Source organism: Lampetra fluviatilis, chromosome 10 (genome assembly GCF_964198595.1).
Source record: "Lampetra fluviatilis chromosome 10, kcLamFluv1.1, whole genome shotgun sequence".
NCBI classification, from domain to species: Eukaryota; Metazoa; Chordata; class Hyperoartia; order Petromyzontiformes; family Petromyzontidae; genus Lampetra; species Lampetra fluviatilis.
The window spans coordinates 10,465,555-10,585,399 of NC_136284.1; the positions used below are offsets into that span (position 1 = coordinate 10,465,555).

Genomic DNA, 119,845 nt, shown 5'->3' on the forward strand with positions numbered 1-119,845 from the left:
AGAGATTTGCACACAGGTGGAGAGAAAGGGCCCTGTGGAGTGGACCCGCACACTCTCTCCTCTCTATGCAGCGCCACCAGCCCACAGGCGGAGGGGTGAGAGTATCGGGTGGGTGTTGACGAAAGAATCACCCTTTTTACCAGCTGTGACCTGGGAGCTTGATTCTGGTACTAGTTGTGACCATCGGTGATTTCTCATCTGTGCGGTCCACACCGACACTCCTCGCTCTGCTCACTCCCTTGCAAATGTCTCGACCGTCCCCTTTCTTCACCAAGCCCTTGTAGGTTTGCTCAGCGCAACAGGCGTACAAACTCTTTATCTTTCACAACATTCATAACGCTGCTTGTTGCTGGCCGCTCGGCGTTTCGGCCCTTCGCTCGGCAGAAACGCCAGGCTTCGTCTACTCCAGCCAGCCTCACTGGCACGCCACGGCGGAACTTTCCACGTTTACAAAACGTCGTCACACGTTGCACACGCCTGATGATTGGTAAACCTGCCACGTGGCAGAGAGGGCGCTTATTCAAATTGATAGAAACCCTGTGTGTGCACGTACGTACGTATGCATTACGTGACGTACAGCACACCGATTCAACTTAAGGAGAGCCCTCTCCATTGCATGGGACGTGTTCAGCAATCGTCAGCTGCGTGCAGCGGGTAAGGACTTAATTCGTATTTAAACGGAGGAGAGCGGTAATGCGAGCACCGGTGTTTGGAACATCCTGAATTCGAGTGACACTCAGCTGGTCGATACGGGAGAGCGATTGACAAGCAACATTTGTAGGCGGAATAGAATTTCAAATTGTGTGGAGCACGGATCATGGAAGCCATCGCCCTCTATTGAGACCTATTGACACCCTTTACAGAGACCCCCTTAGAAACACGAATTCACTGTGTTGTCGACCTCTCACAAAGCGTGGGGTCACAGAGAGGGCGCTGCGCATCGCCGTGGCGGCGAGGTCAGAGGCGACGCTTCCACTCCCGAGGCTGGTCTTGGCCTCGCACGTGAGATCTGCGTTCCGTTTCGCCACGAGTTCACCTGGTTCACGTGAACACGTGGACCCGGAGTGACGAGACATTAGGTGGCAGGTGACGGTCCCATCAGGCTCATCCAAAACAGCGAATCCATTTTCTACACGGCGATGATGGTGGTGGTGGTGATGGTGGTGGTTGGTGGCAGGGTTAATGATGGCTGCTGCTGGTGGTGGTGGTGATGGTGGTGGTGGTGATGGTGGTGGTGGTTGGTGGCAGGGCTAATGATGGCTGCTGCTGGTGGTGGTGATGGTGGTGGCCACGGTAGCGGTGTTGTTCCCGTGTCGTTCTGCTTCCGCACCAGCAGTCACACTCCGCCATGTCCTTGTCCCACGTGCTCGTTTGTTCACGACACGGAACGTGTGGCGCCACTCAATCGTTTTTTGCCGATTCTGCCGATGACGTTTGTGCGAGTGAGTGGTGGTGGTGGTCGTGGTGGTGGGCATTGCGTTGCAGCGGGCAGTGGTGGGGATCGGTGGCACGCTACGGACCGGGCCACGCGAGTTCGATTGCCGCTCACGGACCAACACCGCTGACGATTATTTGAACCGGTCCTAGGCCTCCCCTAGTTCGACTCAGCCTCAAACGTGTAGTACCTGGTGTGATGTGTAAACATCGCCACTAGGGAGACAAAGGCGGTCGGGAGTGGTGCCGGCCACCCCACCACTCCCTTGTGTGCCGTGCGGGCCTTCATAGGTGCTTGCCTGCAGAATTTGCCCCAATGGTCTGTTAAGGCTATACGGGTGATCTTTGTCTTTGCATGCGTTTCAGACTATGTTAATCACAACCTCAACACACGAATCCATTCATCCATTAATCCACCAATCATCTACAGATGCAACTTTCCATCCAAGTGCAGCCATGCACTCATTCCTTCCTACGCCCATCTGTTTTCATTTTTCAATCCACTTACCCATCTATCCTTTAGTCTATCCACCCATCCATCTGGCAATCTCTAATATCATCCATCCATGAATCCTCTATTAATCAATCAATCAATCCATCGATCCACCAAACACAAATCCATCCACTCACCCTTCCACCAACCATCCATTCACCAACCGACCGACCGTGCACGCACCCACCACCACCACCTGCCCCCCTCCCAAAGCACGAACCCATCACACGCACCCACACTCCTCCACGATCATGTTGGGCACGTCCTTCTTCACGATGTTCTGGTCCTCGTCAAAGTACAGCATGGACATGGCGCTGAGGCGCGTGGGGATGCAGCACGAGCCGGCGCCCGGCGCCGTCGTGTCTCGGAGCCGGTACTGACTCAGCACGGCGCTGTGGAAAGACGCGGCCGTGCCCAGCGCGCCGCTCATGAACGCGGGGCACTTCCCCTCGCAGTAGTTGGCGAAGTACCCCGCGGGCGCGATGATCCAGTCGGCCCAGCCGATGGCCCCGAAGTCCACGTAGAAGTGCCTGCGGCAGCAAAGCGGCGCCGCCACGCCGTCGCACTCCAGCCCTCGCCGTCGCTTCCTTCCCCTGGCGCGCGTCGCCCCGCTGTCGCGTGCGCGCAGCAGCAGGAAGGCGCGGTGCGCGCTCGGATCGACGCGCGCCGCCGCCGCCGCCGCCCCCGCCCCCGCGGAGACGCGGCGCGGCCCCAGCGCCACTCCCGCGGGCCCGCAGTCCGGGCACGACACCCGCAGCGAGACGCGGCCCCCGGCCCGCTCGAGCGCGGCCCGCACGGCCGCGGCCTCCAGCGGCACGGCGCGCCAGCTCGCCCGCCGCAGCATCAGCCTCTTGGAGAAGGAGGGGGAGGAGGGCGCCGCGCCGGACACTTGGATTCTCACCGTGACGAGGGCGGCGCGTTGCCGGCTTCGTGCTCTCAGCCGCTGCTGCTTGTGCTGCTGCTTGTGCTGCCGCTCGTGGTGCTGCTGCTGGTGGTGGTGGTGCCACTTGTGCCGAGGGTTGCTCCTAGCTGTGCCCCCACCATCCGCACCACCACCACCACCAGACCTGCTGTCCACACCTCCCGTCACATCGCTACTTTTGGTCTTATCTTCTCCTGCTGCTACTGCTGCTGATGCCGATGACGAATCCAAGTCGCCTCCTCCTCCTCCTCCTCGTCCACCAGCCTCAACATTGGCTCCACCTCTGGGCCCACCCTTGGCTCTGCCACCGCTCTTGACCCCGCCGCCAGCAGCACCTCCTGCCGTGCCGCGTTCACCCTCCATCCTCAGGTAGAGCCACAGCGACGCCTGGTTCACGTGAAGGCGACGGCCGCCCTCGCCCAGCACGTGGAAGCGGAGTTCCCCACTCCATCCGCGGTCTGCACTCCTCGCGTTCAGAGACAACCACGACACACGGGGGGGGGGGGGGGGGGGCGGGGGTTGGTCGCGTCCTGCGTTTACGGATACCGGTGACAGGAGAAATGTCGCTTTGAGCGCGGGTAACGTCGGCGCCACATCGCGGCGACAAGAAAAAATTAACCCGTAAAAACAAAGTTTTTCACTATAAATCCTTTATATGCGTGGCGGCTAGAGTCCTCTCGTCCTTTGGCTTGAGATGGCTGCCACCTATGGGTCAGATGATTGTCTGCCACCATTAAGCAATTGATAATTAAATATTTTAAAAAATGTCCCTAAACAGTGTAAAATTTTGGAAAAAAGAATTTCACGAAAATGTATTGTCACGCACAACGAGTCTGTGTGCAAATTGTCAGCTCGATTGGATCACGGGAAGTGGGTTAAAAAACGACCGAAAGATTTACACGGTCGTAAGCAAGCAAGCAAGCACGCAAGCAAGTGAACTTAATATAAAGGAAAAGCCACGGATCCACAACGCGAGCCGTGGTCGCATCGCGTTTTGACCGGAGGCACGGCCACGTGATGTCTCTATAGCTCTGTGTTTTCTGGCCTTTAGTAAGATGAGAGGCGTGGGGGCGGAACAAATGGTCTTGATTGGGGGAGAGACGGGGGGGGGGTCTACCAAATAGGTTGAGAGCCACTGGGACACGTGGATAGCGCCATGCGATACGAAACCTGAGTTCGATTCCAGGCAATTGATTTCATTTATTTATTTCGCACGGCTGCTGATGTAGATGCAGAGCAACGACGACAATGTCAGATTCAGGCGGTCGAGCCGGACAACCGCGTCAGCGGATTGTGTCGTCATCATCGCCGTGATGACGTCTCCTTCGTATTTGTGTGGATCGGGGCATCGCGCCGTGACACGTTGCACGGTCTGTTCTGGATGACCACAGTCGCACGCGGCTGGAAAGTCGAATTTGTTTTTCTAAGTTTCCATTTGTGCATCAGGTGTCCGCATCTACTGCCATGGCTTGTGCGGTTTCGGTTTGCGGTGTAACATGAGCTTAGAGACAATCGCTAACACGTGGCACGAGTGGCGGGTGACACGTGAAATATGGTCAACAAACTCTCGCCATGATCCGCATGGCACCCTCCCAGCAGGGGACTGGCACAACGTTGCACGTGCTCATAGATTGGGATGCCTCCAAAAGCTCCGTTCCTCGATGTGCGTGTGTATGTTGAACCTCTTTCGCACCGTACGTAGCCAACCGCTCCGAGGTTACGAATTTAGCGGTTCGTTGGGGTTCTCTACGGTATTTTTGTTTTGCCGTCTGAGTTACCGACGCCACTCTTACAGATGATGAGACTTGGTCCCGGATTCGTATAGAGTTCTCGTCGGGGTTTGAACAAAATCAACTTGACATTTCTAAAAAATTGTCTTCCGTCAAAATTAAAATGCAACAACAAAAAGTACGCGCGCTCAACATGTTCGTAAATAGCACTGCTGTAGAAGGGGGGGGGGACATACAAAGGGCGACGTTTCTGGAAATGGGCCTATTTCAGAGCACATTCACCTGGCTCACTCCCGAATATTGCCACCTGCCTCAATCTGTCACCTGATTCACCAGCTCACTCCCTCACTTCGCACACTCACTCACTCACTCACCTGGCTCACTCACTCACTTATTTACCTGCCTCACTCACTCACCTGTTTCACTCACCCACCAAGCTCGCTCACTCACTTCGCCCACTCACTCACTCACCTGGTTCACTCACTCACTCACTCACATGGCTCACTCACTCACCTGTTTCACTCACCCAAAAGGCTCGCTCACTCACTTCGCCAACTCACTCACTCACTCACCTGGTTCACTCACTCACTCACATGGCTCACTCACTCACCTGTTTCACTCACCCAAAAGGCTCGCTCACTCACTTCGCCCACTCACTCACTTTCTCACCTGGCTCACTCACTCACCTGTTTCACTCACTCACCTGGCTCACTCACTCACCTGGCTCCGCGAAGCTCACGATCTCTGACATCTCCCCGCGCTGCCTCCTCTCTCCACGGCGAGACGAGTGTCCATACTTGGCACGTCCACCACCACCACCACCATCGTCCATCGTCATAATCCTCATCCTCATCATAATCATCATCATCATCATAATAATCGTCATCATCATCGTCATCAGCAGCAGCAGCACCCCCCTTGTCACTACTACCGCTGGTGGAAGCGTCGTCGTCGCGCGCGTACCCCGCCCTCCTCCGTGCGTGTCCGGCCCAGGTTTGGTGGACCCCGTGAGCCGGGGCCCCCGTCAGGGGTCGCGACCCCCCGTGGTGGTGCAGGCGCCGGAGCGCGCTGAGCACGGCGCGGCGCGGCACGGGCGCGCGCGTGCTCACGTTGGGAGGCGCGCGCAGTTGGAGTCGGGCAAGGATGTGCTGCTTCACGGCCTCGGTGAGGATCGAGGCGAGCTCTCCTCGCTGTCTCGTGCTTTGCTGCTGCTGCTGCTGCTGCTGATGGTCGTAGTGCTGACGATCCTGATGTTCATGTCGACGCTGCTGCTGCTGCTCCTGCTGAGTCGTCGCCTCGTGATGGTGACGACGTTGATGGAGCTCGTGTTGGAGCGGAAGGGAACAGGTCCAGCAAGCGCCCGCGTCGGGAATTTGGACTCGCGTGGACGATGAGAGGGAGAGGTTGTCCATCGGCTGCGAGCTCCGAGCGCAGCCCAGCATCGCCGATAATGCCACCGTCAGCGCTATCATCACTCCCATGACGACAATGATGATGATGGTGGTGGTGGGTGGTGATGATGATGGTCATCAACCAGCCATGAAAGCTCGTCGCACTAGCCGGACATTGGTGAGTCAACTTTCTTCTGTGCTCCTCAAGCTACGTGAAGTCGCAGTGGTGGTAACAATGACGTCCCGTGTCATCTCACGAAACGCGGTTTGTGGCTTTTAAGGATAACTCCCCTTCGATTGCTCTACACTGCGTGTCGCAATATCTTCCAATGAAAGCCATCGGAGTCCACGTTAACAATGCATCTACGTAACGAATTATAATAGAAAGACGCCCCAAATTGTACGTATGTTCGATTTCTTTCGCACCGTATGTAGCCAATCGTGCTAATAGAATGCGCGCGCGTGTGTGTGAGCAAAGTGCGCGCGCGCGTGTGTGTGTGCGTCTGTGTGTGAGGGCAAAGCGGAGAGCGAATTTGGCGAGAGTGACTTTTAGAAGGAGGCTGGAGAGAGCCGGAGGCGATTTGGTGCCGCGGAGTCTGACGCTTTGGTGAGGAGTGCGGAGGTGGGGGCTGGAGGATGTGTGTGGGGTGTGTGGTGTGTGTGTGTGTGCGCGCGTGGGTGTGTGTGCGTGTTGGGTGGATAGTTGATTGGTGGTGGTGGTGGTGGCTGTCAGGGTCTGTATAGGGGCGGGTCTGAGTTCGCGTCCTGGACCCAAGGGACTCATTGCACGGGAGGGGGTGGGGGAAGAGCGGGGGGGGGGGTGATAGTGAGGAAAGCGGTAGGGAGGAGGAGGCGGTAGGAGGGATGGGAAAAGCCACGAGGGAGCCACACACGAGGAGCGGCGACTGTAATAATAATTGCGCCAGGTTCAACTGGCAACTTACCGCGTGCGCGTCGCGCGGCCCTGGGAGTCGTGAGCCCCATCTGTTAGGCGTAATGAGTCACGATGCGCAGAGCGTACAGCGCGAAGTGTCCACCTCGGGCTGTTAGCTACAGCGCACCAGGATCAAGGTGATGGGCTTGATGGGGCCGATGATGTACGCACACTTACGCTGGACTTCTTTCGCACCGTACGTAGCCAACCGTCCTAAATTGGAGGTGCGCGCAAGAGCCGGTTTGTGAACCTGTGTGGAGAGATGGTAATGACTTACAGATATTTCTCAATCCACTGTTGGATGAAGGCGTCAACCCGCCGTAGCATGCCGGTCGTGGGCGGTTGTTTCTTACCATACTTCACGACGCCGGTTGAGTGAGGATTGATGAAGAGAGGGGGGTTGCATATTTCTCAAGACTGCCACTGATGATAACCGTGGCCCAGAATCGAACTCGGTTGTAGCTTGGTTCATAGTGCAGCGCGCTTCACCGCTTATTATAGAACATAACAAACATGTGATGTTGTGCTCAAGAAAGCAATAAAATGTTTATTTCTTTATTTAACATAGCGAATTCATCATGGGCACACGCACAGCTGCGGGTTACGTGTACAGTACACCGCGTGTCCTATAATTTAATTAAAGATAAATTACATTTTGTATGTGCCGATAACAAAAATTACAAGTAGTTTTTTTTTTGGTTTCGGCTCCCCACGCTTGTTAATGTTTAATAGAGTTCATGGGAGGTTTGAAGGTCCTGGTTAAATCTGCCATGTCTCTTCGTACATACGATATACATTACGTAACAATCATGATCACCATTAGTCTTGACAACCACAGATGAGCTTGATTGTTATTCAAATGCGATCCTCGTATTTGGCCCAAATTAACCGTAACCCAATCGAGAGAGTCCGCGTTCTCGAGAAGACATCTCGACTCACGCAAGTCCCTGCCTTTGATCTTTCACGAAGCGTATGGGCAGCAACCCGACACCGCTACAAAATATGGCAGCAGCAGCAGATGCGGATACCTGATGATGCAAAACGTGGAAAAAGAAAAAAAAATATCCCATCAGAGCGCGACTTGCGGTCGCGCAGAACAGACCATGGAACGTGTAATGACTCAATGCCCGATTCGTAAATACGAAGGAGGCATCGTCACAGCGATACACAGCTCCGCTTGCAAACTGCCAAGACATTTAAACGATTTCTTGCAAACGAAAAGCGAGACATCAACAATGTTCGTCACCGCCGACTCAAGGCCCGATCCCCTTTCTGGGCACTGCGCTGCAGTCACCATGATCTTAAAGGTGCATTGAAAAATTATAATACTCCGATTGATGCTCCTGCTGTTGTGGAGTGACTCATGCAGCCAGCTATGGCTGCAAGGTTTTGGTAGTACATGCTGTTTATGCCATTTATTGTGAAAATTCCGTCACAGTTCCTATGATCACTGTTTCATTGCTTTCATGGCTTTATTTTGGTGATTTCGAAAAGTATATTGGTTTAGCCATGTTCGTTTGTTGTAGTACAGAGTTAGACTGATGACCTTAATCTAAGTTGTCTTGTGGTTGTTGTTGGTTGTTTTACTTGCATCCCACTGGGATTTTTGCACACAGCGTTGGTGTACGGTGATTTTTGTCTGCAATGTTTTGCTGTCTTTTCTTGGATTTCTGTTTGCACTTAGTCACATTTTCACTTTAAGATGTTTTTTGTTCATGTTTTTGTTTTTCTGTTTGTTGCGGTTGCACCCGATTCAAGAGCCGAATGGCTCACAGGGCTATACCTAGTACATGAACTTGAACCATCCGAGAATCTCATCCAGATCCGGAAGAACGCTGGCGAACAAACAAAGCGGTCGTCCAGAATAAACACCTCCCTCGGGACTCAACCATCGCACCTCCTCACTCCGTCAACAGCATCATCCAGAACATGAGCAGGCCGATTGTCACACATCTGATTCATGAATGAGAAATTAAAGGCACAAGGCACAGTTGTGCGATTGTAGGCCACGCAACCCAAACCACGGGCCATATCGTAACCCCACTGTAGCCTGCGCTCCTTCAATGAAGGAGGAATCGCACAACGACGCGAACTCTCTCCTGAAGCGATCTCGTGGCGAGCACACCTCGACATTGGCATTTAGCTCCTGAACAATTTGGCATCACACGCAAGTTGTAAAAGGGCCACTCCGCTGCTCCTGACGCAAGCTATCTGGTTCAACCACCTCAACGTCCAATTACAACCACGGATGGCCCGGATAACGACCTCAATAAACCGCCATCAACGTCGCTATTCATTGCCATTATTTAGTGACGGTCGCCGCTCTCTCCGCCTCGCCGAGGGAGCTCACTGGTCATCATTGCCGGATCTGTCTCCCTGGGGCGGTGCGGTGGGCGAGCGGGTGGCGGGGGTGAGATGAGAGGTGCTCTGAGCCCAGGGGAGATGTCACTGGCAATTATCTCAATTTACAGTGAAGTGATTCCCCAGCGCTCGTCATTGCGAGGTCACTCTTGATTTGTCATCTGATTGCGATAAACTACGGCGCAATCATTTATCGGCGTCACGGCCATTAACACCACCACCACCAGAACGACATCATTACACGAATAAAACGGCAACGTTCATGGACAGCTCCTCGTAAATCCACGACGCTCGAGAGGTCAACCGCCGGAGCGAGACGCGACCCGAGCTCGTGACGTTGACGGGGGTCGCTGAATAAACACCTCCTTCGGGACTCAACCATCGCACCTCCTCACTCCGACATCCTCCTTGAAGACACTGATGGTGGCACCATCAACAGCATCATCCAGAACATGAGCAGGCGTGGCGTTGACGGGGGTCGCGCAGAGACGGAGCGAGACGCGACGCGAGCTCGTGGCGTTGACGGGGGTCACGCGGTCCGTCGCATCGCCAGACAACGGGGGGACGTCGACGGCTCGCTTCATCCAGCAGTGGACGGGTCGTTGGCCGACGACGAAGGCGGGCCACGTGCCCCCCGTGGGGGGGGGGAAGGGGGGAAGGGGGGGGGTCCTCACAGGGACACGGCGCCGTCGCGGCTCAGCTCGGTGACGGCGGCGTCGCTGTAGCCCAGCAGCCGCGTGAGCACCTCCCCCGTGTGCTCCCCCAGCAGCGGGGGCGGCACCGCGGGGTACCCCTCCTCGTGGTCCCCGTACCGCACGGGGGGCCCTGTGGCGGGGAGGGGGGAGGGGGGCACTTATCGAAAGCCCACATCTCTTACTTGTCCCACACAAAGATAAAGATCCCCCGTATAGCCTCAACATACTGTTGGGGCAAGTGCTGTTAGCGAGCACCTGTGAAGGCCGGCACGGCACACGAGGGGGTGGGTGGCCAACACCACGCCCGGCCGCCTTTGTCTCCCTAGCGGCGATGTTTAAACATCGCACTAGGTACTCATTTTAGGCTGAGTCGACCTAGGGGAGGCCATGAAACAGGTTCAGATAATCGTCACTGGTGTTGGCTGTGAGCGGGAATCGAACTCGGGTCGCCGGGTTCATAGCGCAGCGCGCTAACCGCTACACTACCGCTCCCCACACACACACACTCACACACACTCTCCTGTTCAGTGATAAATCGCCGCAACCTCCGTTTGGCAAGGTTGGCTACGTACGGTGCGAAAGAAGTTCAACATAGGTGCATGCACATCTCAACGAGACAGCTGCTGCAGAATGCTGTGCCCAGGTATTCGCGCGAGGTAAGTACGTTCGTGAACTCGCAGCTTTCATCAGCTAGGCTATCACGAGCATGCAATGTGTATACATTGTAAGCTTTGTTAAACACCTCTGTCTTGCATTTTCTACTGCACGGGTTAAATGTCTGTGAAGAGTCTCGAATATCGCACAGTGATATTCGAGACTGGGCAGTGAGTGAGTTGGACCACTGAGTAGTTGAGTGGGTGGGTGAGTGGGTGAGTAGGTGAGTGAGTGGGTGGGTGAGTGGGTGAGTAGGTGGGTGAGTAGGTGAGTGGGCGGGTGAGTAGGTAAGTGGGTGGGTGAATAGGTGAGTAGGTGAGTGGGTGGGTGAGTAGGTGAGTGGGTGATTGAGTAGGTGATTAGGTGAGTGGGTGGGTGAGTAGGTGAGTGGGTGATTGAGTAGGTGATTAGGTGAGTGGGTGGGTGAGTAGGTGAGTGGGTGGGTGAGTAGGTGAGTAGGTGAGTGGGTGGGTGAGTGAGTGGGTGGGTGAGTAGGTGAGTGGGTGGGTGAGTAGGTGAGTAGGTGAGTGGGTGGGTGAGTAGGTGAGTAGGTGAGTGGGTGGGTGAGTAGGTGGGTGAGTGGGTGAGTAGATGAGTGGGTGGGTGAGTAAGTGAGTAGGTGAGTGGGTGGGTGAGTAGGTGAGTGGGTGGGTGAGTAGCTGAGTAGGTGAGTGGGTGGGTGAGTAGGTGAGTAGGTGGGTGAGTAGGTGAGTGGGTGGGTGAGTAGGTGAGTGGGTGGGTGAGTAGGTGGGTGAGTGGGTGGGTGAGTAGCTGAGTAGGTGAGTGGGTGGGTGAGTAGGTGAGTGGGTGGGTGAGTAGGTGAGTAGGTGAGTGGGTGGGTGAGTAGGTGAGTGGATGGGTGAGTAGGTGAGTGGGTGGGTGAGTAGGTGAGTGGGTGGGTGAGTAGGTGAGTGGGTGGGTGAGTAGGTGAGTAGGTGGGTGAGTAGGTGAGTGGGTGAGTAGGTGAGTAGGTGAGTGGGTGGGTGAGTAGGTGGGTGAGTGGGTGAGTAGGTGAGTGGGTGGGTGAGTAGGTGAGTGGGTAGGTGAGTGGGTGGGTGAGTAGGTGAGTAGGTGAGTGGGTGGGTGAGTAGGTGAGTAGGTGAGTGAGTGGGTGAGTGGGTGAGTAGGTGGGTGAGTGGGTGAGTGGGTGGGTGAGTAGGTGAGTGGGTGGATGAGTAGGTGAGTGGGTGGGTGAGTAGGTGAGTGAGTGGGTGGGTGAGTGGGTGAGTAGGTGGGTGAGTAGGTGAGTAGGTGAGTGGGTGGGTGAGTAAATAAGTGGGTGGATGAGTAGGTGAGTGGGTGGGTGAGTAGGTGAGTGGGTGGGTGAGTAGCTGAGTAGGTGAGTGGGTGGGTGAGTGGGTGGGTGAGTAGGTGAGTAGGTGAGTGGGTGGGTGAGTAGGTGAGTAGGTGGGTGAGTAGGTGAGTGGGTGGGTAAGTGAGTAGGTGAGTGGGTGGGTGAGTGGGTGAGTGGGTGGGTGAGTTAAGTGAGTAGGTGAGTGGGTGAATGAGTAGGTGAGTGGGTGGGTGAGTAGGCGAGGTGAGTGGGTGGGTGAGTAGTTGAGTGAGGCGAGTTCCAGGCCAATATACCGCCGGCCGCCCAGCTACGAGGTCCACATCTCGTGGTCCGAGTGTGCAGAACGATTGAGAGTGGAGTGAACCGGCACTCTGGGATTTACGACTGTCACGAATCAGGGACATTCCATTCAAGAGCAGATTTTTGTTTTATGTTGCGGTTAACGCGCGTGATTTGGTGATGCATCCTCGTCAAACTGTGCAGCTCTCTGGAGACCCCGGAGGCTTTGCGCCTTGGTCCTCTGCCCGAATCACCCACCCAGAAACCCTAGCCCTGGAGGTAAAGAAACAGCAACAGCAGAGAGGCTGCACAGCAAATGTGTGGATTCAATTACTGGGCAGAGTAAACGTTTTCTCATCATTATCATCATCATCATCATAACCACCACAGTCATAATCATTACCATCATCCTGATTATCATGGCCATGAATAAGTAATATCATCAACTCCATTGTAATCATCTATCATCATCACTGTTATTTTTATTGTCATCATCAGCAAAACCACCATCTCCACTGTCATCGTCATGATCATCCTCATCATCACCATTTTTACCATCAGCAGCAGCAGCATCAGCAGCAGCATTGCTTTTATATCCATCACCCGAGCCACACGAGAATGGCGTTGAGCCGCTCCACACATCGTGAGCGCACTCCGGCTCATCCGTCATTATCATCATCATCCATCATCATCCATCATCATCCATCATCATCCATCATCATCATCCATCATCATCCATCATCATTATCATCATCATTCATCATCATTCATCATCATGATCATCCATCATCATCATCATCATCCATCATCATCATCATCCATCATTGTCATCCATCATCATCCATCATCATCCATCATCATGATCATCCATCATCATCCATCATCATCCATCATCATCATCTAACATCATCATCATCATCATTCATCATCATCATCATCCATCATCATCATCATCATCCATCATCATCCATCATCATCATCATCATCATCCATCATTGTCATCCATCATCATGATCATCATCATTCATCATCATCATCCATCATCATCATCATCATTCATCATCATCATCCATCATCATCCATCATCATCATCATTCATCATCATCCATCATCATCATTCATCATCCATCATCCATCATCATGATCATCCATCATGATCATCCATCATCATCATCCATCATCATCATCATCATCATCCATCTTCATCATCCATCATCATCCATCATCATCCATCATCATCATCCATCATCATCCATCATCATCATCCATCATGAGCCATCATCATCATCCATCATTGTCATCCATCATCATGATCATCCATCATCATCATCCATCATCATCCATCATCATCATCCATCATGAGCCATCATCATCATCATCCATCATCATCATCCATCATTGTCATCCATCATCATCATCATCATTCATCATCATCATCCATCATCATCATCATCCATCATCATCATCCATCATTGTCATCCATCATCATCCATCATCATCATCATCCATCATCATCCATCATCATCCATCATCATCATCCATCATGAGCCATCATCATCATCATCCATCATTGTCATCCATCATCATCCATCATCATGATCATCATCATTCATCATCATCATCCATCATCATCATCATTCATCATCATCATCCATCATCATCCATCATCATCCATCATCATCATCATTCATCATCATCATCCATCATCATCATCCATCATCATCCATCATCATGATCATCCATCATCATGATCATCCATCATCATCATCCATCATCATCATCCATCATCATCATCCATCATCATCATTCATCATCATCATCATCATCATCCATCATCATCATCCATCATCATCCATCATCATCATCCATCATCATCATCATCCATCATCATCATTCATCATCATCCATCATCATCATCATCATCCATCATCATCATCCATCATTGTCATCCATCATCATCATCATCATTCATCATCATCATCATCCATCATCATCCATCATCATCATCATCCATCATCATCATCATCATCCATCATTGTCATCCATCATCATTCATCATCATCATCCATCATCATCATCCATCATTGTCATCCATCATCATCCATCATCATCATCATCCATCATCATCATCACCATTCATCATCATCATCCATCATCATCATCATCCATCATCATCATCCATCATCATCCATCATCATCCATCATCATCATCCATCATCATTCATCATCATCATCCATCATCATCATCCATCATCATCATCCATCATCATCATCCATCATCCATCATCATCATCATCCATCATTGTCATCCATCATCATCCATCATCATCCATCATCATGATCATCCATCATCATCATCCATCATCATCATCCATCATTGTCATCCATCATCATTCATCATCATCCATCATCATGATCATCCATCATCATCATCATCCATCATCATCATCCATCATTGTCATCCATCATCATCATAATTATCATCCATCATCATCCATCATCATCCATCATCATCATCCATCATCATCCATCATCCATCATCATCATCCATCATCATCCATCATCATCATCCATCATAATTATCATCCATCATCATCATCCGTCATCATCCATCATCTATCATCAACCATCAATTATCATCATCCATAATCATCATCCATCACCCATCATCATTCATCATTAACCGATCATGCCCATCGCCCATCATCATAGTCATCATTAGGATAAGTCACCATCATAATTATCAATACCTTTGCCATCATCATCATCATCATCCTGATTATCTTTGCCATCAATCATCGTCATCTCCGTCATTAAAACCGTCACCATTATCCTCATCATCATCATTGCCATTCATCATTATAATAATCTTCATCACCATTGTAAGCAACATCATCACCAATCTTATCTTCACTCTCATCATCATCGCCACTATTATAATTATGTCAATAAGTCAAAGTCATTGCATGCGCAAATGAACATTGAGGCGGTGCTCATTGCCTGTTTACAGCCCTCAGCCGGCAGTGTAAATGTCACATTCCCGTTGTGGTGGTGAATCTATCCTTAGGACAACCACCGTCGACTTCCCTGCCACGTGGTGCTCATTTCATCGACCCGCGGATGAGCCGATTCAATCTCCAACCAGGATGAGAATTCGCAACCTTCCAATCGCGAGCAACTCGCCATACGGCTGATCCACGTGGCCATCGTCTCTATCGTCACACCATCAACACCCTCCTCGCCCCACACCCACCGCGCACAAGCTATGAGAGTCAACCTAAATGAAAACGAAAACTATTTTTTGTTATTTTACCAGGTAAGGCCCACTGACCTACACAGCTCTTTTCGAAAAGCCACCTGGCCACAAATGATAGCCCAACGAAGTGGCTTATCACGTGCACATTTACAGCAGCCAAATACTCTAAAAGCATGTCGTTTCCAAATGTGCCGGGAAAACCCGGAGGACCCGGAGAAAAATCCACGTGACCAAGTGGAGAGCACGCAAAGTCCAAATACAAAGCAGGCGTCAGGGCCGGGATGGAACCCACGACCAGGCGAGCGAGTTAACATCTCGCCACCATCTCGCACCACTTGTGGTGGGGCAGGTCATCCCCCTCTCCACCCAACTCCCACCTCCCCTTGCCGGGCGGTGAGACCGTGAGCGGCCTCCGTCCTCCGTGCTCGGAGGTGCCCGGCTCTCTCCCGTGGCGGGGGGGGGGGGGGAGGCAGCGGCGTTCCCACGGGAGCGCGGAGGGGCGTGATGACGCTCGCGGCCGCGTCGCCACGGTGAGGCCGGCAGGGGCCTTCCCCTGGCGACCGCCGTGCGTTTGTCTCTTCCCAGCAACAGCTGCTGCAGCGGCAGCAGCAGCAGCTGGGGCAACAGTGGCAGCCGCTGAGCTTTAATGGGCGTCGCAGGCAAGCGACATCTGGACACCTCCACCGGCCGCCCAGGTGTGGTGGGGTAAAAAATAAACACTAATTAGACACCGAGTTATCAATCCACTGCTGGATGAGAGCCTCCCCCACGCGGGCTTGTTGCCACCACGCCGATATGGGTCGCGAGCTGGCGAACGAGAAGCGCAGCGAGCGGTGCGTTCGCGCGATTCATCTGAGGGCGCGGTTGGCGTAGGCCGCCCCCCGTGGGCGAGGCGGTGAGCGGGCATGCCGAGACGGTCCGCTGCTGGCGGCACACCCAGTCTTTCTCGTAAGCCGCTCACCCGCAGCTCGCCGCGTGCGACGCGAGTGTAGCGAGGCCACGCCCCCCCCTCCCACCCCGGGGGGCACGCTCGCCGGAACCCTCGGAACCCGCGCCTCCGCCTGGGAGCGCGCGAGGCGAGGTGTGAAGTGGGGCGGGCGGAGGAGTCCTGCGCGTGCCAAACACCGCCGCCGCCGCCGCGGTGCGGTGTGCGTGTGGCTTGGTTCCTCCGGGGCAATTCTCCGCTTGAGCCCTTTCTTTGGCAGGAGTCACGACGTTGGTGGCGCACAGCGAGGCTGCAATGTTGGGCCGCGGCTAATATCAGCGGTGCGCGATACTTCAACTGGTCCCGGGCCTCGCATAGGTAGACTCAGCCTTAAGCTAGTGCCTGGTACGGTGACTAGACTGCGGCACTGGGGACACAAAGGCGGTCGGATGTGCGTAGTGCTGGCAACACCACCACTCATGTGCCAGTCGGGTCTTCAATATAATGGATGATATTGGTCGCGAAAGTGAACGTGTTAAACAGGTCTTAAATATCTGCGCACGAGGTGCACTTTCCTCAACAGTCTCCAAGGCTAAATGGGGATCTTTACCTCAGTGTGTTTGTGTGTCTCATACCTGGCACCGCTATGTGGCCCGCAGTCGGATGATCCATGTGCTGAATTAACCCATTGTGTAAAACCTAGACAGAGAAATCAACAAAGCAAATACTTAGACGAGGAGGACAATGGTTGTTTTTCTGTTCAGACCTATGACCAAATTGCTCTGAACGTGCGCAAACTTGCCAGACCTAGCGAGCGAGGCTTTGTTGAGCCTGGTTCGTGGTTGCATGGCAGGCTACCTGGGAAAGCCAAGGTGTTGCAGACCTGGACAGCCGAGTGGGCAGGAGATGGCGGTACAGAAATTATTCCTTGAATCCATCTGTGCGGAGAACTTGAGTGTTTCTCCCTCGTGGTGGGGTTCTTTCTGGCTCCTCCCGTGTTTACATCATGGGACCTCCTTTGCCAGTACCAAAATATACTAATAGGGTTTTTCCCCTTTTTTTCTGGCAACAAAACTGACACCTTTTGCAAGGAATCATGTTTACATTAACCACAATACTTGCAGTCAAATGCAAACAAAAACAATACTCTGATAATGTATGCATTATCTTTGAAACTGATTAATCCACACCAGAGACAGCTTTCTTTAGAGCTTAGTCTCATATGGTGTCAGTTTTGTTGCCAGAAAAAAAAGGGGAAAAACCCTATTAGTATGTCCTCCCGTGTTCTCCCACGTGGAGCCAAACAGCCGCTCGTGGCAACAGCCAAACGTATCCCAAGGCAATGACCCTCTTGAATAAAATAATGTTGAGAAGCAGTGAGACTCTCTTTGGTAAATATAGGGCATTATATTAATTATTATCATCATTATAATTTTACATACAATAAATACGAGTTTATGATGCCGTGATTAACGAGTTAGAGGAACTGTGTGGCCGCATTATCCGGGGTGAACAGAATCAGCAGCCCTCCTCGGAAATCTTCCCTCTGGAACTACAAATGCCTCAGTCGCTCACAAATGACGAGATTGGACTCGGGGGTCTCCCGCCTGGTGAAATACAGCAGAGTGGTGAGGCTCCATTGATATTCTTAGGTTTTTTCGGTAAAGTCACGTAGGTAAAAAATTAAAATTAATACAAGTTAAATAAAATAAAATAAATTAAATCACGACGTTTCGGAGGCAACACAAGCTTCCGTCTTCAGGTAGAACCGCCACAGCACGATTGCTGTATCAAGTAACAGCAATCGTGCTGTGACGATTCCACCTGAAGACGGAAGCTTGTGTTGCCTCCGAAACGTCGTGATTTTTATTTTATTTTTTATTTAACTTTTATTAATTTTTATTTTTTACCTACGTGATTTTACCGAAAAAACCTAAGAATATGAATCCTTGCAGTCACGAAAGCTTCAAATCTAGAATTAGGCTCCATTGAGCTGGAGAGGTGCAACGATTCACCTCCGCAGATGCCTGGAGAAGATCAAGGCCAACCCACCGTGCCTTCTGCGCTGCTGCGGCCGTCTGGAATGCCCCCCTCCCGCCACCCCCACACCTTCCGATATGAGGAAGCCAATGGAGCTATGCACTTTGAAATCCAGATTGAAAACTCATTTCTTTAGAACTGCTTTTTGCGTTTATTTTTGTTGTCCTTCCCCCAATTAGCACGGTCGGCGGCTCCGTATGGTGCGACAAAGAAGTTCGACATACCGTACATACATACATACAACATACATACAGCATACATACAACATACATACAACATACATACAGCATACATACAACATACATGCAACATACATACAACATACATGCAACATACACGCAACATACACACAACATACATACAACATACATACAACATACATGCAACATACATACACGCCCGCTGTTGCGTATTCTATGACTACACCCGCCGCGGTCCAAACGCGCGTTCCGTGGCCTCGCTAAGAAACGAGGCAACTGCTGCGGGCTCTGGCCTCGTTATATAAGTACATTCTTCACAATGCGCTTGCTCCAATGGAGCATCAAGGCATCGACGCTCCTCTCCCGTTCACAGCGCTGCAGAGCCAGTGGTGGAAATTGGACATTCCTACGGAGCAGAGATGAGTCCATCCAATGGACCACCCCCCCCGCCCCGGGAGGGATAATTGTAATGGGCCGAGTGGACCGGCAAGCGGGGATGTGAACTCGCAACGTTTCCCAATTGCGAGCCGCTCTCCGTGCCTCCAAGGCCCCCCCACTCCACTCCCCTCCCGGCCCCCTTGGCTCTCTACGAAGGGAGAGGCATGCGGCGGTTGCGGTGAGCAGAGCCCAGCATCTGCTGTAAACATCCTCTCCGTTTCAGGGTCGCAGAGCACGAGGAAAAACAACAACAACAAAACAACAACAAAACAATAACAATTCAACATCAACACTTTGTGTCAAAAAGGTCTGGCCGTGCCTCGAGAAGGACACAACTTTCCACGTGAACCCCGCCGCTGGAAGACGGAGGGAAAAGTAATCCCAGATTGCGCTGGATTTTATTTTATTTCTCTCTCTCTCCGGACTTGACGTCGCAGAGGCCGCGTGTTGTTTTTACCACGAGTCGCCGCTCCTGACATTTGCGCGCCCTTCCTGGAGTCGAGAGCGTAGCAGCAAGCGGCGATGTTTAAAAAAAAAAGAACATCGCGTCTTAATTATTTTCCAAGAATTTTGAACGCCATTTTTAAACACGAGATTTTTTTTCCCTCCTTACTGTAAGTAAAAGCTGATTAAGCTACCAGCTAACGGGTCAAAACATTTCCCAAGCATGTGGTTCGGTTCCATAATCATGCCTTATGGGAGAAAACATGTATGGTATAAAATAATTGTATAGTAAAGTATCAAATATAATTTCACTAAAATACTTGGATTTAAAAATATATATATTTAGAATCGTAATATACTCCAGAGATTTAAAATGTAATGTATCATATTAAAAAAAAATCCAAGAATGTTTCATTCTGCTATGGAAGATTTGCCAAAAAAGTTGCAATAGGATCAACTTAAAACGTAAAATATTACAGCCCATTCTCAATCCGCTGCTGAATGGAAGCTCCACGCCACGGGGTCCGTCACGTGGGTTGTTTGACCATACTTCACCGCACTCGTCAGTGGGGGTTGGTAAAGGGCTGGGTTAGAGGGGAACCTCATGACTGGTTGAGACGTCGCTTGCCACTGATGGTAGCCGTGGCTGCGAATCCAAACTCGGCTTGCCCGGTTCATAGCGCAGTGTACCAACCACTGTGCCACCACTCTTACCATTACTTGAATGCAAAATAAATACATCAGCACTGTCTGAAGGCAGAGGAGATGGCTATGAAGCTGATCTTTTTATATTTTGCTTTAATAAACGAATTATGAGGAAAAGTTTTTTTATTTGATATTTAGCATGGAATAACATTTAAACTATGCCTCAATCGCACAGATAATGGTTTGAGGCAGGACTGATGTAAATTCCCATCTCAGTCAGAGAGCTGGAATTCAACTAAGCAACGAGTGAAGAAGCCGCTTGTCTTTGAATGCAGGCGCGTGTGGAGCATGCTTGATATCCCACGGTAGGATAAGGGTGAGCAACTTGCAAGTTTGGGAAATATGGCAGAAAAGCGTTGGAGATGTATGTATGCTGAACTTCTTTCGCACCCTGCGTAGCCAACCGTCCTAATCGTAGGTGCGGGGGGAAGGACAACAAACTAAACACAAAGAACGGTTCCAAAGCAATTCGTTTTCAATCGAGATTTAAAAGTGCCTAGCTCCAGTGGCAGCCTAATGTCCAAAGAATGAGCCGCAGAAGCGCGTATGAAAGCTTGCGGTGACCGTCTTTGTTTGATGGCCAGCAGCCAAAAGCCGGGGGTGGCCAGAGTTTGTGCGATGATGGTTGAATGCTGCCTGACGAGATCATCGAGGCGTGAACCAGGAGGGGGGAAGGAGGTTGCGATGGGCGGGGACACGTGGGCAGGGTGGAGGAGGCAGTGGGCACGTGGCTTCCGAAGCCGGGCATTGGAGTGGCCACCCAGGAGCCGGCGAGTGAGGTGGGGTGAGCGTGGTCACTGCGTGGGGACTCACCTGGGGGTCGGAGAACACCTGGCGCATGCTGTTGATTGGTCCGTAGGGCACGGGGCAGCCCTCAAACAGCCCCAGCCACTGCGCGGTCGTCTTCTCGGCGAACCTGCACATGCCATCGAGTTGATTTGTTTAGCCAGGTGAGAACCAGGCGAGTGAGAACCAGGTGAGTAAGAACCAAGCGAGTAAGAACCAGGTGAGAGCCAGGTGAGTGAGAACCAGACGAGTGAGAACCAGGTGAGAACCAGGTGAGTGAGAACCAGCTCAGAACAAGGAGAGCAATAATCAAGTAAGAACCAGGAGAGCAAGAACCAGTTGAGAACCAGGAGAGCAAGAACCAGGTGAGAACTAGATGAGAACCAGGTGAGTCAGAACCAGACGATTAGGAACCAGGTGAGAACCAGGCGAGTGAGAACCAGATAATTGACAGGTGAGTGAGAACGTGGCGAGTGAGAACCAGGTGAGAACCAGATGAGAACCAGGCGAGTGAGAACCAGGTGAGAACCAGGTGAGAACCAGGAGAGCAAGAACCAGGTGAGAACTAGATGAGAACCAGGCGAGTGAGAACCAGGTGAGAACCAGGTGAGAACCAGGCGAGTGAGAACCAGGTGAGAACCAGGTGAGAACCAGGCGAGTGAGAACCAGGGGTAGAGTGCCGAGCGTGTCTGGCACGCTGGGCAGCAGTTTTAGCGAACGGCCTCGCCGCGCAATTTCAACCTCGGGCCACGTTTTGTCGCCAGCGGCTGCGCCGCGGTCCGTCGTCGTTTTAACGGAGCCGACGACGTTGGTCGCCGTTCGTCATTTTACACCGAGTCGCCACGAGCCCGCGCAGCAGGCCCCCTCGGGGGCACCGACAGAGTGTTGGCCGTGAACCGGCAAAACCCCACGCACGCATCGCACAACGTGGCTGGAGAAACGGAACCATCGACTCCGCCGCGCTGACCGTCCACTCGCACCGCCACCGCCCTCCCCCCCCCCGCGAGACCCGAACGCCCCTACCGACGACACTGAAGCGACCACGAACGCCACGACGCTGGCTTGTTGACTGCGACTCCCCCCCCGCCGCCGCCCCACCACCTCAACGCAACCCCCACCCCACCGCTCTGTGATGGCCACCAGCACGCACCTGGCGGCCAGCGTGGCGACGAGCTCCTTCCTGTGCCGCACGCGCAGCTCGTTGGTGGCGAACCTCGCGTCCCGCGCCACCCCGGGCAGCGACATCACCTTGGGCGTCGGGGAGAATTAGCGGAACGCCCGTGGCGGCAGGCGACCTCGCTCGCTCGCTCGGGACGGGTGCTGTGAACACTGTTGGGAAGTTCTTCGCACCTGTGAGTCGCGAACTGGGGTGGGCGTTGAAATCGGGTTGGTTCGTACCGCAAACGGTCCACGTGGAATAAAGTGGGAATCGTAATCGAGACTGCAGGAATCCGATGAGCTATGCAGCTCTTTTTTCAGAGATGCCCAGCGGGACATACGGAACTGTAAATCATCCATAAACTATTCAAATATTTGTATTTTAGCAGGTAAGGCCCACTCTTTTTAAGAAGCAACCTGGCCACAAATGATAGCTCGACGAAGTGACTTAGCATACAGCAGCCAAATACTCTAAACGCATGCTTCTAAATTTTAAGGGAAAAATCGGAGGACCCGGATGAAAATCCACGCGACCACGGGGAGAACATGCACACTCCGAATATACAGCAGGCGTCAGGGTCAGGATCCAATCCACGAACTCCCGTATACCAGGCAAGATAGTTAACATCTCACCACCGTGGTGCGCCAATCTGACATGCACTGCGGGTTTCTTAGCATTCGGACAGTTGCATTACCAAACTATCCTGTAATCAGCAATAATCAAATGATAATCCGGATGCGGAGGTAACAATACTTCACACAAGGTTGACTCGATCAGACTGCAGGGGTCCACAGAGTGCAACCATCACAACCACAAATGAACAATAAAATAAGGCAAAACTACAAACGAGACAGCAAAAATTGAGACAAAGAGAGAATGTATTCTTGAATGTGGATTGTGAGCCAGGATTACTGTGTAGGAGTAGTATCGAATATATTGCGGTGTAACTTTGTGAAAACTTCTGCTAGGTTTTTCCCAAGGTGGATCTTTAAATCAACGTATGATTAACTAAATACAACTTGCAATTTCTGTTGCTGGCCTCATTGTATTATTTGTGGCCATGCATGAGTCATGGTTTACTCGTATTATTGTGCAGGGAAATAGATTTTTCAGGTCCATACGGCGTACAGACGTTGTAATACGGGCAAATAAAATAAATGTTTATATTATTGGTTCTTTCGGTAAAGTCACGTAGAAGGGAAATAATAAAATAATACAAATATAAAACAATAATTCTCACGACGTTTCGACTGCAACACACGCAATCATCAGGTGTGAAATCCACAGCAAGAAAATGTTCTTGCAATTTTCTGTTGCTGAGAAACGTCGTGAGAATTTTTATAGTTTTATATTTGTATTATTTTATTATTTCCCTTCTACGTGACTTTACCGAAAGAACCAAGAATATGAATCCCTGCAGTCACGAAAGCTTTAAATCAAAAATAAAAATAAATGTTTGTTTATTTGTTTGTGTTTCTCCCCTGTGATGGGACTTTTCAGGATGAACGTTGAGATTTATAAGGGCTGAATTGGTCTGTAATAAGGTCGGCATTGATAAGAGGTCGACTGGTAGGACGTTGGCATATATTTACTTACGGACAGGTAATTGAACCTCTGTTTATCGGCTGTCGGAAGGAATTAAAATGTGATATCAATAGCACGAGCTTCAAATACAGGCTTCGAATATATATAAAATGGAAGCCAAAAATGCCAACGTTTTTTCTTTAGTGGGCGGAAAAGAGAGTACCCGGAGCGATTCCAACTACCCCTTATGAACGCGCAACATTCAGCACACATCCAAGCAGAAACCGCACACAAACCGGGCTTAACTCCTCGGCTTTGCTTCTGAGATCTGACAATATTTGCGAGTATTCAGGGCGACTTTGTTACAGGCGCTGTATTAAATCAGAATATTTATTTATACTGGAGGAGCTCTTTTTCACAGACGTTCAGTTGGGGCGGGTCAGAACGTTACAACCACGAACAACACAAAAACACGATGGGAATATAAAGTAGAGGAAAGGTAAAAAAATGACTTTAAAAGTTTTTAAGAAACTATTTTTTTATCGTACCAATTAAAGCACACTGAGCTATTTATTTTTCAAAGGTCACCTGGACCACAAATGATAGCTCAACAAAACCGGCTTACCGTGTGGAAATGTATAGGGTGGATGTGACTCAGGCAAGGGCTTTGTATTGTGTTTGTTGGGGGGCATGAGGAGCAGGAGGAGGAAAGGAACCTCGACCCACGTGTCTCACCTCGCACGTGGCAACAAAGTGGTCGTTGTTGGTGGCGCCGATCACCAGGTAGCCGTCTTGTGTTTTGAAAGCCTGCGGAGATCCATCGCAGCACGGCGGGCAAACGGAAATCCCTGCGACGTTGTTGTTTTTTTCTACCACGGTGCGGTTCACGAAGCTCGGGAACATTTGTAGTTTATTTCCCTTCCATTTACTTTTGATATTTGAAATGCAAAAACAAATTGCCGTTCTTACATTTACCAAATCCCATTGGCATGCGGCGAGTCCGGCCGAAACACGAGAGCACCGTGTCAAGTGGATTTACGGGGTCGAAACCGCGGCTACGCGCTCGAGATGAAGACCCACCACGCACACGAGGGTGGGGGTTCACACGCTGAGCTCCGCACAGATAGATTCAAGAAATCCATCGCTATCATGCTGTCTCCTGGCCGCCTCGCAGCCCACGCCTGCAGTAGCCGATGCTCTCAGGCAGCCTCTGATCCAAGCGCCCTCACCAGGCTGCTCAACCCCCCTTAGCCTCCGAGATCTGACGAGATCAAGCGCACGCAGGCATGCCGAATTGGTCGTAGGACCCAATGGACGGTGAACCCAATAAAAACTAATTTGACCGAAACATGTTAAATAAAATAGTGCGCAGTGACGTAGCTATCGGAGTGTGCAGGCGGTGCAGTCGAAACCGGGATCAGACGTTGGAGAGGTGGGGGGGTGTACCCGTTTCATCGCTTGCAACCAGCGTCCACGCGACACCGCTCGCACACTCACAGCAACCTTGACCACAGACGGTCCGGGCAGGCGGGCATCTCTGTCCCCGTCGAGGCTCCGGAAAGGCTGAGCAGCTTGCAATGATCGTGGTGCGTGTGAACCCGTGGCTAAGGGGACCCTGAGCCGGCACCGCTGAGATTCTGGGTTCAAATGCGGGTTTCAGGAGCCGTGATTACACCGTGTTGTTACCCATGGCCTCAGCCTGGTCACGATGACCACACATCCTTTGTGCAAGGGCCCCCCTGCGCCAACAACGCTACGCCGCTGGTAGTGCGCATCGCAAAGGGTTTCCGCTTCCGAGAAGCAGCGCATGTGCGTGCGTCACCTGGTAGGGCACGATGCTCTTGTGCGCAGTGCCCCAGCGAGTGGCCTCCGCTCCGGCCGTGAGAAAATTGGCGGCGACGTGGGAGAGGCAGGCGACCTGCGCGCCCCGCACGGCGGCGAGAGGAGGGGGGACGCGAGCGAGATGAGTTGGTGGCTCTCTTGCCCCCCGCCCCCCCCCCCCCCCCCGTGACACGCAACTCGGACGATGGTCGTTAGCATCGGCGCTTGGGGCCCACGGGCTACGCGGGGAGGACGAGCGAGCAAGCGAGCCGCTCAGTTGTCGCAGAGCGGTCGCTTGAGTGGACGGTGAACTCAGGTGGATGGGTGGCGCAGAGGTTGGAGACGGCACGGCTGAGATCCTGGGTTTCAAATCTGGGTTTCTGCTGCCTCGTATGTACGTATGTGTGTGTATGTTGAACTTCTTTCGCACCGATCATAGCCGACCGTGCTAATCGGAGGTGGGGGGGGGGGAAGGACAACTAACAGAACACAAACAGCAATTATAAAGAAATGAGTTTTCAAACTAGATATAAAAGTGTATAGCTCCAGTAGCTTGCTAAAAAGTGTAACGAGCTGATGTGGTCTGCACCCAGTCACCAATGACGACACGACAAATATACATCAATTTGTATTTCTGACTTAATTTCCGTTTTGATGTATACACATTATATATTATATTGACGAATGCATTGATTGGTCTCCTATGTGTGCTTGTGCACGACTGCCAATAGCTGCATCCTCTTTTGTTTTTTCGGTAAAGTCACGTAGGTAAAAAATAAAATAAAATAAATGAAGACAACTAAATAAAATCCCGACGTTTCGGGCACAACACAATCGTCCTTCTTCATGTGGGGACAACGTAGCGAAAGCACATCACCACATAATCCGCTACATTTGCCCTCGTCCTGCTCTGAGATTGAACGATGTTGTCTTCATCAACACGTGGATGAACACTCTTTGTATAGCGTACAAAGATCATGTCCCATCTGTGGGTAATGAGGCCGACAAGAGTTATTTCAACAGAAGCGGTGTCACATCATCTCCCAGGCTATCCTCTCACACTTCCAGCTGCGAGAGATTCAAGCGGAAATAAAATCTCGCGGCGTGTTCGTCGAAAGCGCAATTTGATTCTAATTTGGGTAAAAACGCGTAATCAGCACGGCCTGTCTCGAAGAAGGCGACGGGATATCAGAATTTGGCGCAGGTGTGAGTGGGTAACCACGGGCTGTTTGTGCCTTTCCTCTTGTGATTCGCGGAAGCCACCTTCTTGTGTTCAGCGAGAGACGGCGTACGCCAATGTTCCCAACTCGGAACGCTTCAAGAGGGACAATTTCGGTGTTTGGTAGCGCAAACATAAAAACAACCTCAGCTGGCAGATCGGTTACGCTGCACTGCGACCGAAATTCATGGGAACCCGAAACGCATTTTGGCATTTCACGTTATTGCTTTTGTTCTACCCGCGCTGTACAACCGCGAAGGGGTTCATCTGTCTGAGCAAATCCATATCCTGTGCCTGCGCTGGCCTTAATCACCCTGCGAGTATGGCGCACATATGTTGGGATCGTTGTGAGTTTCGAGTAGTTTAATTGCTTTTGAACTACTGTTAATTTCATATATGTAAATAATTAGAACGTAACAGATATTTGGCAACGCACGCCGTTCGATACTGCCTCCAGAGGTCTGCGGCGCACCAGGAGAGGTGTGGGCTGCATGGCGTAAAGCGGGCTGGCTTACGTAATCAACACAAGCTTCCTCGGGTATCCAGTAAACAATGACCAATTTCCGCAGGCTTAATTTCTCGCTCAATATTGTCTAGATCTATGTGTTCACCGTGAGAGGTAGATGACACGTGACTCGTAGCCAGGTCCCACAAATGTGTTCCCTAGTCCAACTGAAATCAAGCCCCGGAAATATCCAAATGCTAACCGAGGCTGCTCTGTGCGGTGAAATTCACGCCAGGATGGCGAATGGAAGGTTGGGAGTTTGCCGACATTATTATGAAGAGGCCACCGATGCAGCCCATCAAGGGAACATGCCCATCGCAATTACGACGAGAGATGGCGACGGCTTTCATCCATTAGTGGATTGTTCATTGCTGATGAAGACAGTAACAGGACATGATTATTATAATAATGATCATGTCCTATTACCTGCTGTAGCGCCTCCTACAGCCATCATCTCGTTGCTCTGCAGTTGGGCTCTGCTAATGTGTGACAATTTAATCTCTACGTGTGTCTATTCTAAACTAAACTATTTTCATTTTACCAGGTAAGGCCCCACTGAGCTATACAGCTCTTTTTCAGGAGCGACCTGGCCACAAATGACGGCTCAATGAAGTGGGCTTATCATCACGTGGAAATGTACAGCAGCCAAATACTCTAAACGCGTGATGTTGATTCTAAATTTGGAGGAAAAAACCAGAGGACCCGTACAAAACTCCACATGACTACGGGGAGAACACACAAACTCCAAATATTCTGGCACGGGAAATCGCGTCGGACGAGGCTCGCAATCTCTTAACCCTCCCTGGGGAGTGGTCACCTGGGACGAGAGGAGGTTACAGTCCAGGTGCTGGCCCCTCCCAGTGCGGGCCCTTTGCAGCAAGGCGGCCATGATGGATCCGTGAGCGAACAGCCCCGTCGCCAGGTCGGTCATCGCCACGCCGGGACGCACGGGGTCGCCGCCCTGGGGACACGCGGCGATAACGGCGGTATCAGTCGTCTGACTGTCAAGTGTAGCTGGCCCGCCCTGTCCCTCTCCTGCACGTATGCATGTTGGACTTCTATCGCACCATATGGCAGCCAACCGTGATAATCGGAGGTGCGGGGGACAGACAACGAACTGAATACAAAAAAAAGCAGCTCTCCTGTGATCGTAACGAGGGGGACAGGCCTCTGCGTGCGACTCCACAAACAGATGGGTACCAGAGGTTTGTGAAACGTCAACACTTTATTTCAAGGTATTCTTCCAAGGAGCGTTTGCGTACATGCAATCATGGCCAGACCCACACCCTCATCACCCTCCACGTCACGCAACACCTCAGCTCAGTCCCTCAACACGGAGTCCACCTCGAAATCTCTGACCCCTACGGTTGCCACCCTTCTCACAGTCCACACCTGGACACATTTCTCAGTCAACCTGTGTCTGTGATCAAAACCGTTGAAGTAAACTGGTGTGACATTCAACTCTATACCGGCACCAGACCTCGGAACTAAATCAATTCCTGCTGCCACGCGAACGTCGGTGTCAATTCCTCCCAACTGTCCAGGTCAGACCTGGACAGATGGCAACCCGAGTGAGCACCCTGCTTGTGTGCGCACGTGCCCCCACCACCCTGTCATTTTGACACGAGAACGAGTCCTCAAGCACCGTCACGAACCCCGCGTCATGACCTTGTGCAAATGAAACCGCAGCCCCCCCCCGAATCCAAGGGCGCTAATCAGAAAGGAAATTAGTGGCCAGGCCGCATGTTTGATCGAAGCACGTTTCCCGCTATTTACATTTCCTGGAAGTTATCAAAGGGGGTTTGGGAGCATTGATTTGTTTTGCAAGGGCTCATGTTCTTATTGCACCGTGGCTGAAGAGGGAAACGATGAGTACTCTCCATTCGGGGTAATCAAAGGCTGCTCTATCGAAGCCCCCCCAGTCAACATCAGCTGAGTGGGAGGTCGCTCCCCACCGCCGGTGTCTCACTGGTCTCGGACTGCTCCCCACCCACCCCCAGTGGTCTTGTGCTGTGAACTGCGAGGGTCTCCCGAGTGGATACTTTTTTTGTTCTCGTTTGGGGGTATAAAACGCCGATTGCACAAAATCTAATTTAATTGGATGGAAAAGTTGATTGGATGAAAAAGGTTAACCAAAAAGTATGTATTGCAGGCACAGTGCTAAAAAATATAGGTATATGTCTCATAAATCACTGAACACGTGCCAGGCTTACGATTCTGAGGCTCAATATTAATTTCTGGTTTTCAAAATAATACAGCAATGTACACACAAAGTAGGGGAGTAGTGGAACAGCGATTAGCACACACCGCACTCTGAATCAGACGACCGGAGTTCGATTCTTGGGCCACGGCTAGCGATACCTGAACTGGTCCTGGCCCAGCCAGCACCAAGTACGTATTGTCATACAACCTCCATGACTAACACACCCTGGGACAGGGCCTCAAGCCAGCAGTGGATCGCCAAAGGGTTGCGTTTATTTAAATGTTAAATTTGACTTGCCTTATAATCATATTTTTTTTTTACTAAATTGCTTCCTCTGAATGAGCTGCTATTTCAGAAAAATTTAACTTTTTAAATCAAATGTTCTGACACTGTCTCGGCCTCGCTGTGCGCTGTGTTGCACCAATATCTAAGTAGTTAACCTCACATTCAATAAACTTTCAGAGCCAGGGTGAACATCCGACAACAACCTATTTAATGAATAGAATGAGGTCATACTGAGGGAAAAACACAGCACAAAATATAGCATCTGTTAATACTTACAATATCAATACAATGAATGAACACTGCAGTATCATAACATTGTCTTAGATAACATGAATCTCAATAATAGGTCCTGGATGAACCAGGCACCTACATTAGCACTGAATAGCTATACAACAAGATAATAAGCTACTGAGTTGAATAAAGGTCACTTTGTGTAATCACCATACTGCAGCCAAAATGTACAGCACTACACTTAACACTGAACTATGGATGAGATACTTCGTCCTCCTTGCTCTCAAGAACACATTAAAATTAAATGGGCACAAGTCTGGCTTGACTTATCCAACTACAAATAACATTCACAATAATGCAAGTGGCAGGCTTCGTTGTTAACTAGGCCTCATATTTATCTTAACAATTTAACAGCATTATAAAGGCATTTACAGCATTATAGCGGCAATGCCGACATTATAACAGCATTCCCAGTATTAACATAAACGAACTTACAGACAATGCTTCTAAAAGTCCCACAATGAACAGATGCACCCGTCTTCACTGAGACGCTAATTGTGCCTCCATTTTGGACACTTTGTAATGGCTGACACTCCTGCCTTGCCTCGTGGCTTCGAGACCCTTAACTCGTAACTTCCTGGTCACGTGACCAAACTAAACACCATCATATCAGGAAGTTCATGTGTAAACACACCCTCATATCTGCCGTGGGGCAGAACATACACCACCTTGCCAAAAAGGGAGCTGTAAAACATTCTCACTAAAAAAATATGGTGGGGGGGGGAACTTAAATTATGTTTTTTTTGTGAATACATCTACAACATTTATTTAAGAATCGCAGTGCAAAACAAATAACATGCAGCCTCAACCTTTCTCCACTGCGAAGGAAACATTGCCGTGTTTATTGTTCTATTCACGTGACTTAAGAATTCTATTTTTTTTTCACGGGCCATTGATGGCATTTGGCCTCCAAATGACAATCAATCAGGGGCATTCAGAACTATACCATTTCTGGATATTCTGCTCGGACGCGGTCAAAATTGTAAAATAACACATGGTGTTTTTTTCCGAAAGAAAACGCATACTGATGCATATCTGAAAGTAGAGTCACACCATCACCCCACACAGAAATCTGCTCTTATCAAGACGCTCATTCATCGAGCTAAGAAAGTGTCAGATGATGACAGTCTGATATGTAAAATTCAACATGTTAAAGAAGTGCTGCAAATGAACGGTTACAATGATGCACAAATCTACAGGGCATTGAATGCCAAAACGAAATAAAATAACACGAGCAATGAAACTTCCCAAGTAATAAAAACTATCAAAATACCGTAAATTGCGGGAGTAACTGAAAAACTAGCCAGATGTTTGGAAGAACAAAACATCCGAGTCAGATTTGGCACAGTACATAAAATACGGAAATTAATATCTGGTACAAAAGATGTATTACCGAAGCTATCGACAGAAGGTGTGTACAGGATTAACTGCACGTGTGGTAAATGTTATGTTGGGCAAACAGGACGAATGATCAGCACGAGACTAAAAGAACATGAGAAATATATTAAATTCTCCCAAATGCAACTGTCAGCAGTAGCAGAACGCGTGTGCCAACAAGGACACTCAATTGATTTTGATAATGTTGAAGTTCTGTGCAAAACTAGCTACTATTGGCCAAGACTAATTAAATAATCTATCGAAATTGAAAGAAATAAAAATAATTTTAACTGTTCGAATAGCTACCGCCTTAGTGCTGCATGGAAGCGAATCATCAAATAATACAGTATTTCAATGCATGCCTATAAACGGCAGCATACTTCAATAGGGATTACCGTTGGTAAGGCTATTTTAATACACACAATAGACAGGAAGGACAAGATCAAAGGACTCGCATAATCCACATGCATAATGTGCGTTGACTCAGTATTCCCCACCCCCCACTTTGCACAAGAGCGCAGAAGCATGGTCACCACATCTACGCCTCGATATCAGGAACGAAACAGTTAGACTTCTCCACAAATCTGTCTGTCGCCTGATGAAGCTAGTTGTAATTACTGGTGAAACGTTGTACTGAGATTGTAAATGTTGTGGCTTGGCTCTCCAACACACCGGTGTGCTATACTAATGACGAATTGTCATGTTCTGTTTATGTGACAACCCTTACTAGTTGGCTGTGTTGGGTAGTGGCGGGTTTTGATGACATATTTATATATTTATGCGATCTAACCCCAAAAACCTCTATTATAGACATGATACATACATATCGTAAGGGCATGTGATGGCTTTGTGATGGACTACGATGGCTGGTTATTTGTGATGACGGCTTGGTGATGACTTTTTAAGAGAGCCGGTGATGGTTGATGATGACTGGTGATGGCTGATAATGGCTGGTGATTGTGATTTCTGATGGAAGCTGGTTATTATTAGTGATGGCTGGTGATGGCTGGTGATGGTTGGTAACCTTACCTCAGGCCCCGATATGTGTAGGAAGCCAGACACGGCTGCTGCCACGGTATCGATGCCACCTCGCTGCACGTACGGTCCCGTTTGCCCGTATCCTGATGGGTCAAAGCAAAACGCTTACCAGATGACACAACCCAAAATTATTTATTTTCATTTGTGATCAGGGGGTCGAACCAAAGTTGTTATAGTGATGTCCCTTGAATACCGAGGAAAGCCTCAATGAGTCTCAATATGGTTTTCAGGACACTCTTGCATTTTGGATATTTAGTGAATTCCAGTCATAAGTGTTTCGCCATTATATGGGAGGAAACCAGAGCATCCGCAGAAATCGTAAGAGTCAAAAGCTCAGCCCAGATAGATTCAAGCATTTAATAACTCATTGCCGTATTGTCATCTCCTACAGCGGCCTCTTGCAGTAACATATATCACTGAGGGGTACATTAATAGCCCCGCCAAATGTGTTTGAAAGCTCCACTCGGCAGTTAGTCAGAGCTTCCCTACTCCTGTCCTCGCCAGTAGCACCACGATGGCCAGATGTTAACTCCCTCGCATGGTATGCAGCAGGTCGTGGATTTGATCCCGACCCTGATGCCTTCTGTATATTTGGAGTTTGCATGTTCTCCCCGTGTTCGCGTGGATGTTTCTCCAGGGTTCCTCCAGTTTTTTCCTCCACATTTAGAATCAACGGGCGTTTTAGAGTATTTGGCTGCTAAAAACATAAGCCAATTCGTTCAGCTATCATTTGTGGCCAGGCTGCTTCTGAAAAATAACTATATAGCTCAGTAGGCCTTTCCTGGCAGGATCAAAAATAATAATTTATAGCTGCTCAACAGTGGTGTATGTCCACCTGGACATCTGTGAAAGAGAGCTTCATAGCTCATCGAGATTCCTCCAGTCTGAATGAACATTCCTATTCTGACTTTGTTCCACGTGCATCGTTTGGTGAGACCTGTTATGGAACAGTAGATCAGACGAGGCGCGTCCTCCCGCAGCTGCTCGTATCCCAGCCCCAGCTTGGAGAGTTTCCCGGGAACGTAGTTCTCCACCAGCACGTCGCTGACCCGCGCCAACTGGGGATGGGTTTTTCAAATGTCGTGTGGTAATAACAAGAAATAACCGTCCGTCTATTTATCCAGGAAAGCCTCACTGAGACACACAGGACTCAGTATTTGTTTACAGGAAGCCCCTGCGTACTTCCAGTTCAAACACTGAGAATGTATTTGACTTTTAATTAAAATAATGGGGGGGGGGGGGGTGGCGAGAGTGGTGGGTGCAGCGGTTTGCACACTGCGGCTTGAGTTCCGCAACAAGAGTTTGGTTCCCGGCCGCGGCTATCTGCAGTGAGCGGAGAGAGTGGGGGGGTCATTTAATTCCTTGCACCAGGGCCCGTGCCAACCCCGCTCCACCGCTGCGTGTAGGCCCCCAGTGTGGCGCCACTGCAATCTCGCTTGTTGTCCTGCCCCCGCACCTCCAAGTAGCACCGTTGGCTTTGGACGGTGCCAAAGAAGTTCTACGTACGTACACACATACATCTCTCACCTCTTTGACCACCGTCACTCCCTTGGGATGCTTCAGGTTGATGGCCACGCTCTGCGCGAGAGGAAACGGGTGGATAAAACGCGGCGACGCTCTTGTGTGTTGCCGCTGCGGTGGCCCAGCGGTAATACTCGTGCCTCGCAGCAAAAACACCCCCTGGGTTTGATTCCCGACTCTGGCGTCTTTCTGCGCGGAATTTACAAGTTCTCCTCATGCCCTGCGTGGATTTACTCTAAATTCTCAGAATGTATTTGTTTTTGTTTATTTCACTATGTACTCTTATTTGTTGACCCTGGTAGGAAAAATTCAGACGTCAGATGTTTTTACAAGAATGGCCCACAGAGTAATAGCATAAAATCATAACATTTGTGGAAAACAACATTGAAGTCATGCACCATTCAAGTGACACTAGCAGGTCATGCGAATCAAGACTGAAACACCAACTCGCACCAAGTCCGCTAACCACATGTGCAGGGATGGAGTACGTATCAGAAATATAACACCAAATCGCGCGGGGTCCATTAACCACATGTGCAATAGAAGGGAAATGTTAAGTCAAGGGAGGAATTAAAAAAGAAAGGTCAGAGAAGGGGAGAGGGATTTAAGCCAAAACCACGAAGCGAGCTCGTTCCAAAAGTGAGGGGAGGACACGTGAGATGACCTCTCACCGTGGCCGGACCTCACTCGGGGTGCATTCAGGGGAAGTAGAGAGGAGCTGCTAAGGCCACGTGACGAGGACTGCAGTGTGAGGTGGTCACCGAGGTGATCAGCTGATTTGGAGGATTTTGAGGATGAATGATGTGCAATGACGCTGTCTCTGAGCATCAAGGAAAGTGAGGTTTGCGTTGAGTACAGATCACAGCGGTGCGGTTTGCGCGGGGTGCCGAGTGCCCAAACGAAGAGGGGCTGAATGGAAGAGAGGGGGACCCAGCGTTGGAGGACAGCCTGTGAGGCCGGTTTGTCGACTCACACGTTTAGATTATGGAGGTTGTTTTTCTGCTATAAATTTCCACGTGATAAGCCACTTCGTTGAGTTATCATTTGTGGGCAGGGCGCTTCTAAAAAAGAAGCTAACAGCCCTGGGCTTTACCTGTTAATATAAAAACGAGTGTTTTTGTTTATTCTGTATTTTTGTAAAGTTATTTGTTTACCTTTCCTATACTTTGCACGACTATCGTGTTTTGTTTTGTTTATTGTTGTGACGGTCTGATCTGCCCCTAGTGGACATCTGTGACCAGAATTTTATTGCTCGTCGGATTCGTCCAGTATAAATAAATATTCTGATTCTGACAGACACCATTACAGCGAGTGTGGTAGCTTTGACGATGTTCAGACTGAGACGGAGGGGAATACAATGCTTCTTTCTTTCTGTAGAGGAAAGCAACTTTTATTTTCTTAGAAATGTTCTACATGAGCCTGGAAAGAGATTTTGGGATCTAGGATAACACTCAATTATATATATATATATAATTGTTTATGTTATATAGCGTCGTTCATGCAAAACTACATCTCACAACACTGTAAAGGACAACCGCAATAAAATAAAATAAGAACAAACAATACTGCCCCTCGCAAGACACATGCACACCAAAACCACGGCGGTAGTAAACAAAAAGGGTTCTTAAACGGAACGTAAATAGTGGAAGCGACTACATTTTGGTGAATATGAAGTGGGAGTGCATTCCACACTCAAGACATGTGAGGTTATTTTTGGTGACAGGCGAGGTTTGGTCGCAGCATGGGCTTGAAGTGCCCCGCGTATCTCTTCTATACATATGTAATGCAAGTAGAGCCTACATGCGCTGTGAGTGGACTAGTGGCCACGGGAGGTAATGACAGGGGAGTCAGCCGACATGCGAATACACTAGTGGCTACGGTAGGTAATAACAGGGGTATCCGTTGTGAGTGCGAAGGGACTGGTAGCTACGGGAATGATCGAGAAGGCAACGTGGTCAGGTGACGGAAGAGGATGACGGAGTCTGCCGGTGGAGCGAGCGTCCAGAGTCAGCGAGAATGATTGAGAAGGGGGGCGTGGCCTCACCTTGGTATATAAGGGGGAGATGCGCAGGAGACTTGGGGTTGTTGCAGTGGGGGTCTCCGCCTTATGTCAAGTGAATGTGTCGTCAATAAAGTGCCATCTCAAGAGAAGTGTCAAGTCGTCATTACACATATGCTAATTAAGCAACTGCCAGCTGCGCACAGCTGATGGTTGGTGATCACAGCAAGCTGTACCACAAGGGATTGGGAGGACTGAAGTAGAGATGATCCCAAATGGCACGAACGATTCTTTCAGTTTACTGCAGCATTGGGTGACAGTTTTGAAAATGAATCATCTTAAGCCCTCTGCCCCCCCCCCCCCCCCCCTTAATCTGCCCTCCCCCCCACTCGTACCTTCTTGTTGCGATTGACGCTCAGGAAGTAGACGCTCTCCGTGTTGGCAAACGGGGGCCCCCACCTCCGCGTCTCGTCCCCCAGACCTGCGCCCGAATTTCCCACCGACCCCCAAAAGTGACGTGGGCCGATTGGCCGGATCAGATTGACAACGCGACGCAGTACAAACCACAATCGGCAGTACAAACGAGACAGACATCGCAGACGAGGCAACAAGACAGACAATAATAAATGGCGCAGGCAACACTTGAAACAAATGGTATCAATAGGAGACAGACAGGACGCATGAGCTAATAAGTAGCAACATGCTTTTAAAATAAATGCAAAGCCAGGTACTGGTGGCTACGCTGCACGTGGCCTATAGTCCAACGAGGGTTGGTGGATCACACAGATTCGTGAAGCCCACTCTCTGTGGCTGGGGAGGTCACAATGATCTGGCTTACCAGGGTACGGCAGTACAGCAAGTGGATTGAGTTCCATCTGTACAGAGAGTGAGTGTTGCCACCTTTGCGCACGTGGATCTTCCCCGTGTATGCCGGCTTCCTCCCACGTGCATAAACAGACTTTAATGGAGTTGGCCAAACTTCCCAATATAGGACGGCTGACCTTGGGTAATTATTGGTGCCAACTCTGGCTAGCTTCCTCCCACTGGTCTGTGATTTCACACGCCTCCTTGCAAAAACGGTGCGCCTCGTTTAAAATAATCCTACAACATTGAGACGCAATTTTCCTAGATTACGCTCTTCATCTTGAATCTAATCGTGACAATTTCATGACTATCTGTGGGCGGAGGGGGGGAGGTGTCAGCCTGTAAATCTTGACACGTCTAGTCGGCGATCTAGCCCCGTGTTCTCCGAGTTGTTTCTTACCTGGACGTTCCACCTTGATGACCTCTGCCCCGAGGTCGCCCAGGATCATGGTGGCAAAGGGGCCGGCCAGCACCCTGTGGGGAAGAGAAAGGTGAGGGGGGGGGTGGGCGCAGGTGTGCGTGGAGGATCGGGGGGATGGGGTGGAGAGGAAATCAAGGAGGGAGAAAGAAGAAGACATTTGAGTCCAGTCCATAGTCAGCACGTTGTAATAGCAACACTGATTTAAGTCTCATGCAAAAGTGGCTCATAAACTGGGTCAAGGATGGATCCCGAACATTTGCCGGTAACTGGTTGAGACTTTTCGCTAGGAATCCGGTTGAAAGTCCGTCAACAGCTACGCATCTACATAGTAACGTGAGATTTAACGTTTTTTCAAGATGCACCATTCCTACCCCTGAAAGGAGCAGTTGGAGGAATAGTTAAAACAATAATAATTTACAGCCTGGATGAAGAACTACCCATGCCGTTTTGCTGGTGGAGGTAGTTTCACCATACAGTACTTCCCATGCTGATCTTGCAGCTTTGGTGAAGGGAGGGGGGGGAGAGAACCCATATCCGGGTACGACCCCACTCATTATTGGCGTTTTAACCATGGCCAGGCATTGAACGCAGGTGGTCAGAGGTTCGTAGGGCGGGTGTGTGAGCCACAGCGCCACGGCTCCCCCTGGAGGAGCGGTGTGGGAGATGAATTCCGTTTTTAGTCCCAGGTGCTGGATGGAGAGGTTCCCACGGAAGCACCGACGCGCCTACTAAAGAGCTTGATAGCTCATCGGATTCCTGACAGTGTAAATATTTAATTCTGATTCTGAACTGCGCACGAGAGGTGAAGCACGTGGTTGTACAAGGGAACAATTCTTTACACCCGCAATGGCGATCATTGGCCATTGTGGGGGCGAGTAACGGTAGGCCGGCAGGCATCCAGAACCCTTGAGAGCAGTGGTTCTCAACCGGGTGGGGTACGCGGACCCCTGAGGGTAATGTGGCAATGTCCCAGGGGGGGGGGGGGTTAAGTGAAGTGATTTATAAATGTGTGAAATTATATCACGTACGAGAGCCACTGGTGACAAATCGTGTATGGCTGTGCCAACATTAAATAACTACGATAACATTAAAATCCATATGGTAACCTGGAACGATAATAAAATACCTTTCTATGCTCATCGATTCACAAAAAAGTGGCTTCCAGAAGTTACCAACGAGCGCGAAACAAATTGGCGTCACACATGCACAGCATCCGTTGGAATTGTTTGTATTCACTTGCAGTTACTAGCTAGTCGGGATCAAGGCCGTAGCCATGGAGTCAACATTGGGGGGGACCAAATCTTCCAGGGGGTCTAGGGGTCCCCCCCCCCCCCCAGAAAAAAAAATCTACATTTGAAAACTAATTTCTTGCCTAAAATATTTTTAAAAATTCACTAACATAGGATGGACTTTTTATTTATTTTTTTACAATGTCTAATAGTGTATTGTATTACATTGCTCTGTTTTTTCTTTTTTTACCTTATCTTGTTTCATTGTATGTAATGGCAGAGATTACGGATTAATAAAGTACAACCATAACCACAATCATATAAACAGAAATCTATTTTATAGCAATATATTGGGGGGGGGGACATTTTGAGCATATATGAATATTGGGGGGGGGGGGGGGGAATGTCCCCCCCCCCCCCCCCCAATATATAATTAATTACGGTCTTGGTTAGGAAACCTCGCAAAGTAGTCGATTGGTTCAAATGTTGATGTTCCCGATTCATATACAGTATTTATTTCTCAGAGCCATGTTGGGTCATGCAAGTGGGCACTCGGTTGAAACAAAACTTAACAAGGGGGGGTAGAGCAGCTCAAAACATTTGAGAACCACTGCTTTGCATGGGAGATTGGCAGTAAAAAAGCGCCCTTCTTTGAAGGTGTGCGCCTGGGTGGTGTACGTGTGCGCAGAGGCGGGGTGAACTTTGGATGCAAGTTGTGGCTTTATAAAAGGACAATAAAACCCCAACGACCGACCGGTGGTCACGGTTCCATTGTTCCGACGACCACCGTGCCACAGGTTGCTTCAACGGGTGACACAATTTACTGGGATAATGTAAGTAATCGATTATTTGAATTGATCACATTTTGTTCCGGAAAGCTTCGATGAGCTTCAATGCACCCATTCAAGAGCGTCATATATTGGGATGTTGTTTGGCCAGTTTTTTATTTTTAAAGTGTTTTGCACATAAGATAAAATTACCCAGAAAACCCACACGTCATGGGAAAACCACGTGGCCTTCACAGACGAGTCGTCGCCAAACCAACTTGCTCTACTGCCGCCTCTTAACCAGCTTGGAACCTGGGGCCTTTTGGGATGTTCTGCATGATCCACACACCATAGACTCCAAATCTCTGGATCGTAGGCATGTGACGTCATGCTCTTGACTCGCGATTTTTTTTTGCTTTGAACAAAAATGTTTCCGCAATTTTGTCCCAAAGTCTATGTATTTCAGGAGCCGTGAAACGAGGTCTCAATGCGTTTTCTAGCAGAGCAGTGCAATCTCCCCTATTGGTTACGAGCCTCTGGAATGGTATCGTAGAACTATTTGAAATCCCAGAATAGATTTTTACCCTTTTTTCTGGCAACGAAACTTAAATCTTTTTATGAGGAATCATGTCTGCATTAACCACAATACTTGTGTTCAGAATGCAAACAAAAAATCCACTCTGATAATATATGCATTGTCCTTGAAACTAGCACTGTTTGAGATGAGGCTCAAAAGAAAGCTATCTCTGGTGTAGACCAATCAGTTTCAAGGACAATGCATATCTTATCAGAGTGTGTTTTTTTTTCGATTTAAAGCTTTCGTGACTGCAGGGATTCATCTTCTTGGTTCTTTCGGTAAAGTCACGTAGAAGGGAAGTAATAAAATAATAAAAATAAAACATAATAAAATAATTTTCACGACGTTTCAGCCACAACGCAAGCAGCCGTCCTCAGGTGAAAACCAGGTGTGTTTTTTGTTTGCACTCTGACCACAAGTATTGTGGTTAATGCAGATATGATTCCTCGTAAAACCCCTATTCTTATATTTTAGTACTGGGAAAGGAGGTCCCATGATATTTGAGATCCCCTTTCAAGTGACCCTCTGGTCCACACAGTTGGCGGCACCACTTCGCAGCTGCTCTGCCACCGGGAGTAAGTTGCGAAACATTAACAGTCAAACCGATAGAAATATTTTAATTCTCAAAGATGGAATTTTAGCCGTAACTAAGTGCATAACCAAATTTGAATGTATATTCTTGGTTCTTTTGGTAAAGCCACGTAAAAGGAAAATAATACAATTTTAAAAATAAAACAATAAAATTCTGACGACGTTTCCATTGCAACACAAGCAATCATCAGCAGGTGTGCAAAACAAGTAATCATCATAAGGTGTCACACCTGATGATGATTGCTTGTGTTGCAATCGAAACGTCGTGAGAGTTTTATTGTTTTGTTTTTAGGTGTGACACCTGATGATGAATGCTTGTGTTGCAATCGAAACGTCGTGATAATTTTATAGTTGTATTTTTTTTAATTTTATTATTTCCCTTCTACGTGACTTTACCAAAAGAACCATGAATATGAATCCCTGCAGTCACGAAAGCTTTAACTCGAAATCAAATTTGAGTGGTTTTTGTTGTGTGCAGTCATGGGTGGCTGGGCTGAGACCACTCCCTACCCTTAAGGGACCTCGTTGGATTCTAACCCAGGCTCTTGGTGCTAGCTCAAGGATCTGACCTCGGAGCCACTCAGCCACCTGATGATGACTATTCTGATGATGAACATATAGGTATGTTGAACTTCTTTCGCACCGTTCGTAGCCAACCGTGCTAATCGAAAGTGCGGGGGAAGGACAACAGACTGAACACAAAAATCAGTTCTAAAGAAATGCGTTTTCAATCTAGATGGTTTAAAAGTGCATAGCTCCAGCGCCTTCCTAACATCGGAAGGAAGAGCGTTCCAGACGGCCGCAGAAGCGCATCTTTGTTAGATGGCCAGCAAAAAGCCGCTGCTGCGAGGATGACCGTCTATCCTGAGCCAGGAGAATCAGACTTGACGCTACATCTCGTCAGAATCAGAATATACACACTGGAGGAATCAGATGAGCTATGAAGCTATTTTTTTTTTATCACAGATGTCCAGTCTTCCTCAAGGAGACCTCACGGTTTTGCTCCGTACCTGCTGAGATCAAGGACTCGAATGCCATCCAGAGGTCTCCCTCCATCCTCTCCTGCAGGGGAACAACACAGGGCTCAGTGAGTGCTCCACTTCACCACGATATCGCAACCGGTGTGGCTCCCCACGTTCTCGCAGCTCTTTGATTTCTATTTTCTATTCGACACGAACGCGAGCAATGTTAAGGGAAGGCGGGGGGGGGCACAGATATTCAGCGGGCAGAATCCCGAACAATGAGCTCATGGGTTAGGGGAGAGAGAGAGAAAGGAGGAGTGGGGGGGCTCACAACCCTACTTACGTAGAGACTGCGAGCGGGAACGCGGAATTTGTTTTTTTTGTTTTGATACGGGGGAAGGGAAAAGCAAGGGCCGAGTAAAGGGAAGACATTCTCGCGGCTCGCATTTGTCCCTGGGCATTGTGTGCATGTCCATGGACGGCCTGTGTCAATCCACTGCTGGATGAGGACCTCTCTCCGCCTTGGGGGTGGGGGAGGGAGAGGCGATGCGGAGATTACTCGACGATCGATGTGTCGCCACTGCCCAGGATGCCTCCTCCTCCTCCTTTCCTCCTCTTCTTCTCCTTTGCGTGTGAAGAGCGCACGGTGGCAAAGAAGATCAGCGCGGGAAACACTCCCGAAAGAGGACAATCCGCACCACCCCCCCCGCACCACCGTGGAGATGGAGCTATGAAATCGCGGTGATAAACGAATGCATCGTCAGCGCAGCGAGCGCTGGCGACGGCTTTGGGAAGGCGTTCGAGCCAGCTGTGGAGAGATCAAAGCTGCTGACAATGACGTGCACCGCACACGGTGGGCAACGTCGATGTACACACGTGTCATGATAACAGTAACCTGGCACGGCACGGCTGCGTTAGGATCTCTTACCAGAAAGCCTTCTCAGTTGTGTAACGGCCGGTCCGGAGGGTCGTGGAATACGCGTGAGCTCCTTTAGAAATCCGTGGAAGATCATCGCGGGACGCGGAGCAAATGCGTGGGCAGAGTGAAGGTTAGCGGCAATGATTCGCTTCCAATCCGCCCTCCAGCGTCGCCAATTAGGCACTGCAACGGCCCTTTAACTGGAATCGACTGCGGGCTCGGGGCATTAGAATTGCTTCCAAGTAAATTAATAAATATTCTCACGCAGCGGAAACACGTGGCTGGTTTGGACACCACGTCGCTCTCACGCACGCACGCACGCCCCCCTGCGCCCACAGATACCAGAGTGAAGTGAGTGGGGGGGGGTGTTAGCTCATGGTCTAAAAATAAATATGTATGGGCACTGCATGTTGAACTTCGTGCGTACCGTACGTAGCCACACGTGCTAATCGGAGGTTCGGGGGAAGGACAAAAAACTAAACAAGTTGTGGCAAGCGCATCTTCCGTGGGGCATGTATTTCTAAGAGGGTTTAGACCAGGCAGGACTGGTGGGTAAAATGCTGCCCCCTACTTTTGTTGACCAGAGGTCTCTTGAAAGGCTGTCGAGAGAAGCGCTGTGACATCTACTTTCGCGGGCCCTTCTCAAACGTGACGGTGTTGCACTGATCTGAGAATGATACGCACGGATGGTGTAATCTCGTGACAATGCAATCGGGACACCACGGTGGCGAGATGTTAACTACCTCGCTTGATATGCAAGAAGGTCGTGGGTTCCATTCCGACCCTGACGCCTGCATGTTTGCAGTTTTCAAGATCTCCCCGTGGTCGCGTGGATTTTTTTCCGGGTCCTCCAGTTTTTCCTCCCTCCACATTGAGAAACGTGTTCAGAGTGTTTGGCTGCAATACATGTCCACATAAGCCACTTGGTTGAGCTATCATTTGTGGCCAGGTCGCTTCTGAAAAATAGCAATGTCGCTCAGTGGGCCTTACCTGGTAAAATAAATAAAAAAATGTTTATTTTAAATGGGGGTGGGCGGGTGTGACATACAAATTGAAAATTTGAAGTGCACCAAAGAGATATTCTAGATTTGAAGCTTTCGTGACTGCAAGGATTAATACGTTTAGGTTTTTTTCGGTAAAATCACGAAGGTAAAAAAATAATAAAAATAAAATAATAATAATAAATGAAAATAAATCAATTAAATCACGTTTCGGAGGCACCACAAGCTTCCTTCATCAGGTGTAAAAAGATTAGATATTTTGCTGTGCCTTTTTACACCTGATGAAGGAAGCTTGTGTTGTCTCCGAAATGTCGTGATTTCATTGATTTATTTTCATGTATTATTATTTTATTTGTATTATTTTTTACCTACGTGACTTTACCGAAAAAAATCTAAGAGTCAAAGAGATATGTTTAACTTTTTGGATGCGTTTTCATTTCAGGTAATTATTTTGACCCGTGAGTCTTGAAACGGCAATGCCCTTTTTTTTATCCAGGAGCGCATCACGGAGTCTCAATATTTGTTGTCTTCAGGCGCGTCCTGCCTTGCGATGTTTGGCCATTGCCGTAAATGATGGTGAGTTAACGCTCCAAGGTCGTCGTGAACGGGCTCACCAACCCACTTTGCTCCACCGCCATCTGTGGACGTGCCAGCAGAGCACCTCGCAAATCGCCCATCGCCGTCTTGTTGGCGTTTCACAAATCTGTATGATTCACCATTACCTTAAGCACTGGATCGCAGGCGTATCTTCGTTGGCTGGGCTGATTTTGACGATGTTCTTGAGTTAACATCTACTGAGTCTACTAGGGGAGGGGGCGAGTCGGCGAATTGGAGTGTCCTGTCCATTGTAGGTTGTTGTTGTTGTTGTTTCAATATGGGGGGGGGGGGGGCAACTGTAGTTGAAACCACTGTAAGTTGGCTATTGCTTAAGCACTGATTGGGCTGATAGCCCTCTATTTTCCCTCTGCTGAAGTCTTGGCCGAGCCTGCATTTTGTTACAGGATTCGGCTGCGTAAATATTAGTCATGGGTTGCTTAACATTGACATAGACAGTAGGGGTTGGGGTAGCAAATGATTACAAGATGAAGTTATTTTAAAAAATACCGGGGGGGGGGACTCACACATAATCACAATGTGTACTTATTCAACCGAACGTGATACAATCGATGTACAGCATTAAAAAACCGAAATGGTAACTTCATACGAATTCCATAATTTATTTCGCAATGCGAAACAATCCAAACTACATGGGAATGGTGCCAAGTTGGTATAACCGAGATTGGTTTCGAATCCTGGCAGCTGTTTGTGATTGAACTGCGTTCTCAAGCGTGTATTGATGGCCTCAACCAAACAAATTTTTAAAAAAAAAAATCACATTCAATTCGGTTCTACATTTAATTTAGCGATGTTCCAGCTCTGGAAATTACAAATACCGGGTTGACTGTCTTGGAATGTACATTTTCCTCTCTGGCAGGAGAGATGAGAAAGTGCTGTCCTCTCTAAATCAGACTTCAAGGGTACTCAGAGGGAGTTCTTGTGATATCTGCTTCTGTGGACCGCTATCGAACAGAACGGGTTGCACTGCTTTGTGGGAGATCTGAACGGATATGACAGCCTCATTACGTAACTCCGATGCTTCGATTGGTATAAAATTGTACCAACCTCTTCTCACAAAAAACAATACAAATTCAAGATTGCAAGTCGTCAGCGACGCAGCCAGTTCCACGTTCATCAAAACAACTTTTATTAAATGAAATAGAGATTACGTTTCAAAAAAATACATTCTGTACATAGTGGTTAAATGATTGGTGGCAAATTTTTAAATAAAATAAAAAAAACCCCAATGTACAAGTCGCGAGCGGGTGGGTGCAAGAGAAAGCGATGCCAAGGCTTGGGTTGAGTTTCAAACGCAAGGGCAGACATTGACGGCGCAACTCTGAAGCGTGCAAGCTTCGCCTCGCAGAACGACGAGTCATTGATCTTGTGCAAATATTACAAGGCTACGACTGTCCCTGTAGTTCAGTGGCATGGGTTTTTATAAGGGGGGGGGGGGGGGGGGCAAATATGGTAATCAAGTCACAGATGTCTTACCCGCGCGCTGTAGGGTGAGGTTCCGTGCGTGCTACAGCTTTACCTTTGTCTTTAGCAAAGAGCGAATGAGAACATCAGTGATCAGATACAAAATACACATGGAGGGCGACGTGCAGACTACCAGTTGTATCATTGCATTGGCTTCTGTCTGCTCGAGTTTTAGCAGAATCTCCTAACACTTTATAGTGCACATTTTGGTTTAGATTGTTATTTTATTATCCAAGCCTGGCTTGTCAACTTGCACAAGGCTTGACGTTGTGAAAAGCCCATAATGCATGGAATTGGCCCAACATCTCAAAACAGGAACCCTCCTGAAAAGGAGTCTTGAGACTCGGCGAGGCTTTCCTGCATTCGAGGCATTGTTGTAAGCGTATCATTAACTAAGCTGTCCTCTACCCGTGTGGATGGCAGCAGGAGTTTGTTCATTGCAAAAATCACCACTTTCCATTCTCTTGCCACTTACGCTACTCAAGTGCTCCGTAAACACACCACTTATACATTTGTGGTTTGTTAAAGCAAAAAAAAAACAGCAGACGAGCCCGGTGTTTATACCAGGTGAAGGTAGCGTAATAACAGATTCGAAACAATATTTTTTTTAAAGCCATAACAAAAAAATGCCACACATGCAAAGGAAAGTACATTTTTTTGTAACACTTAATTTAAATACGGTCCTGTACTTTTTTTGTATGCCGCTTTTGGAACAGCCTGATCTAAATTGCACACATTTTAGAAAGGTTGTACATGCCAGGTGTACCCAATTTAGAGGAGCGCATACGCAAACAAGAAAAATAACAGGGCCAATTGTACATCGCGTTGCGAAAGAAGTTCAACATTCATACATACGTCACACCCCAGCAGACAAACATTAACACTGCGGTGGGTACGGGGAGACAATCAACAAAGATTGTAAGTGGGCGTCCACCAGCACACGACGCATATCTCACACGGACCAAATCACACACGCCATGTGTGTTGTGCATAACCGATGTGTCTTTTGCACCCAATCTCCATGTGAATGGACAAAGGGAAGCGCAGAGAGGCAATGCCATGAGCAAGTTGTGACGTCGATGATGAGAAACAGCTTTGGGCTGACTCAATTCTGCTCCCCGTGTTGACCACAATGACACAACCGATGTGGGGCAATACCTCACACCAATCAATGCTAGGCAAATAACGATTCACCACCTCCACCTCCCAAGAAATACAATGAATTGTTACGATTTGGGGTCACAATTAAATTGTCTCTAATTTTTGCCACCTCATTTGTAGTTGTGTTCCCCCATGAGAACAAATGTTGAAAAAAATGGCAATGAATTAGCACGTGCATGATTGAATGCATATATCATGAGAATCAATGAATGGATGCATCCGTTATGCGTTTAGTAAGCGTGGAACGGAGAGTGTGGAATTTTACATCTGTGCAGATACAGGCAGACGGCGTTTGGCACAATCATTCTGAAACGTCTGGAAAGCGAACCCCAAGTGTAGAGTCGCATAGGGCGGTCACAAACGCATTGGAGTTCAAGCACCACGTAAAGTACATCATACCGATGGGTAACAGCCATTGGGTTCCTCCAAGTTCTTGCTGCCACGTGTTCAATGTGTCCCCTAGGAGAGGAACAATTCCGTATCTTCGCAATTTGGGTTTTGCGGAAAGTTCATGGTCGTGAACAGTAGTGCATCGAGTAGGGACAATGCAAATCGAAAAAATATTTGTTTCACTCGATATATGCCATTTGTAACTTCAGCTTAATAATCAATAATTATGAATCGAAGCATCGTTCCACTCCTAGTGGCAGCACAAGAAGAAAACATTTAGTGGAACTGAACCACATGTGCTGTAATGTTACACCACAGCATTCCAGTCCAACTTCACGGTTTATAGTACAGGGCAAATACAGATAGTGTTAGTGAAATACGCACGCGGACAGAAAAACACAAGTTCCAAAATGCAAATTAAACTGAACGACTCCAAACTTATAGTAAAACTATAAAGGTAATGCTTAAGCCTGGATGAATTACTTAAGAATCAAATGCATTTACAATGTTACATTATTTCGCAGCATTACCTTCAATGTGTTTACATTTTTGTTTGTACAAAAACATACATAGCTTCAGCAATACAGAATAAAGGCAGCATTGTCCATGAATTCAGGACAGCAATGACCAACACGGGCAAAGCCAGTGTGTGTTGTGTGCGTCAAATGGAGTACATTTCACTCTGCGGTTCATCGCAATACATCTCAGAGTACACAATTCAGCATAAATCGGTAAGCAAAGCACGAGCGAGATAATGGAAACATTGCCACGACCCTCTGCCACGAAGGCATAAACACCACTCATTCAATAAAAAGACTACTTCAAAAAAGGAAGAAAAAATAGCTCACTGAAAACAAACCGCTAAAATCGTTATTTTACAGCCCATTCACCCAATGACATTTAGCACAATAGCGACCTTTCAACAGTTCAGCAAACAACAGCATCAACTCGCAAAGGCTTAAATGTAACGTGCAGCAAATGAACAGCAGAAACCACAGCAGGAGGAGATTGTTTCAAACGAGGGTCAGTGGTATTTATCAAGGCAGGGAGGGGACTTTAGCCCTGCCGTTATGCTGTCCTTGGCATTAAACTCAGCTCAGGAACAAAGACTGAAAGAGCCACCGTGCACTTCGCTTGGAGCTACATTAGTAATTGGTTCATTTGATCTGGATTCGATTGGCACCAAATAAACTGTTAGTTATGTTTTTTCCCCATCACCACGTTCACAAGAAACTAAGCATACACTTCAGCACAGGGGGAGGAAATGTCCTGAATGTGTTTTTTGGTTGTTTTAATTTTACTACAAAAGCGACATAAAATGGAAACGAGTTATAATCATTGTTAATAATGGTTGTTGTGAATTTTACAGTACTATTTCTTTTGAGTCAGGTAATGGGAGACAAATCTAAGAGATGTATTTGTAAGCTACGCAAATAGCCTTTATTGCATGATCAACCAATTAAACATGTGTTAAAAATCCATGCCATTCAAAACGCTTGACTGAAATGCTTTTTGTGCAGCCTCCACAGTGCCCAATGAATTGGCACTACTCAATTCTCTTCCGCAGATCAATCAGCAACTCCTATCCCCGGTTTCCACCAAGTGCACCTCACTCCACTAGCATACGTACGGGGCAGGTGAAAGCGCCAGGTAATTTCACAACAGAAATGAGCAAATTTCACAATCTGCACACTGCACTGCATAACAGCCAGGATAGCTCAGTTGGCTGAGCGATCCCGGCCACTTTGTAAAGTCACGAGTTCAAATCCGGGGTCGGGTTAAAAGCTCCGCCCATGTCAATCTGCTCTGGCGGGTAAAAATAATCACCGCTAGATGGCAAGCAAACAGTGGCCATCCTCACAGAGAAACTGGTCCCCATCATAGGGAATGTGGAATATCCACGACAGTTTAAGGACCGCTGACAAAATCAAGCAGTGCTCAGTGGAGCACAGGGCCAGTGTGACTTGCAGCGGATCGGCCTGCACGGAGGAGCCTTCCATGTTAAACGTGATCATGCAAACAAGGCTAGTGGCGGCGGCGGCGGCGGTGGTGGTGTGCGCCAAACTCTCACAGGAGTGTGCACCGCTCGCGAATCCTCTTGGCCAGGCTCTTGTTGTTCTTTTTCTTCTTCTTGCCGTTGTCCTTGCTGTCCTCCATCTTCCTCGTCCGGATCTCTCGCATCAGGTCAAAGAACACCTTCGCAGCGACAAGAGGCAGAGCAGAAGTTTAGTTTCATTCCGTTAACGCGCCATGCGTCACAAAGGAATATTTGCCACGTAAATATTCACTAGGAAAGGGTTGTGATTCAATGCAAGGAGAGATTATTTTTGCCTTGTTTTTACTGACCTCTTCTGGACAGTTTAGTACACATTTAATTTGCAGAAATATTAAATTAGAATATAATTAGCTTAAATATTAATTAAATTATCCTGACATGTGCTTTTCCACTTGTATGATGAGCGTAAGAATCTATTTTAATCAATAAAATATATTTTTTATTGTCTTCACAAATGATTACATCAAATCGTTTTGATGAAGTTGTGTTATTTAATATATGTTATTAACTTAACAGTGAATGCTTGTCTTTTAATATTTACTTGTTTTATTTCTTATTCATTGATCCAAATCAGTTCTGTGATTTGTCTGCTGCCAGAGGCAATGTTAAATTAACCTTCATAATGAGATTCCTCTGACAAAATCGCCCACAATGCGCTCAAATCTCATTGGCTCTCGGAACCCAAGCAGGCCTGAGCCTGCTTATCGCTTTGGTGGACGACCACCATGCATAACAGGTGCAATAGGTCACAGAACTTCGCTGTGGGCAGCAGAGGATAGTGCAGCAAAATCCATCGCTCTACTGTACTTCTACACTCTCCCCCTTCACCAATTCTCACCAGCCGGCGTGCAGAGCGATGTATAGTCGAATAACCCCCCCCCTGCCCCTCCATGACCACGGGTCGGCAACCAAAACAACAGGAAGTGCGATTTTTTTTTTCGGGAAAATATTTCCAGAGCAGCAATGCACGTGAATACGAGACGGTGGCCCCACTGGGCAATCATGTTGCGAAGTGGTCCTTAAAGAGCCGCATGCAGCTGCAGAGTCGCAGGTTGGCGACTCCAGTCCATGACCAAAAATCAAGCAAAGTGGATTGACGAAGGGGTAGTGTGTTAGTCGTGAGATACAGCATTGCTGCGTAGCAACTAATCTGAATCATCAGGACAGCGATACACAGGTAAAGCCAAATGAGCAATATACCTCTTTTTAAAAAGCGAGCAGGCCACAAATGATAGCTTAAAGAAGTGGCTTATCACGTGGAAATGGAAAGCAGCCAAAAACCAGAGGACCCGGAGAAAACTCCATGCGACCACAGGGAGAACACGCAAACTCCGAATATCCAGGCGTCCGGGTCAGGATCGCACCCATGACCTCCTGTATACCAGGCGAGGTAGTTAACATCTTGTCACCATACGAAAGAAGGACAGGCGAGAACAGGTGAGAACGAGGTGTGTTGAGGGGGGATACTGGTGCAGCACCTTGTCGACGTTGGCACGTGTCTTGGCCGAGGTCTCCACGTAGCTCACGCCCCACTGGTCGGCGCGCGACCGCGCCTCCTCCACCGACACCTGGCGCCGCTCCTCAAGATCCGACTTGTTCCCCACGAGCAGGAACGGGATGCTCTCGTCTTCCTTCACGCGCAGGATCTGCTCGCTGTGCGCACAAGACGGCAAAACACCGTCGGTCACGCTTCCGACTTCCTCGCCTTTCGCGTTTGCGACGCATCCCGCGAGGGCGCACGCTCTGGCCGACTGCGCCTAGGAGGTCGGCGGCCAGACGGAGTAGATCGATCGTATGCAAAGCGCATCACGGGAAAATATCAATGCAGGCGGTCTCCGGCTTGCGACGTTCCCATTTACGACAATGCACATTCGCGACGTTCTTATAACGCCACCGCGGATCGATGCAGAAATTTGATTTACGACGCGTCTTCCGACACGACCTCCGAACGCATTTGAAAAGTCGGTCTGGTTACCGATGTGAGTTGGAGTGCGGCTTTTTTGATTCTCAAGTGGTTTTGTGTATTTGTACCCATTAAAACCTGTTAAAGATGGCCGATAGGAAAGATACATCGGCAAGTGATGTTTCTACCGTTTCTACAGTCTACGGGAAAATTAGGTTCGCTGTATGACGGTCCGATTTACGACGGGGTTTCCAGGAGTGTATTGTGACGTCGTAAGAGCGGGAACTGCCCGTCTTCCACACGTTTGTCCCACTCACGTGGGTCCCGCTGTCCTGCCAACCTTCTCCACGCTGCCCTGTCCTGCACCATCTCTCTTTCCGCTCCTCGGGCCACTATGGTCCGATCGCACCACATCGCTCCCTCCCCACCTCTTCTTTTGCCTTCCTCTTGATCTCTTTCCTTCCACTTTCATCACTTGCACCTTCTGCCCCACATAATTTTCCTGCTCTCTCTCCACATGACCGAACCACACCAAAGCGGGGACTGCCTGTACATATAACAAATCAAGTCATCAGCCATGCTCTGTCCACTCCTGGTTGAAGGCCTCAGAATCAGAATGTTTATTTAAGCTGGAGCAATCCGATGAGCTATACAGCTCTTTTTCAGAGATGGGACCCCCCCAACCCCCATGGTCCAGCGATGTAACAATTCACCAAGTACCTGCACACGAGCTTATTATAGCCCTCGAACTAGTGAGCATCCTCTTAGAATTCGTTCCCTCCTTTGGTTGCCACGAGGTCATTATTCTTGACCACCGGCATTCATCCCTGCTCATGGCATGTTCTGCACAACCCAGTTACTTTTCTTAACAGATTCAAGTTCTCTCAAGTCCTCTATTATGCTACGTCGAATGGGTTGCCTCTACCACCTCTGCTCCTTCCATTTGATGGGACTCCATTCTTTTACGCAATCAAACCAAAGACATCCGTGCTTTTTTGCATCGTTTGCACTCACGTCTCCTGCTGGCTAATTCTCTCATTCCTCATGGTCTCATGCTGATTCTCCCAAACATCCTTCTCAACCAGTTCATCTCTGCTACCAGAAATCATCTATACAGAAGCCTACCTTCTCTCTGGACAATGAGTTATGTGGGTTATAAAGTTTATCCAGGACACTCAATTCATTCAAATCATACGGAGGGGGTGTAAAGGTAGAAAGATAAAACCCTCCAACACCCCCACGCCACCCTTCGCCCCCAAGCAACGCTCACCGGAGCTCGGAGGTTGCGGCGAACGACTCGTGCTCGCAGATGGAGAAGACACAGAGGAAGCCCTCGCCGCTGCGGAAGTAGTTGTCTCGGATGGCGGCGTAGTCCTCCTGCCCGGCCGTGTCCAGGATGTCGATCTGCACCTCCTCGCCGTCCAGCACCACCTTCTTGCGGTAGCTGTCGGCCTTGGTGGGCTCGTAGTCCTCCACAAACTGTTATGCAACGGGCTCATCAGTGCAGTGTTCTTCACACATTTTCAGAGGGGGGGCACTTTCACCGATAAGACATCATCAGTGTGAGGGCCGTCACACCGCCTGCAGGGGGTGTTTTCACATGTTGTGTATTTTCGGGGGCCACACGTCACGGGCCACAATAAAGGCCACCAGGGGCCGCCGGTGGCCCGCGGGCCTTGCGATGAAGAACACTGCATGAGTGTCACATAGTTATGACTCTGCACGCGATGGATCGATGAGTCAATCGTCGCTCACATCACCGATCGTTGTCCAGCACGCGTTTTTGCAAGAGGTATAAATGGAATCCACTGGGCAATCCCCAGGTGCCATCGAATGTCTTTCCAAACTCGACATGCAGTTATAAACGCGTCCGTTGCCTTTCAGATGCCGTATAAAATAAGAACGAGAGCACCGATAATGATCAATAGTTACGCTCGTGATGCAAGCATCGAATCGTGAGCATGTGTATGCAAGCACTGATCAATTTAGTTTGTGCTAATTTCGTGGGAAATGTTTTACTTGAGGCAAATGGTCAAAACAAGTGAGATGGGACAAGACATCATGATATGAGGGCATGTCCTGGAAAAACTGATACCCACAAAATAGAATTGTCCTGAAAGCAGGTTTTTGTTTACAGAAGGCAGATTGTGGATGAAAATACATTATTAGGTTCATTGTGTGGCCATCTGTGAGGAGATGATAAAATAAAAACAAAGAGTATATTATCAAGTATCCTGTAAAGCTAGCAAGGCTTATCTTAAAACAATGAATTAACCTTATGGCGGACCCCGTGGTCCCATAAGCCCCCGGCTCTCGCATAAACTGCGTTGCGACGTCATTTTATGTCTGTTGAAGGCGATCAATACGGCAAACTATTCCTCTCGACGAGCTCGACACGTTGCGCTCATCAAAGTTTAAAAGTTTTGTTTCTTCAGCGCATTCGTCCTCGCTGCGCTTGGACGACATGACAACAGAATGATCCGCGCCAGGTGGGTCGCGGCGTTTAAATACGCGGTGGGATGGAGTTGCCAAAATGTTATTAATTAATTACGATTTCGACTTCCGTTTATTCGGGACCCCGGGGTCCCACCATAGGGTTCAAATGTGGGTTATACACATTTTCCAGGAGAGCCCTCGAATGAGACAGTAACAAGTGATTTACAGACAAGGCGGAACAAATGAAAAACGATAAAAAACAACAAGACAAACGTGAAAATGACAGAGCACAAACGAGATAACGCAAAACACATTCCTGCGGAGGGAGCTGGTAGGAACACGTTGGGTTGCTCGGTCAATGGCCAATGTCAACGGCGGCATGGTGTATTCCGCAAATATGCCCAACTGTGAGGGCGGGCACAAACCGGCATGAGTAGGTTAAACGTTGAGTTTTATAAGGGCACCACGGGGTGACCAGCCCCTCCCCACCCAGCCCCTCCCCACCCAGCCCCTCCCCACCCAGCCCCTCCCCACCCAGCCCCTCCCCACCCTCCCCACCCTTCCCCTCACCACCCTCCCCTCTCCACCCAGCCACACCCTCCCCACCCAGCCCTTCCCCACCCAGCCCCTCCCCACCCAGCCCCACCCTCCCCACCCAGCCCCTCCCCACCCTCCCCACCCAGCCCCTCCCTCCCCACCCAGCTCCTCCCTGCACGATGGACACAATAATCCCCTTTGGGCTGGTGTAACCAAAAGGTTCCTACCAGTATAAGGCAGCACAAACAGTACAAGGGTTCAAGCAAGATGATTCAAATGAACCAGGCATGACAGTTGCACTCCTGTACAAGTTAGCAACTGTGTGAAGCACAACATAAATATAGACATGCTCGTGATCATGATTACGATAAGAACAAACATCAACGTGGGGTACGATTTGGACTGACAGTATAAATAGCACAGACGTGATAAATGAAGAGCATAAACATGCCAATACCAATTGATTCTAGAACCACAATCCCAAAATATTATCCCAAATTATGACTACTGAATTACATGAGGGACCCAATCGTTACATGCCTAGTCACTAGCTTAACACGTAACTGTTTTGCAACAGGGTTTATGACGCATGTATCCTTTTGCACAAGAACAGCCCCCAAGGCCCTGTTTGCCTATGGGCAGTTCCATGATTTCGTAACCTACATTTCAGACACTTTGAAGATGTGGGTAATCACTAGTATAATCACAAGGGGAGGAGTTTTGCTTGTACACAGTATGTCAACCAATTAGGGCTGCAATGCAGATAAAAACATATATACTACTTCTTTCTTGATAAGGGAGAAATACTCTAAAATACCAGACGTCAGATGTACTGATAAGAACTCACGTTTTCACTAATTTTGCAACGGTGATGGTGCATTCAGTATTCAGTTTCATGTACGTGCCATTACCTAAACATATAGATAACTATAATTAAAATGACACCACAGTGTTAAACATTATGATGTCTTTGAAATTTTGACTGAGACACCGCGTATGATGTGGAGCCGCCCAATATGAAGCCACACTTAAACCTAAATATTTCTCGCGAGATTTTATCGTGGGCGTGCTTTCAAAAATACACACACACACACATCCTGTCTCATTGGGCTCTCACCTGATTATATTTTGACCAAACTGACTCACTCACGGGTACCCGGACAAACTCAGCACACAAAGCACACGCTGCGTTGTGTTATATTGTACTTGCAAGGAGAACCATCCATTAATAAGGAAGCCCAGGCAAAGCGAAACAATCCTGACTCATTAAAATTGCAACGGCTCTGTTGTGCATAGGTTGCCTGGTGGAAACGGAGCAAAAACCTGCACAGGAGGCACTTCTCTATGAGCAAGTACATACTTCAACATGATAGTTTTATGGTAATAGCTTTAGCAATTATTCAAGTTTAACTGCTTTAGACAGCAAGAGAATGTATATGAGAGCCAGACAATATCTATTCTAGGAAGATCTGCCGAACGAACGTTCAAATCTTCGTTTAGGTAGTGCGAGCAGAATGTCGTATTCCTGCACCGAAACTCATGAAAACGCTAACGTATCGTTCCCAAGGAAATCCTTATTGAGTCTCAAGACTCAGCCTCAGGTGGGTCCTGCACAGGGAAGTAAACATTTGTTTGGCTTTATATCAGAGGAGACCAGAGTACCCCAAAGGAAACCCATGTACATACAAGGATCTCAGGACAAATGGATTCAAGGTTACCGTTCAATCTTCAGCGGAACTGTTAACCACTGCCTCGCGAATGGTGTGTACACACGTGGCTGCAGGTGGCGTAGAAACTATAAGATCTGTGGTGCGTGCGTGCATGCATGCGAGAAAGTGAGCGAACAGGGGGCCTCACCTCGTCGTACATAAACTGCAGGGTGAGCGCCGACTTGCCCACTCCGCCGCTGCCCACCATGATGACCTTGTGGAGCGCCAGCGAGTTCTGGCCCTTGCCCTTGTTTCCCGACATGGCTGTGGTCCTCTGAAGCGAAAGGCAATGGCGTTAGTGTTCCAGTGCGTGCTCCTATGGTAACATCAATTGTGGAACCGCTGGGTCATTGGTGTACATTACCCGGCGTGCGCTTCATTTCGTCAGATTTCGAAAGCTAAATCATGATTGCGCCTTGATAGTGCTAGGATAATAATTGACATTTATAAGACACATTTCATCCAGGGTGACCACCATGCACAAACAGGTTGTTGTAGGCTGCAGACCTTTGTCATTCCACTGTTGGTTGACAGCCTTTCTACACTATGCAGTTCATGGGGGTTATTTGACCATACTTCACAAAGCTGGTCAGTGAGGGCTGAAGGCATAGAACAGATGTGGGAGCATAGATGTATATTGCAACAATGGAGTTTTTTACACTTCCCTATGCTGCTTGCCACAAAGTTTCAGCCTATAACACCTATTATACATGGTGCGTATCCATCCAAGCACTATCCAGGGTCAACCCCTGCTTAACTTCTGATATCCGTCGATCATAGGCTATATGTATACATGCACATAAAAGCACTTAATGTACCGTATAATATACACCAAGCTCAACTGAGAAATATAAAAATGCGACCACTGCCATTTCACTGCTCCAAAGAATTTGAATGTTTCTATTTTTTGGTAACCAACGCGTGCCCTGACAACGTCTACAAGGAAGCGTATTTACCGCCCTCAAGCATGCTAGTCAAGACGGATGAGTCCAGCCCACACGACCGCAAAAAGGGCGACCGAGGAGGCCCTGCCCTGCCAATTAATGTGACACATTTTTCACATTTGGCAAAGCATGGCTCATTTGCTCGGAATTTCCTCCTCAGCTGCGTGTTCATTATTTTTAGTTTTTTTTTGTAAAACAAGCCAATGCCAACAAAAGGCATTTCCTTCTGCAGCGAGTCTTCTGTTTGTACCTTGCAGTTTAATGTTTTATTATTAATGCGGTGTTTTTATGAATGCCCTCTTTGTGCAGGGCGCTTTAGCTTGGCCAGGCAGGGCCTTGAGCGGCTCGTTTAAATTCGCAACGACTGGGCCTTGAAGGGGGCTTTGCTGGAACACTGCCACGCATGTCAATGCAGGCCCTTCATGCAAAAACATTTAAAAAAGGGCACTTGCTCTTAAAGCGCTGCTTAGCCTTTGGACTTTAACACAGCGGGCACAGACAGAGCGGTGACATGAACATGCATTGTTCATGCTCACGGATGTGATGCTTTACAGCAGTATTTGCCAGAGGAAAATTTGATTCGTAATATGTACTTAAATATACATAAGGCAATATATAAGGTAATTTAAATCGCCTCTATGTAGGGAATGAATGAGGGCTGGAATATAGTAAACTCACCCACTCGCGTTCTCGAAATTCAACATTATCCGCTCAGTGATAGGATGTGTACAGTAAGTCCAAAATAGGTTCAAATTCCAAATACTGGACATGCAGAGATACTGGTATTGCTGTAGGACATCAAGCATCTTCCTGTGTGCATTAACAAAAACATCAGGGGGCTCTTCATATGTTTAATTTACATACTGAAAAAAATCAGACAGATGGGTGTCGTAGTCACAAGTGCACTGTACTGTGAAACTCCTGGCCATCAGTGGTGAGTGATATCTTAAGTGGTCCTGGAACCTCCCCTTCACCACCACCACTTCACCAACCCAAACCGATTCGTTTGATGACGATCACGGACTGACATGGCATGAGGAAGCCCTCATCCGGCAGCGGACTGACAAAGGGCAAGACATTATGATATAATACTATAACGCTCTCGTAATAATAAAATCACCAGCAGAGGGAGGGTGTGGTGAAGTTGTGGCTTCAGAATAACCCCCGTGGCTCTGGGTTTCAATCTGACCACAGACATCTGATAGTGCATTACAGAGATATTATCACACAAGCCCACAAACTAATAAATTGTCTGGACGAAAAAGATTACGGGAGAGAAGATTGTTTTCATTTCAGTTTTCAATATATTGTTATATTAGGTCGCCGCTCAAACATAATGTAAACAAATAGATTTCCTTGTTTTTCACTTGCAGAATACTGTCAGTTACTAGACATTCATCAAGGTAAAAAAACTACTATACATCTGGCGAATACTGCTAACTGTCGTAGTAGCATTAGTCACTGTGGATAATATAAGTAATAAAAATAGAAAAACTGACAAAATATCTCCATAAATCTGTCCCTCCACAAAACAAACTTTAACATTTCCTGCCAACCACAATGCCTTCTAGATATGTGTGTATATATATATAAAATTCAGCAGCATTGCTTCCACACAAATTATGCATTTACTGTACAGGTTTCGTCGTTGACAGGAAGCGTAAAAAAATACTTATTTATGCGAAGGGACAGACAGGAATAAGATATTTTGTCTGCTTAATTCGTTACTGTAGTAGCAGATGAAGGCATCCCCAAGCAGTGCAAAATCACTGCGGTTAGTTGACCACACTTCACGCTGTTCGGTGCAAGTTGTAGGCGAGTAGCCAAGACTGTGGGGGGCACATAAGTACAATACAAAATACCCTCCGATGCAGATTACGTAGCTACGCAGCAGCCTGTGACAATATCTTAAGGTGCAAGACGATGGCCCTCCCAAAGTGCTATCCAGGCTCTACCCTCCTCATTAACTTCTGATGTCTGATGAGATGGGACACATTCCGGCTGATTTGGTCATAGGCGACGCGGTATACACCGTATTCTTGGTTCTTTCGGTAAAGTCACGTAGAGGGGAAATAATAAAATAATAAAATTCAACGTAATAAAATTTAATTCTCACGACGTTTCGGCCACAACGCAAGAAGCAGCTCTGTTTCTTCACCTGAGGACGGCTGCTTGCGTTGTGGCCGAAATGTCGTGAGAATTTTATTGTTTTATTTTCATTATTTTATTATTTCCCTTCTACATGACTTTACCGAAAGAACCAAGAATATGAATCCCTGCAGTCACGCAATCTTTACATCTAAAGGTATACACCGTGTTACACATACTTCTGCCATGAAGAATTCTCGGGATGTTATAGAATTCAGACGCTGCATTACTCACATTTGAAATTGTGAGAATATGCCAGGGCACACTGTGTGCCTGTTTCGGTGTAACAACAACAATCCAAGGTGATTCTCAGCTCAAAGCATGCTTGAGGCGCTCACGTGTCAAGAGTCCTGAGTCAGTGGTGTACATTCCACGTTTCTATGGTAAGAGAGACGTATTCCACACGGGCAATCACCGTTGATTTACCACCGGGTGTTAAAGCACAGCTGAGTGCGTTTCGTATAGCATATGCTGCTTACACCACGACAGGGTGGTTAAATACCCGGCTCGTGTTTAACGCAAATCAGGGAGGCATCACGGCCAATGCATTTTTCTCAAGCGCAGGGCCACATGATTAACACACACACACAGTACTGTCGTGTATAATACAGTACAGGTTTGTGCACAGATAGGTGATCTACCATAGAGTCTGCGAGTCTAGGTGGTGGACAGCAGAGGGCAGTACAGGAACATCAGCTGTTGTACTGTATTCATACGCTCCCACGTATCTGTTCGCCGTCTTCACCAACCCACAATGACCGTCATGGTTTCAGTTTTCAGTTTCATGTATTAGGTATAGCCCTGTGAGCCATTCGGCTCTTGAATGGTGAAGTATGGTTAAATAACTCCCACGACCCACAACGGCATGAGGCTCTCATCCAGCAGCAGTTGACAAACGAAACGTACATGCTTAGTAGCAATACATTCATAGTACAAACACAGTCTTTGCCTGTACACACAGTGCGGCAACAATGTTATCATCGCATAGCAAGTAACACGTGGCTTGTCATTGTAGACATTGTAGGGCAGCCCCGTTATTAATCCACTGTTCAAGGCCCCCCCCAACACCGGGGTTGTGTCAAGACCGCGTTCACCAACACAATGATGTTATTCTATGGTTCTGTCGGTAAAGTCACGTCTAAAGAGAACATAATAAATTAAAAAATGCTATTATTTAATTTATTATGTTCTACTCTGAGGTTTTTTCAGTAAAGTCACGTAGGTAATTTTTATTATTTTATTTCTATTATTTCTATAATTTTTATTATTTTTTACCTACGTGACTTTACCGAAAAAACCTAAGAGTAGAAAATAATTAATTAAGTAATAGCATAATAGCATTTTTTTATGTTATTTTCTCTATATATGAATCCTTGCAGTCACGAAAGCTTCAAATCTAGAATTATTATTTTCTCTCTCTACGTGACTTTACCGAAAGAACCAAAGAGTAATTCCTGCAGTCACGAAAGATCCAAATTAACAATGGTGTGTATATATAGCACAGCAACGTATTGTTCTGCCCTCCCTCCCCCCGCCGTCCTCCGCCCGGCCACAGCACCGTGGAATTGCCACCACCGGCTTCAGCGGCCGAGCGAGAACCCCGACGGCGACACCGCGATGACACCAGCCGCCTGTTAACAACGCCACGGCAGATCGCCTCCGTGCTTGAGGCAAAGCCGTGATGTGTTAAGAGGCCTCCACCACAACCACCACCCTGTGTGTGTGTGAGGTGTGTGTGAGTGAGCTCAGAGCGAGAGGGTAAAGAGAAACGTTTTACTCGATTTCCTTCTCTTCTCTTGCTCCCCACCCACCCCCTTCGCTCGTCACCTCGGCCGCGTCTCCCGGACGAGGCTCGCTCCTTCGATCTCTTATTCTCCTCCGATTCTCAACGCGATTTTTGAGCTCCCACCGCTCCCTCCGATGCGTCCGCTCCGTGCGCGACCGACAAGGAGCGGCGGGGGGGGGCAGCTGCTGTGCTGGGGGGGCGTGGGGACCGGGAGGCGGGATGCGCTTCGCCGATAGAAACCGCCCCTAGGGCACAAATGGCCCGTTTCGTTGCAAGGAGTGGGGGGGTGTCAAGCGATAAGAATGCGCCCTGAGGGCGTCTTGTGCGTGATAAACTTAGCCGGGGCTGAACCGGAATCGGGGTGGGAGGGGGAGAGGAGGGTGACCCGCCCCCAGAGGGGGAGGAGCCTCGTCCTACCCGTGACGTCACAAAAGCGCGACCGCGTGGATTGACGGTGGCCATCTTAGGCAGGGACGGCCTGGACCCGCCAATGCGGTGCCCCCCCCCAACGCGCCCCCCCCCCCCAAAGCGGTGCCCCCCAAAGCGGTGCCCCCCAACGCGGTGGCCCCTGCACGGTGGGGGTGGTCGCTTGTGGCCTTAAGATTCAGAATCTTTATTTAGAGCGGAGGAATCCGATTAGCTATGAAGCTCTTTGCCCCCCCCCCCCCACCACAGATGTGCAGTGGTAAAGGGGGACAGCGTCAGAGCCTTGACAAAGAAACCCTCGGGGTCATTGTCCATCTGTCCGCCGCTGTGGTTCGCGGAATGCCTTCTGCACAATTCGGGCACACCGCCTGATGATGCTGCTGCTGCTGCTTCTTGTTGTTGTCACCACCGCCGTGGGGTTTACTCCGCAGCGCACCGGTGTGCTGAGTAACTAACTCGGCACGTTCGGGTTTACGTGACAAACCTCACTGATTGGCTGTGTCGGGTGGTGGTGAGTTAACGACACAAATTGACGAGATGTAACCCCCCAAAAAATATTAGAGTTCTGTTATAATGCTTTTGTCTCGTTTAACCACCGATGCGATTCCTGTTGGCACGAAGCCAAGATAAGTTGTTCCTCGCAGTGTGGATGTGGGGGGGGGTCTGTGCTTAGTTTAAACGTCTTTTATTTCACCCCCCACCCCCAACCTGCACTAAGTAGCATTCTGCAACGCACTCAGCCACCCGTCATTTACAGAGTCCTGTGATGCTCGCCTGAACAAAAACACAAATAGAGAAACAGTCACCCCTCATGCTCTTACGTTTTTTCGGTAAAAGTCACGTAGGTAAAAATAAAAATAAATAATAGAAATAATAGAAGTAATAATATAAATAAAATAATGAATCACGACGTTTCGGAGGCAACACAAGTCTCCGTCATCAGGTGGAACCGTCAATCACCCCCCAACCCACCAACCCCCACAACCCACCGACCCCCCCCCCACCAACCTCCCCCACCCACCAACACCCCCCCCCACCCACCAACCCCCCAACCCATCACCCCCCCCAACCCCCCCAACCCACCAACCCCTCCCACCCACCAACCCCCCCACCAACACCCCCCCATCCACCAACCCCCCACCCCCTCACCAACCCCCACCAACCCCCCCCATGAACTAGCCTCGGTTCTCCCCACGCAAGATGGCCGCCACCACCCCCACGGCCCCCACCCTCCGCCCACACCCCCCGCCCCGCCCCCACCGAGCGAGGGGCCTGGCGCGGCATGGCGGCCTCGCTCGAGGTGTGTGCGGCCCTCGGCTCCCTGGGAGGAGGAGGAGGCGGTGGAGGCGGCGGCGTTCGAGGCGCCTCTGACGGCGGCGGAGGCGGAGGGACGGGGAGCGACCCGGGCTGTGCGGCGGGCGAAGGTGTGGGCCTAAGGGGGGCGCGAGGAGAGGCTTGCGGCCCGCTCGGGGTTCCATGTCTCGTGTGTGTGTGTGCGGTGTCTCCTTCTTGTCCACCACCACCACCCGCGTCTCCATTGCATTGGCCTCCTTTTGTGTCTCAGAGTACGGCGCGTCCGCTCTGCCCCCGTATTCTCCCCCCTCATCGTCTCCCCGTGTTTCTTGCCACTCGTGTTCTTCTCACCTGTCGCGTCTCCCATGTTCCCGATCTCCATGCCTCCCTGTGTCCCAACGTCGCTCCCCTTCTCCGTATCCATCTCTCTTCCGCCTTATCTGGTCCTCGTCTCGATGTGTCCCCCCTGTGGCTCGTCTCGTCTCCTTTGCACCGAAATCTTTCTCTCCATGGCCATGTCACGGATGTCAATCAAACCTCTCAACCTAACCTCTCAATATAACCTCTCAATCTGTCCTCTCAATCTGACCTCTCAATCAAACCTCTCAATCTGTCCTCTCAATCTGTCCTCTCAATCTGTCCTCTCACTCTAACCTCTCAATCTGTCCTCTCAATCTAACCTCTCAATCTAACCTCTCAATCTAACCTCTCAATCTAACCTCTCAATCTAACCTCTCAATCTAACCTCTCAATCTGACCTCTCAATCTGTCCTCTCAATCCGTCTTCTCAATCTAACCTCTCAATCTAACCTCTCAATCTAACCTCTCAATCTAACCTCTCAATCTGTCCTCTCAATCTATCACGTTCCCCTCTCTCCACGTATCATCGTATCCAATGTTAGCCGTCTCAGTTGTCTCTATCCACGGCCACCGACCGGCCTTGCCTGGTCACGTCTTCTCCTGTCTCGCTTGTTTCCCCCTTTCTCAACATGCCTCTTTGTATACAGCACACTAATCTATGCTTTCTCACCACCTTTGTATTCCCATTCAATGAGTGTACTCCGTAACAGGTGACGTAGTGGTTATAGCGAACGGCGGCCACTCAGAAGGTCGTGAGTTCATAATTCGCTGAAATCAACACCACTTTGTGGATTATCAATATTAGTTTTCATTTGTACTATTAACACTCCTGCTATAAGAGTGTGGAGTTTAACTCACTGACTGTAAAAAGGACACTATATTCTCACCGGGCTCATTGGAACTGGAAATCATTGACGCTTTTGACATGAAAAGTATGTTAATGTGTACATTTTACAGGTCTGTTGATAACTGCCTTGATTAATTTGTCAAAAGCAGCCAACACACTTCGCTTATTATGAGAGTTATTGACACTAGGGCAACTCATTACATTTCAGTGACTCAGGCAGTATCCTTTATTTAACCAGGCGATGAAATAGACGCATTGAGTCACAGGAAACAACTTTGCTTCTTTTTAAAAAGGACGACCTGAGTTACATGGAATCATTCTAAATACCCCGAAGATTAAACAAAATGCTTAATGGAACAAATCTGGCCAAATTTTAATAATACATCAACTATTTGTTTTAAATTATTGATAACGATCAAACAATGCCACCCAAAGTGTAGAAATGCCGTGTGTTTATTATAAAAGCCTGGCGTTCGATTTGTCCCTCAACTAAATCATGAAAGCCTTTCAGAAGACCTGAATCACAAATTTATAGAAAGTGGACCCGCCCCCCCCTCCCAAAGAATATTTATTTTGTAGGCGTATATGCCTACACACCCTACTTACAATAGATTCAGTCGTATCTGTACACATGGCGGGGGGAGAAAACATCAGTGGAATATCACTGCACTAGACGAGTTGAGTAATGTATTCGGCTGTCATGCCATCCATGAAGCACACTGGTTTTCTGTGAATAAACAGTCCTGAAAAAAATACAAGTCGCCTTGAAATTCATCATATACATATCTGGGGATGTAGTACCCACTTCCTACCTCACTGTAATTGATTTAATTAAATGGAAAGCTTTCAGGATTATTGATGATCGAATACTGGCCGATTCACTACCGTCACTCACTGCCAGCCAGTGACAACATAATCACTCTGTTATCACGACTACCGTGGTTACTGTTCCCTTCAACTTCACTCGCAGATTCCTACAGCCACATTGACTAACTCGGTCTACTGTTTCATCTTATCCACACTGCGTCCTTTCCTTGCACTTTTCAACGTTGGAATTGCCTTCTATTGTCTCTCTTCCCAAGTTCTTATACAACCATGCTCAATTCAAGAAACATCTCATATCCGTTTCACCGTCCAGAGTGCTGTTTTTGGTTGCTCTGCGTTTTGGGTCTTAACTTCGCAACGACATAACTATGCGCTGAGTGTGTGTGGTTGAATCCATCCCATGAGTTGAGCAATCATTGCCTCTTCTGCTACCATATTCTAAACTGTGACTCTATTCCCCCAACCATCTGTGCCGTCTACTCGCTAATTTTGCCACAATAAATATGCACAGTGGTTTTATACACCATTTTGGGATATGGTCACACGTAGACGCTATAAACTCAGCATTGTATTGTGAATGTGAAGCGAAGCGAAGCTATGTTTACCGCAGCCATATTTCGGTTGAAGCTCTGGCAAAGACCTCTTACATCTGTCACCGTTTTTTTCAGAAGAAATGAAGGCGACGCAGCTCAACGCACTGATGGAGCGGCTGAGAGCCAAGCACGCCCAGCCGAGGCCCTGGGGAGACACCATCAAGATGGTGCGCCAGGCGATGGTGCGGTCACACGCCCTGACTCATCATTCAGGCTATGTTATTCTTTTTCTTAAAATGTCTTGATCTTTTGTCTCCCATGATATTACAATTGTCTTTTCATTGGCATGCTTTTGTGAGATGAAGGAATTTTAATTTTAATCTCACTTCACCACCTTGTGTCAGAGAATAGCCTCGGGACATTGTGTCACATAACTAAACCCAGGTTATTTTTGGGTGGTGGCAACCCAGATTCGAACCCAGGATATCAGTGACCCCTGATGCACCTTGCAACCTCAATTCAGACACTTACAAGGATTCTCACCAGCGATCCTGGGTGCACTTATGGCTGTAATGATCTTGCTAGGCTGGCTGCAAATGAGTACATGAATAATTAATACGCTTTGAGCAGTGGCGCGTAACGTCCTGTTGTCGTGCTTGCACGCATGTATCCAATGTGCTCTGTGCAGGAGCGCCGACCGGGCAATGACAGTCAGCAGCGTGTACTCCGGTGCCTGCAGACTGTACAAAAGGCACTCAAAGGTAAGAGTGGCTCTCTGTCCCACACCACTAAATTGCACTATACCATGGAAATATAACTCACATGGTTCTCAATCATTCTCTGTTCATGCCCTAAACACCTCGAATTCCATCACTTCAAAAATGTCCTTCTTTCTAGATTTGAAGCTTTCGTGACTGCAAGGAATCATATTCTTAGGTTTTTTCCGGTAAAGTCACGTAGGTAAAACATCAAAATTGATGCAGCTAATTCGGCTGTGACGGTCCCACCTGATGACGGAGACTTGTGTTGCCCCCGAAACGTCGTGATTTTTGTTTTATTTTATTTTATTTTCATTAATTTTGATGTTTTACCTACGTGACTTTACCGAAAAAACCTAAGAATATGTCCTTCTTTGAATCACAATTTTATTCTAAGCTGTCAATTCTTTATAACTTCACTTTGAATTGCATTTGACGTCTATACTTATCTGTTGGCAAATACTTATGAAACTACTTTTTTTTATTTGACTGATCAAGTACATTCCAGGGAATGTATTATTTAACATTGATTAATGTTCGTGCAATTTTTTTATATTTCTTAATCAATAGAGTTGTTTTTACTCCGGTTATTATTTGCTTCATTGCTGTACTTTATTTGTATTTGCTTTTGTTACTTTTTGTGACCCAGGTCACCGTTGTAAACAAGGCTGTCCTTGTCTCTTGAGTTCCTACCTGTTTATAAACAAATGCACTTGAAACCTGTCGGCATCACCGTCACACAAACATGCAGGTTGATACCTCAGCCGAGTGAGTGTTTCGCTCGTGAGACGAGGGTTCGAATTTACTTCAAATGAGGTCCACACCTCCGATTAGCACGGTTGGCTACGTACGGTGTGAAAGCGGTTCAACATACATACAAAAGTTGTAAACGTCCCGCAACAATATTTTTACAGCACTTGCAATCTTCTTAGCCGCACTAAGGTACGAGAAGGGAATATTTTTGTTTTTTTACAACAAACACATGTGTTTCTAATTTTATCACACTCAGGCACTTCTGTCCCAGCAAGGACTTTTTTATAGTTGGTCCACATGCACGCTATTTTTAGTGTCATTATTGGATGAGGCTGCAGCACATGTTCATGTGTAGTCTGCCACCTGTACTTCAGAGACCTCCGGAAAAGTGTTCCTCAATCCTACTGTAAACAAAGCAAGAAGTCACGAGCTGGAATCCAATCATCTTTATTCAGATATGAAATAACCTTCGCATTTTTTTCCCGAGTTTAATATCCTCATCATATTGATAGTAATATAGAGTGTCTTAAATAAATCAATTAAGCATGCAATAATGCTTAGATTATTTAATCAGAACTGATACTTCTGCCCATGATACACGGGTGGCATCATGCATATGAGAATAGATTCTCTGCAATGTGTTCGGTGGACGGTTGCACCGCACCTATTATCACGGTTTGCTACGTATGGTGCAAAAGGAGTTCTAGAAACATACATACATACATGTGATGGGTTGTGGAGACCTTCATCCAGTGGAAGATTAATCATGGCTGAAGATTAAAAATGAAATGATTTGGTGCTGAAACTAAACTGACATTTGTGTTATCCAGTTACATCCCACTCTGCCATGGTGAGCAGACTAGAGGTCATCGCCCGTGAGCACAGGTAACGTTCCTCACCTTTCCGCAACAACAGCCCTCACCCTTGTCAGTACTTTGTTGTTGTTTGCGTTGTTCGATCTGCTCTCGAATGAATATCGCTTAGGACCCAGGGATGCAGTTTATAACGAGTGTACTATCATCGTTGCAAAACATATACCTGTCAAAATTACCTTTTCTCAGCATGTAATGCATCACTTGGTGGTAAAGATTCGCCAGTATTTCAATGACATCATGATTTGGGGTCACGATGGAATGCAAGAATAAAATTCATTAAAAATAATGAATTTTCACACAGACAAAACAGTTATCTTATCCGGAGCGCAATGATCCATTTGAACCGTCGAGGAATGGACTTTACTGCCCGGCATCTTCTGACCTGGCTTGTGTGCTGGTTTCACCTGTTTGTCACTTGTGCGATCGACCTCCATTTTGACCCCCTCCCCGCCAGGCTGAGCTGGCACTGCAACCCGTCGAACTACGAGTGCTACGTGTCGTCTGACATGTTCTACATGGTGATACACGCGGACGGCGCCGGCGCCGTGGCTGACGTCAAGGTGGCGCACCACGGAGAGAACCCAGTGGTGAGCGCCCCGATCCACGCACACTTCCCTCCGCTTTAGCGGAAGCCGGGGCCAGACCCCGGCGCAGTCAGGCAAACGGCTGCATTCACACTGAATTGGAGTCCGTGCTCGCGTGGAATTGTTTTTCTCCTGGTCCCTCCACGTTTAGAAACACGCATTGAGATTATTTAGATTATTTTGTTGCGATAAATTTCCACATGATAAGCCTCTTCGTTGAGCTATAATTTGTGGCCAGGTTGCTTCAGAAAAATAAGTGAATACCTCAAGTGGGCTTTATGTGGTAAGATGAAAAAAATAGTTTCGTTTAATTTGTATATTTTTATATACGTTTACCTTTCCTATACTTTTCACTCATGTTCTTGTATTATTTGTTGTTGTAATGTTCTTACCCGCCCCTACTGGACATCTGTGAAAAAGAACTTTATAGGTCATCGGATTCCTCCTGCAGTATAAATACATATTCTGATTATGAATTCTGCATTCCGATGGTACATTGTTGGTGGCGGCCTCGCCTGCCATCATCCGTGTCCAGTTTTCTCCTTGTAGGGCCGGTTTCTCTTTTGCGAGGATCCTCGGTTGAGGTGCCGGTCGGCTCTCACCCGGCGTAAATAGTTGTTGTGTTTACCTTTCCTACACTTTGCACTCCAATCGTGTTTCTGTATTGTTTGTTGTTGTAATGTTCCTACCCACCCCGACTGGACATCTGTGAAATAGAGCTTTATAGCTCATCAGATTTCTCCAGTATTAATAAATAAATATTCAGATTCTGATTACGTAAGCGTGTAACGTCATCACAACTTAAGCCTCGCTTCAGCGATGTCGCGGCGTTGTGAAGTTAACGTCGCCTCCGTCTTCACGAGGTTTGAACTTTGGAACGTGTAAGTAAATCTGAAGTGACCTGGTGGCCAGTGGTGGTTAAGGTGCAGCAAAGAGCATTATTGGTGTTAGGATGTAAAAGCTCGTTTTGAATGTGCTGTACCTACCTATGAGAGGAGACAGTGCCCGCAATAGGGCTCTCTAGAGCTCCCTCAGGGAAGCCCTTCTGCCAGCAGAAGCACAAGTGAAATTGCAGCACTGCTTCTTAACCTTTACATATTCCGATATGTAGTTGTCACCAGTTATATGCAGATTGTCAACAGTCAGTTTCCCTTTGACATGAGCAAGCCACTCTGCCACGTCAAAAAAATGATCTAAAACTAACTTCTGTTTTTGTTTCCGCTTGATTGCTGCCCTGATGCTGGGGACTCCTCTACAACCCTCTGTATATACCCAGAGCTGCCCGGGCCTTACTAAAATCCTACGGTGAGTATTTGCATGTTCATTTCCTGGAGACCGTTGCAAATATATGGGTGCGGTGTCAAATGGAAAGAAAGAGTAAAGAGGAAGTTCTAAAGCGGGTTCAAAAGGACAGACGTCTAACTGGAATAGTTCAGACAAAGCAAGAGATCTGGAATGGTGATATTGTCAGAGGGGAAGGCTTTCTGAAGGATTTCTAGCTGGAAGTTAAATTGGAACAATTCCGGGCAAGCAAAACTATCTCATTGGACATATTGTCATCGGAGAAGGCTTGCTGAAAAGGTTCTATGAGGATGATAATTCAAGAAAGGTAGAAGTTCAATAGGAGGTGAGAAGTCCCAGTGGAACAATTTGGAGATGATAAGATCTGAAGTGGGCATATTGTTAGAGAGGAGGGCTTGCTGAAGGAATCTTTCGGATGAAAGATGCTGGGCAAAAGGCCAAGAGGTAGACAAGGAAAGGCGCTGCTTGAAAGCACAAGGTCGGACAGGATTGAGGGAACTTGAACCAAGAACCAGCCCTGATGCAGAGAACTCAAGAAGAGATGCATATATATAAGTATAAAATGTGCAATTACTTATCTGCATAACTCTGCACAATGCAAATATTATTGGGAGCGTTTTCACAGATTCAACTGCAGGTGTTTACCAATGTGATGGACTGTTGGAATGGACCTAGTTATCAGGACAAGCTTTAAAAATTATGTGTAGATGCACACCTATTTTCCTTTTCAATGCAAGTCGGTCCTTAACACAAGTGCACAGCGATAACACTGTAACACATTTTTTATTATTTTTGTTCCTGGGTAGTAAGTGTTATTTCCTAATTGCTTATGCCTCAAAAGTACAGAAAATGGTTATTATTCCCCACAAACTTTGCTTTTGTGACCAGGACAGTGATATTTAGAAAATTTGTGTATTTTCGTCATTCACGTAAAGTCAGAAAAAAAACCATGAATCTAAATTAACATGTATTTATTCTAAAGTAATACAAAAATTACTACAAAAGATTTAGACACCAAGGCGCACTACCACAGGCGGGACTGGCCACAGCAGACCGAGTTCTCTGTGGGGAGGAACAATCTCGAAAAACTACCCACTTCTAAATCTTTTGTAGTAAATTTTGTATTACTTTTGTATATATGAACGAAAAGACACAAATTCGCCCGTTTTCTCATTGAAAATAGGTAAATTTATAAATATTACTGTCCTGGTCACAAAAGCAAAGTTTGCGGGGAATAATAGCAATTTTCTATACTTTTTAGGTATAAGCAATTACGAAATAACACTTACTACCCAGGAACAAACATTATGTTACATAGTGTAGCGTGTCATTTTATATCCTCAACATTGGTATTTAATTTCTTTGTCATTGCAGCGAAGGAAACTTTGAAGAGTTTTCCCAACACCTGGATGCCTTGGCCAACCTCTACAATTTACCGGGCGACAGGTACGTTTGCACACCACATACACACATCCGATTTCGTTTCGGAGGGGGGGATCCTGTATTGGAATGTTTGGCTAATTTAATTCATGAATGTTTTGTGCACACTTGGATGCAATTGCATGTGTCCATATTTTGTATGAAAATGAAACACAAGCAGTCTGGTATGTGACGATCGCCAAGTCTGTTGTTATTTACTGGGCAGCCTCTTGTGCGTGTGACCGTGTGTCCTTTGTTGCAGCGATCTCAAGAACAAGATGTACCTCGCCCTGCAGTCCCTGGAGCTCGACCTGTTCAAGATGGCACAGTGGTACAAGTGGGTCTCTTCTCGACATCCACCCCAGTTTCATGCCATGCAGCAGTGCGAACGTGTGATTTCATGATGTTGTGATTTTACGATAATGTGTTTGCTGCTGAAAGGTTGATCTATAATTCTTGCCGTCTAATGCACTTTGTGTGCGTGCGTACACGTGTTTATGCGATGCGTACACGTGTTTATGTGATGCGCACACGTGTTTATGCGATGCGTAAACATCAGCACTGGGAAGACAAAGGCGGCCGGGTGTGGTGTTGGCCATCCACTCCCACATTTGCCTTGCCGGCGTCATAAGTCGTCCGCTCACAGCTCTTGCCACAACGGCCTGTTAAATGCTCTAATGGGGGTCTGAGTCTTTGTGGTAGGTGTACGAATATCAGCACTGGGGAGACAAAGGCAGCAGGATGTGGTACAGACCACACCGCCCCTCTCCTTTTCAGCACAGCACTTAGAGGGGGTGGTATGGTCAGTACCACAAAACAGTCTGTTAAAGGTTAATGGGGGGGGGGGTCTTTGTGGTAGGCATGCTACAATGCATCACTTAATATCGATGTGTATGCTCATTATATACACATTGAATTGTATATATGAGAATTAATTATTTACGATGTATGCAAATGATATACATTTTAAATGCTAACGTTATATTTACCTTAATGGGCATATATAAATGTACGAGCAATACAGAACTAAAATTAATCAATATCGGCCTGTGGACAAAAACACGACAAAGGAATGAATTGTCGAATAAAATTATGATCCCAAACAGTAAGAAGCCATCGAATTGTTACATGCCTATACAATGCTGGCGAATATACATCCAAACGATTCCCTGGGTGAATCATATTCGATTCCAAATATATCGCACTGGTGCAGTGTTTATTTCTAGTCCTGTGTATGCTCACGGAAGGCTGTAATGTCCTGCGATTGTCTGATTGTGTATGTTGGTGTGCGGTCTGTGATGCTCATGTGCATGTGGTGTGATGAATCATGTCTGCATTTCATGCCAGTGATCATATCTTTGTGTGCTTTTGTGAATCTTTTTGTGTGTATTGACCGCATCTGTTAGCATCTTTTTACGCACGTTTCGTGCCTTGCATCTATATATGTCTACTTGTGTTTATTTATTCCCAACAATTAACAATGTATTTTTTCTTTATTCAAAAATCGAGGATTTTTTTTTGTACTTTTCTTATGTTTTCAAATTTTTTATATCTCGTTAAATCAGTAAATTTACCCCGTTAGTTTTAATGTAACGTTTGCATATCACTCCTATATAATTTGTATAAATTGTAAGTACTATAATCGATTCTTACGTGGATAAATTGTTAAGTGCCTGGCAATTTGTCTACTTGCGTACGGAGAATTCCCGAACACCAAATTACATCCTTTGAAACGGCAATCGATGAATTCTCAAAATTAATTGCGCCCAGTCTTTGCTTTGCGCTCATACTAAGGCACGCTCTTGGCCGGAGCTGGATTAAAAATCTGCCGAGCTGCTCAGTGTGGTTGACACACGCAAGGGGTGGGTGGTTGTCCTGCGTCACTGAGCCGAGACGTGTATCTGTGTGTGTGTGTGTGTGCGTGCACACGCGTCACGGTTTTGCTGCTCTTGTTGCTGCAGACTGGCGACGAACGCCGAAACAGTCGAGGCAATCCTACATGGCAACGTCGGATTTGTCTCTCCCAGGAGCGGCGGTGAGTGTGCCCCGATTGGCCTTGACACCATCTCACGCTCATCCACGCCTGCCCACCACGAAACATTTCAAGTTGCACACGTTTTGTTTCGCCCCATGCTGTGTTTTTCTTAAAGGCTTTTTATATTAACTCTTAGACCATACGGTGGAACAGTGGCTCGATGGTTAGCGCGTTACATTATGAACCCGTCGAAACCTGAGGTCGATTCCTGGCCACGGCTAACACGTGTGGCGAGTGATACCTCAACTGGTCCTGGGCAGCACTCCCTTTACCAGTGTGGTGAAACATGGTAAAAATAACCTCCCGTGAGTCCCATTGCATAGAGAGGCAATGAGACTCACGGGGGTACACTGTGAGAAAAAATCGTCTTCTTCTCGAGCTCTTTATTCCAAGTTCTGCCCAGCCAATGTTCTCCGTTGTGTTTGATCGCTGGCCAATGCTGTTGCAGAGAACCTGATGACCCTCAAGTATTACGTGTCTCCCTACGACCTCCTGGATGAGAAGACGGGTGGAATGCTTACCCTCACAGATGACGATGGTCAGTACAGTGTGGTTAGGATTCGCAAGGCCGTTGTAGGCTGTGCAAATATGGGGGACGTGCACCTAGGGGACTCTTTAATAGCGGTACAGTTTTGAACGTGAGTTGACTTGCATCCCACTGGGATTTTTGCACACAGTGTTGGTGTACGGTGCTTTTTCTGCAATATTTTGCTGTCTTTTCTTGGATTTTCTGTTTGCACATAGTCACTATAAGATGTATTCTTGTTCATGTTTTTTGTTGCGGTTGCACCCGATTCAAGAGCCAAATGGCTCACAGGGCTATACCTAATAAATGAACTTGAAACTTGATGTGTGTGTTTACTCATGTGTCAGTGTTTGTGCTTGCATATTTGTATTTCTGTTTGGGGATACTTGCGTTTGCTTTCTTGTGTATTTGTCTTTGGGTACGTTTTCATGTTTTTTGTGTCTATTTGTATTTCAATATGTATGTGCCCCATATTTGTGCTTTCATACGTATGTACTTGTTTGTGTATATGCATATGCCCACGCTTTTGGTTTGTAAACTCATCTGTCTTTGTACGCATGTACTCGTATTTGGATAAAGACATGCCTGTATTTGCATTTGAGTACATGTGTGTGGTTCTGCTTGTATATGCACATGTTTTTGTTTGCATGTATGTTTCCCTGTGTCTGGGTACCTTATTTCCGTTTTCTTTGTTTTTACGTACGAGTACGCATTTCTCCGTGCATGCATCCTCAACCTGCTCTCTCCTCCCGTGCTGTAGTTCCCCGCTCGCTGGGGTTGGGCGTGACTGTGGCCGTGGAGGGAGTGAGCGGGACCCACCGGCTGCCTATCGCACCGCTCATCGTCGGCACCAGGGCCACGGACGACAAAGGGTGAGCACGTGGCACCACGCACCTCCCATCTACCCGACATTGCACCTGGGTTTCCGGCAGGAGGAGCAGCAGTAGTAGGTTTGAGAAATACATTATCGGACAAGTGCGCTGTCGCCAATTTGTCCACTAGAGAATAAAGCACTTATTTTCAACTCTGCAGCTCGCAGTGCACTATCCTGTGTGAGAGAGTGGCCCCATATGATGACAGCACATAACTATTTATGAAGTTTCTTGATTAGGCTTCTTTATGCACACTAGCGTCACGCCTTTTATATTCTCCGTAAGGAGTGTGAGTTGCCTGTCAATCAAGCTGTTGCTTTGAAATTCTTCTGGCTGATAACACAGAGGCTCATTTATTGGGCATTTTATCAGCAATTAACTATAAGCTATGGATAAATTGAGTGCAGAACTTAAGGAAAATCAAGTGCAAAACCAAATGTAAAACGATGGTTGTTTGTGCAATCGTCGGTGGCCAGGCTGAGACCATCAACTTGCCGCAATTGAGAATCGGGTTTAATCACTGGCATCTGGATTCGAACCAAGGACCTCAGTGGGGCCAGCCCATTGCTCCGATCCTGAGCCACCTGGTCACTCCCTTCCCAGTTTTGACCAGGGCAAGCGGTGATGCTCTCTGCACACTCAATTACTCTAGCCTACAGTTTTGGGTGTAATTGACAATAAAATGTGAAATAAATAAGCCAGAATATGGCCGTACCGTGTTAAATAAATAACTATACGTCCTATGGGCTTGTGCATTAATAACATTACCAGGCCATTGGGTGAATGTGTCTTATGCTAGGCAGAGCTCGCTGGTGCATGCTCACAGCTCACTTGAGCGCTGAGCGTTATCACAGCCGACTAATTAATTACCTTGGCTGAACATTCTTATTTCCCTGGCAAGAACACTTGCATTATTTACCTCCAGAGCAATTTTCTAGGCCACACCTGCATGTGTATTTGTGTGTTCATGTGGCATAGTACAGTGTAATGATGACAGAAAGTGTGCTCTCGCTCCTCTCCCTGCAATGCCCCCCTCACTCACATTCCCCCTCTCCTGATTTCTTTACCCCCCTGACGTGAACATCTCCCCATCATTGCGTGCGCTGTCTTGCCCTCCTGTCTTTTCTCCGATTGCTGTCCCACTTCTGTACACTCCCCTGCCATTCCAATTACCTCTCCCTGCCCCGTCTCCCTTCGCACCGTGCCCATCGCTTCCCCACCTTCCACCTCGTGTCTATGCGGCTCAACGTGGTGCAGAACACCACAGTTCGCGAGCGTCTCGCAGGCCAACAGCGTCGAGCTGCCCGGCTGCTTCTTCCTGAAGTTCCCGTCGCCCGTGCCGGTTTCTGAGGCCATCGTGAAGCAGCTGCAGTTGCTCACAGGTCCACACTGCAGACACACGGCACCGCACCCGAGACACCGTACCCAAGATTGATGCTGCGTTTCGGCAGTACTGGGGGTATTACAATTAAATTCCTCTTATCCGAGGGTGCATTATACGATAATCTGATTAATGTGTGGCCTGCCAAACGTATTTTAAAGTACATTTTTGTCCTTGAGGAAAAGGTTCCCCAACCCTGGATAAAGTCAATCTAATATCCACACATCAACGGATAACCGTGTTGATAAAAGGAGTCATTTTCACAAATAAACTTTCAAAATCGATTTCGCTACCAGTGCTCTTCCCACATCAGCTTGGACAAGAAACAGTTTATTGAAATTTCAAAGACAGTGCGAAATTCCCCTCTCATCATGGAGGTAACTGACCCTGCCCTTGATCCATCGCAGGTGTGAACGTGGACCCCGTTGGGGAGAGGGACCACATGTTTGTGCTCATCCGCCGCTGTGCACTCGACAAGCTGCCCAGCGGCGGCAGCACCGCCGACTCGATTGCGAGCGGCGGCGCAGGAGATGCCAGCTACCACACCGTGGTGAGTCTCACCGCACGTCCCCGGTACACGTGGGCCCCCGGTGGGGTACGTGGGACGCGGTCAACCGCCCACCTAGCACTTGGATAGGAGACCACTTCGCACTTGCAGAATGCGTTTGATTAGTGTATGAACAACCCAAAATAAGTGGACAGAAAAAGAGAGTAGTCTCAGGCACGGTTTAGCTTTTAAACTTTGTTTATTCTTGATTGTTGCGTGCATCGTTTTTACCGCATCATATTTTCTGGCACCTAGAGATGCACTGCATGGGAGGCGCGGCCTAAATAATGCATGATAATTCTGATGTTCATTTTCTCCCCAACATTGATTTAGTTTCGGTTCGATCGTTTTTCCCCTCTGTGAAAGACCCTGCCAGACCAGAAACACAACTACTTCCTGAACGTGGGGATGGAGGGAGCCACGGCAACGGCAGACCTTGGCGGGGTAGCGGGCCCTGAGACGCGGGGGGTCCTGGTCGCCAAGATCCCCTTCGTTCACCCGAGCCAGGTCCCCGCCGTGCTGGCGGCAGTGCGGCGCCAGGCGCTCTACAACGCACTGCTCGCGTCCTGCATGCGCGGGGACGCCGCGCCCCGCTGTGGAGGTGAGCGAGCGGGTTAGCGGATTCGGGCGTGTGTGTGTGTGTGTGTGCCACGTTCACACCCACCGCTTCTGATTGAATCGGCGTCATTCCATCCGTATGAGGCAGCACGGCAGTATAGGTTCACAAAGCCATTGTCGGTGAGTTGAATTGTGGCTTGTATTTACATTGTGGTTAGCACGCTGCACTTGGAATCCGAGTGCCCTTCCTGGCTACTGTGGCGAGTGATATCTGAATCGGTTGTGGACCCCCCCCCCACCCCGTCCTCCACACCCCGTCCTCCACAAACGTGCAATTCACCAGCGTGGTGAAGTATGGTCAAACAACCCCCATGTGGATGGAAGGTGGCTGACGATGACGCTTACACTTGCTTTTTCTTTTCTCCCCAGAAGAGTTGTCGGGGCGGATCCAGTTTGAGGTGAACCCACTCACCCACGCGTCCTTCACCGTCTCCTTCCAGCACCCCAAGCATGACACGCTGCTCAGCGGTGAGTCCCACCCTTCCTCGCCCGCACCGCCCCCCTCATTTTTTCTATCCAGGTTGCTTCTCAAAAATAAGCTAATAGCCCAGTGTGCTTTTCCTGATAAGATAATAAACTCCTTTTAAACAAGTGTTTTAAAAAGAACGGTTTTATTCGCAACTTCGTTTAACTCACGGTCGAGAAGTACGTCAATGATGCGGCGCCTGCTCCCACATCAACGCTTACTTGAATTAATTGATTTTACTTTATAAATTAATCTTCAATGTACAACTTTTGTTTGTGTGAAGTGAGGGTGCCCGTAACACGTGGCGCATGAGAGAGACACGTGTGGCGCCTGCTTCTTGGGCGAGGCGATTCGAGAGTTTAGGGACCGCGGCGTTTTTGATGTACACAAAAATATATAATTAATAAGGCGTCCATACAAACATTTTTATCGCTTTAAAGGATCTGAGTACGAGTGCAAAATTTGGAATTGATTGGACAGCAGGAAGTAGACTAAATTTTGATGACACGATTTGACCACGACACAGGAGTCAAGTTAAATAAAACCGTTGAAGAAATAGTTTCAGTTTTATTTGTAATATTTGAAGTGATTTATTTACCTTTCCTATAGTCCTATCATGTTTTTGTATTGTTCGTTGTTGTAACTTTCTTACCCGCGCTTACTGGACATCTGTGAAAAAGAGCTTTATAGCTCATTGGATTTTCCAATATAAAAAAGATTCTGTATTCCGAGGGTGCATTGCTGGTGGCGGCCTCGCGTGCCACCCATTCGTGCCCAGTTTTGTCCTCACAGGGCAGGCTTCTCTTTTGCGAGGATCCTTGGTTGAAGTGCCCGGTGGGCTTTCACCTGGTATGAACAGAGTTGTTGTGGTATCGCGCGTGTGTGTGTGTGACGGCTGGAACGGCTGCAGTGCTCGTTGAGGTGTCCGAAGAGGCGCAGGTCAGCGCCAAGCTGTTCACCAGCCCCGCCGATGGGCCCTTCTGCACTGACGACTACCTCTCCCGTGTGGTGCAGCGGTAAGCACCTTCCTGTGTCGCTGCACCCTCTTGTTGTCATCATCGTCGTCAGCCATGATAAATCCATTGCTAGATGAAGGCCTCCCCAAGCCGTCGCGATTCCTTGTTGGATGCGTTCCATCATTTGGCTGTCACTCAGTTGGAGCCAAACCCGCTGGGCTTTGATATAGCCAGTAGATGGCAGTACAATAAATAAATGTAGCGGATTCAAGTGTTGCCCTTTTTCGTACGTGGTGCTCCGGTTTCCTCCGATGTGCAAAATATTCCTGAGAAAGGAATTTCCCAAATATCCTAATGCAGTAGTCCCTGGAAACAAATAATCTTGAAAGTCGTTGAGGCTTTGTGGATATAATGGGCATTAATATAAGGGTAGCTGTGATCTGGCGATACTACAACGTGTTGTACGATATAAATCAATGATCACCATATCTTTCTTGTAGCAAAACATTGTGATTATTACTCAAGTAATGGTTAGTCACACTGGAAGTACAGCAAAGTGCAAAAACAGTGAAATAAAAATTCAACGCACATATACAACAATATACGAAACTGATATCACGATAATTGTCTTGTTGTGAAAACTGATATTGTATAACTTTACGTAGTGAAAATTTATATTTCCTAATTATTCTCACTACTCAACGGCTGGGCATCCAACACCCCTCTAACCTTATGCCGGCTTACGTGTTAAGTTACCGCGATTACACAGTGCCATCTCCATTCCCCCTCCGCCTCTCCCCATTCCCACGACAGCTGCGCGTCGCTCCCTGTGACGATGCGTGCCGTCTACAAGAAAGCGGAGACGGCCCCCGTGAACCCCGCGCGGCCCAGCAACACGGCGGAGACGCGGCGCGCTCTCGCCGCCCTCGCCTCCAACCTCGACGCCACCCTCGAGGAGTTGCACCGCAGCCACCCCGCGGCGGCGGCGGCGACGGCGGCGCCACCCGCCGACGCGCAGCGCCACCACCACCAGCAACAGCGGGCGCATCTCACGGCGGCCGCCGCCTTCGCGCAGGCGCAGGACGGCCTGGGCGGCACTGCGTACGGCGACGGGCAGGCCGCCGGCACCGCGGCTGGCCTCTCGTCGGCGGCGGCGCAGCAGCACGGCGCGGGCCTCTCCTCCCCGGCCGCCGCGGCCTTCTCGGTGGGGAACCTGGGCGGTGCGTCCCACCACCTCGACTCGGAGTTCTGCAAGGTGGCGCAGAATCCCATCCTCACCAGTCTGCTGATTCCGGGCGCGCACGGCAGCGGCGGTGGTGGCGCCGGCGTGACCGTGTCGGGCGGCTCTTTGGGGCCGCCCGGCGCGGGTGGCCCAGCCCCACAGACGCCGACGACGCCGGTGACCCCGACGGCGCTAGCGTCGCCATCCAGCACCAAAGCGCATCCCATGCTTATGACACTGCTGCGCGACTCGCCCGCCGGGGAGGGGTCCAACTTGCTGCTCGCGGCGCCTGCGTCTGCTCCGTCCTCGTCCGCGGCCTCGTCCACGATGGCGACGTCCGTGATGTATGGGGGTGGCGGTGGAGGGGCAGGAGGTGGGCAGATGCACCACCACGGTCAGCTGCATCAGCACGCGCCTTACCACCACCATCACCACCAGCAGCAGCACCACCACCATCACCACGGTGGTGGTGCTGGCGGCATGGGGGTGGACTCGTCATCCCCGCCGCTACACTGGAAGCCGCGCAAGAAGAAGCGTTCGTCCAAGTCTCCGCGCGACCCGCAGAGCGAGGACGAGTTCCAGAAGGAGCTGTCGGCTGTCGAGGGTGACGAGTGCCCCGTTATCGGCGGCAGCGGCGTGCTGGAGGGCTCCCCCATGGGCGCCCCCCCTCCTCAGATGCAGCCACCCACCCTGCAGCAGCAGCAGCATCTTCCGGGCTCTGCGCAGCAGTCGCACCACCATGGGATGCTCGGCCACGTTCACGTGGCATCCGACGCGAGCAGCATCCTGGAGCAGGACCTGGGCAGCATCCTGTCGGAGATCCAGTGGCCGCATGGCGGGCAGCAGAGCGGGATGGGCGGGCCAGAGGGCGGGGGTGGCGTGGGGCCCGGGGGGCGGCGCCCCAGCCTCGCCGACGACCCCTGCGGCTCTCCCGTCGACCCAGAGCTGCTGTTCGGCGTGCCGTCCAGCACGGCCATGGCCGACTTCGACTCGCCGCTCAACGCCAACGTGTTCACGCCGGACAGCGACGACGACAGCCTCCCCGACCTCCTCATGGAGGGAAATCTCCAGCCCAAGGCCGGCAAGGCAGGCCAGGGCGTGGACCCGTACACGCCGTTTCCCGGAGCGTCCGGCGGCGAGCAGGCGTCCTTCGCGGCGGACGTCACGGGCAACCGCGCGCGGGCGGAGACGGAGAGCTCCGAGACACCGGGGCAGGCTGCCGGGAAGATTGGGGGAGGGGGCGGCGGTGGTAGCGGTGGCTTGGGGGCCCCGACAAGCGTGAAGGAATACATGCAGTCGGCGTTCCCGCTCTTCAACACCGTGGAGGTGGCCTCGGTGAAGGTGGCGGGGGCATCGGGCCCCGCCCGCGACAGGGAGCAGCGCGGTGAGCGCGATCGGGACGACGCGCCCAAGGGCGTCAAGCGGGAGCGTGATCCTTCGGAGAGGCCGCGCAAGGACAAGCCGCCCAAGAAGAAGAAGCGCGACCGCGGAGACGGCGAGTGGAGGTTAGGATCCAGCCTGGCCTCCTCGGGTGGGTCGTCGTCCTCTGTGTCACATCACGTTCGATCGCAGACCCCGCCCGCCTCCACCGCACCCTTGAAGATCACCATCCAGGTGTCCACCAAGAAGGTAACGCTCGGAGGGCAAAGTAGTAGCAGCGGCAGCAGTGGCAGTGGGGGAGGGGGTAGTGGAGGAGGTGGGGGTGGTAGCGGCGGAGGTGGTGGTGGAGGTTCATCGCTTACAGCCACGGGGAAGAGCTCATCTTCGGCGTCCGTGGTCGCGTCTCCGAGCCGCCAGAGCACTCAGTTTGTAGGCAAGATAAAGAACAACAAGACCGGCTCTTCTTCTGGGGCACCCATGCTCAAACCCTGGTCTACGCACGGAAGTAGTGGCACCAACAGCGGCGGCACCAGTGGGGGCAGTGGAGCTTTCCCGAAGTCCGGCGTGTCATCGCAGCCGCATGTGACGCGCCCCGTGCATAACAACACTATCCGAATCAAGACTCCACCAAAACCCCCTCCCCTCGCTTCGGGCCTGAGCAGCAAGCCTAGCGGCTCGCCATCGCACTCAAGGTTGGTGCCAGGCTCGGCCGCCGACCGACAGCACATGGGGAAGGGTCCGCCGGGCGCACCGCCCCCCATGAAGCTGAAGACACCGGGAAGCGGAGGCCCCCCCATGTCCGGCGGCGGCTCTGGTGGCATGGGCAGCCACTTCCGTGGCTACAAGATGGGGCCGTCTCACCCGCGCAACGTCCAGGGCGGCGTCTCTGGTTCATCCTCGGGCCACGGCCTATCGGGATCCGGGCCGGGATCAATGTCTGCGTCAAGAGCGGGCTCCGGAGGGCCGGCTCCTGGCTTCAAGGTGTCCAGCCCGACCGTGTCAGCGCCAGGCTCCGTCTCCTCGCTCCCGTCGAAAACAGGCCGCTCGCCGAGCCACAGGTCATCCCTGACGGCCGTTATCGACAAACTCAACCATAAGGTGTCAACTACGGGCCATGGCGACGAGGTGGCGCAGCCCCCGCCTCGTGAGCGGATGCAGGGCCCTGGCACGGGCCAGTCCGGCCCACCAAAATCCCACCCGCAGCAGCAGGCAGCATTTGACGAGGCGTGCAAGCGTGATCGAGACAACAAGGCCGGCGGCGCGCCGCAGGACGGCCCCAGAGTGAGGCCCGACGAGGCACGGAGCAGCCCCGCTTCGGCCGCAATCGGCGGAGTAGGCAGGAGCGAAGGCGGTGGCTCATCTCCCGCCAACTTCAAGCACAAGTTGGCGACGGCTGGCGGCAGCGGCGGCGGGGGTGGCGGGGGCATTTCCGTTTCAAAAGGGGATGACACGGGGCCGTCCCGAATGTCGGCTTCAGCTCAGGGCGGCTGGGGCCACGACGTGACGGGCTCAAGCGTGACCCGCGTGCCAACTCCCGTGTCTGCCTCCTCCACGCCCAAGGTGGCCGAGCCGTCAGCGTCGTGTGCAGCCGGAGACTCGAACTCGCAAGTGAGCGGCGGTGGCGGCGGAGGTCTGTCGAGGAGCCAGCAGGCGAGCGGGCTGAGCCACTCGCTGGGCGCCGGATCTATGGGCAGCGGTGGAGGCAACATCGGTAGCGACAGCCCCAGTTCAGAGGACGACAGCGTGATTCTCATCGGGGGCTTTCCATCAGCGGAGCGGCAGCACGGCAAGGGCAAGCACAGGAAAGAGCTCGCCAAGTCCGGCACCGACTCAATCACCACCGGCATGGGATCGTCAAAGTCGCCGGCCGTTTACGACCAGGCCCTGCCGGGGAGCGTCCAGGCCACGCCCACATCTCCAGAGGTCATTGCCATCGACCTCATGGATGAGGCTCTCATCGGGAGCTCTCGCTGAGCCCTCGCTCCAATACTCCCAACCCCATCCGCTGCCTTCACCACAGCTGTGCTCCCGCCCGGAACATTGGAGTAGCTTTGTCATGTTGGAGTTCGTGAGCGCTGGCGTGTGGGCGGTGGTGTTTGGTCTGAGTCGCGGAGGTGTGAGGAGGGTAAGGGTGGTTGCCCCCCCCTCCCCGTTTAACTGTCGGTTGACTGACGTTAATTGAAGAAACGTGGCGTGTGCACGTGTCAAGGTTTGTGAACCCAAATTGTTTTATTATCACGGTCCTGTGTGTTTTTTTATTTGTTTTATAAACTTAAGTCATCGTTCATCTCATCATTTAGGCTTACGTCACTAATTATTAACGTTCGTGCTGTTAAATGACATATATCAAGTCAAATGAAAGTATCCATTGAGTATTAAGTGAGGCTTATCTTCATTGGCGGTTCTGAGCAGGTGGTAGAAATTCCACATCACAGTGTTTATTCAAAGGACAAACACTGCCTTACTTCCACTAAGTGGATGCACTAGACGGTACTCATTTTGCCAATCACATTGGGATGATATTCTGAATACTTGTAATTGTCCTAAATCATTTGGGATGCTGTAATGGTAAACACTGGACTTACAATGCAGAGAGGTCACTGGTTCCATTCCTCAGCGCGGCAGTTTAAACAATGGACAAGTTTATTAAATTGCCTCTGTCCACCCAGCAGTATAAACGTGTACACCCAAGTCAATCAGTAGGCCACGTGTCGTGGGGTCAAGTTTACGTACTTTCACCTATTTCAAAATAACTGGTCAGCATGGGAAAGTAGGCCAAATGCCCTTCGGATGGGCTCTCTAGAGCTCCCCATAGGCAGCCTTCTCCCAGCGGTGGCGTGAGCAAGCAGTTGCTGGGCTGCACCTGTACCCTTTGCGTGAGTTCATATGCTGTCAGTTTACTCGTTGAAAAATATTTTAAAAGGCCACTCTCACCTATAGCTATGGAAAAAAAGGCTTTGGGGCCCTAGATGTCCCAACAGCGGTGGATGTGACGTCTCGTAAGTTACATTCCGAAAGAGGCGCAGTCCATTTCATGAACCATTTAAACAATGTGAGGCGCATGCCGATGTATTACAAATATACAGTATGTAATTGCTACTTTTTTAGATGACTACGTGCACATTTTTATTTTAAATAGTATTATATTTTGTGTTTGTCTTATGCAAGAACCGCTAACTGTATTGGAAAGTTTTAGAATGTGAATGAGGTCAATTTATAAATGGCACGCAATGCGAATCTTGCCCGGAGTTCAGAGGTTTATCCGCAGGCTGGGTTGTGACGCGCATGCATCTCTAACGTACACATGCAGGTGGCCAATACAATGTGTGTTCTCAAAATAACATGGGGGGGGGGGGGGGCTATACCGTGTCCTGTACATGACAGTGTTTTTTTGGGGTGTGGGAACCCCAACAACAAAAAATTACATCAAAAATAGTACTCCCGAATTTAACAGCCTGCAGAGCAGTTCTGACTTCCTGTTCGCTGTATCTCCATCCTACGCAGAAACACCACGCACCACGTTGTCTCAGTTTGGTGCTGTGCTGTACGGTGACTACTGTGATGTTGGGTTGTGCTCTCGAGAATTGCCTTGTGATATTCGGTAGTTCAATTGGTGTTTTTGTTTTGTTACTATGGGATAAATTTGGATATAACCGGGATTTTTAAGAAAAGGGATATGCCGGGGCAACCGCCACAATTGAATTTATATGGTAATTGAAGGCCACGCTGCAGTTAGCTTTCATGTAAATATGAACTTGATCAGGCTCCCAAGGTAAGATTGAGGACTGTCCTTTCAGTGTGACTTTTCGAGGTGGCAAAGGGTGATTGATCCCCACGAAAATGAAATAAAAATCGTCAGTGGGCTACAACCTAGCCTCTAATCATACCACACAAATTGAATATATGCCCACAGTTTGTCTTTACACGTCATTCACTGGTAAGCGTGTCTTGAGACCACAAAAACATTGTCCTTGTTTTAGCGACGCATACTCTAATGTACAGCCAGAACAACCTCTGCTAGGCAGGTCATAAATATTGGACACGTTTTTGGCATGGGACACGGGGGGAAGCCTTGCTGTATCCTGTTAAGTGGCTTTTCCCTGCATGGATGTGTTGCTCTTCTGTCAATTGCGGCTGCCAAAAGTGGAATTTTGTTTTAAAAAAAGGTTGATATTGCAAAACACCAGGAGATGGAAGAGTTAAAGAAATGTCGTGCGATGAGGTGTCGGTTTTGTAGCCTTGATAAGTAGTGTGCACGCGTGTCATTTGGCAATACTACATCCACAAAAAAACAGGCTAAACATTTTGAGAACACAATGCTGTAATGTAAACTAGCTCACAAAGTATACATTAAATACCCATGTTTGTTGCACCAATTAACTGTGGGTATGGGGGAAGCAGTGGTGCAATCGGTATACTGCACCTCGAACCCAAAGGCCCTAAGTTTGATTGCTGGTGTAACCGGCGTGGACTTGTCTACAGTGAATTGCACTTGTGATTGTGCACGGGGCAACGTTTTGCACTCTGGCGGTCACAAGTTGCTGTTCTGTGCTACATCCTGCCGTTGCATGAGGCGTCTGCACCCTTCACGCGGTGCAGTACTGACTCAGGGATTGGTTCCTAGGCCACACGTGCACATTGGACTACGCCCGGACTGATGTTGTGTATGGTTCATGTACGGGGGGGGGGGGCTGTTCAGTGCTGGCTCGGCGAGCGACTGGGATTTGAACAGCGTGGTGTTTTGTGGCGTGTGGGCTGTGGTGGCTCTTGGTCACCGTTTGCAGAGATGCAAAAGCTACCCAGGAGAGCACTTGAATAAAGTGTTGCCGTTACAAGACCCACTCGCCAAGTAGTCCAGTCATCTCGACCAACCGCGTGATGCGGAGAGGGACACGAACACAACATCGAACAACATATATGGTCCTTGAATGCTTTTTTTGCCGACCTCGTTATGATCACGCCAGGGAGGGAGGAAGGACCAGCGACACTGGCCATGGCTAACTTCAGTGGCAAGTGATGTCTGAACCGGTCATGCCCCCCACATCCCACCAACCCACACTGACAGGTGTGGCCAACACTGCGTGGGGAGACCTTCAGCAAGGGGGGGGCGAGACAAAATATTGAACATAATTTTATTCTTCGAATATTGCGTTGATATGGGATACTACATTGAGAAGTGAAGTTGTGCGATTCCCTCTTATTTTAAATCACACTTTACCAAAACTGTTTTACTGCTCCTTGTACAAACTGTCCACCCCGACGAGAGATGATGATGTGCTGTAATGTAACGGTAATTACGGGGACGCGTTCTTGGAATGTTCAAGCAAGGCGATGTTTCAGCATTAGCATGTTCAAGCTGGCATGAGTCATTCTTGGTTTTATATATTTTAGGTAGCGCTTTTAAAACCAATGGCTTTTAAGTTGTAATGTAATGAACAAATTTAAATACAATTATATTTCAACTTTTGCAAGCTTTCCGTTGTGCTGATTTTTTTTACCACATTTTGTTCATTATTGTGAAACACGTGATATCCAGTGACGTCACTTGTTAGCCAGGAGACGTAATCCGAAAAACTGAAATTCAAAATCCGACAATGTTGAATCTCAAAAGGTATCCCTAGTGTAGGATTCCCATCAAGGATTAGGCATTGCGACACGCCCAGTCAGAGGACAGCACTGCAAAACAAGAACGCATTTGCAGTGCATTCGGCATACTGTGGAACGCCACCTTGTTATAAACATTTCGCCTGTCTCTATAATTTCACAGGTATTAATGAAGAATGCACTGCATTTCTGATAATGCTGAGATGGGAATGGCGCTTGCAGTTCTCCCACCACGTGCTAAAGATGGGCGCACCGTCCAATCATCTACACTTTTTCTTTTCAAGGGCCTGTGTTCAGTTGGATAAAAAGTAACTTCAGTCACTATTCTTTTAGTTAGCATTGCACACCATTGTGAGCTAAGGGCAAATTTCACATCTTGCGAAAGACAGTGAATCCACATTTGAAAGCCAAGTGACGACTTAAGGTGGTGACCAAATTAATTGCTGCGGGTACTGTGCGTCCGTTGAATTTCCGAAGTTGGCAGTGGTTTTCAATGTGCCCTATTCTTTTATTGTGATCTCTGCAGTCGCCGTATTCTGGTCTTATTAAGTAACGGTGTTCCATTGTTTTTCAGTGAAGGTCGGCACCAGGTGATTCATTGGTGGGATCCGATATTAGATTTGTTCGCATCGCTATTACCCCAGAGTTGTCTCCAAGATGATACTGTAATAACTTTTAACCAGTTCATTTATTTTTTAATGGACCGCAAAGTTCCAGCGCGACTTGGAGGCGCGGAGCCAAGCTCAGAGTTTATTTGAAAGCTTTCTGGAAGACAACCTTCACGTGATCCACCTGTCAAGTGTTTCTCAAACGCTGTCATAAACTTGGCACAATAGTGGCAGAAGAGTAAGAATACATGCACGGTGCAAATTCCTACTCCACACATATCTCCGAGTTACTACACGGAGTCTACAAGTACTGTAATGTCGATTCATAACATGACAAATCTTCCCAACGAGAGGAAATCATCACACAACCAGTACCTTTAAAATATATTCTGAAACTCGATTTACATTAATAATGACTACGCATGCGCTCAATAGGTTTCCAGCCCCAATTACTGCACAGGCATCATAAGGGCTTTGGCAAACGTGGCCCACATGCTGCGTGTTCTACACAACAGGGCCATTGTTAGTTAAATATTGGTAACACATTGAGATTCATGCAGTATTGTATGTGTGGTCGTGGTGCTTGCTGTGCCCTCTTATGCGCCATGTAATCTGTTGTTTAGTTAATCATTTAATAATTATCACGTTCTCATTGTCTAGTTATCTTTATTAATTATAGGACCTCACATCCCAAAAACGTTCATCAATCTCAACAGCAAAAAACAGGATTTAATCGGTGGTGAGTTATCTCTGAACCAGTCCCAGACCTACCCCACGTTGACCTGGCCTTAAAAGGTAATATTTGGTGCAGGTAAGTCCTGGAGCCGTGAGCACCCGGTAGACAAAGACAGTCGGTCATGCATGGTGCTGCCTACCCCAGCGCCTCGTGCGCCGTGCCGGCAAATCGGTGCACCCCCACAGCACTTTCTCCGACAGACTGTGTAGCTATAGGAGGATCTTTGTGTGTGTGCATGTACATATATCAATAGGCCTTTGTGTCTGCCACTTTGGCTGTGAACTGCTTTACTATGGTTCACTGCTGGGCCCCCCCTCCCCCCTCATCATTCACCACATGTAAATTTGCCCTGAATGTGAAACGAATCTCTCGAAGCTGGAGGGGAAAACCTCTTCAATTGACAACACTGCATGGGTGGCCGTGCGAGTGGAATTTTGAGTTATGTGATCGTGTGGTATGCATACCATTCTGCATTTAATTACACGCTGATTGAAATTCCCACAATGCAACCGTGTGAGCTGATATCCATGCACGCATTGCTCACTTTGGGAATAGCAATTTTGCTTTGGTGATGTTCATTGTGTGTTAATAAGATCCTCATGCGTTTGTTATCAGTCATGGTCTGTCCACTGCTGGATTGAGGCCAGTGAAAGCTGTCACCATCTCTCACGCTCTCAATATGCAACAATCCATATAGCTCCTGCACATAAGCTAAATTCATTCTCTCGGGTGTGTCCCTGCATTTAGCTGACATTCCATGCTCATTCACAAGTACCAGGCGATCACCCCCTTACAGCGACATCTTCTGATCAAGCCCACTGGAGAAAAACCACGCAAAGATGATTCAAACGATGTTTTGTTTTACCAGGTAAGGCCCCCACTGAGCTAAATAGCTGGTCACAAATTATATTTCAATGAAGTGGCTTATGTCAAATTTATAGCAGCCATATACTCTAAACGCATGTTTCGAATTGTGGAGGGAAAAACCGGAGGAGCCTGAGAAAAATCCACGCGACCACGGGGAGAACACGCAAACTCCAAATATACAGGCGTCAGGGTCGCGATCGACCCCATGACCTCCGGTATACCAGGCGAGGTAATTAACATCTCCCAGCCACCGTGACACAGAGTGGAAATAAGAGAAGTAGGCAAAGTAGGAGCAAGTAAAGGAGTCACCTTGATGAAAGACATCGTTAATATTTCCAGAAATCAATAGTTTGACGATGCAGCAAAATACCGTAAGTTTCTGTCAAATGTAATTCATGACCGATATGTTTAGAGGAAGCATCAATCCGATTTTCACAAAAACAGCATCATGAATAAGCGTATGACTCAACTTTGGTGGCAACCCTACTTTCTCTACTGCCTTCTACAGGCACCACTGTTTCCGAGCAATTGCATTTTTTAAAAATATAAATCAGTTAACGATAGAGTATAACAGGCGTAAGAGTTGCATGCAACTGTTGCATACAACATGCCAATCGAAACCCGCCGGTGGCGAGATGTTAACTCCCTCGCCTGGCTATGCAGGAGCTCGTGGGTTCGATCCCAATTCTAATACCTGTATATTTGGAGTTTGCATGTTCTCCCTGTGGCCGCGTGGATTTTTTTTCCGGGTCCCCCCCACATTTATAAACTTGCGTTTAGAGTGTTTTTCTGCTATAAAATGCCACGTGATAAGCCACTTCGTTGAGCTATGATATGTGGCCAGGTCGCTTCTGAAAAAGAGCTACATAGCTCAGTGGGCCGTACCTGGTAAAAGATAAATATAGATTAGAAGGGATGATAACTGGTGGTCAAGACTAACGACGGAGTGGTAGACAAAGGAGAGAACTCGACCAAGAGGACCATCACCGATGAGATGGAGCGATGAAATTATATCGTTCACAGATTTCAGTTTTTTTGCATTGCAGCACCGAGAGATATGGCTAGAACTCAGGGATGCCTTCACCCAGCAGTGGATATATCATGGCTAATGATCACAATGAAGGCTCACAACTTGAATCCTATAATTTGTGTCCGAATTTATGTTTTTTTTTATGTTTGCATCATATAATTAATACCTACAAATGCCATGATGATAATTATTCAAGGTTAACGTAGCGAACATACGTGTTAATACGCCAAACAATACAAACGAGACGGTGAAAACGAAGCAAATCATCGATTCGTTCATTTATTTCGGATCCTGCACCAAGACCATCAAATCTCCCAATGGGTAGGCGAGGGCCGTGCGAGTCGTGGGGGTTAATTCACCATACTTCACCACGCTGGTAAATTCTGGTCTGTAAAAGCGGGGAGCATAGACGTTGGGGTGTAGTAGGGCATAACAGTTCTGTATATGTGTATGCACTCCCCGAAGCAAAAAGAAAACCTCGCTCCACATTAGACGATGTCGCCTGCCAGGAGGATGCTCGTGAAGGACGATACTGGGTAGCTGGAGGCAGTCCCCCTCAAACAACAGCGGAGGGCAGAGGAGCAACGCTCACAACAACGAGCGGAGCGCCGGGCGATTAAAATACAGCAAGGAGGGAACACAGTCGTCTTCGTCGGTCAACACATGGCACCTCGGTCTGTCTCCGTAACCAATTGTTAGCGAGCCTTCGACACTTTCCGTGTCCACGGAGTGCACCTAGCCTGGCACAAGCGCCGTGGTGACTTAGTGGCTCAACACATCTGCTGAGCTGCGGACGAGATGGGCGCATTCCAATTATTTAGTCACAGATTAGGGGGGGGGGAGGTGGTGGGATCTTGAATGGGGTAATCACGAAACCGCAGCGAATGGAATGGAGGTCCCACTTGTCTACATTCTGCAGCATTATAATAATCTTTACTTACGTGTGTATTCGGAGTTGTATCTGTGTTATCTTCAACTGTTAAACATGTTATCGTCTTGTAACAATTACGAGGTGGGGGGGGGGTTCAGTCTCGGAACAAGCGAGGCAATTAAAGCATTCATTCATTTACACCCAGGTCACGCTTGCAAATGAGACTTAATCCCGCGTGTCTCGAGATCCCACCTGGTTAAACAAAGAAGCCAACTTGATTGGCGGATGCCCTCAAGTCATTAGTTTAATCGTGCGTTGATTCACCTTTGTTTCCCCTTTAATTCCATCTTTTTTTTCTTTCTCACAGGCACGCGTTTTTTTTATAGTGACCCTTAAAAATGTTTTTTACCTTCTTCACGTTGCCTTGTAATTAGATTGTCTTGTTAAGCGTTCGTAAGTTTACGCAGGGCGTGACGACAATCACGCCTTTATTTTTTCTTTCGATAAATCAGCCTTTGTTGATTGTGAATGGGACGTTTCAAATGTGAAAGCTATTGTTTAACGCATAACAGATGTTGCGTTAATATTAGATGGCCAACGAAAATAACGCGGAGACATTCTGGACATTTTAGTTCAAAGCATTCTTTGTACCCGCCGATCTCAGTTCGCGTGTCATCATTAAATCTCGCAAGGTCATACCTGTCAACAACCCATGCGGTTTAGTCGTATTCTTGTACAGGGAAATTGAGTTTTCAGGTCCATACGGCGTACAGCCGTTTCGATACGGGCACATTTTTTTGTCTCTTTGTTTTTCTCCCTTGCGATGGGACTTTGTAGGACGAACGTTGAGATTTATAAGGGCACGGGGTCACCAATAAGGTCTGAATTTGGGCTGTAATAGGGTAGGCACTGATAAGGGGTTTAACAGGTGTGCAATTTCCTCTGTAACATACGGAGTTATCTCTTTTTCCAACCTTGTTGAGAAGGAACGGGATCGTTAGACATGGGTGGGGTATTGTTGGATAGATCATTAACCCCCTGTACACGTGTTTCTCCCAGTGTGTGGCGGAGTCATCTCGCTGCAATCTGACGACAACCATTCGTGTGAGATTAATTGAAATTATGCATTCAATTGTATTTACATGAAGTCATTCATTTTATTGATGGTTAAAACGTTATATTGTTAGTTTAACACGTAGGCTTTCGCGACCAATATCATCCATAATACAGGTTTTTTTTGGGAGTTAGATCGCGCAAATATATGAATGTGTCGTTATTTTGTTTGTTATCCCAAGTCTTGATGTAAGACTTTAAAAGCATCCAGCGGTGGATAAACGTTGGCTTACTGGTGAACCTTAATGAATGTTGTTTGTTTATGTATTTGTTGGTGGTTAGCAGCGGCGGAAAGATTCGACCCCGCCCCGAAGGAGATTACTTGAATTGTCCAATTAACGTCGGCGATTCAATTCAATAATCAATTACTTTGCAAACAATTGCGGGTGAAAATAGCGGCCTCTAGTGAGTGAATCACGTGAACTGGTTTCATGCAACACGTACGGATTAAAAAACATCGATTCCATTGGATTGTACCATCTTCTTAATAATTAACATAATCGACTAATCGATACCTCCCAGTAATGAGCCATTACATAAGGTTAGATCACAACAGTGGGCGTGTCCACGGCGGGGGAGGGGGGAGTGAAGGTGACCAACCGGGGACTGAGGCTAGCGAGCCTCTAGCCAATGAACGCGCAAGATGTGGGCGTGGCCAAGTCGACCATATGGGCGTGGCCAAGTCGACTATATGGGCGTGGCCAAGTTGGCTATATGGGCGTGGCCAAGCCCACTATATGGGCGTGGCCAAGTCCACTATATGGGCGTGGCCAAGTCCACTATATGGGCGTGACCAAGACCACTATATGGGCGTGGCCAAGTCCACTATATGGGCGTGGCCAAGTCCACTATATGGGCGTGACCATCGCGTGTAGGCGGCGCTAACGGCTCGAGGTGGGCGTGACGTAACTCAATCAATCAGTGGGTGCAGTTTCTTATTCATTCTTACAACAAATCGTTTATATATTTTGCATTGTTTCTGTTGCATTTGCTGTCCTTCTTCAATAGGTTTCCACTCTTATTTTTCCCCCTCCATTTTTTGTATCGAGAAACACCGCGGCTTACTGCCCTAATTCCCGTGGGGAGGGAGCAGATCAGGGTGGGTGGGTGCGGGGTAGGGGCAGGGAAGCACGAGAGGAGGAGGAGTGGGGGTTCCAGCTCGGCCGCCATCCGCGCCACAGTCACCGACGCCACCGCCTCCAATTTCAATCCGTCCATTCCCGCCGTCGCCTCGAGCCATCGGCCGCTCGTCGCGCTTCCACAGTGAGCCCGACCATCTTGTGTCTCCGCGGCGCTCGTTATTTCTCGACGATTTAACTCCTAAGCGCGATATTTTTGACGAGCAAAGTTTCCTCTCCGGTGCGTGATCGACCTCCCCACCCCGCCTCCCTCAGCTTTGCAAAACGGCGTTGCGCGCAATTAAAACCGCGCGTTCTTGACGCCGATGATACTGAAGCTGCTCTTCTGCTGTTGCTGCTGCTTGTTTAAAGGACCCCAGCATGAACAAGCTGTACATAGGGCGCCTTGCCGAGGGCACACAGGCGGCTGATCTCGAGAGGGTGTTCACGGAGGCGGGCGTCCCGCCGCGGGGCCGCTTCGTGCTGAGACGGGGCTTCGCCTTCGTGGACTGCGCGGACGAGAGGGCCGCGCAGAAGGCCATCGACCTGCTCTCCGGTGCGGCCACACGTACCCCATCACCCACCACCATCACCACCCTCCCCACGCGGGCCACACGCAGAGACCTCTCGCGTCCCGTGCGGCCCGAACACCTCCAAAGTCTCGCGTGGTGGTGGTGGTTTTGTTGCCGTCTCGGCCCCGCCGGTGATGTCGTGGTTATTTATGTTTGTAGCTACTCCCACCAAACCCATCTCGCTCTCTCCCCATCCCCCTCTCTCCGCACCGCACGCTGGCCCCAGTAAACTCGAGCGTTTAACAAGTTACGAACTCTCGTTCAGCCAGTCGGGCCCATAAGCATGTCCCCCCACCGCCCGCCTTATTCGTCGATTCTCTCATCCCATCAGTAATAAACTACTTTGTTAATCTCGACGGCCATCCATACAGCAGGAACGGCAACGTTTCAATCCGTGTGGGGGTGGCGGAGATCCATAATTAATTCGTGTGCCATGTATCCAGCCACTCGTCCATAACCCCGTGCTTCCATCCGGTTTAGACTCTTATCCGAAACGTCTAACCCAATTCATTCACTCCATACAATAACATCCATCAACTGGGCAAACCAACTCGTTCAAACATCCCCCCAAAAATTGCCACATTCGTCAATATACACATCCAATCCGCTAGTCCCATTCAATTAACCCTTGTCCATTCATCCAACTCGATATTCATCGAAACATTTCTCATCCGTCTCTATCCATCCATCTGCCAGCTAAGAAGGGCTCCTTTAATAATTGTGTAATCACGCACGCAAGTACACTACTGGTGGTAAATCTCGCAATCTATGTTGGCCCATCGCATTACTACAATTAGCGCGGTTGACATACATACACACTCCCATTGTATTGTAAAAGACAAACGAGTATTATCTTGAAACTACACTGAACACGCAGAGTCTTTCTGGCTTTTTGAAACCAAGTTTGAATGAAGTTAGATTTTATTAAAAGTCTTTACAAGCTACTTCCAGGATGATTCTGGTAGTGTTCCTGTCGTGTAGCAGGCAAACATTCTATGATGTCACTAGTGGCATCAAACTGAGTAAAAGTCGATGTATAGCCTGTTTAACACGTAGAAGGCTTTCGCGACCAATATCCATAATATAGATTTTTTTTGGGTTAGATCGCGTAAATATATAAATGTGCCGTTAAACCCGCCACCACCCGACACAGCCAACTATCTCGTTGGGTGGTGGCGGGTTTAACAGCACATTTACATGATCTAACCCAAAAACCTCTCATCGATTTATAGTACAGGGTATGGTTTACCGTTAATGAAGCTTAAAACTTGTGACAGTTTTGGACACTGGTTAGTTGGGCATCCTTGAGTACTGTATATACATTATTTGGTTTTCCTCTTTAGTAACTTTACAGTGCACATCTTCATGATACATTGTGGGTAATACAGTTAAAGCAACATACATGGATCTGTGTTTTCGTTAACACCTTGTGATGGTTTCTTTGTGGCTGGGTGACTTTGTGATCAATTGCTGCAGGTGGGGTTAGGTGGGGAGGGGTCAATACAATCTGTACCACGAGGAATTTAAAAGTGGTTTTCCTATTGATTTAATTTTCAACCTTACCACAGGAAGATGGAATTTCCACCACTGGCTGAGGGTTGCAAAACAGGTGGTGAGCATCACTTCTTCGTGCTCCTTTCAGCAGGATACCCACTTAGATTGTTTTGGGTGGGTGTTTCATTGGCTTTTAAAAACAGTCATAAGGTCACCTTGTGGTTCAGGGGTCAAAGCACTGAGTTAACATTGTGGAGAGATCCTGAGCTTGAATATGGGTCTCAGCTTCTTGTAACTGAACCGGGTTATTTTAGCAAGTTGTTCTCAGCCAGGTTGCCATTGATAACATTAGACTTTATTTTCTTAAATTTCAACTGAGCATTTAATTATCCATAAGACTGCCGTTTAATAGTAGGATGTGTATAAAAGTGAGATCTCAGAAGTAATTTTATTATCTGATTACACATGGAGTGGTGCACTGAGAGTTCAAAATGGATTTTTCATTGTTTTCAAGTGTGATGGATGATTGGGTTTTTGTTTTGAAAATCTGCCAATACATTATTCTTGATTTAAGCAAGGTAGTGCAATGATAAAAAACACATCCATCACTTTAACGTGGATCAACGTTCTGTGCAGTCGGAAGAAATGTTTTTTTGGTGTAAATGTAGCCAGATGTGGCGGTGTGTTGTACACCTATAATCCAACCCTTTGTTTCGTGGATCTTGCAGAGGTGTCTGCTGTTGTAAGGCCATCAACCTGTTGAGGTGGCCGAGGGATGGCAGTAGAGCCAAGCGTATTTGTGACACATCTGAGCACTTTTGAGTGCTGCTATTCCTGATATGCGTGGGTTTCCTCTGGTTAAAAATATACTTAGCAGAGCTCTAATGTTAAACTTGTGAATGCTGAATTTAACCCATCAGCTGATTTCAGTTGGTCTTGGTGCAGTGAAATTGAATGGTACATTTGTTTAAAAGGTGACTTGCTATTGTTTTAATGGATTTTTTTTTCGTCTCGTTTTTATTTTATTAAACTTTTCCACATTTTTACCTGTGTTTAATTTCATCGTGAAAAGGAATTTAATTCACTTTTGATTTTTAATTTGTGGAGTACTACTTAGCAGGTCAATTGTTTTATGATTTAGTTAATTGAAATTATAATTCAAATATTTTTCACTTAAGTTCCCTATATCTCTTATGCTGTAATTATAACCATATAAATGTAGCTCATTTTATTGCTACTGGTATTTGAGTTCTCTCAGCTTTTTGTAGAATTTTTTTGGTTTAAAATGCTTCATGCAATGCAAGATTTCTAACTTCACTTTTTTTAAAATGAACTATTATGGGCCTGTTCTGATTCTTGAATACTTTGCTTTGGGGTTCGATTTTATTGGTTTGAGGCTGCATTTGCGTGTTTTGCACAGCGCCTTGTGATCTTTCAGGCAAAAGCGGCTTGAAGTGTAAATGATTTATATCAATGCCACATTGTTATTGTGCAATTTATGTTTACACATTTAATCATAACGAATTTAACTTTTGACTTGTGCATTTGGTATTTATTTTTGTCACATACAGCATTTAATAATTTTTATTTAGTTTTAGGCATTATTTGATATAATCAAAGAAATACTCTTTTTCTCTATACCCGTTCACTGCGTTGGTAGTTCTATTCCGTAATTGCAAACAACATTAAAACATTTTCTCGTTTACACCATTTTGTGAAGTGGCCTTGGGATGAAAGGAGATGTACCTTTGCCTTTTTCATTTTCACGTGTTTTTGAGAATTATATATATTTAGGACATTTACTCTGTTAAGGTCCCACTTAAACGTCAATGACAATACAAGTGTGTACCATTTCAAATCTAGACTACATATGTGTTCATGCGTATATGACCAAATCGCCCTGAATGCAGCAATTCTTGTCAGGTTTTGGAACTTTTGTATGGTGGAGCCTTTTTAGCAAATGAATGAGAGGGCTGCATGGTACTCATTATAGGATTGGACTGCAAGGTGGCCAGGACATGGTGGTACAGCAATGGATTAATTCAACCTATCTGTGCAGAGCTTTCAGTGTTAGCTTGTTGCACGTGGAGGTTTTGCAGGTGCTCCGATGTTTTCCCATATGCCAAAACGCATTAAAGGAAGTTGCCAAACATCCCACATTGCAGGACCATCTTGAAAAATGTCTTTGAGTGTGACTGTCCTGGGTAAAAAAAAACAGAATTCAGTATGTGCACACGCAATGGCAGAGAACGACGTTTCATCCCAGTTTTATGTAGAACGCATGTGCAAATGCGTTGTTTGGTTGTTTCGTGCTTAAAAATCCTTATTCCCATCGCTGTTAAGGAAAGTAAGAAACATAGCTGGATGTTATTATATAGCTCATGTGCTGGTATTTGGAGCGAGGGATTTTTTTTTTAATTAGTTCTGGAGTCGAGGGGCACACCGCAAAGTACACTGCGTGTACAATAGCCGGCGCAGCTGCTTGCGAGCGCGTGCAAGCATGCGCATGACATTTTTCCAGTTAGCGCAAGGCTTCTGTGTACAAAGTCCGGGGCAGGCCTCAGAAACGGATGAACGTGGCATTTTGGTTTTTTTCGCTGTACTGTAAGGTCTTTCTATAAAACATGGCCACGTGACGGTTTTCCCTTTTTTTGTTTGTTTAACGTCCTATGGGCTTTGCAGCCGACTAAATACCGCTGTGTTTGTCATGTTATGCGCAGACACTTGCAAAATCAATGCCACGCATTATCGAAGAAAGTTTATGACAATGCATAGTAAACGGTTGAAAGTGGGTTTTGGGTTTATTTTTTTCTCTTCCTCCACCACCTCCCACCCCTCTAGCAATTGGGTAAACACATGCCACGTTGGCCAGTGATCAAACAAAAAGTGACCGCTTTTAAAAAAAACATCTCCCCTTGCCCTGTTGCTTGCCCCCCCCCCCCAGAGCAGCAAAGTGTGGCGGTGAGCGCGGGTTGTGCGTGCATCGCTCCAAACACTAAATTGGAAGAGAGGTGTAAATGGAAGAAGGCATTTGCACTTGTAAAATATGAACGCTTGTGTTTTTGTCGGGGTATCCTTTGACGTTGTGTGTTGTGAAAATTAAGCCAAATGGCTTTAGTTATAAAAGTGGAAATAAACGGTGGAAATAACTTTATTCATTGCTGCATATTCTGTTGCAATTTAACACCAAGTTTCCTGCCAGTTGTAATTGAATAATTAAGGTCATTATCTTTTCTGTTTTCTAGGAAAGGCAGAGATTCAGGGGAGTACTATTGAAATCGAGCATTCCGTGCCAAGGTGGCAGAGGTAACCGGTGTTCTTGCATGTGCTTGCAGAGTTGCATTTCACGAATCACAGTCCATAATGTAATAAATTAATTAAATGGCTGTTATTTTATACTGCATTGCTTGTTAATTTATCGTGGACCGGGAGCATAGTGGTTTGTGTTTGAGGGGAAAAGCAGCTGTGTAAGAAATGATTTTCATATTCCTTTGGTGATCTTTATTAAAGTGAATACATTACATAATACTGCTCGGTCTACTGTACTTTCAAATCGCATTACACTTAAATGCTGCTCAGAGTCATCAAATCAACTTACCATTTTTCAAAACTGTTTGTATTAGAAAATAAAAAATATATACACGTTGTAAGTATCAAGCCTGTTAACATCGGACACGTGCACGTGTTTTGCTTCCCATTTTAGATATCGTAAAATACAAGTGCGTGACATTCCGTCGAGCCTGCAGTGGGAGGTGAGTGATGCTGAAGGCGCGTCCGCGTGCGCTCGCAGCGGTATTCGTGCTCGAGCTGTAAGGGGGTCCGCCAAAACTCGCCACACAAGCTTTTTAACTTGGCATCGTTCCATGCGCCCAGCCGCGCGCGCGGCTTTGTCGTCGACCGGCTGTCTACGGCGGCGTGCGTGTCTTGTGTGTTCTGTCGGCCCAAGTGCGCCTTGGCCCGGGCTGCATGGTGATGTCACCGTCACTGGCATATGGTGGCATTTGTTGTTCTCTCGTGGGGGGGGGTAGTGGTTCGCGTACTACGCTATGACAATTACAACCAGAGTTCAATTTCCAGCCATGGCTAACATCAGTGGTGAATATCTGAATCCGTCATGATAATAAACTCATGTTTACAAAGCTCCTTTCAAATTGTTAATTTCTCACGCTGTACATCAGAGGTAAAACAGTGATAATGCAATAAAACCAAAGATAAAATTAAAATATAAACAAAGGCAACTGATTATCTGTGGAACCTAGGGAAGCCACGATAAAAACTGGTAAAAATAATGTCACGATCTCCATAAAATATAATCAATCATTCTCAAACCTCCCCTAGGTCTATTCAGCCTTTCATGAATACTTAGTTTGGTGTGTAAATATCAGCACTGGGGAGACGAAGGTGGCTAGGCATGGTGCTGGCAACACCTCCACCTAGTTGCTCCCATCCTAGTGCTTTCTCCAACAACTCTGCTATATGGGGATTCTTTATCGTCTCTGTTTGGCATGCAGGAGCTGTTGAGCATTCTGGCCGAGTGTGGCAGCGTGGAGAGCTGCAATCGCGGTGAGTCCCCACCGCCCCTGCAGATTGACACATCCACGCGCATCTGATGATTCGCCTATTCTGTCGGATTTGATGAGATTTCAATATGGAGTCGCAATTTCTTTGAACAGTTGGATATTTTTTGTCTCATTTGTGCCGTCTCATTTGTCAATTGGCGATCGTGTTCTTGTGTTCGTTTTCTTCGCACGACGTTTCATTCGTACACATTGTGCGTAGTTTGTAAAAATCAAATGGGCAGACGCATAATTTGGCGCATTTATATTTAGCATGTGAACGGAATGTGCAGTGTGGTGTAATGCAATGATTGTGGCGCGTCGGCTTTTGACATTACAAAAACAAATTGGAAGATTTATTGACGTAGTCTCTACTTCTACTTTTAGTTTAAAATAGCTGAACTTTGGATAGCTGACGCTTGGATGGAATGAGGATCTTAAAAGTAGGGGTGTAGCGATTTAATTGATTAATATTAATTCTTCAGCTTGTGATACATCGAATCATATTTTTGAAGTGATCATTTTTAAGCTAAAAACTTAACTTTTTATTTTACCGGATATGGCCCACTGAGATTTATATTTCATAAGCGACCTGGCTACAAATGTGCAAATTTATAGCAGTCAAATACTCTAAACGCATGCTGATTCTAAATGTGGAGGGATTACCCGGAGAACTTAGATACAAATCCACGGGGAAAGACATGCACAGTCCAAATATACAGGCATAAGCGTCGGGATCGAACCCACAACCTCCTGTATACCAGGCGATGTAGTTAACATCTCGCCACCACGGGTTTCGATTCGTACATGTATGTGACAGTTGCATGCGACTCCTACAGCTGTTATATATACTCTATCATTCACTGATTTATAAAACAAAAATAATCAGTTGCTTTTAGGTATCCTAAGACATTGTGATAACTCATGTATTTGATTGTTCATGCTGGCATCATGGGAAAGCTTTACACATTTTTGATCGTTATTGGATGGTCTCCGCACAGATTTTCACACGTTGAAATAAGTAATGCATTATTTTTACGCATTTAATTCACTTTCCTCAGCCCACTTTCTGGACCGTGAGGATTTTTAGGGTTTTCAAGATATTCCAGGGCACCCTTTAATTACGACTGTTTGCAAAATTGCTTGGGGATGGCCTTTCCATCTTTTCTCAAATTCTCTTGAAAAGTGTTTGAAGTATTACACCACTATGCTGATTTTATGCCTATGTAAATGCTGTTTCTGACACATTCCTGTCTTACACTGTGTAGTATTTTTAGGTTTAACAAAACATGCGGCCATTTAATAAAATTATAATGAACCCCAATTGTGTCTTGCAGTAAATTCTGAAGGATCCTCCACAGTGGTGAACGTTGTTTTTTCAACCAAGGAACAAGCGGAGATGTAAGCCTTCACACTCGTTGAGGTTTTTGTTTTCAAGGTAATGGTTTAACTTGTGAAAAAAAAGTGTGGATTAGGAGGCATGTGAAAAACACCGATCGGTACCATTTCATTAAATCAATCGTGCATTTCACTATTTACAATTATTTCAAATGACATGCTGAAAAAACACACATTTTGCACATTTGAGAATCATTACGGTCAGAGTAAGTAAAATAATGAAGTGTATTTTAAACTTGAATTGGAAGCCCAAAATGTAGCAATGTTTTTAAACCTTAAAGTAAGGTAGTGCATTTATTTTTACCTTGCTATCGGTTGCAAATAGTCGTGGTGATAATTATGTTTAGAAAGTGGCGAATAGGACATTTCAATTAAAAGTTATTAGGATACTGACTAATCAGTTCCCTCGTTCTGTCACATGACCTGGGTTGTGGCACTTTTCGGTGAGATCTACTTGACATACTTTGGCATGCTGGTAGATGCGCATTGGTGAAGGCTTGAGCGCATAGATGGAGCATGATACATTACAACAATCGATTTGCTGCACTGCCCTTTGTAAACTTAGCCCCATTGCATGGAACTGTAGTGGAGTAGCAAGTGTTGTCACCGACATCATGTGACTTTAGACTTGGGAGTCGTCTCAAGCCCTACAATGGCGTGTGATCCCGTGAACATCTTGGATATTGAACATCTTCTAGGCCTTCCCTTAGGTGTACTCGGCCTTCAACGAGTACCTGCTGCATTGTGGAAAGATCGGCACAAGGGGGAGACGAGGCGACCGGGCGTGGTGCTGGCTACAACACCACTTTCTTGTGCTCTGCACTCCTTGATAGGTGCTCGCTTCCGGCTCTTGCCGTGACGGTCTGGGAGGCTCTGCGGGTGGAACATCGTTGTCTTATCTACGCGTGTGTGTTGTGCACAGTGCCCTGGACATGCTGAATAACAAGGAGGTGAGCAGCCGGCAGCTGAAGGCGTCGTACATTCCGGACGAGGACGTGCCAAACCAGAGCCCTCGCGAGGCGGGTGACAGCCGTACGATGCGGAACCCCAAGAGGGGGGGGGGGCTACTTCCCCAGACAGGATGCGCCCAGGCAAGGGTAAAGATGACCATCACAGCTGTCCACTTCACAGAAGTCCCCAAGTTGAGCTGCTGTTACGTTATTAAAATTAGAACGATGACTTGAGGTTAACAGGGAAGCTCAAGGTCAGAGCACGGAGCCAAACATTGCTGAGATCCTGGGTTCAAAACCCGGATTTATTTTCTGTTGCTTGTTTTTGTCGCATTTAAATTGGTGCTATACGTCAAGCAGACCTGGTTGCAATTATAATTATGATTTCAACATCGTTAGCTGACATCACAATTGCATTATGATGGTAATTAATTGCATATTGCAGTTACAATTGTAACTGGTCTGGTGTTATTTCAGGAGTTGGACATTTTTCGTTTGGAACCCTTGCATCTACAAGTACATTGCCATGTTTTACAACGGGCCCTAGCAGACGACATCACTGTCAGAATGGCCGCAAATGTCGCTACTAATTTTCAAGTCCCCTCGTTAGGCCTCTTAATCCACACTTGGCAAACGCCTTTAAATATCCCTTTTAAAGAGTGGTGCACGCCAATCAAACACATTTTTAATTCTCAGAGCTCGTATAAGCTCATTGAATGATAAACAAACAATGATACAATTGTTTTTTTTCGTGAGGTCTTTGGTCACCACTGAAGATGCAAAGCGATTTTTTTCGTGGCTAAAATCCAGATAGCTCCATCTCGGCGGTGCCAATTCAATGCTCTTGACTGAGCCACCCAGTAAATTATTATGGAAACAATTTGACGCTGTTTTCTAACAAGGCTGTACTCTTTTCTGTGAATTCAGCTTGCTTCTTATGATGCCGATTGTACAGTAATTGTCAAACACGCAACGTGCTCAACAGCAAAAAACAAAATGTTGACACCTGTAATGCCGTTTAAAATAGAGTTTCACATCGACTTTGGATGCTTGTGCATGTGTTTGAACATAGTGGCCCTGTGGCGTATATGTTGTCATACTGTGCTGCTTGTCATGAATGCCCACATTAGCCAGAACAGATTAAGTGTGGGTGCTTTGTATTGTGGGTGATATATTGATGGGCATTTGTGCCCATCTTACAAGCAATTATCCTTGCAATCACATATATTGTACCCGAGTCTGGCTGTTAATGTCTATAATAACCCCTTTTGCAGTTTTCTGTGTGAAGTAATAATACTAATAGTTAATGTACAGCAATATTAATGAACTGCTTAGCAGTGATGAAGTTGGGTTTCCTAACTGGGACAATGTACATGTATAGCCAAACATTTTGGCAATTTCCTGCTGGATGAGGGCTCCCCTACCACCCCTTGTCCTTTGTGGATGTTAGTTGACCATGCGTTACGCTGATCGGTATGGGTTGGTAAAGCGAGTAGCAGAGACGTGGAAGCATAACAATATGGGACAGCTATGGATTTTGCCAAGCTGCTAAAATACGTAAAAAACGTATTTGTTAAAGTCGAGTTTGCATATCATTACAGGCTTGCACGTAATGTTGATAGCTATTTTAATTACAGTAAAACCTTGGATTGCGAGTAACTTGGTCTGCGTGTGTTTTGTAAGACGAGCAAAAATTTACTAAATATTAATTTCATAAACAAGCGCGGTACGTGTATACGCTTTGTCTGCCGAGCATCACGTGATCACAACTGATATACGAGTGCTTTGATATTCGAGTGCTTTGGATTACAAACACGTTTCCGGAACGAATTATGCTCGCAATCCAAGGTTTTTACTGTACCTGTTCAGCTGGATAACGCGAAACGATGCCTTTTTTATAAGGAGCGTGTGTTTTCTGCCAGCAGACCGGACATTCCCGTGCGCATTTTGGTTCCTGCCCAGTTTCTGGGAGCCGTTTTTGGGAAGGAAGGTGCCACCATCAAGAAAATCACGCAGGAGTCGCGCTCAAAGTTTGTACCTTCGTCTAAAGTTTTACCCGCCCTTCCTGCTGCTCTTGGCACATTCCGTCTAGTGTTTTGTAATCCCATGGTGTTCTGTGCTGCTAAACATGGATTTAAAGACACATTGGACATTAACCTTCCCCGGCACATGAATTTGTGTAGTTTAATAAGAGTGCATATTTTCCAAAGTCGCTCGTTACAATGGAGACTTTTCTCCCCGGTCTCTCTCGCCTGGTGAAATAGTTTGACGTTTAAAATAAATGAATGAAAGCTTTTGTAATTAAGATTATAATTTATCCAGCAGAGCCTCACTTAGTCTCAACAGTATATTTTAGGAGACTCCTACATTTGGCAGTTTGGGCATTTCTATTTAAAGGAGCTCTTGGATGCAGGATAACAAAAAAAGTGCAATACATAAGGGGCTGACACTCAATTGCCACACAGATGGGTTCACAAACCAATTTACTGTACTCCCGTCTGGCCAACCTGCAATCCAACAGGTTGGGGTGCATTTCAAAATGTGTGCGATTCATCTCACCCCCTCTCTCAAGCGCTGGATTGCAAGTGTGTGCCACTGCAGCTGGCTCACTGGCTGTAGAATCAATCGCTTGCTGTTAGAGCAATTTAAACTTGGCGTGGTTTGAGTGCAATAGGTTTAACCCAGGGCTTCCCAAATCCCCAGTCTTTGTAAGCCAATGGTACCTTTTTCAGGATTGATTACATTTTCTGTAAAATTCGGAAAAAAATTTTTACACAATGCATCTGTTTCTTGGGGGTTGGTGAACACACATACCTTGTGACAGATCACTGATTGAAATTGCTGCAAAGATCTTGTGTGTGTCCAGTTTTAAATAAAATTACGTCCGTTAAATCACTATCTAAATTTCAGCCAGCAATTTTGTCCTATGTGCAGCATGTACAAGTTTGTATTTCAATGGAATATTGATGAATGTGGAAAGGTTTACGAGGACTAGGAATTTGAAAAGCCGCCGTTTAACCCATTACTTCTCAGGATGGTGCCACGTCACGGTGCGCAACGTTGTAAACCGCCGACCGACGCCAATGTGTGTGCGCCGCGCGTGTTCGAATGAGACAGAATCGACGTGCAGCGCAAGGAGTGGAGCGGCTCGGCGGAGAAGGTGGTCACCATCCACTCGAGCGAGGAGGGCTCCATCGAGGCGTGCCGCCTCATCCTGGACATCGTTCGCGACGAGGCCAAGAGCACCAACTTGTACGACTCGCTCGCGTTAAATTCGTATGGTTAGCATCCATCTCTGCTTTACCGCATGGATAAAAGGGGGTATCTGGCATGGATAAAAATAATAACCACATCCACCCCTTCTGATTCCACACCAAATCAGATGAGAGCAGTTTACATGTATAACCGTGATTTTTTATGTATTTACATATACAGCAGTTTTTTCAACGCAATGCCATCGTGGGGGTAGATGTGGAACGATAGAAGCATAATACAGTAATGGGTATTGTTGCATTGCTTCTGCTACGCACCCTGCAGCCCCGAAGCTATGATTGTTGGCCACCTATCCAAGTACTATGCAAGCTGTATCCTGCTTAGTTTTGAGATATTATGAGATTGTGTGCATTCCATATGATTTGGTCATCGGTGTGTCCTGTGCATGTAAACATTAACGCTTATTTGTACGTGTATCACAGTTCCGGAGAGATCCCTCTTAAGCTGTTGGTTCACAATGACTTTGTGGGTCGCATCATCGGCCGGGAGGGCCGCAACCTGAAACGGATCGAGCAGGAGTCTGGAACGAAGATCACCATCTCCCGGTGAGATGGCAAACCTGAGGGATGGATTGGCTCAAGCATATATGGCTTGTATGCACAGAGTTCGATATTGAAATTCAGTGAAGAGAAAGCAGCATTATCCATGATAGTCTACAAGGTAAGAAAAGGGTCCCTGATTTTGATAATGATTTTAAAAACTTTGACCTTTTTGACCTAAGCCAACAAAAGCGATTTAAAACTTTCACCCTGCTAATTTTCTGGGGTTTTAGAAATTTCAGAATTGTATTCCTATTTGCTCTTTTTTTAGGTTCGGAAACCAGTTTGTGAAGTGAAGTCGGTTATCATCCATTCCTTTGTTTTTTCCGAAGCCCATTTGCTTTGCGGCAGACAGGAGTGTGTGAAGCCAGACACTTGTGGGGGGTGGAAATTAGCCATGCGATATCAGACCTGATCTATTTTATACATTATTGCATCAATGTGTGTTTGAGAAATGGGATTATTCTGACTGCTCGTTCAGCTTTAGTCCTGTTCAATTCGGTTGGTTAAACGCAAGCAGATTTCTCTGTAAAACCCTCCAATCTTTGGCCGACATCAAGTCGCATAAAACCGGTTTCTTCTGTCGTCATAACACGTTGACGCCTTGTTTTGCACTGGACGCAATGGCGCCATTGGTTGTCGCAAAAGCGCGTAACGTTGCCTTTCTCCTCACAGTCTGCAAGATCTGTCCATGTACAACCCTGAGCGGACCATCTCTCTGGACGGGAGCACGGAGCAGTGCATGAAGGCCGAAGCAGAAATCGTGAAGCAGGTCTGGGAGATGTGCGACCGGGACGCCGAGTCGGCTCAAGTGAGTAACGAGGTACAGGAATTGGTTTCCCCTCCTCCTGCGGTTTCTTACGAGTTGCGTGCCAAAGCTCGCGTGCAGACACCGCCGGTGCTGGGCTGGAACGCATCCACCAAGTTCAAAATTGTACCCTAAAGTTAAGTCGTAAAGTAGTAGCCGCCGCTCCAAATTCATAGTTCAATTATTGACTGTCGTGTGACGAACGTTACTTTTTGGCAGGGTTCGGTTGGAAAGTGCTACCTCTATTGTGTGGATCAAAGGTAATTTGGTCTTCTTTGAGCCATTTTCTAACACATGGTGTTGCTCTGCACGAGTTCTGAATGGATGTTCTATCTCTTGTGACATGGTGCCGATAGGACAATTAAAATATAAGTTTGATCAGAGGAAAAAATGGTTTATTTGAATTGGTACATTGATACTGATGTAGGGGCATCAGTATCAATGTAGATCCAGTTATTCTCATCAATATTGACTGTTTATCCATGTGTTAAGGTATGGAGATATGGACAATAGAATACATTAGCTGGTACTTCCAGGTTACTTCTATTAAAATCGCAAAGTCTTAGAAAATAGTAAGGATCAACACATCGTAGGATTTGTGCACACTGATTTGGTGGCATGGATAATAAGTAATGAGTACTAGATAAATGGATCAGAGGAGTTTCACTATATACACAGCACATTAAATAGAGATTGCTGTGCTGCAGCTGTCTGTCCAGTTATGTATTGCATTACAGATATGTATGACTGCTATGTGTGTGTACGTGCGTATGTGTGTATATAATTAAAATTGTTATATTTTAATTGTGTCGCAGATGGAGGCCAACTTCATTCCGGGTATGAACCTGGGCATGGTGGGGCTGTTTCCGCCTAGTGGCAGCATGCCCAACACCCCCAGGGTAAGCGTCTGCTAACTGCTGTATAGCAAAACCTCTACCGTGTCGTCTGCCTCCTCGGTTACAAACACATGCATCACACGCACATGCGCACATGCATACAGCCGTATAATTATTTACAGCCCTTTTGTCAATCCACTGCTGGATAAAAGGCTTCATCAACTCGTATTGGTCTTGGGGCTGTTTGACCATACTTCACCACGTCGGGTATTGCAAATCGTTAAAGGACCGGTTCAGATCTAATTCAGATATCACTCGCTAAATTATATTAATCGTGGTCAGTAGTCAAACTCAGGACACCAGGTTCACAGTGCAGTGTGCTCTCCAGTGTGCTACTACTCCATTCCAGAATGCTACTACTCCATTCAAGAATGCTAATTCTTGTCCTCTTTTTTTGAATACAAGATAGTGAAATATATTTAGACGAATTAACATTTCTTGACTTTGCAGTGTCATTTAAGTACGAATTCTAAGGGGCGGACAGGCTGATTGGGAAGGTTTAACAATTTGCATATAAAATGTATTCTCTCTAAATGCATCTAAGCATGTAGATTGAGATGTATCCAGGTGATATGCATATTGTACACAGGCTAATGAAGTCAACAACACGGTAGAAGGTAGATTGAACAAGGAAGAAAAGACAGCACAAATGAGACAATAACGATTGTTTCAATCGAAATGCAACCCAAGATCGTGACTCCACGGAACAGGCGGGGGGATGTGACTCGTAACATGCCTGGTGACGACAGTTATTTTAACACCAAGACCACAATGAATGTTTTTCTTATACGTTGTGGTAAATGTCGGATGCCCGCGTACACACGCACGTGGAGAGAATGAGCATGTTCTTTGCACCGTGAAAATCGTGAGTCCGAAACAAAGAAATCCCCGCGTTCTCGCTCGCTCTTAGACGGAGCACGAATGGCCGTTTAAACTAGAAAGCACGAACAGCTGCAGGCAATGTGGCACAGCAGAAAAAACTTGCAACAGCTGTGGTCGGTCTCACTCGGGCTCCAGCTGCCTGGCGTGCTTTTTGAGCAGCATGCCGTGAAAATTCTGCGCGCGTTGCATGTGCCCTGGGTGTTGTGTAATGTGCATGGGTGGCCTTGCACGCGTTCATGTGTGCACTGCCTTGCAAATCCCAGCGAGTCGCTTTGTGGTTTCAGAGCTATGCGCGTTGGTGCTCGATGGCAGGTACCTCCTTGTGTTTCGATTTCACCTGAACCATAAGAGTTACCCGGTGTTATGTAGTCGGCAACAATGCTGGTAGATTGTGTCTGCCGCGTTGGCCTAAATATGCACTCGCCAACGGCGGTTTTTTCAGTTGTCCAACCAGACCATGGAGATTTGGGGGGGGGGGGGCAAGGGCTGTGAGGTGGCCAGCAAGTAAGTGGCAGTCTAGCAAGTGGGTTTGTGAACCGATTTTTTCAGACATTTGAGTGTTTAGACGCATTTGGGTGTTAAACACTCAAATGCGCATTGGTCCTCTCTGGGAGTTGAAATTTCTTCTTGTATTTAGAACGCACTTCCATTAATTTGGCCAAACATCCCAATGCAGAAATCTCATGATGTTCTTGACAGTGCACAGTAATATCACCAACCTGCATTGACCAGCGTGGTGAAGTTGGTCCGATAACCCGCGCAACTGACAACAGCATCGGCAGGCCTTCCAGCATGTGGATTGACAAAGGGCTGAATTTTTGTATTATAAATAAATGACATTAGCATACATTAGTTGCATGACGATGATGAAACTGGCGATTACTTTTTGTGGAAAAACACATTTTAAGTCGAGTGAAGTTGATTTTTTTTTTACCCGTGAGAACTTGAGAGACGAGGATGAATCTAATTTGCAAAAGTGACTTGGGTCACCAAAATGACAAACGTAAAACTTGATAAAGTAAAGCAATGAAGCGAGTAGAAATTAAGAGCAAAATAAAGTTTCGTGTGATTTAAGTCTTAAACATTGCACACACATTAATAAATGTTAATTCACACATTCCGTGCAGCAAGTTGGCTCTTTTGCACATTACTTGTAATTAAACGGTGCAATAATAATTAAATTACAAAAACAGTAAGATAAATGGAGTGACTTGTACTAATATGTGAATACAGGGATCTATTGGTTGAGTTTTAGAGCTGGCCAGGATTTGGCAAGGACATTGCTCACTTTTCACCCAAGGCATCTTGAGAGCACACACTTTAAACATTTCTTATCACTATAACAAACAATTACAGATATAAAAAAAACGCACAATTAAAAAATAATTTACAAATATACAATTCACAAGAATAAAAAAATATGTCTTTCCAAGAACAACATCTTTAGCAATGATCCTCATACTGTTTGGGACACTTCCAATCTCAAAGCAGACGATTTAAAACACCAGTATAGCAAATGCACGTGTGCATGTTTCTGTTTTGCACGTGCGCGTGTTGGTGCATGCAGGGCGAACAGGAGACCGTGTTCCTGCTTATCCCGGCACAGGCGGTGGGCACCATGATTGGGCGGCAGGGCCAGCACATCCAGCAGCTGGCGCGCTTCGCCGGCGCCAACATCAAGGTGCGGTCGCCGGCGTTGTGGTTTCGTAGCACAGGATGACTCGGCCCTGATGTTCAGCGGGCCACAATAAAGTTGTGATGTGGCTGGCAGGCCACGTGACATCAAAGGGTCACAATTACAGATGTTGTGATGTCGCGTCATTTCGCGGTGTCTGTACACGTGACCAATCTTTTGAATCTTTTCTCCAGGTGGTTTTCTGTTATCTTTCTTTCAGCTAGTTATTGGTTATGTATGTATGTTGAATGTCTTCCCGCACCGTATGCAGCCAACCGTGCTAATCGGAGTTGCGGGGAAAAGACAATAAACTAAACACAAAAGCAGTGAGAAAGAAATCAGTTTTCATTGTCTTGAGATTGTGTACAGCTCCCCTCTCCAGCTTTTGTGTATCTTGCTTTCATATCGGCAATATGTATATATTTGCCTTGGCCAGACATATTTCTGTATGAGCTACTACCAGTTAGAGTATTTGGCTGCTATAAATTTCCACATGATAAGCTACTTCGTTGAACTGTCATTTGTGACCAGGTCGCTTCTGAAAAAGAGCTAATAGTTTGGTGGGTTTAACCTGGTAAGTAAAATTTTAAAAATCTTTCTAAAATAGTATTGCACTGATTTGTAGAGCTGTGTTGTCATCCTCAGATCGCCCCGGCCGAAACTCCAGAGAGCAAGGAGAGGATGGTCATCATCACAGGCCATGCCGAGGCTCAGTTCAAGGTGGGTTTTGAGCCGAGCATAAAAATAAATATCTCGTGCCTATAGCAGGATTGAAATTTCACAACAATTCACATGTTATATTCACGTCTTATTCAATACTTCGTTTGCTCTTGGAATTTGCCATGGACCCCCGTAAGACTGTTTTTTTATGTGCACATTATTGTTGACGTTCTGGATGCTATATCATGCACGTTCATCAGCACAGAAGCCAGCCTTGAATACATGAAACGTTTTTTTTTTATGGGGACCCACTAATGCTGTAACCATTTGAGGCTTTTGGCTCTCTGCTGTCGCCCTTTGATAATAACCACCGGACCCCACATAGTGAACTTCTGCTACAAACAGAAAGTAACAAGCAGTGCTGGTACAAACCTGTGGTTCAGCACCGTGGAGGCCAAGGGTTCGTCGACCATGCAGATTTGTGAAATTTCCAGACCTTGCTGGACTGCCAGAGATGGAATTGTCGAAGTGGGTTGGTGAAACCCATCTGTGCGGACCTTGGAGAAATATCCCCTCCTTTGAATGCCCAGATTTCTTCAGGACTTCTCTTTTTAAATCCTTTATATTAAGTTCGCTTGCTTGCTTACGACCGTACAAATCTTTAGGTCGTTTTTTAACCCACTTCCCGTGATCCAATCGAGCTGACATTTTGCACACAGACTCGTTGTGCGTGACAGTGTATTTTGGTGAAAACATTTTTTTCCAAAATTTTACACCTTTTAGGAAAAAAAAATTATATTTAATTACCAATTGCTTAATGGTGGCAGACAATCATCTGACCCATAGGTGGCAGCCATCTCAAGCCAGAGGACGAGAGGACTCTAGCCGCCTGTTTCAAAGACCAATATGGGCTGGGTTGTGGCCCATTGAACACGCATATAAAGGATTTATAGTGAAAAACTTTTTTTACGGGTTAATTTTTTTCCCACAATGAAGCAAAGCAATCTCGGGTGGAATTGGCCAAACGTACCCCGATGAGCGCAGGATCCTCTTTGAAAATAAGTCCTGACTCTGTGAGGTTCCTCTCCTGGGCGAATAGTCATCCTGGACAGGCGAGTGAGTGACACGACGATTATTGCCGCCGTCGTCATTATTAACGACGCTCTTGCTGTCCATCACTTGCGCAGGCTCAGGGCAGGATCTTCCGGAAGCTGAAGGAGGAGAACTTCGTGCCCCCACGAGAGGAAGTGAGGCTGGAGGTGCGCATCAAGGTGCCGACGGCAGCAGCCGGGCGAGTCATCGGCCGAGGAGGGCGCACGGTGAGCTGGGGGGCAGGGAGTGGGGCACGTAGCATTTGGGGAGGTGGCACGGGGGGGGGGGGGGCACATCCGACGCCGCTGGTGTGGTCAGGGCGGCGAGGTGGACGGCGAGGTTCACACCTCAGTTTTCACCAATGGGCCTCATTGGGTTGTCATTCCATTCGTCTTCATGTCCTCGTCCCCTTCTAGTTTTCTCGATTTGTTTGCCTGTTCCCCGGTCTCCTCCCCTTAATGAATGCAGAGTGTGCGTTTTAATGCTTGTCCCCCTCGTTGACGGCACAGGTGACCGAGCTGCAGAACCTGACGTGTGCCGAGGTGTTGGTGCCGCGAGACCAGACCCCGGATGAAGACGACTACATCTTCGTCAAGATTGTCGGGCACTTCTTCGCCAGCCAGGTGCGATGGCATCAGCTGTATGTCCACACTATTTGTGGCATCGTCGTGAGATTTTTGTTATGCGGTGACCGGCAAGGTGGAGCGCGTTGACTGCTTAAACGTAAATGCCATATATCTCAATACAACGCAGCCACCATTCGTAAAGACATGCACAGACCCACTAGCTGAGAAGGACATTTAATGTATGCCTTTGTATGAGAGCTGATGTTTATCGTGCGAATTGAATGGTCTTTTTTAATCGTGCAAATGGAATGTGTTCTCTCTAGATGGCCCAGAGGAAGATCCGTGAGATCGTGGCTCGGCTGAAACAGAGGCCCAGTCCTCTTCGGCAAGGCAAGCAGCAGCAGCAGGAGCAAGATTAAAACCGGGGCCATGTCAGGAAGGGTGAGGAGTGGGGTTGAGAGTGGGAAGGGGGGGGGAGGTTTTTCAGTGAGCAGAACCACAGGGATGGTTGGTTGGATTGTGGAGGCAGTCTTGTCAGCGAGCCCTATGATTCTCACCCACTCACACAACCACCTGTTTTCTGTATTCATACCTGGGTGGATGAAAGTGCCTTTTCATATTCCTCTCTTACTGATGTTAGAGAGATCCTCTCCCTGTTCCAAAACCTCTGACTCTCTCGGCTCCTTTGCTCCCCACAAAAAAATGCATATCCCTTCTTCGGGATTAGTAATTGTTTTCATTTATTTTATTTGTATTGTATTCCTCTAACAAAAAAAGGAGAAAAAAAAGTGAATCCTCGGACCAGCGTGGCTCAGCCAGGAGTCGCCATGTGGCTTGAAGTTTGTTTCTAGGAACACCGAGCATGTTTACTGTGCTTTCTTCTCTCTCAAGTGTCTCCCACTGGGTTAGATATCTCCAGCGCAAAGAGTGTTTTACCGAAAGCTCTCAAATAGTCTGCTCCCAACCACAGAGGCCAAAAAAACACTACGTGTTCCGAACAGTCTCTGCTACTTTCGTACACACTGTTGCCAAACGCTGGAAGAGGGTGCTGGGGGGCTAGGGCGCACTTTGCTCACGCAGCTCTCTCACCGCAGCTTCGTGTGCCCCCCCCCTCCCCCCCCCCCTTGTCAGTGCGTCCTTCCTTCCTCACCGCTGTGTTGACCAAACGCAGCAGTTTCAGTCTGCGTGACAACGGTTCGACGTCAATTGTTGGCCGTGTTTGGTCCGTGTCATTTATTGAAACCAAAAAAAAGTATGCCGTTGGTCAGCGTCTAGAAAAGACATTTAAAAAACATTTCCACAGTACAAGGCAATAAAATAGTAGGAATTTTATTGTTGCTTTTGAGATTGCTTTTTTTGTAATTGACACGAGTTGGTATATTTTTTTAATGCACAAACTGTGCTGAAAGGCAATTTGTAAACTAGCAAATTGGAACGTGTAACACTAAAGCAGGTGATTTTCGTTATGATTTTCTAGACGCTGGCCCACACTCTGTGTGCGCGCGTACGTGCGTGCACTTCTGTCTTCCTTCCAAGACTGTGACTTAGCAGCAGCAGCTACCTCATTCACTGGTACCTCATAACGTCTCATTGGAAACTGGGATTCTGTAAAACTCCATGGGGGCACGTGTTGCCCAGGCAGCTCACAGCCCGCTCGGGACGAGTCTGTGCGTTTTTTTTTCCCTTCCCCTGTTGCAGTCAAAACAAGAAACCTCTAAAAAAGAACACCTCAAACCGGGAAACCTCAACAATATCCGCCCCCTTTATAATGGCATCGCAAGTTTATCACCAAGTTCACATTAACCATGCTCTCACTGGCTTTGCAGAGAACTTCAAATCGTATGCTGCGCCCACTCTCCCCTTTTTGTAGCGAACGACGACGCGTGTCTGCGTACGGTTTAAAGCGTCATCTCAAAATCCTGTATTTTGTTGCCGCAAGAAATTAATCTGGCAGCTGTTGCGCCACAACTGTTTACTACTACACGCAGTAGCGTATCTGCTCGGGGATGGGGTGGCGCGTGTGACGGAGGTGATGCACGGTTAATATGAAGTTGAGTTAGTGAAGCGCTGTGTTTTTCATGGTGGCTGATGTTACGGCATTGGGAGCAGAAAGAACGGAATTTGTTTTGGTGCTGTTTTTCCCTAAAAGGCGCACTGCTTAAAATATCGCTCGAATGTGCGTCGACTTGACGGTAAATGCTCGTTTTGAAGGCACTTATTATTTTTACCCTTGGTTATTGTTTTTTTTAATTGTTGGTATTGTTTCTATTATTATTTTACAGTTAATGGTAATTGCTGCATTGTATGAAATGGTGCTAATGGTGGAAGCTGCACGTGTAAGTTGTAGCGTAGTTTTGAACTTCGAAAGGGCCTACATTGACACCGCACTGGAGGCGCCGACTATTCCTAATTTCTTTTGGATAATTGATACACACAAATTTACAGTAAACACCTTCAACGTGACACAACTGAAATGTTGGTGAATTAGATTTTTTGTTTTCATCAAAAAGTATATGCAAATGAAAAAAAATACATGAAAATGCATTGTACGGTAACCAAGCGGCCTTAAATCCTTAAAAGAAACCTTGAAATCATTCCAGCAGGTTAAGTGGCGCGGATGAATTTTTCTTCAGGCATGTCCAGTGGCCAATGCCAGCCAGCGGCGTGGCTGCGTGCAACCCGGTCTTGGAACAAACCGTGTGGAATGAACAAATGAATTGTAAGAATATAGCACAGGTTCGTTTTAGCCGCCGGTGACCCCCCCCCTCCCCCAATCCTGGTGGATGAGCGTGGCGTTGAAAATTATTCCCTGCGGAGTGTTTTGGCAGAGTCTCGTCACAGAGCAACGCGTTATGTGCAAACATTGTCCTTTGCATCCATTGTGTGGCTTCTCAAAATATCCGTATCTCTCGGTTCCACTTGGACTCGCTAACACCACCCAAGTGTTCTCAACAAACTTGTCTTCTCCCGGTCACATTCACGAGTCTGGCTACAGTGGTGTGCCTTTCGGTATGCAAGAGAAGCCCCCCACCCCCCCTGATTGCACCGTTGCTTTGACTTGGGCTGAAGCCAAGGGACTGGGTTGTGGGATTTTGCGAGCTCCGTTGGGAATTCTTTTTTTGACGATGGAACCGTGGGGAAAGTGGGTTTTGCGGTCGCCGAGGCTCCCATCCAAGACCAGGGTCGCGTTTGGAAAATTTTCAGGCAGCCAGCCACCTCGTATGCCAATTTGGTTACATGGCTGTATTCAAGATTGAATAAACATTTTCTTGGACACTTCTGGTTTACTTGAGCATTTTGTTCCAGTACGCGTTTGCTGTAATCGACAGAAGTGGTGGTGGTGTTGGTGTAATGTGCTTTGTAGCTGGTGAGTTGGTGTTATTTAAAGTATGGTCATAAAGCAGACACACCGATTCAAAAACATAATTACATCTCCATAACTGTTAAGAAACAGTAACATTCCAGATAGTTTACTCTGATCCTAAATGCATGCTTATTGTGTAATGAGTGCATAAAGCATACGATTCTACAAATTACTAAGCTTTGTGTTCTGCAACCTTTTAAACAACCAACTCACACTTTAAACATTGCATGAATGTCCTCCCCTAACTAGTTAACCAAAGATCACTGGCGTTTGGAAAAGGTTATTTGATTATTTTCCACTATCAAAGCAGTGTCACGGGATAAATGAGCGCTTCGTCCGTACCGGCTTAATACGTTTGACCCAGGGTGGTAGAACTGGTCCGGACAGGTTTGCCACTGATTCAATTATCAGCCAACTATTGTCAGAGGTGTCTATCAGGCCTGATTAAGCCAAGTGGGGGGTGTAGTTAAAATCCACAGTTGGAAACAGGTGACCCATATTTCACAATGAGACCGATGAGCCAATGGCAAAAACCGGGCGGGGGGCTTTAATATAAAAGGCTGAGCCGGTACGGCGAATTCGTGGGACGCGGAGGCGTTCCAATTGCAAAAGAGTGCTGTAACAGGATATAATGAATCCGCGACAGAATTAATACAATGTTCCTGCCGAGGGAAGCCAAACCACATCGATGGGCGGGGCTAGCAGCTACATTTTTCACCATATCGATCGAACTTTGGATCGGCCAAAATTGGTCGAATCCCGTTGTGTGCGTACAGCGCGCGCACGCGAAGTCGTCCAGCTTGGCGCCCTCTTACACGCGCAGAGTGTCGACCGGGGTCTTGTTTTGATTCGTCTTCTTCTTCTTGTCAAGGACAGCTCTCAAGCCTTTCCATCAGAATGTCAACATCGCAGGCGCTGTTCTATTATCGCGCTTGTATTGTGCGCTGCCGTGGGTCTTGTGAACTTTAAACTTTGCACAGGTAATTAATTCGTTAATAATTGTCTTCTTCTAGATTTGAAGTTTTGTAACTGCAAGGATTCATACTCCTTGGTTTTTTTCGGGAAAGTCACGGAAGCTTGTGTTGCCTCCGAAATGACGTGATTTAATTTAGTTGTTTTTCATTTCTTTACTTTTTTACCTACGTGACTTTACCGAAAAAAACAAAGAGTAATTATCTTCTTGCGTGTGGAAATATGTCGAGGTCTGCTAGCCACGAGAAGGCTTCAGCTGAGAGTTGGTGTAGTGAGTGCTATTCCCCAGTGAATGAGCGCAGGCTTCAGTGGATCACTCTACGGTACATCGCTACATGGCTACACTTGCACTGCGGTGGCTTGTCTTTAACTTTCCATTCATGAAGGAGGTGTGTGCATCGGCCTGTTGATGTTCTGACGTGGTCGCTGGTTACACGACTGGTGTCTTCGAGGAAAGTCAAAGCCAGAAGGTCGCGATGTTTAGGTCTCGAATGAGGAGGTGTTTATTCTGGACGTTCACGTTGTTCCACTTTGAGTCATCCGCATTCTTCCGGATCTGGGTGAGATTCTAGGATGGCGACAGCGCGGTCCAGGATCAGGACTTGATGAATGGGTTGATGGTTCAAGTTCAAGTTCATTAGGTATAGCCCTGTGAGCCATTCGGCTCTTGAATCGGGTGCTACGTACGGTGCAACAGAAGTTCAACATACACACAATTTGGCAGTTTGGCAAACGGATGACTGAATCCATCTCCTCTGGTTTTCTCCGGATTCTCCAGTTTCCTCCCCGCAAGGCCCACGACGAAATACTCTGTTGTTTCGTTCGTGAGTTTATTCCGATCATGCTATCGATGTCACGCGATGGAGTGTCCGATCGGAAATTTCAACCGAGCAGTGGTGTATAACGCCGACGACGACGATAATTCGTAATGCTACCCACGACATCTGTTCACCAGAGACACCAGCATCGAGGGAGTGAATTACATGCGAGTGCCTGACATCGTGGGACTTTTCAGCTCCTTCTCCAGCTACCAGGAGATGAAGAAGCGCCACCCCGAGTGCGCGAGAGCCTTCGACGAGATGATAGCGCAGAGGTGAGCAGACACGGGGAGTTCCGCGGGGATTGGTAGGGCAGGCGTCCGACCCCAGCGCTTTGGAAACAAGGGTTGACAGATCACGTCCTCCCAAACCCTGTGGTCTGCAAGGTGGCCAGTATGTTCTAGATTGAAAACTAATTTCTCTAGAACTGCTTTTTGTGTTTAGTTTGTTGTCCCCCCCCCCGCACCACCGATTAGCACGGTTGGCTACGTACGGTGCAACAGAAGTTCAACATACACACAATTTGGCAGTTCGGCAAACGGATGACTGAATCCATCTCCTCAGGTTTTCTCCGGATTCTCCAGTTTCCTCCCCACAATGCCCACGACGAAATACGCTGTGGTTTCGTTCGTGAGTTTATTCCGATCATGCTATCGATGTCACGCGATGGACTTTCCGATCGGAAATTTCAACCGAGCAGTTCATCACCCCCCCCCCCCCCCCATGTCAGAGAAAGGGCCACGGAAGCAGATTTTACAGAACTACTTCCGAGATCCCTTCCAGCGACCCTTTTGTTATCTACGTAGTAGGTTGCTCACCTTCCCACATGCCCTCCTACAAGAATACATATTTGTTACATGGCAATACGTGTTTACTTTTGCCCTTTAGAGATGGCGTTTCTTTAGAAAATTTAGTGAGAAATCTAAATTTCACGCGATGGTTGTTTTGAGCAGGCGTTGGTGATTGGGCGCAGGCGATCAACTCGCGACATTTTGAAAACCCGGTTTAATCACAACTCAGTCTATGCGAGTCTGTAGGTAGCTGTTTAAGTCTGCAGGTCTCTACGTAAGCCACTGATCACTGGGTTGAGACCATACGTTTGGTATACAAGACAACTGGGTTAGTCACTGGTGGCTGAAACCTGGGGTCAGTTCCCTGACCCGTAAGTCGACTGGTCACCTCTGGTGCTGTCCGTTGTGCTTGCGTCTTTGTGTGCATTATACGCCATCCCAGTCAGTCAACCCATGGCACCTGGGTCTCTGTCCCGTGATTTCTTGCCAGCGGGCGTTCGACACTTCACGTGGCCTTAAAGTGCACCTGGCCTGGCACAAGCGCCGTGGTGACGTTACCGCAACTTAATGGCAAATGGCGGTTGTAGTTGTTGCATATACGTTCGCGATTTTATGGGGGTTTTCTGAGGCCTGCGGTAGCAAAGTCGAGTGTGCACAGCCCATTGAACCTTGCTACCCGAGTTCAATTCCCAGTTATGGCGAACATCAGCAGTGAGTGGTGATATCTGAATCGGTCCTGGACCTCCACTAGGTCGACTCAGACCTGAAACGAGCAACTAGTGTGGTTGTGTATCACCCCTTTGTGCGCCACGCCGGTCTTAATGGGTGTTTCGTGAGCAGCGCTCGTCCAGAAAGTCTGCCAACAGGCTCTACGGGGGCACCTTTTTGTGTTGAAACCCTGCAGGATACACGAGGCCCTGGGAGAGGCACCGAGGGACACGGTCCTGGGGCTGAGGTCGTCATTCTTCCTCTTGCTCGCTACCAAGGGGCCAGCGGCATGACCTACTCCACTGTCACACTCCTCACCCGCTACGCTCACCCACACTCACCCACACTCGCCAATAAGCTCACCCACACATACACACTCATATCCAAGCTAACCAATACACTGACCCCCACGCTCACCCACACGCACTAATCTCCATGATCATCTACACATGCTCAACAACAACAAAGACCGCCATTTGTCACTAAGTGGTGGTGACGTCACCACGGCGCTCGTGCCAGGCCAGGTGCACTCCGAGGCCACGTGAAGTGTTTAAGGCTCGCTGACAGGAGGTCACGGGACAGACCCAGGTGCCATGAGTTGATTGACTGAGATGACTGGCAGATAGCACCACCTGTGCCCCCTACTATGCAAAAACACACACTCATCCACTCCACTCTCACAAATACAAAGATATATCCTGTAACAGACTGTTGGGGCAAGTGCTGTTAGCGAGCACCTATGAAGGCCGGTGCGGCACACGAGGGGGTGGGTGGTCAGCACCAAGCCCGGCCGCATTTGTCTCCCTAGTGGCTATGTTTACACATCGCACCAGATATTCATTTGAGGCTGAGTCGACTTGGGGGAGGCCCAGGACCGGTTCACATAATCGTCACTGCTGTTTGCCGTGAGCGGGAATCGAACTCGGGTCGCCAAGTTCGTAGCGCAGCGTAGCACTAACCGCTACACTACCGCTCCCCACTCACACTGTCACTCACCTCTCACTCACAATCTCACACACTCTCACACTCTCACTCACAATCTCACACACTCTCACACTCTCACTCACAATCTCACACACTCTCACACTCACACACTCTCACTCACAATCTCACACCACAATGCAGTACGCTGTGGTAGGGGTTGTCCATAAATTACGTCACGCACCTGGGGGAGGGGGGGTCAGACATTTGTGACGATGTGTGACGAGGGGGGGGGGGTTGAGAAATGTGACGTCAAATCAAAATGCACGACTTTAAATGAATATAGATAACACGTTCTACTTCATTAAATCGACTTTTTAATAAAAACATCCTCCTACAACATCAGAGTGCAACGCCACATTAAATACGCACTACAATGACAATAGTTTAAAGCGATTTGAAGCATGGTTTATTTTTTTTTGGGGGGGGGGGGGGGGAGCAGAGCTTTGTGACGTCATATTTGAGGGGGGGTCTGACTTTTTGTAACACCGTGTGACGATGGGGGGGGGGGGGGTGGTCAAA

General features: G+C 47.7%; 4 protein-coding genes across 12 annotated transcripts; 2 read left to right on the forward strand and 2 right to left on the reverse strand.

Moving 5' to 3' along the window:
* Nucleotides 1-7,478: 7,478 nt before the first annotated feature.
* On the reverse strand, nt 7,479-42,485 carry SUGCT (succinyl-CoA:glutarate-CoA transferase). 3 transcript variants are annotated; one of them, XM_078860491.1, is made up of 15 exons: nt 42,263-42,485; nt 41,383-41,434; nt 37,188-37,261; nt 36,319-36,404; nt 33,931-33,981; nt 33,341-33,461; nt 32,395-32,486; nt 28,027-28,170; nt 25,487-25,582; nt 24,400-24,471; nt 22,132-22,229; nt 21,009-21,111; nt 17,004-17,067; nt 12,446-12,492; nt 10,062-10,090 (listed from the first exon to the last, which is right to left on the reverse strand). In XM_078860491.1, exons 1-14 carry the CDS (start codon nt 42,345-42,347, stop codon nt 12,455-12,457), a joined length of 1,176 nt encoding a protein of 391 aa, XP_078716617.1. In that variant the 5' UTR covers nt 42,348-42,485; the 3' UTR covers nt 10,062-10,090; nt 12,446-12,454. The 3 variants fall into 3 exon arrangements, with proteins under 3 accessions (XP_078716616.1, XP_078716617.1, XP_078716618.1); XM_078860490.1 differs by lacking the exon at nt 12,446-12,492 and having other exon boundaries at nt 7,479-10,090; XM_078860492.1 differs by lacking the exons at nt 10,062-10,090; nt 12,446-12,492 and adding an exon at nt 15,956-16,121.
* Nucleotides 42,486-45,000: 2,515 nt separating this feature from the next.
* Nucleotides 45,001-60,577, reverse strand: LOC144934565 (ras-related protein Ral-A-like). 2 transcript variants are annotated; one of them, XM_078860494.1, is made up of 5 exons: nt 60,445-60,577; nt 55,674-55,799; nt 52,114-52,322; nt 50,419-50,593; nt 45,001-49,080 (listed from the first exon to the last, which is right to left on the reverse strand). In XM_078860494.1, exons 2-5 carry the CDS (start codon nt 55,785-55,787, stop codon nt 48,952-48,954), a joined length of 627 nt encoding a protein of 208 aa, XP_078716620.1. In that variant the 5' UTR covers nt 55,788-55,799; nt 60,445-60,577; the 3' UTR covers nt 45,001-48,951. The 2 variants fall into 2 exon arrangements, with proteins under 2 accessions (XP_078716620.1, XP_078716619.1); XM_078860493.1 differs by having other exon boundaries at nt 60,395-60,576.
* Nucleotides 60,578-62,088: 1,511 nt separating this feature from the next.
* Nucleotides 62,089-85,854, forward strand: LOC144934566 (uncharacterized). Of its 6 annotated transcripts, none has more exons than XM_078860496.1 (17): nt 62,089-62,253; nt 64,823-64,929; nt 65,376-65,448; nt 67,029-67,083; nt 67,528-67,660; nt 68,934-68,962; nt 70,334-70,405; nt 70,641-70,715; nt 72,340-72,413; nt 72,862-72,951; nt 73,700-73,811; nt 75,069-75,193; nt 75,600-75,742; nt 76,106-76,340; nt 76,727-76,825; nt 77,734-77,839; nt 78,593-85,854. In XM_078860496.1, exons 1-17 carry the CDS (start codon nt 62,112-62,114, stop codon nt 82,353-82,355), a joined length of 5,433 nt encoding a protein of 1,810 aa, XP_078716622.1. In that variant the 5' UTR covers nt 62,089-62,111; the 3' UTR covers nt 82,356-85,854. The 6 variants fall into 6 exon arrangements, with proteins under 6 accessions (XP_078716622.1, XP_078716624.1, XP_078716625.1 ...); XM_078860498.1 differs by having other exon boundaries at nt 76,730-76,825; XM_078860499.1 differs by having other exon boundaries at nt 64,823-64,914.
* Nucleotides 85,855-92,352: 6,498 nt separating this feature from the next.
* LOC144934568 (insulin-like growth factor 2 mRNA-binding protein 1) lies at nt 92,353-114,983 on the forward strand. The gene is given in 18 exon segments (XM_078860502.1): nt 92,353-92,473; nt 92,701-92,884; nt 97,640-97,700; nt 98,098-98,146; nt 98,906-98,957; nt 100,288-100,351; nt 101,271-101,403; nt 101,405-101,445; nt 103,224-103,328; nt 104,416-104,550; nt 104,994-105,116; nt 105,786-105,933; nt 106,734-106,817; nt 109,264-109,377; nt 110,017-110,091; nt 111,219-111,350; nt 111,633-111,746; nt 112,013-114,983. Coding segments are annotated over 17 exon segments (1,701 nt in total). The 5' UTR covers nt 92,353-92,473; nt 92,701-92,709; the 3' UTR covers nt 112,109-114,983.
* Nucleotides 114,984-119,845: the final 4,862 nt, after the last annotated feature.

Excerpts from the sequence above, each read along its gene's own strand:
- LOC144934566 (XM_078860496.1), top strand. The coding sequence starts at position 62,112 with ATGGCGGCCTCGCTCGAGGTGTGTGCGGCCCTCGGCTCCCTGGGAGGA. Across the intron at positions 62,254-64,822 it reads GGGCTGTGCGGCGGGCGAAG|AAGAAATGAAGGCGACGCAG; the intron begins GTGTGGGCCTAA and ends CGTTTTTTTCAG. Across the intron at positions 70,716-72,339 it reads AAGATGGCACAGTGGTACAA|ACTGGCGACGAACGCCGAAA; the intron begins GTGGGTCTCTTC and ends TTGTTGCTGCAG.
- LOC144934565 (XM_078860494.1), bottom strand. The coding sequence starts at position 55,787 with ATGTCGGGAAACAAGGGCAAGGGCCAGAACTCGCTGGCGCTCCACAAG. Across the intron at positions 52,323-55,673 it reads TGCAGTTTATGTACGACGAG|TTTGTGGAGGACTACGAGCC; the intron begins GTGAGGCCCCCT and ends GTTGCATAACAG. Across the intron at positions 49,081-50,418 it reads CACGTGCCAACGTCGACAAG|GTGTTCTTTGACCTGATGCG; the intron begins GTGCTGCACCAG and ends GTCGCTGCGAAG.
- SUGCT (XM_078860490.1), bottom strand. The coding sequence starts at position 42,347 with ATGATCTTCCACGGATTTCTAAAGGAGCTCACGCGTATTCCACGACCC. Across the intron at positions 33,462-33,930 it reads GAGTGACGGTGGTCAAAGAG|TTGGCGCGGGTCAGCGACGT; the intron begins GTGAGAGATGTA and ends ACCCATCCCCAG. Across the intron at positions 10,091-17,003 it reads GGGCCACATAGCGGTGCCAG|GGCCCCCCGTGCGGTACGGG; the intron begins GTATGAGACACA and ends TCCCCGCCACAG.